Raw genomic sequence first — 130,507 nt, forward strand, 5'->3', positions numbered from 1 at the left:
CATGAGTAGCAGAGCATGATGGGAGGTACAAGGCTCTGGCCCAGTGGCAACGGATGGTCCCATCCGGGCTCTCCACCGAGTTCCAGTGCTCCAGCCCAGCAGCAGCCGCTGTCCCGGCCAGAGCATTCCCACACCACCACCAGGCCATGGGATAGCCAAACTGTGGCAATGCAGCTGCACCGGCCTCACTGCCAATGAGCAGCAACAACTCCTGGGCTCTTGCTATAGTTCTGGGACATCTTATCCACCAGCTCCCAAGACTGCGGCCGCACTGGTCAAGTCCAATATGCCACCCAAGAGTGACCCCGCCATCTTCCCCTGGTTAAGAGGGAGAACGCTGAATGACTGGTACAGGAGATGGCTGCCGCCGGAGTCATCAAGCCCTCAAACAGTCCTTGGGCAGTCCCTACTCTTCTGGTCTAGGCCACCTTGACCAGAAGGCCACCTTCAAGTGCCTGATGGAGAGGGTCCTGGTGGGTGTGCCCCGGACCACCTGTGTGGTCTACTTAGACGACCTCATGGTGCACGCTGCCACCTTCCAGCAAGCCCTGGGCAACCGGTGGACTTTCTTCTCTAGATTTCAAGGGGCCCAGCTCAAACTCCATCTGGGCAAGTGCCACCTACTGTGGCGGGAGACCACCTTCCTGGGGCACGTTGTTGGGGCTGACGGAATCGCCACAGACCCGGAGGTGAAGATGGTGCAGGAGTGGCCAGTACCCACCTCAGTGGCACAGGAGCACAGCTTTCTCAGTCTGGCATTATACTACCAACAGTGTGTGCAGAACTTTGCAGGCATGGCCAGACACCTCCACACTCAGGACCGGGGGTTCCAGGCAGGGGAGCTGGTATGGGTATACTGCCCACACCGGAAGAGAGGACTCAGCTTCTTGATTAAGCAGGTGCTGGCAATGCTATAAGATGCTACTTTTAAAAGCTTGCCCAGTCAGCATTCTTGACAGGTCATTATTAAAGATAGCCAAAGGTAACAACGTTATTTGGCTGATGGATCCTACTGTTTTGGTAAAATTTCATAGCAATTTTATCATACTTTCCCCATGCCTAAATCATGCATTTTCTACACTTAAAGGTAGACCACCCAGTAGTAAAGTAAATGACCTAGAAAAAAACTACACTGTAGGCTATAGAGAAAAAAAAGCTTATCACTGTGTATTTAAGAGGAACTCTTAAATACATTGTTCTAAAGCATAATGTATATAGATTCGTGTTTTGCTTTTAAAGCATAGCCTATGAATTTTAATAGGTTGATAAATAAAAACGTCCAAATTAATATAAACTCAGAAGAATCGGTTTAAGAGGAGGGTGCCGTTCCATTCCAAATGCTGACATCATCGTCAAACAGCTTCCAGACCAAACAGGCTGTGCGCGTCTGGTTTTCATTTAGTGTTCATGTCCTTCTTTTTCGTTCTTTTTACAAAAAAAAAAGTGGGAGGAGGATGTAGTGGGCGAGCCCCAGAGCTCGCAGAGTTGGTCCAGTCGCTACATCTTTATGCTGTCACAGCTCCTTGCAAGGTCTAGCAGGAAGGGTTATCAACCATATAGTCCCTTCTTCTTGCGCTTGTCTTCTCTTTCAACCACTCCCGTTAGGCTATCGGCTGTCACCAGGGGAGCTGCACCAAAGAAAAAAGGAAATCATTGGGAGAACAATGACCCAGAGACATTCATAAAATAAATTTAAAAATACAGTTACAATTTATTACTGGATTGCTCAGGGTAAGTGCATTTAGTTATTGAAATTGCATATGCAGAGGAGCAGTACATATTTTAGTTACCGGTATTTTGTTTAAATTTCAGAAGCATGCAACTTGAATGCATTGCACAGACAAAGGTATTTGTTTATCGAATACATGTAATTCTAGAATAATATTGTATTTGTTATTGGTTTTCTTTTGTTTGTTTTTGTTCAACGCACTTGTAGATGCTGCATGGATTAGTGACGCTAATAACTTTACAGCGTGTTGGTTGAGTTGCCTCTTGGAGGGCGCGCTCTTCTCCTGCCCAAACGCAGCCGCGAAAAAAGTGTGTGCAGAACATAGAGTTCCAACCTGGCTACAGTCATTTATTTTGACTCTAAAACCAATAGGCTGTGTGGGGTCTTCTGGGTGCAATTTCAAGCTGGAAGCACATCAGAGTGCTGCTTTGTACAGTACGGGGGATTCTGCAGAATACAGTGTCCAAATTGCCGCACAATACAGTGTCCAAATTGCTGCACAAAAGTGTAAGTAGTCTACCTTACCAAGTCTGTTGGGTCTAAATGATGGGGGACAGGTTTACCAAGTAATAAATAAATAAATACATAAATATTTGGGAATAAAACCTACATAAATAAACAAATAGGTACGTGGTGCATCGCAGTTTATTACTAATTTAAAAACAGGAAGCTTTGCGCTGGAGAAAAAAAAAAGAATTGAATCTGGCTCTTTTTCCATTGCTCCCACGTGTCTTTTGATCTGGCATAACCTGCAATGTGTTAAAATGGTATTTCTGGCTGCAATCAAGTATGTACAGACGGGATATGTTTTTGACGAGTATAAATTGCACAGCACTAGTATCATACATTTTGCCATTCTTTGGAATCCCCTGTGAATGAAATATAATTCTATAAAATATACTTAATCCTAAATTCAATATCTACTCTCCTGTAATGGAAATCAATCAATCAGTATATGTAACGTGCTTCCCAATATAGTACAGTGCATACACAGCTGGATATACCTTCTATGTGTTGTGTAGCACACCGTTTAGCAGACTCAGGCAAGGGTAACTGATGTAATACATACAAGCTGAAGCTCCCAGTCTGCTTCAGTCTCAGTGGGTAGGTGTTCAGTTGACAGGTGCTTCATGTATGTATCAGCAATTGCAGATGTCGACGCAGACCGTTCTATTGTGTTTATCCCTGTACACAGTATCTTGAGATACACACGGGCCATGACCATTCCACCTCTTTTAAAATCCCAATATAACCACTGGATAGATGTATATTTATTTATGTATTGCTGCTGAGAAAAATACACCAGACAGAACAAAGACTACCATGTGGGCTGAGGTGTGTTGAACATTAGTCTGGAACTGTCTGACGTTTTCAAATTGATCCCAGACATGGAAAACCTCCCTATGAGAGAAAGAGGCAAGGGCGGCCATATTGGGCAGGGCCACCTTCTTTGACTTTTGCTTACATTAAAGAATGTCTTTCCAGTTTCTGAGAAATGCTCTCCTGTTGCCTCTTATGACAGCAGTCTGATGTAAACCATACTGTTTGAAAAAAAATCTGACGGTGCCCGACAGATTACGCTACTTCCCTGAGCAAGGTGCATGCAATAAGATGGACCGTGCTTGCTCAGAATCAGTGTGTCTTGATTAAACCCAGAATGCACTTGGTTTGCTTGTGTATTTCCTTATTGAGCTTTTAAAAAATGTAGCTTGATAAAAGTAAAGCACTAGGTTATGAAAAAAATATATATATTTTCCACCAAGCAGAGTTTAGGAGAGCATGGTTTAAACTCAATGGCTGGTTTGTTTTGTTATTTTTCTTTTGTTATTTGCTTCATAGTTGTTTAGTTTGGTTCCTACTCTACAGCTTTTGCTTTTTCCTTATTATATGAACTTCTGCAGTCTATGTAATTAGGCTAACAGTACTAGTAAGACCTGGAAGAATGGCGCAAAGCTCCTCAAACTATAAGAATTAGTGCTTTACATTGACACCCTGCTGTCTTTCTAATTAAGTATGTGGTAGAACCTGGAGTGGCTTTAACAGCCATATAAAGTGCCTTTATAGTGCTTTGTGTTTGTCATTTCTTTTGACTGTTGCCTGTGGTTGTGGTAATAGGGAAAACAGGTGTTGGTAGCAACCATCAGAAGCCTGTGGTTTAAACATAAGCTGCTGTAATAGAAGAGACCTCAGCAATTAGAGGGCGTTGTGGCCTGCCAGCTGCCATTCTGAAATATCATGTTGATATGAGACATTATTGCTGATAGACTATCACAATACAATTCAGTGACAGCTGAATGCAATGCACTAGGATTACAAGAGCCCAGGGCACGTGCAGAATCAATGAGAAATGCAGTCGGTGTCAAGCTGAAGTTGGTGTCAAGCACTGTATTTAGGGATGTTTTTATCACAGTAGTACATGGTTATTTTTATTGACTGATACTTGCAGGCTTATTCCTATCTCCGGGACCATTCTGATGACATACTTTCACCAAGTGACCTATGGGATCTTTATTACCGTGTGAGCGGAGTCCAGAGGATTTTCTTCAGTTAGTTTATTAGGTTTTTTCCTGATATAGCGGCACATTCGTGTGTGTGTGTGTGTGTGTGTGTGTGTGTCTGCTATGGACAAGCATCATTTTTATATTAAAATTACATTTGTGTTAACGTTAAAAAGAGTTTGGGAAACTGCAACTTAAAATTTTAAAGACTCTGAATAGTCTGCCTTCATTTTACTGGTACTGTATTTTATTTTTTAACAGCAATGTGATTTCAATCTAGTTTGGAAAGCACCATTTGCTTGTGCCTGGGAAAGCAATTAAAATGATGGCATCTTTTCCAAATAACATTTTCATGAATCACTTGAGAGAAATCTCTGGTGTCTATCAACGTTTTTTGATTCAGCCATTGGTTACCTACTGTATGTATGGTAACTGCCCAGCTCAGCTTATTTTTTGCATACTGTTTCTGAATGTCAGTTTTTTTATTTACTGGAATCTTTCTTCTGCAGAGTGATTCCTCGGGACATGCCAGGGCTCAGAGCAGCATACTGTTGAAACTTAACAAAAAGGGATTACAGTTTAAGGCTGTGTAAATTATCCTTTTGACAGAACCTAGATCCGGGGCTGATCTAACAGCTGTCTAAGAGAAGCAATCAGGCAGCCTTGAATGTCACTAGCTCTGTTTAACATCCTCTAGCTCCTGGACTTACAAAGTTTCTACTTTTGTAGGTATAGTTTTTGCTTGTGGGCAACACAGATTCGTTTTGTGACATACTGTAACTTTCACACGCTCGTTAAAATAACATGAATGTGATATTTTCTTTTGAACAAACTACATTTTTCCTTTTTCCTGCATACATTGTAGTAGAGTCTAATCGTTCGAATTGTTATGAATTTCATAGAAAAATGAATTATGTCACTTTTATTATTTTGTGAATCAAACAACAGCGGCTTCGGAACCTCGCTTTAAAGTATTGTTGTTGTTGAAAATGCAAACTTCTAAAAGACCACTAGGTGGAGATAGATCTCATTAAAAAAATTGAAAAGACTGGGTAGGATTTAAAATGGATGATGCTCAAACAGCAGTTGCAGCACACAAGACATTACTGTATGTAGAAGACTTGGAAGTTTATTTAAACTTGCCATTTCAGACACTCTTATATGGCAGATCAGAGCAGGCTATTGTTGTTTTACATTCCAGCTATAATTCATATTGTTTTGTATTGCTGCAACACGGTACACTGCCTTGTGTTACAGTGCACAGAAGGCTAAACCGTGGAAGGATGCAGAAAACAGTGAAATTGTGTATAACGGAATGCAATTCTGAGACACCTCATTTAAGGCATTACTAACACCAGACAGCAAGACATTGATGGTGGGTAGCGGTATCCTAATCAGACCATTGGAAAGGACAGCACAGGCCATAGGTTGCAAACTTCCCACACAACCCACAAACTTCCAACTGCAGTGCTCCCTGTACATTTAATGATTTGATTATACACAAATTGACGAAGGTCATGTTGACTGTAAATGGTACAGCTCTTGTGCCATATACTACACTGTGGAAGGGCTGTTCACTAATTCACAGTCTATCTTATCTATCTATTTTTTTACATTTGCAGTGCAAGCACAAGGAGACGGCAGTGGGTTCTATACAGTTGATATTAACGGAAGTCCCAAATATTGCTACTGTTTATACAATCACAGTGGGGGGGGGGGGGCAGCACCAAAATTATGCACATTAGCAGGTGTGCAAGAGTCGAGAGTACTTAGTGGTTTTTAAGAGCTTTTATGAATTTGAGTACCTGCAGTAGCTGGGTCCATCGCTCTATAGAGCAATTGATTAATCACCAGGCTCTGAGATTACCTGTGCTGTGCCATTCCATTGAGTTCCCAGCAAAGCGTTTTTGCTGCAGGATGCCAGGATCCCCTTAGTCTTAGTCACCCCATCCAGTAATAAAGAACAGTGTGTTATGAGCAGTGAGACTTATTAAACAGATGTCTGTGCAGCAGATAAGGAACCCTTGAATCTGGAGTTAAAGTCGGCAGCTCAGCAGAGTCTGTGACTCATCTGTAGTAGCTAGGGGCAATTTCTTCTTTGACGGTTCATTATGTTGTTGTTTCATTGCAGTCTGTAATAAACAGGAAGTCCAGGTACTTCCGTGCCTGCCAGATGTCTGTAATCAATTTAATGGTGAGACAAGCCTAAGCTCAGTGGTTTCTTGACATACTCACTCTTTCAGGGTGGAAACATTTACTCTGCACATCACAAGTCCACTCCCAATTGGTCATTTTTATACAGAAATTCCACCTTGGTCAAAAAGAACAAAGTAATAGGTAAAGTATCAGTTGAAAAGAGCTAAATAATAGTTAGAGCATGCAAAGCAAAAACCCTTTAAGAGAAATATTTTCCTAAAGAGAAAATGGCTTTTAGTAATCAGCTTTGCTCTACTGAAGCAACCCCGTTTATGTTCCCACATCATCATTTTTGTATATAATATATCATGGAAATACTTGTTTTTAAGATTAACATCAGACAGACTTTTTAAAACACAACTCTTTACAAAATATTCACTGCAATTGACTGAGCAGAAATAAATAAGCAACAGCTTGTGATGTGCTTGCTCTTCCCAGTTTGAAGACTCCTATATTGAATCATTCATATTTATAGTGTCCATTTAAATATCTTTACTGATTGGATTCCAATTACTGTATTGGATTTTATTAGGCCAGTTTACAATATTTGGAGGTGCAGTGTACACGAACAGCTGGGTGTAGTGCAATAGGTGACTAATGCAGCACATGGAATGCAGAGAACGTTTTTGCCCCTTCAGTCTCTAAAGCTAACACAGGAAAACATGACTAACACTTAGCCACCCTGGTATAATCTAGGAATCAAGCAAATCTTTGTATCCAGACAACCCTTAGCAATAATAAAATAAGGAGAAAAAAGGGAAAGTGAGAGCGCTGCCAAATGTAAATAATTGCACATGTGAAGTGGTTGTTTTCCCAGGTGGGGTTGCCAGCATGGATGTTGCCAATCACAGGCAAATACTGTATACTAAATATATTTAATAAAAATAATCTGGCCCTGAACCACAATAAAAAGGGATTGAGATGCTGCCATGGAATGACTGTGGTCCATTATTCAAACCACTTAAATATATTTACAGGACAGCTCCCATGTCGAAGCTGCCATTGGTACGGATGTGGTACAGAGAATGTAGAAGCAATGGTATTAGAATGACATCCACTTTGACACTGCGTGCATGCTTGGATAGTACAGTGGTTATAGATCTGCTTAGGAACCATATACTGGGCTTATAAGGTATTTTTCTTATTTAATGACTTATGCATTGGGATATATCGCATTTAAATAGAATATAACCATTCATTATAAAGGCTTTTGTCACGCCCTTTCCTAATCTTGGGGTTTCAATTTCATCACCATGCAGCACTATAATGGACACCACTTGTAAACTTGTGGGAACTGGTTTAAAATAGTAGTAAAGTAGCTCTGGGGTGGTACCACGCTGGTCATTTTCACACAGTGTTTTCTGCACTTTCTGAATGCAGTATTTACTTTATGGTGGAAGTGAACGTACATTTAAATGAACCCTTTTTTCATTTCTTATTCGTAGGTCACTAATACCTGGTGATTTGATACAAAATGCGGAAGCATCGATACTTGCCATTGTGTGCCCTCCTGGGGCTAATACTCTCCGGCTTTCACTCTACCACCGAAGCTCAGACCGGTAAGAGCATTTCATTCTATTTTTGGAGGTTTTAATCATGGGATCCAGTTTTCTTGAATGTTTTTTTCCTCAGGCACCTTGCATTAACTTAAAATTTTTTATTTTTTGGACAGTGGCTATAATCTGTTGTTATTAGTTTATAAATGACATAAACATACCTTTATTCCCCAATTTCAAATATATACAGGATTTTCTATATATATAACATAAAAGCAAACATTCATGTAAACCTGCACGTCTTAATTTTTGCATCATTATAGCACATGCTGCCACAGGTTAAATCAATACATTAGTAGAGAACATTTAGAAAAGTTCAACAGGTTAACAAGAAATATAATAAACAAAGACTGTAAAGGATAACAAAAGCTTGGTTAAGCTAAGGTCTCAAATGTAATGAAGTAGCCTGGCTCTGATTCAACCTGAAGCAGAGATGTATAGAAACATTTGATCTGCTGGAAAATAGAACGGCTGAGGCTTACCTCTATTTACAGTATCCTTGGGATAAGTCTTTACTGTATTGTAGGTCTTTCATAGCTATTTGATAAATAAATAGAGCTGTTAGTAGGGGTGACGTAGTGTCAAAAGAACAATATTTTGTGTATCTGGATTGGAGGGGAGGAGGGCCAGAGATTCAGGGCAGCTTTTAAAGTGACCATTACAAAGGAAGTGGGCTCAGGCAGACAGGAAGTAAAGCCAGGTCAGCAATGGAGCCTGACACACAGCAGAGGTGGGAGGATCCCTTTTACTTTAAATAGCTTCTGATCTAAATAACGCCCCCAATCTGTTCCACGCCTGACCTGTTTTTATTGTATTTAGTGATGTTCTTAAGGGAGTGGCATTGAATGTAAAGTTAAAGAGTCTTTAGATCCAATCGACGCTCTTTAGATTATTAAAATAGACCCAAAGGTCTTTGGTGGAACCAAGGATGTCTTGGGAATCCAAGCCAGTAAAGTATCAGAGCTCAGGGTCTACAGTGGAACACAAGGTGTGAACTGGAGTAGATGACAAATGCAGATATCCCATTAGGAGAGGTACCGTATGTGCCAAATTTGGGGTCTACTTAGATCATAAAGGATAGGGAATCATCTAGAACATAGCCCGAAGGTGTAGTGTAACAGTCTGAACTGAGCTGGGAATCGCAGACAGTAAACCACTCTGTAATGATTCCTTTAAAATCCCAAACTGGATTTTTGAGCTCCCTCTAATTCTGAATATGGAATTGAGTTATTTTTTTTTCGGCTTCCTTTGGGGAAAGTCCTCAACTGGTTATCTCTCTTAAAGATGGCCGACAGTGCATTGCAGCAGATATAATCTTTCTAGTGGACTCGTCGCGGAGCATTGGAAAGGAAAATTTCCAATATTTGACGGAATTTCTGTACAATGTACAAAGACTTTAAACAAGGGGGACAATGAATTTAATTTCACCATCATCCAGTACAGTGGCTCGCCCAAAACAGAATTCCAATTAAACACATATGCCGATAAGCAGGACATACTTTTCCACATATGGAGTGTGTCATATCAGGGGGGCGGCACAAGAACAGGCCTTGGGCTGGAGTACCTGATTAAAGATCACCTGACTGAGGCGGCTGGCAGCCTGGCCAGCGGAGATGTCCCGCAGAACATTGTAGTTTTGACGGATGGTCGTTCCCAAGATGATGTTATACCACCATCGTCAGTCCTCAAAATGGCAGACGTTGACATGTTCACAGTGTGAGTGCAGCATGCCGTGGAATAGGAGCTGATGGAGATAGCCAGCAAGCCTCTAGAGACTCACATGTACAACGTAGACAATTTTACCGCCCTACACAGTATAGTAGGAGATATAGTCACCAACCTCCATGCACCGCAGCTTCCCCTGCACTGGCTGAAGCACAAGGAGTAATAAAATATGTTACAGGTAAAGGCTAGCTGTGCTGTGGTGTTACCATACTAATTCGTTTCAGTCAATTAACTCCAAAACACAATAACTGGAGCAATAATCATCCCTTTCCTTGTCACTTGTGCTATCATTAACCTCACTGTGTTTTTTCGTAATGTTTAAAAGCCATATTTATGCATGAGTTTAATTCAGGCTTTAATTTGTGTTGAATTGAAAGGCGATCCTGTGCTAGGTCTTCCCTTCACACCCCCATAGATTCAGTTGTATTACATTTGCTTTTTATTACAGACCCATTAGTGAGTGAGAATCGAGCCTTGAGGGTATAGTTTATTGATTAGAGAATGGTGCACTTACATTATGAAAACTCAAAAAGTCATTTTTAATATATCTGTTTTATTCATCTGGGTATTTCATCAACCCCTTTGTCTTTAAAGAAATTTAGAAAAACTGAACATCTACTCAACTAAGTTAAATCACACACAATTATGCAAAATAACAGCCCAAAATTGTATTGCTGCTGTAATTGGGAGATTATTTATTTTCAATTGCATACAGTTAATATTACAGTAAAATAGGCATGTCACTATATATAGTGTGTGCATATATATATATATATATATATATATATATATATATATATAGAGAGAGAGAGAGAGAGAGAGAGAGAGAGAGAGAGAGAGAGAGAGAGAGATTATGCCCACCTTCTTATTTACCTAGGCCGTCATTTGCCATCAAATACTCCTCTTTTTGCTAGCTCAGCAGTTGTCAGTTTTGCAACACTGATCACAAGCAGTTCTATCAGGTTTTTTAATATTCGGGGTGGAATTACATTTTTCATTTAAACTGCCCTCACATCACACTAGGTCCAGGGTAATATGGCAGTACTGAAAAAGTACAAGTCACATTCTTGGTCTACTTGGTATGAGTAATAACAAGGGAAAACAATCCCACCTAATAACCCTTTCATCTTCTCATAATATCAAAGCTATTAACAGTCTACTTTTAACCATGACTGCAGCTTTGTGTAAATGTTTTGCTTCTTGTGTTTGACCACCAGCTTACTTCATACTGTGTTTGTGTAAATACCTTGTGCATATTGAATATTGAATTTGATACAGTGATGAACAATTCAGTCCAACCTTGGTCTATATCAAGCCCAGAGTAGACTTTAAAATGCTCTATTTCTGAATTGTAACTGTGGAGGTTACCCCAAACCCCCCTGTCTTATTATTATTATATCCATTCTTGTTCTGGGTATGTCTTCCTTTGGAATCATAGCCAGCATCTTTCTTTAAATCTTACTTACAGTAGGTTATCACAGTGGCATTTTAGCTCTCAGTTTTAGCATACTAGCCCATATTCGTGTTTTCTTGCATTCACAAATACAAACAAAGCCATGAATCCTACAGTGAGCAGCACAGTTCTACATTTCTTTGGCTAACAAGGTTGGACAGTTGAGTCATGACTGGTAATTTGATCACAATCATTTTTTAACATGAGTCTACATTATGTTGAATTTCAGAGGTTGGAAAAAGTTAGTGATATTGGTCCTAACCATACCAACTCCTTAACCTTGGTCAAGTCCACACCTATTAGATACTGCTGTGTTTAGAAGCTGAGCTTGTCAAATCTACAGCACAACAGCAGGACATTGTATAAATGCGACTGCTGTGTTTGTTTGGAGCTGTGCGAGAGGCAAATAAAAAGGGAGTCAGTAACATTGAAGGCATGTTTATATATATATATATATATATATATATATATATATATATATATATATATATATATATATATATATAATGAAAATGTGCCGGATTTGTAAAGTGTCAGTTCTCTTTTTTTAAAATTATTACTGGCTTGATCAAAGAATAATGAAGTTGCTGTAATTTTCCATACCTGAAGTCAAACAAAATGCAGAACAAAGAGCTTCTTTTAAACATGTTTTATGATTCACTGATTACTTGGTTGCATGGGGTCCTTCATTTTTAACGCTTTCACATTTTGCATTTGTTTTTCTGTTTTTGTTTTTCCCCCTAAAGCACAAGAGTCGGCTGACCTTATATTCTTAATTGACGGATCAGATAACGTTGGAGCTGCCAACTTCCCAATCATCCGTGATTTTGTTCTGAATTTCATTGATAACCTCAGTGTGGGAGATGATGCAATGAGAGTTGCTGTTGTTCAGTATAGTGATGATCCCAACATTGAGTTCTATTTAAATAGCTACAGCACCAAAACTGAGGTTATGGATGCCGTGAAGGGACTTAGCTTCAAAGGCGGAGCGGAGGCTAATATGGGGGCTGCTCTGGAGGCAGTGGCTCAAAACCTCTTCACAGCAGGCACAGGCAGCAGAGCAGAGGATGGGGTGCCCCAAACTTTAGTGGTTATCAGCGCTGGGCAGTCCAGCGACGATATCAGAGAGGGTCAGTTTGCTCTAAGTCAAGCTAGCATTTATACTTTTGGCATTGGGGCTGGGATTGCAGACACCTCGGAGCTTGAGCAGATCGCCACGAACCCCAGCTTTGTGTTTGCATCTCCAAATTTCGATGACATTGATGACCTGCAAGATCAGGTACTGCCATTAATTAATGGGCTGGCCCAACGAACCACTGCCATTCAGCCCTCAACCGTATTCACAGAAGGTATGTAACTAACAGACTGCGGACTGGTATAAAGTCCCACCCATCCTGTTTGGAATCCTAGCAATCTTTCCAGACTGTTTATTTTTTTCCTCTTTTTCCACCTAATACTCCAGCTTTGGGGGGGGGAGTCTTAGTGCTTTAGTGTAAGTAGGGTTCGTTAAAGGTTCAGGAATGGTGCCCAGTACTTCTAAAGTCACTCTTTAGGACAGGTGTCATGTAACTGGTTATCTTCTAGCCAACAATAATCTTTCTGTCTTTATTGAGTCTTTATTGTTAGAAAAAAATGCTTTGTTTTGTGTTCCCTGTTTCCAATAATTAATAATTCTAATTTCCAAAGGCATCACAAAGCTTATTTGTGTTAATGTAGCTCAGGGTTGTAAATTCAGGTTCAGGATCCGTAGAGAAATAATAATCTGTGCCATTGGTATTCTTTTGAGAAACACAACGATGCTGATACAAATCACTTAAGGAGTGTTTCTGAAAAGCAATTTGTATTAGAATAGTTTATACAGTAAACATGACAAATAATGATCTCAGCTGAAGCAACGAGAATCACACAGCTATGGTAGGATGTTAAGCACAATAGAGAAGCTATAATGGCTGATTAAACAGAAAGGAATCTCAGTATTAGGAAAATGTATAGTGTCTAATATAAAGTGTTCTGTTGATGGATAGTAGTTGATATATGTTGCACAGTTCATTAATCAGATATATGCTTGGCTAGCCAATACAATACATGTAGTAAATTCTGAGTTCATTATCTTGGCTATTTAAATCAATATATGGGCCAGTAGATGTTTTCTAGATTAATTATTTGCCAAGAAGTTTAACATTGAGATCAGTTGTGATATCCATTTCAGCCCTTTTCAACTGAAAAAAACTACTGCAACACAATAACTAGGAGTATTTCCGACTACTTCTTTTAACACTTTGCTTAAAGCATTACACACCAGTAACTCCACGTCAGTTAAGATTTGTGTTTGATGTGCTAGATTGTCTTTGGTGCATAGTACTGACTGTGAGCTTTATCCCTGGCTTTATTTGCTGGAATGGGTACACTGTAAATCTCAATACAGGTAAGTGTTAAACTAAAACTGACCACAAAACGAACATGTTACAGCATCAGTCTGAAAAAAATAGTATGAAACCTACTGTTCAAAGACTAAAGTAATGTTTTAAAAATGTCTTTAGAAAGCCAAAACACTTTTCTTACTGTAATGGTTGAAAAAGAGCATATTTTGCAGCCCTTTCATGCAGTATTGAAGTGTTTTTACAGGAGCAAACTGCTGAAACGACTAGTCCTTAAACAGGCCTCAGCTAAGAAGAGCTCTTGCTGAAATGTTTTGATAATTGTGGTGCTTGGCCTTCTCTAGTAATAATCCCACAAAGTAATATGTTATTATATAGTAGTTAAAAATTCATTTTCACTAGAAAGTTTTGAATGTGAATGTGAATGTGAACAGGAAAGCAGTAATATACAACAGGGTGTTCCAGCATGGTCCAATATCGACAACCTGTGGGAATTGTTCCACACAAGGCAAAGTTAAGTGCCATTAAGTCGTGCAGATTTTGGACCATAACTAAAAACGCTGATGTCTGTTAGTGCCCTTTCTAAAATGGAACACCCTCTGTACCCCACCCCTACCAAAGTGAATCAGGTAGAGTGGTTCTAGAAGTTCCAGGCTGTTCTGGTATTTATAACCACTGAGAATGCTCCCTCTATTCTTGGTCATTTTACAATGGATATTATCATTGCTAATTACTCATTTTTACATCTTAATAGGTGGCACTGAGGCCATCAGAGATTATTAGATTATTAAGTCAATTATAACAAATTTGGCAGCTAAGGTATGGACATTTAAAAAGGCAACCAATTGTCAGTGCCTCCTTTAACTAAGAGGTTAGAAGTTATTTAAGTGCATCTTTACATTAGTGACCACATTTAAAACCTGATACCATAGCCGCTGTTTGTGCAGTATACTGCATGTATTCACATATGCATATTTATATTTTCCTTTTCAGTTTCGCAAGTCAGCAGGAGGGACATTGTCTTCCTTATAGATGGGTCCCAGGTTATGGGTAATACCCTTTTTTCTGCCATTCGTAACTTTATAGTGGATTTTGTCAACAAACTTCCAATTGGACCTGACCAGGTTCAAGTCGCTGTGGCCCAGTACACCAGTGACGTTAGAATTGAGTTAAATCTGAACAGCCATGCAACAAAAGAATTGGCAGCTGCTGCTGTAAAAAAGCTGAAAATAAAAGGAGGCTCACAAGTAGCAAATACAGGAGCTGCCCTGGACTTTGTCAGAACCAACATGTTCATCCCATCTAAAGGGAGCAGAATACAACAGAATGTGCCCCAACTTATGATCCTGTTCACTGCCAGAAAGTCCAGCGATTCTATCGTCCAGCCAGCTGAAGAGATGAAACGCAGTGGGATCTTAACTTTGGCTGCTGGGGCCAAGAACGCTGACATTAAAGAGCTTTCACAGATAGCGTTTGATGAGAAGTTGGCCTTCATGGTAAAGGATTTCCGTGGGCTGTTCAAGAATCCACAAACTATTATTGCCCCACTGACTACTCTGTCTGGAGTGATTATCATGGAGGAGCCAACAGAAGGTACAGTGTAGTTTTTATGCATATATTTTATGCCTTTGTTTAAGGTTAGAGATTATGGACTCAGTTCTATTCACTTTGTATAGTGAGGGGAATGTTTTAAGAATAGAACACAGCTTTTTTGAAAAACGCATCATTAGGTGTTTTGATTTAAGGGTAAAACACGATAATGCTAGATTTCTACGGCCAAAATGTATTTTCTTTTTCAACAAAAATATTTTTTGACATTTATTTAAATATACTGTACTGCATTTCCCAAAAATGAAAAGATCAATCTAATTGGGCTTTTTTATATTATATTTAGATATCAAATTCAAGTCGGACAATAAATGTTTACATGTATAACTACCTACAATTAATACTCCCCTACATATAAGTCAAATAAAAAAAAATACTTTGTGGGTATCTACCCTTAATACATACAAAATAATGAAATATCTATCCAACAGGTGGCAATATTATCAAAGGTCAAGCAAACAACCAATCAGTAAATTAAACAATGTTTGTATTTCTGTAAAAACTGTTGGATGTTTAAAGTTCTCGTTTAAATTTCTAACCTGCCTGAGACGATCCAAGCTTCTCTCACATCCAAACACTGTTACCTTTATGTATTGTTTTAAAGAATATTATAAGAGAGTACTATTTTATTTATTGAAAGCTTTTGCTCACCTATATACAATGTTTGAGATGCGCCGTCTCATTTGCAAGGGTGTCCTGAGGGACAGCAGCCACACACACAAGCTTTCATACTATACATGAAAAAAAACTGTTGCAATCACAATATAAAAGCAAACTGAAAATCAGCATTTACAAATGCATGTCATTTTTAAGAAGTATTAACAATACTATTTTTATTACAAAAAACCCCCACATATATTCATGATTTAAGTGCATGATACATATTTAAATGCTATATAGTACACAAACATTTAGTCCCCTTCAGATCTGTTTACTTTTGTAACCTTTAGCACTGAAAACATAAAAATAATAATAATATAATAATAATAATAATAATAATAATAATAATAATAATAGGGTATATAATTAATAATAATAATAATAATAATAATAATAATAATAATAATAATAATAATAATAATAATAATAATATAATAATAATAATAATAATAATAATAATAATAATAATAATAATAATAATAATAACATCTACAGTTGTTAATTGTGCTTAATGCTGCAGGATTCTTTGCAGGATCTATTGGCCATATTCCGCTGTTGTTTTTGTTGTTAACATGGCATCCAAGCAAAGAAGCGTTATGTGGAATTTCTTTACCAAAGCAGGATAAAACTGAATTGGCAAACTCTGCCAAGGAAATATTGTATTCAAATGAGGAAGCACTATTACACTTACTTAACGTGCTCCCACAAATGACCGTGCCAACCTCTATTAGTTAGTGACTGCCTTAGAGTAAGCGTCACAAATGTGTAATAGAAAACAATTACAAAAGCACAGATTGAGTAGAAAGTCTACTTTTCATTTATGTTTGAAGAGCTTTCCAGGTAACAGAGCATGGTTGTAATTCAGCTGCTATGATTATGGTTTTACTGATTCTTCCTGTGTAATTTCCCTTCACAGTTATAATAACAACAACGCAGACTATTCCAAGAGTCGTGAGGGACATTGTCTTCCTCGTTGATGGATCAAGCAATGTCGGAAACGCCAATTTCCCTTATGTGCGTGACTTCATCACAAATGTCGTGAATAACCTCAATGTTCAACCGGATAAAGTTAGAATTGGCCTGTTGCAGTACAGCGGTGATCAGCGCACCGAGTTTTATTTAAGGACCCACACCACAAAGGATCAAGTGTTAGCCAACATAGCTCAGCTCAGGCTTAAAGGTGGAGCGGCTTTAAACACTGGTGCTGCTCTGGAGTACGCCCTTGCCAACCACTTCACGAGAGAAGCGGGGTCCCGGAGTGCTGATGGTGTAGCACAAGCCTTAGTGCTTATAACAGCAGGCATGTCTCAGGATGAGGTCAGAAGAGTCGCTGATAAAGTAGCCAATGCAGGTGTTGTGACATTTGCTGTGGGAGTGGGCCGTGCAGACCAAGAGTTTCTGCAGCCAATTGCCTTTGCCCCTCCTCTTGCTTACTACACAAGAGATTTTACTGGTCTGACAGGCATTGTGGAAGAGCTGATGACTCCTTTGCAAACAGTGGTGGGTGAAGTTCAGACGACTGAAGTTGTAGACGAAGGTGAGGTTTTTATTTTTTGTTTGTTTCCCGTGTGAAAAGGAAAGTATTATTCATCATGTCAAATGCTGTGTGCTTGAGAGGGCACTTTTAAGTGGATTTACAGCATTTATTATTGTGAACCCTCTGAATCTTGCTAATGCCAATATGTAAAATGACTTCCAAAGCTTTCTATCTGACTGTATATCTGACTTGTGAACAATCTTTATTTGGTTGAAATGTACTAAATCCCAAATCTAACCCATTTAGTTTAATAAAGAAGAAAAGCACACAATGTCTTAACTGTCTTTTCTCTTTTGAAGGTGTCAAAAAAGATGTTGTATTCCTGATTGATGGCTCTGATGATGTAGGAGGGGATTTTTCCTATATCCGTGACTTCATTTCACAAGTAATCCAAGCTCTTAACGTTGGAATCGACAAGGTGCGCATTTCTGTGGTCCAGTACAGTGACAGTGCATCACCCAGTTTCTATCTGAACTCCTTCACAACCAAAGAAGAGATCCTAAATGCTGTCAGTGGCCTCTCACTTATAGGTGGAACATCCTTAAACACCGGTGCTGCACTTAGTTTCCTCAAAGACACTATCTTTACACCCACTTACGGAAGCAGAATTTCAGAAAACGTCCCACAGTTCCTCATTGCAGTGTCTGCAAGAAGGTCAGAAGACAGTATCCAAGAGCCAGTCAGAGCCCTAAAGACAGCTGGGGTTGTGCCTTTCACCATTGGAGTCAAGAATGCTGACATCAGAGAGATAAGAGAGATTGCATACACTCCTTCTTTCGCATTCGCCATCAGTGACTTCAGCCAGCTTACCTCAGTCCAGCAGCAACTTGAAAACTATGTGAGGATTCTGACTAAGACATCCATTGATACTCTAATCCCAACAGGTAAGCTTAATTTTATTTTACTGGTTGTACACACGTTTTCTTCTCTTCAGAAAATGGACGGCTGTTTCTTGTAAAACCATTCATCCAAAGGTAGTTGTAATCATCGAAATGATGATTGTTTTCAACAGTAGTAACAAATAGAAACTTAATAATGTAACTACCATGTATCTTTACATTTTTTATGTCGTAAATTATGTTATCCTGACCTGCTTTTATTTATTACACATCATAGTTGTTACAGAAGCCATCAAAAGGGATGTTGTGTTTCTGCTTGATGGTTCTGATGACACTAGAAATGGATTCACAGCAATCCGTGATTTTGTTCAAAGAGTAGTGGAGAACATGGATGTGGAGGAAAACAAAGATCGAGTTGCTGTGGTCCAGTACAGTAATGAGCCTACAGCTAATTTCTATCTAAATACATACTCAACCAAGGATGATGTCCTGAATACCATCAAAGGCCTGAGACATAAAGGTGGAAGACCCCTCAACACTGGAGCCGCTCTCCAGTTTGTTATGGCCAATGTCTTTACTGCGTCTTCTGGTAGCAGACGTCTTGAGGGTGTGCCCCAGGTTTTAATTCTGCTGACTGGTGGAAGGTCCAGAGATGATGTTGGGGCTTCAGCAACTGCCTTAAAAGGTCTTGGGGTTGTGCCGTTTGGTATCGGAACAAGAAATGCAGATACCAGGGAGTTGCAAACAATTTCTTTCGCCCCTGATTTTATTTACCCAATCCCTGGATTTAGTGACCTGCAAACTATCCAGCAACAGCTTTTGTCCTCAGTTAAAAGCATATCTAAAAGTGCAAGTATACAGCCTGAAACTCCAACACTTATAGGTAAGAAATCTAACATGACTTTTACAGAAGTGAAGTATGTGACACAACATACCAATTTTAAGTCTAGATTAATCTCATTGCATAGCTTGGTCTGCCGAGGCTTGATCTTGCAACTATTGTTGATTTGTGCAATCTTGCTTTTATGTAGAAATCATGCTGAAATGAACAAAACAGAAATGGATGTTCATTACACATGGTTTTAGTATTGCACTATTTTGGCTACACAGTTTGGCTTTTCCCTTGTACCTTCTGTACTCCAGTACTGAAACTATCCATGCAATGTGTTCCCATGAAATCTGGGTCAACATATGACTTCCAATCTCTTCTGCTGTTCCTTGAGTCAATGATGTGAAATCATTGTTTACTGATGTTGAATGCGACTCTGGAAATCATAACCTTACTGTCGGCTTTTACATTATGTTCTTTTATACACTGTTGCTTTTTTTATCTTCACTTAAAATTAAATGTCTGTGGTGTAGTAGAGTATATTAAGAGATACAATTATGGCTATTCTTCTTGACCCCTCTCTAATAGATACTAACCAGTAGAGAGACAGTCTCTGGATCCTCTCTAATAGAAGTTGTTTCTTAGGTGCGCTTTGGCAGTTTTCACTTGAGACGGTATACAAACCTGACGATTTGCTTTAAAACTTACATTAAATGCTTCATTTCTACAGAATGGTCTTACTTAGTTAACAGTAAAGCATCTGACTTAATTTATTATTCCCCATGAGATGAGATGTACAGTGATCCTGTTGCAGTTCTTTGGGAATAGGATCTGCTACGTTCTTTGTTGAAGCATATTATGTTTCTTATGAATTTGTATTGTTGAATTGTACTCAGTTGAACATATTTCATAAGTTGTAATATTATAATGCTGCTGCAGTAGATTAGATTTATATATATATATATATATATATATATATATATATATATATATATATATATATATATATAAACATGCCTTCAATGTTACTGACTCCCTTTTTATTTGACTCTCGCACAGCTCCAAACAAACACAGCAGTCACATTTACACAATGTCCTGCTGTTGTGCTGTAGATTTGACAAGCTCAGCTTCTAAACACAGCAGTATCTAATAGGTGTGGACTTGGTTGGTTCTTCCAGTTATGAAATCTTCTCCATCACTTGGTTCACAAGTCCTCAGGGGAATGCTTGTGACAACCAATCTCTGTTGTTGCTCTTTCTTGAGCCAATGATTTTACATCATTGTACTTCATGTTTTTTTCATCTCAACAACTTCTACACTTTTTTCGGCTTCATAGTTCTTGTCACCTCCTCTAACTGCTGGTTCTGTTGTTGAGATCTTGTGCTTCTTTCTGGAGCAGTAAGTATGACTTCCAAAATCTTTATCATTGCTTCTAAGCCTGTGATTTTAGGTGATTGTTCTTTACAGTCCTGTAATACGTCATACTTCTGTATTCTTTGCTGACCTTGTTTGGATGTTTTTATGGTGTTCGATATGATATTCATAGAACTATAGGTGAAGACCTATGTAACACCATGCTTGGCAACATGACAGTAGTAGATATAAATTATAGATGGTTTCATCACATATGACTTGAACAGGAAAAGGATAACCCACTGGGCCTTAATTAAGTTTATGTCGTCACAAAAACATTTCATCTTTTTTGTCTGATATTCAAATTGAAATGCTTTGCCTTCCTGCTTTTCTTTTCTAGAAAGCGAGAACACTTTCTTTCAGAAATACGCTATCCAGTTGCTAATTGATTGGGTGTTTCTGAAATAGGCATGACATATACAATATCGATTAACCAGATAAGAAATAGGTCCAGTACAATGCTTTGTTTCTGCTGCTATTTATAGTTGTGCTGATTCATTCTGCCAAGGTGAATTTCTGTTAAGTGGTTGGCAGTTAATTTACATTTGTCCTGACCTGACACACACTACTTTGGTGAATTACTATACTCACCGACAACATATCTTTGGCTAACAATCTATTATTGTTTGTGATAAAAAATCTGAGTTAAATGCACAAATACCTGGCTTTGGCTATTATTCAATGCATTATAGTGTAAGTGTACCTATGATCTTGTATTCTAAGTCTTTACATAGTCTAACATATAACTGATGTTGGGATTCTTACAGTTTGTACTTGTATTAATATATACTTGAAAACATATGATAAAGTAAAAAACGGGTACACAGTACATGTACAATAATGTGCACGACAACATGCAACTTATCGACACTTTCTGTAGTGGTAGTTCCTTGTCATACTATGTCCTGTATTGAAAGTGTATATTATTAGGGTGAACCATAGAGTACATTTTTTTAATGTATTATATAGCAAATGTTTCGTTGCTACTCAGCACAATTGCTAAATATGAAAACCCCATGAATGTTATTCAGTTGTATTAACCGGTTTATTTAATATCTATCCTAGTTGAAACTGATGCTGTGAGAAGGGATGTTGTGTTTCTGCTCGATGGTTCTGATGACACTAGAAATGGATTCCCAGCAATCCGATTATTTGTTCAAAGAGTAGTGGAGAACCTTGATGTGGAAGCAAACAAAGATCGAGTTGCTGTGGTCCAGTACAGTAATGATCCAGAAGCATATTTCTATCTAAATACATATTCAACCAAGGATGATGTCCTTAATACCGTCAAAGGAATGAGACATAAAGGTGGAAGACCCCTCAACACTGGAGCAGCTCTCCAGTTTGTTATGGACAATCTCTTTACTGCTTCCTCTGGTAGCAGACGTCTTGAGGGTGTGCCCCAGGTTTTAATTCTGCTGACTGCAGGACGTTCCAGAGATGATGTTGGGGCTTCAACAACTGCTCTAAAAGGGCTTGGGGTTGTGCCATTTGGTATTGGAGCAAGAAATGCAGATATTCTTGAGCTACAAACAATTTCATATAATCCTAGTTATGCTTTGTCTGTTCCTGACTTTGATGCTCTTGATACCATCCAACAGCAACTTGTGTCCTCTGTTGCAAGAGTTGCTCGACAGGGAAGGCCAGACTCCACAACAGTCATAGGTAAGGCCATTTGATAATATAGAGATTATTTCCAAACAGAGTCAACTGGTTATATTTACACTGTGAAATATGATATCCAAATATGTTATTATAAAGTGTATATATTAACTAAATCACTATTGGCACATTTATTTTTATTGTGTGCTACTCTTGTTTGATTTTTTTAAATCATGTAAACCTCCCTGAGTACATTAAACAGTAAACTGGACTGGTATTTACAACCTTTCTTCAGCTGTGGTAAAATGTGCATGAATGCATTAATATTCTGAGATTTATAGCTTTTTTTTAAGGTAGCAATGAATCATGAAGCTGTGGAAATGGCCATGTGCTTTATTGTATAATGGACATGTAATTTATTGTATATATTTAATAGATGTGTGATTTATTGTATATGTTTATTTTGTTTGCCTGCTGGATACATTTCCTAAATAGATCTGATTAACACGTGTTTAATGTGATTCATAGTTCAAACAGAAGCTGCCAAAAGGGATGTTGTGTTTCTGCTTGATGGTTCTGATGATACTAGGAATGGATTCCCAGCAATCCGTGATTTTGTTCAAAGAATAGTGGAGAATCTTGATGTGGAGGAAAACAAAGACCGAGTTGCTGTGGTCCAGTACAGTAACGAGCCTGCACCTAATTTCTATCTAAACACATACTCAACCAAGGAGGATGTCCTTAGTACAATCAGAGGCCTGAGACATAAAGGTGGAAGACCCCTCAACACTGGAGCAGCTCTCCAGTTTGTTACGGACAATGTCTTTACTGCTTCTTCTGGTAGCAGACGTCTTGAAGGTGTTCCACAGGTTTTAATTCACCTGACTGGTGGAAGATCCAGAGATGATGTAAGGGGTCCAGTAACTGCTGTAAAAGCGCTTGGGGTTGTTCCTTTTGGTATTGGAACAAGAAACGCAGATACTCTTGAATTACAAGCAATCTCTTACGACCCTAGTTACGCTTTGTCTGTCACCGATTTTGGTGACCTTTTAAACATCCAGCAGCAACTTTTATTATCTGTGAAAAGAATTACTCAACCAAGAGAACCACCAACAGTCTTAGGTAAGGATGTGTGATTTAATGAACCGGTAGATATTGAAGGTCTACAACTACTTCAAAGTTAAAAAGCAGAAGTAAAAATTCCGAACAGAATTGGATCCTTTCTTTTTAGTAGAAGTTGCATTGTTCTGTGATTCTGTACAGCTGTACCAGCATCAAGTTTCATTTCTAGGAAAATTATAGTTTAGTTTTTTAAAGCAAAATTCTACAGTTGGTTGGCACTATTATGTTTCATTGTAATATGCAAAAAACAGTAAATGATTGACTGCAATCTTTTACTACCACTTGAAATTTACTACTTTGTTTTGATAAAACATTGTATTTAATCATAGCTGTGAACTTTCTATAGACTTAAAATAATTAAAAGTAAGATTATTATTATTATTATTATTATTTATTATTATTATTATTAATAATAATAATAATAATAATAATAAAATAATAATAATAATAATAATAATAATAATAATAATAATAATAATAAAATAATTATACTAGTTATACTTATATATCTGTCTTCTGAAAAACACCTGTTTTAATATACTTAATAGTTGAATCGGGAGCTGCCCAAAGAGATGTTGTGTTTCTGCTTGATGGTTCTGATGACACTAGAAATGGATTCCCAGCAATCCGCGAGTTTGTTCAAAGAGTCGTGGAGAATATGGATGTGGAGGAAAATAAAGATCGAGTTGCTGTGGTGCAGTACAGTAATGATGCAGCTGCAGCTTTCTACCTGAATACACATTCAACCAAGGAAGATGTCCTTAATACCATCAGAGGCCTGACACATAAAGGTGGAAGACCCCTCAACACTGGAGCAGCTCTCCAGTTTGTTAAGGACAATGTCTTTACTGCTTCTTCTGGTAGCAGACGTCTTGAAGGTGTTCCACAGGTTTTAATTCTGCTTACTGGTGGAAGGTCCAGAGATGATATTAGAAGTCCAGCCAGTGCTCTGAAAGAGCTTGGAGTTGTGTCTTTTGTTGTTGGAATGAGGAATGCAGATACTCTTGAGTTGCAAACAATTTCATACAATCCTAGCTCTGCTTTGTCTGTCACTGATTTTGATCAACTTCCAAACATTCAGCAGCAGCTTTTATCATCTCTGACGAAAGTTACCCGACAGAGAATGCCAGAATCACCAACAGTCTTAGGTAAGGAAAAGTGTACTGCTACTGTATCTGCTAAAGTTTTGATTTTAGTTCTCTTGACTATTAAATACTGAACATGTAGTAAAGTAATATTCAATATGCTTAAGGTTCTTCAAGTATTATATGTCTTTTTTGCAATAGATGGTTGGAAAAATAGGTCATCTTCTGTTTCAATTTATTAAAAAAATGGAAATGTTCTTTTATGTTTTGCACTGCTTTGCTTAATGTAGAATTGCTTCATGCATATATACACACACACACACACACACACACACATATTGTAATTCAAGATCACCTTTGATACAAAGTCCTAGGTATGATTTCTTTTTTTTAACATGCATATTTAATATGTGCCCTAGTTGAAACTGACACAGTGAGAAGGGACGTTGTGTTTCTGCTTGATGGTTCTGATGATGCTAGAAATAGATTCCCAGCAATCCGTGAATTTGTTGAAAATGTAGTGGAGAACCTTGATGTGGATGAAAAGAAAGATCGAGTTGCTGTGGTCCAGTACAGTAATGATCCAGAAGCATATTTCTACCTTAATACGTACAAAACCAAGGAAAGTGTACTCGGTGCAATAAGAAGTCTAAAACATAAAGGTGGAAGGCCCTACTACACTGGTGCAGCACTCCAGTTCGTTAAGAACAATGTCTTTACTCCTTCTGCTGGTAGCAGACGTCTTGAGGGTGTGCCCCAGATTTTAATTCTACTAGCTGGAGGAAGGTCGAGAGATGCTGTTAGGGGTCCAGCATCGGCTCTAAAAAGAATTGGTGTTGTGACATTTTGCATTGGAACAAAGAATGCCAATATTCTTGAGCTACAAGATATTATACACAATCCTAGTTATGCTTTATCTGTCCCTGATTTTGGTGACCTTCCAAACATTCAGCAACAACTTGTGACAAGAATGTTTCAATACAGAAGATCAGAATCACCTACAGTTGTAGGTAAGGATTTAGATTGTAGGGTGAAAGTCTTCACATAGAAGAAGAAAAATAACCAGAGAAAAATATATGATGATATTTAAATTCCAGTATAATATTTTCCAGGTTTGGAAATTATAAAAACCTTGTAATGTATCATTGGTTTAAGTGTATTAAAATCTCTAGGAGTAGGATTTTTCTTGACTTACCTAATACTTCAACAGTATTTTCTATTAATTATTTAATTAATGAATTAATAATGCATTTATTTAAAGTGTTTTACCAGGATAAATCCTTTCATGTCCAAGTTTATCCTGGGTTTTCTTTAAGTTACTGTACTCTCATTGACATATTTTAATATACTTTATAGTTGAAACTGAAACCAGCAAAAGGGATGTGGTGTTTGTGGTCGATGGTTCTGATGACACTAGAAATGGATTCCCAGCAATCCGTAAATTTGTTGAAAGAATAGTGGAGAACCTTGATGTGAAGGAAAACAAAGATCGAGTTGCTGTGGTCCAGTTCAGTGACGATGCAGCAGCACATTTTTACCTGAACACATATTCAGTCAAGGATGATGTCCTGAATGCCATCAGTGGCCTGAGACATAAAGGTGGAAGACCCCTCAATACTGGAGCAGCTCTCCAGTTTGTTATGGACAGTGTCTTTACAGCTTCTTCTGGTAGCAGACGTCTTGAGGGTGTTCCACAGCTCTTAATTCTGCTGACTGGTGGAAGGTCCAGAGATGATTTTAGGGGCCCAGCAAGTGCCTTAAAACGACTTGGTGTTGTACTTTTTGGTGTTGGACTGAGGAATGCAGATAGTAATGAGCTGCAAACTGTTGCATACGAGCCAAGGTATGCTCTGTCAGTCCCTGACTTTGATGATCTAGATACCATTCAGCAACAGCTCTCTTCATCTGTGACAGAACTTGTCAGACTGAGAAAGCCAGAATCTCAAACAGTCGTAGGTAAGGAAACTTGTGGTTTTACAGGGATGGCAATTTTTTTTCTTTTTAAGATTGGTTATAATATTTTATATTTTACGCATACAGATTCTCGATATGTGCAGCACCTGTTTGTTCTTCAATGGCAGATTTTAAATCGGTTGCTTTCTACATAGTTTTCATGTGCTCATTCTGAATTTCATTAATCTTTTAGGAATATTTGTGATGGAAATGTCATAAAAACCTTCAGCTACTTGATAGACCAGCATTTCCAAGACACATACTGTAGGTGTTTGGCTTAGAAACCCATGTCATATAATTAGGACTGGTGTGTTTCATTTTGAGATACAGGAATGTATACATGTATATGACAAAATATCGCTATTGAATTCTTGCTATCTGAAGTATAACATACTGCTGATATTATATTTTCTGAGATAATATTCATAAAGCACTAGTAAATTTACTGACTCAGTTTTGTTCACTATAATCACTGACATCTGCTTCAATATATTTGGTAGCTGAAACTGAAGTTGCCCAAAGAGATGTTGTGTTTCTGTTTGATGGTTCTGATGACAATGAAGATGGATTCCCAGCAATCCGTGACTTTATTACACACATTGTGGAGAACCTTGATGTGGAGGACAACAAAGATCAAATTGCAGTGGTCCAGTACAGTAATGATCCTGCTGTTAACTTCTTCCTAAACACATATTCAACAAAAGAAAGCATATTAAGTGCCATAGCAGACCTGAGCCATGCTGGTGGGAGACCCCTCAACACTGGAGCAGCTCTCCAGTTCGTTAAGGACAATGTCTTTATTCCTTCTGGTAGCAGACGTCTTAAGGGTGTTCCCCAGGTTTTAATTCTGCTGACTGGTGGAAGGTCCATAGATGATGTTAGAGGTCCAGCAACTGCTCTAAAAGCACATGGTGTTGTGTCTTTTGTTATTGGAATGAGGAATGCAGATACCAATCAAATGCAAACTATTTCATACAAGCCGAGTTATGCTTTGTCTGTCCCTGATTTTGGTGATCTTCCAAAAATCCAACAGGGACTTTTAACATCTATCACAAGTGTTATTCGAGAGAGGCCAGAATTAACAACAGTAATAGGTAAGGAAAAGTATAGTGAAATGCTTACTTTATTGGAAAGTTAAGTTCTAACGGCTGGTTTCACAGGCAACCAAACCTTACATCTTTAGCTTTCTAACTTTGTATAACTTGTTTTCAGTTCAGGAATGATGGTTCTGTTCCTTCATGTATGATTTAATTTATTTCATAGTTGCCACTGACACAGCACGAAGAGATGTTGTGTTTCTGCTTGATGGTTCTGATGACACTAGAAATGGATTTCCATCAATCCGTGACTTTGTTCAAATAGTAGTGGAGAACATGGATGTAGAACAAAACAAAGATCGAGTTGCTGTGGTCCAATACAGTAATGATCCAGAAGCAAATTTCTACCTAAATACATATTCAACCAAGGAAGATGTCCTTAATACCATCAGAGGCCTGACACATAAAGGTGGAAGACCCCTCAACACTGGAGCAGCTCTCCAGTTTGTTAAGGACAATATCTTTACCGCTTCTTCTGGTAGCAGACGTCTTGAGGGTGTTCCCCAGGTTTTAATACTGCTGACTGGTGGAAGTTCAAGAGATGATGTTGTGGGCCCAGCAGCTACCCTGAAAGGGCTTGGAGTTGTGGTTTTTGATATTGGAACACAAAGCGTAGATGCGAGTGAGCTGCAAACAATTGCATCCATTCCTACTAATGCCTTGTCTGTCTCTGATTTTGATGACCTTCCAAACATCCTGCAGCTGCTTTTATCCTCACTAACTAGAATGGATGGAGAACAAAGGCAAGAATATCCAGCAGTCATAGGTATGCAAATATGTTCTCCACTTATTTATATATGGAGTAAAGGTGTTTTTATTTGATTTAGATTGAATTGTATTAATTTGAAGGAATTTGTTTATCGGACCTCAGTCATACAAATACCAGCAGTACGAGCACTCTAGTGGTAAACCCTGTTTAGAAAAGCATTACCACTCATACACTTGTATTTTTATAGTATGCAATTAGGCTTATAATACTTTTGACTGCTTAATATGTCTTCAGAATGACATGTTTTCTGTGAGAGAGGCATTAACATTTTTTTGATATGGTTTATAGTTGAAACAGAAGCTGTGGAAAGGGATGTTGTATTTTTGCTTGATGGTTCGGATGATACTAGGAATGGATTCCCAGCAATTCGTGATTTTGTTCAAAGAGTGGTGGAGAACATGGATGTGGAGGAAAAGAAGGATCAAGTTGCTGTGGTCCAATACAGTAATGACCCAGAAGCAAATTTCTATCTAAATACTTATTCAACCAAGGAAGATGTCCTTAATACCATTAGAGGCCTGACACATAAAGGTGGAAGACCCCTCAATACTGGATCAGCTCTCCAGTTTGTTATGGACAACGTCTTTACTGCTTCTTCTGGTAGCAGACGTCTTGAGGGTGTTCCACAGATCCTAATTCTGCTGACAGGTGGAAGGTCCTTCGATGATGTTGGGGCTTCAGCAACTGCTCTAAAAGGTCTTGGAGTAGTGCCTTTTGGTATCGGAACGAGAAATGCAGATACCAGTGAGATGCTAGCTATTTCATATGATCCTAGTTTTGCTCTCTCAGTGACTGACTTTGGTGAGCTTCCAACCATTCAGCAAGATGTTTTATCCACTTTAAGAAGAGTTGTTAGAGAGATGGGGCTTGAATCGCCAACAGTTATTGGTAAGAAACAGTTGTTTAAAATTATAAAAGGATTGTCAACATTCAGTTTTAAATTAGAAATGTCCTATTAGCAACATTGCAATTTCCCCATGTATAAGTGCAGACAATTAATCACTTGGTACTCCCAGGACATACAAGGATTTTTTTATCATTTGATATATTAAACACAACAAACTACGTTTTACTTGACGGTATGAGCTGACAATTCTGAAAAAATTGTGAAATTGTCAGGTAAGGCCGCCACTGTGCCCTTACAGGATCCATGTTCTGACAAGGCTTTCCAGCACACACTGCTTAACTGGTACAGTAGCTGGGTTCACTTTAGACAACATGTGTAGTCACCACTGGGCAGGTTAAGTCAGCTCTAAAACCAGAACAGCCATGGTTGTTTTCATGTTGTCATAGAATTATATGTGCTTTGGAAAAGCTCATTAGAATAATTGGAATATTACACTGGAATATTACACTGTCAATCATGGTACTGCACCCAGGGTTTAGCTACTGGAGTTAAGGTCAGAAGGATTTACATTTAAAAAAAAAAAAAAAAAAGTTGTAAAAAAAAAATATGGATAAAGTCAGGATCCACAAGAACCACAAGACATAAGTGACCTAAGGAATTCAAATTAAATTACCCACAGAGAATTATTAAACTGATTAATACCCACTAACTTACTCTTGGTGTTGGAGCTCGACTGCACATGCGTAACTTATGAGTAAGGCTACGATATTGGCACAGTAACTTTTAGTACATTTCTTGGGCGAGGTGTGGTAAAAAAAACAAGAATTCACAAAAAGTTCACCAAATATTATAGTTTTAGCAACATCAAAATACACAAGACCTTTTAAATAGTACATCAAAACCAATAATAAAAAGACTATTGCATTTAACTACTGACCCGTTTAAATGTTACAAAACATGTTCTAAAGAAAGCCTCTGTTTGTTGGTAAACTTCTGTTCTCCGATGCATTTGTTCTTCTGTCTTTACAGAAAACAGCTCTCACAATTTGTTTTGCAGATTAGCTGTCACCACTTTCCATGCATACTCTCTCAGCTGTCTTATTCGCTGACCTATAACTACATGTAAATGCTTTATATTTTCAGTGCATGATGCTGCATGTTTTAAAGGAAATAAAAATCAAAAGTGTTTTTACATCCATATCCAAGATTTCACTGCCTTCTTTTATAATTCACGATTTTCACAATTTCTGTAACCTCTGTGACAAAATCATAGCCTTACTTACCAGTTAGCAAAAATAAACCGTGCACGCGTGAAGAAAAATAAAAACAACTTGCTAAACACTTTATCCATTTTTTTGGTTCCAAAAAAAGGCACTCCTAGTCAATAAATACTTCCACCTGCCAGATATGGTGTTTGAACACGCATCTGTTTTTTAGTTATTGTAGCGAAAAAAAAAAAACTCTTCACTAATTTGTCAAAACTTATTTTTTCGTGATTCTGTAACTTAAAAACTACCACATGGATTTTCACGAAACTAAATGGATGGATAAACAAATGATCTATCACACGAACACGGAGCATATGAAATGCCATCCCGACCCGTTTTGAAACGTTTTCTGAGTAAACCCCTTAAAATTGAGTTTAAACAAGTCTCTGCCAGCTATCGCGCCGTTAAAATGTACATTTTTGAGTCTGGGTCTAATATGTACTTGACGTACTCTTGACAGCCTTATAGTGTAAGGGAAATACTGAATTGTACTTCTTGTTCACTCACTGACACTTCTTGGCTTTTGCAGTCTTTTATTTTGATGGTGCTTTTAGAAATTCATTTTTATCTACTGTATAAAAAAAAAATACACAAGTTGGTGGTTTGTTTTGAGACGATGCTGATACTGTTAAGACTTATAGGTTGTTTCTTAACATATATTTACTACTAAATATGGAAATGGTGATTACAAGGATGGATTTTTTTTCAGTATTGCATTCTATTTACATGGTAACGCAGAATATGATACTGTTTATCAGAGCTAAAAACATCACTTTTTTTAAAAAGCAAATTTTTTACTATATATTATTGGACCTCAGTTCTTCAACTGTATGATCCATTTCTCAATGTAAAATATTAGGATTTCCTAACACCTTTATTTAATATATTCCATAGTTGAACGTGAAACTGTTGAAAGGGATGTTGTCTTTCTGCTTGATGGTACTGATGACACGAGAAATGGATTCCTAGAAATTCGAGAATTTGTTGAAAAAGTAGTGGAGAAACTAGGTATGGAAGAAGACAAAGATCGAGTTGCTGTGGTGCAGTACAGTAATGATCCAGATGCAAATTTCTACTTAAATACATATTCGACAAAGGAAGATGTCCTTAATGCCATCAAAGGCCTCAGACATAAAGGTGGAAGACCTCTCAACACTGGAACAGCTCTTCAGTTTGTTAAGGACAATGTCTTTACTGCTTCTGCTGGTAGTAGAAGCATTGATGGCATACCCCAGATTTTAATATTGCTGATTGGTGGAAGATCCAGAGATGATGTTGGGGGCCCAGCAAATGCTTTAAAAGAAGATGGTATTGTGCCTTTTGTTGTTGGAACAAGGAGTACTGATACCAATGAGTTGCAAACAATTTCTTATGATCCTTTGTTTGCTTTTTCTGTCACTGAGTTTGGTGAGCTACCAACAGTCCAACAAGAACTTGTATCTTCCGTGAAAAGAGTTGTCAGAGTGAGAAGGCCTGAATCACCAACAGGTATAGGTAATTAGCAATTTATTAATTTTATGAGGACAACAAATGCACAATTCTAAAAGTAAGAAGTTCCTGGAGAAAATCACGGTTTTCAATGATTGACTTCTGTCTGAACACATTTTTTTTTTTTGGTAACAGTAGCTCAAATTGGAAACATGAATAATGTATATCTTACGCTCAAAAATAGTTGGAGGTTTGTGAGTTGGAACTTTGTTTAACAAAGTCACAAGGTCTTGAATCTAATTGCCACATTTCCTATGTTTCCTTTTAGTCTTGTTTTAAACAATCAGAATGGTATACACATTCCATAATATACCTGTACTACTGAACTCCCAACTGACTGTCAAGGTTGATGTCATTTGTTCTTGTCAGCTATTGGAGGCTGTATTAATGTTTATTTAATTGTAGTCTACCTTTTCTGTGACTTTGTCAATCACTGTTTCCTTTGCACTCATACAATGAATCAGAGTAGTATTCAGCAACAGCTTATTGTATCAGTGATCATCAAGAGTTGCATTTCATTTACAGCTATATGATCGCAGTTTTAAAAAGTATGTTAAACTACCTTCTAGGCAATAATTTTAGTCTTTTTCAAATTTAGTAAAGTTTTATTTTTAGGTTGGTATGTAATGCCTGTAGAGTAAGCATGATTCTGGGTTAAATGTGAATAGTACTTGGAATTCAGATTTACTGAAAACACTGACAAACACAATAACCTTGAACATGTGGTATGTTCACTGAATTCTACATTCTAAGTTTCAGTTACAATACTATTGTGGTCAGCACATTTATCATCAGCATAACACATAATATGAATGGCCCTGCCAAGAATAAATGTATTTGAGTACAGTAATGAAACCATGCAAGCTATACATTTGTTCAAGTTATCAGTGATTCATGGTATATACTGTATGCCATGGTAAATACTGTGTATGTATTTAATTTCTTGAAAATCACGAAAGCAAGGCTCAGGATATAAACTTGTTTCAAGTGCATGTCATGTTTTTTTTTTTTATTTTATTTCTATAACACCAGCATTTATAATTATTTATAGTTCAAAGAGAAGATTCTCAAAGGGATGTTGTGTTTCTACTTGATGGTTCTGATGACACTAGGAATGGATTCCCAGCAATCCGTGATTTTGTTCAAAGAGTAGTGGAGAATATGGATGTGGAGGAAAATAAAGATCGAGTTGCTGTGGTGCAGTACAGTAATGATGCAGCTTCAGCTTTCTACCTGAATACATATTCAACCAAGGAAGATGTCCTTAATACCATCAGAGGCCTGAGACATAAAGGTGGAAGACCCCTCAACACTGGAGCAGCTCTCCAGTTTGTTATGGACAATGTCTTTACTGCTTCCTCTGGTAGCAGGCGTCTTGAGGGTGTGCCCCAGGTTTTAATTCTGCTGACTGGTGGAAGGTCCAGAGATGATATTGGGGCTGCAGCAACTGCCCTAAAAGGTCTTGGGGTTGTGCCGTTTGGTATCGGAACAAGGAATGCAGATACCAGGGAGTTGCAAACAATTTCATACTACCCTGCTTTTGCTCTTTCGGTTTCTGACTTCTCTGACCTTCCAAACATCCAGCAGCAACTTCTATCCTCTGTGACAAAAATTTCCAGAGAGATAACAACAGAGACACCATCAATCATAGGTAAATAAAAGGCGATTAAAATTGAAAATAGGAATTTCAATACTTAGCTCCATTAGCATTTATGCAAGTACCTGTTTCATAAGGGTTCTAGAATCTGATGCATGTTTACACAAAAGTGAAAAGTGAGTGATGAATAATTCACATTGCAGTGCCATGACAAAGCATCGCCGAATATTTTTTCAACGTGAAAAAATTTCTGATCTCATTGTGACTTGATTATTTAGACCAGGCTTTTCTCCAGCACTTTGTTTCTTTCCATTGTCTTCCACTCAGGAAACAATGTGGAATTTTAGACCTTACAACCAACTATCATAACTGCACTCCCAGAGCCATCTTTTTGGATTGTTTTCTATGTTTCCTATTGTTTCAGTGAACAGACAAGAGCCACCTCATTTGATCTTGTCTTACTTTCCACACTATACTGAATCTGCCGTCTTGGCATCTTCTCTTTTTGTCAGTTTAAATAGGGCATCTTATTATCTGTATTTTATACATGGGCATAGACTAGTGATGTATTTCTTAAATACATGATTGTTGGCTTACAAATTAACCTTACCAATGCAGTTTTTTCTTCTTTTTTTGAGTATGATATATTCTGTGCCAGTGTGTATATAAGAAAGTTGTACTTTTAGTTATTAATAGAAACAGGTGGTAAAGAATTTGTGTAAGCTAAATTTAAGACAAGTGAATATTTTCCTTCATCCCTTTAATTACCAATCTGGTCTAGCACTGCCTCTCTTGTTTATGGATTGAAAGAACACATTTGTATTTTGATTTAAAAAAAAAAAAAAAAAAACCTATAAACAATATGTAGGTGCATTTCATTATTGTCAGGTTAAATGCACTGGTTAACTTCACGTATAGCATTTGTCCTAACTCCACGTGAACTTTTTTCTTCTTATGTTAACCCCTGTGTTTGTTATACTTCATAGTTGACAAAGAAGGTGCCAAAAGGGATGTTGTGTTTCTACTTGATGGTTCTGATGATACTAGGAATGGATTCCCAGCAATCCGTGATTTTGTTCGAAGAGTAGTGGAGAATATGGATGTGGAGGAAAATAAAGATCGAGTTGCTGTGGTGCAGTACAGTAATGATGCAGCTGCAGCTTTCTACCTGAATACATATTCATCCAAGGAAGATGTCCTTAATACCATCAGAGGCCTGAGACATAAAGGTGGAAGACCCCTCAACACTGGAGCAGCTCTCCAGTTTGTTAAGGACAATGTCTTTACTGCTTCTTCTGGTAGCAGACGTCTTGAGGGTGTGCCCCAGGTTTTAATTCTGCTGACTGGTGGAAGGTCCAGAGATGATGTTGGGGCTTCAGCAACTGCTCTAAAAGGTCTTGGGGTTTTGCCTTTTGGTATCGGAACAAGAAATGCAGATACCAGGGAGTTGCAAACAATTTCGTACTACCCTACTTTTGCTCTTTCGGTTTCTGACTTCTCTGACCTTCCAAACATCCAGCAGCAACTTCTGTCCTCTATGATAAAAATTGACAGAGGCCAAATAACAGAGAGACCAACAGTCGTAGGTAAGGAGCATTACCAAGCAATTTTAATACTGGTATTTATTTATTTTTCAACATCAACATAAGAGACTGTAACCAAGTGGTTTCTGATTGGGATTTTGGATTAGTTAGACAAAGCTTTTCTCCAGGGCTTTTTTTCTTTCCATTGTCTTCCACTCAGGAAACAATGACGAGAGTCACTTGATGATTATTCTCCATCTGAAGTATTTTTGAATTAACATATGTATTTAATGTTATTTATAGTTGAAAGAGATTCTGCCCAAAGAGATGTTGTGTTTCTGCTTGATGGTTCTGATGATACTAGGAATGGATTCCCAGCAATCCGCGAGTTTGTTCAAAGAGTAGTGGAGAACATGGATGTGGAGGAAAATAAAGATCGAGTTGCTGTGGTGCAGTACAGTAATGATGCAGCTGCAGCTTTCTACCTGAATACATATTCAACCAAGGAAGATGTCCTTAATACCATCAGAGGCCTGAGACATAAAGGTGGAAGACCCCTCAACACTGGAGCAGCTCTCCAGTTTGTTAAGGACAATGTCTTTACTGCTTCTTCTGGTAGCAGACGTCTTGAGGGTGTTCCACAGGTTTTAATTCTGCTGACTGGTGGAAGGTCCAGAGATGATATTGGGGCTTCAGCAACTGCTCTAAAAGGTCGTGGGGTTGTGCCGTTTGGTATTGGAACAAGAAATGCAGATACCAGGGAGTTGCAAACAATTTCATACTACCCTACTTTTGCTCTTTCTGTTTCTGACTTCTCTGACCTTCCAAACATCCAGCAGCAACTTCTGTCCTCTATGATAAAAATTGCCAGAGGCAGAATAACAGAGAGACCAACAGTCGTAGGTAAGGAGCATTACCAAGCAATTTCGAATACTGGTATCTATTTATTTTTCAACATTAACATAAGTGACTGTAACCAAGTGGGATCTGATTGGGATTTTGGATTAGTTAGACAAAGCTTTTCTCCAGGGCTTTGTTTCTTTCTATTGTCTTCCACTCAGGAAAGAATGATGAGTGTCACTTGATGATTATTTTCTATCTGAAGTATTTTTTAATTAACATATATATTTAATGTTATTTATAGTTGAAAGAGATTCTGCCCAAAGAGATGTTGTGTTTCTGCTTGATGGTTCTGATGACACTAGAAATGGATTCCCAGCAATCCGCGAGTTTGTTCGAAAAGTCGTGGAGAACTTGGATGTGGAGGAAAATAAAGATCGAGTTGCTGTGGTGCAGTACAGTAATGATGCAGCTGCAGCTTTCTACCTGAATACATATTCAACAAAGGAAGATGTCCTTAATACCATCAGAGGCCTGAGACATAAAGGTGGAAGACCCCTCAACACTGGAGCAGCTCTCCAGTTTGTTATGGACAATGTCTTTGCAGCTTCCTCTGGTAGCAGACGTCTTGAGGGTGTGCCCCAGGTTTTAATGCTGCTGACTGGTGGAAAGTCCAGAGATGATGTTGGGGCTTCAGCAACTGCCCTAAAAGGGCTTGGAGTAGTGCCTTTTGGTATCGGAACAAGAAATGCAGATACCAGGGAGTTGCAAACAATTTCATACGATCCTGCTTTTGCTCTTTCTGTTTCTGACTTCTCTGACCTTCCAAACATCCAGCAGCAACTTCTATCCTCTCTGACACGAATTGCCAGAGAGCGAACAACAGAGACACCAACAGTCTTAGGTAAGGACCAGGTTCTTTAAAGTGAAAACAGCGATTTGAACACAAAGTGCCATTATTTTTCTGCAAGTACCTGTTTGATTGGAGTTTTTGGTATCTGATGCATTCTTACTTTGCTTAAAAGTGAAGTGCTAATGACATATAATTAATAGCATCCTCCCAATTTTAAGCAATATTGAATGTATCAGTGTTGTTTTGTTTAAATGTTGTTGTTTTTTTTTCTACATAAACATTTCTGATTTAATTTGGTCTTGGTTCTTTAGACCAGGCTTTTCTTGAGCATCTTTCCATTGTCTTCCACTCAGGAAACAATGTGGAATTTTAGACCTTACAACCAACTATCATAACTGCACTCCCAGAGCCATCTTTTTGGATTGTTTTCTATGTTTCCTAAGTGACTAGTGTGGCATTTTATATTCAGTTTCTAAGTGAACAGACAAGAGCCACCTCATTTGATCTTGTCTTCTTTTCCAGACTGTACTGAATCTGCTGTCTTGGCATCTTCTCTTTTCGCAGTTTAAATAGCACTTATTATTATCTGTATTTTATACATGGACATGGCGTAGACTGGTGAAGTATCTTGAATACATGGCTGTTGGCTTAGAAATCAAAATGTGAAATGCAGTTTTTTAATTATTTATTATTTATTATTTTCTTCTTGGGAATGATATATGCTGTGCCCGTGTTTATATAAATAAATATTTACTTTTAGTTATTAATACATACGCGGTAAAGAATTTACGCATGAGTATAAGGCTGACCGATGGTTAAAGAAAGGTGCTTTTAACCAGGAGTGACCTTGAGGAAGTCACTTAACATCTTTATACTCCAACTTTTAGAGAAAAATTGGTATTTGGCTGTTCGCCTCAAAATTTCTTTGAGCTCAACTGGCAAATCACAAGAAAAAGCAGACTGGGACATGCCAGCAACAATTGCGAATGTTTAAAACATGCTTTCAAAAGTTTTTTTAACAAATTGATGCAATTATAAGTGCCACAATTGCCCACAGCTTTCATACTTCTCATTATAATATTTTTAAATCCTTATTTGCACTGTCTCCGCCCCCTTTTTGCAAATTTATGCAGGAATGCCCATAATTACATATTCATCTACAGTTGAACTGCAAACAAAAGCTGCTGCCACAAAGCATTCCCTAAAAAGTCTCAAATAACATTACGCTTGTTTAGTACATTTCACCCAAAACTTCTTCAGCTAAGACGACATAAGAAGATATTTGATGAAGATATCATGGAGCTTTACATTATGAAATGTACGACGTTGAAGACAATCTTGCATTACTTTTCTGAAGGGTGTTACTTGTGCTAAGATTTCCGTTAACACGTCTTCAAAAGTTCTCCAACTAAATTGTGTTTTTTAATTAACACGTTATTTAATGTTATTTATAGTTGAAAGGGATTTTGCCCAAAGGGATGTTGTGTTTCTATTTGTTGGTTCTGATGACACTGATGTATTGATGTACTACAGTACAGTAATGACCCAGAAGGAAATTTCTACCTGAATATTTATTCAACCAAGGATGACATCCTTAATACCATCAGAGGCCTGAGACATAAAGGTGGAAGACCCCTCAACACTGGAGCAGCTCTCCAGTTTGTTATGGACAATGTCTTTACTGCTTCTTCTGGTAGCAGACGTCTTGAGGGTGTGCCCCAGGTTTTAATTCTGCTGACTGGTGGAAGGTCCAGAGATGATGTTGGGGCTTCAGCAACTGCTCTAAAAGGGCTTGGGTTTGTGCCTTTTGGTATCGGAACAAGAAATGCAGACGTCATGGAAAAACAGTTGCATATGATCCTAGTTACGCTTTTTCTGCCTGTGACCTTCAAAGTATTGAGCAAGTATTTATGTCCTCTGTTACAGGAGTTTCATTGTAGAGAACAGCAGAACCCCTACAATCATAGATAAGGGAGAATGAATTAAAACTAGAACTGCTTAGAACCATATTGTGGGTCATTTTGACCCACACATTTTTAAACTGCTTAGATATGAAAATGAAAGACAAACGATCAGATGGAACTCAGAAGTTTTATTAATGAACATCATTTCAAACATTTGGACTGCAGAAACGCAGTATTTAATCACCCAGCTGCTTATCCCAGGATTCCACGTGGAGTGCAAAACAAGTCCAAATTTGTCACTCCCGAGAGAATAGCATGCAGTCGCTTATATGTGCATCTGCAAATTTTAACACATCTTTTTAAAGTGCTTCAGTTAATAAATAAGTTGACAATAGAGTAAAGTTGTCTGCAGTTTTGATTTTCACTGGCAGATGGCAACAGTCCCTAAGAAATGTACTTGACTGACCAGGTCATCTGTATACATACAGCTGAGAGTGACAAATGGATGCCTGTGTATGTACAGGTTTGGTACTGGTCAAAACGGCCTATTTATTTATTGTACCTACTGATAATAATTCATATAAGAGCGTGTGATGGGGAACTACCCCATCTATATGAATGTGTTTGGAACTGGCAGGGAGGGGGTTAAATTCCTCCCTGCCAGGAAAACATGTGAGAATGTGGCTGGAGCTCTAATTGAATAATTAGTAATTATTGATTAATTGGGCTCCAGCCACAGGGGATAAAAGCCAGGGGAGAGGCCCTGGCTGAGAGGGTGTTCTTTTGTTTGGGAGTTTGCTTTTGTGTTGGAGAGCTTTATGTTTAGAATAAAGGAGTGTCTTGTTTTAAAAGACCTGGAACCTGACCGTTTACTTTGTAAGTTCATTTTGGTTATTTCTGTTTGATCCTCTTTCTGTTGGCCCTTGTGCCTATTTATTTGATTATTTTTGTTTAATAAAGAACTTTATTTTTGCCTTTACTCTGTCTCTGAGCCTTAGCTCTCTGTCATCCTGTCACAGAGCGCTATACACCCATGCCGGAAACTGGGGAAGATACTGTACATGACGTGACTGAAAATGTGCAACTGAGGTTTTCTGATGTATATGTGTTAGATAAAGATGTGAGCATTGATGAGGGTTTGAAGTCTGCTTTGAAATTTATCACACAAAAAATAATTTCTAAAAAGTGATATGCCTGCACAAGTATTATTTATACTTATCTAATGCTGCCATTGGAAAAAATATATATGATGTGATCTATATTATAAACACATTGTTGTTATTTAAGTTCTATTGAAATAATGTATTTCCCGCTTTTCATAATAATAAAAAAGTGTGTATTTTCAAAAATATGGCAATGTACATACAAAACTGTAAAAGTAAAAAAAAAAAAACAGTAACATAAAAATGAATATACTGCTTCCGGGCATGTAACCCTATGCTGAATACGCCTCTGTACCGCAGCAGCTTTCAGCAGCATTTGTCTATTGCACTGGAGCCTGTACTCCACTGCGTTTCTTCTTCCTGTATTACTCTGTTTGTTTATTTGTTGTAATTATTTAAAAATTGTAGTTCTCATAAACTGGTACGTCACTTTGAATAAAAGTGTCAGCTAAATACAATAATAATAATAATAATAATAATAATAATAATAATGTGCATCTGGGGGCAAATGAGGCAGCTGTGGCTATTCAATCCTACTTGATCATTCAAAGACCAGTGTATGTAACGTGAATAACATCAAATAGCACCCAAAAAAGCACAATCCTCACAGATGTAAAGCAAAAAAGAAAATACAACTGAATTATTGTTCAAAGTTAGCGCATACAGCGATTACAAAAAAATGTGTAAACACTTTTGTGTATATAGATGTAAATGGGTAGGCCTATATACATACAAAACTATAAAACTGAAATATTTGTTTTTCTAAAAGTAATATATCTATATATATGTTTCATATTAGGTGCAGAAATTGTTATCCTACATTCCATTTCCCTTTGCTGCGTGTATTTATGGGCAGCTTGCAGGATTCAAATGGAAATGGCTACTTTCAAGATTAAATATTTCCTTCTGATATTTTTCTTGAACAAAATGAAGGGTTGATGTCTCCCAGATATATTGAGAAATGAAGCAACTAGGCTTTCACTGAGTTGGCAACTTGGTGCAATTGTACAAATCCATTATCAGCAAATCTCGGCCTCGTTGCTCTCTGATAGGAGTAGTCAGTTTACAAACAAAGAAAGACTCGAATTAAAAAAAAAAGTGTGCTAGAGGAGGAGGGGGCGTGTCTTGTTTGCTATATTTACAAAAAAAATAGAATATATTACGTTATATTAAAACGAAAACTAATCCAAAACTGGTCAAATTGACCCACGTAACAGTTCTAGTGTTAAAGGGATTCAGGCAGAAAGTAAAGTTCACAAATGTAGTTTATGTGGAAACTGTGTACTGTTGTTTATCTTTTATTGTGTTGTTAACTGTGCCAGGCTTCATAGTTATCCTTAGCTATCCTATATTTGCTTTCTGTGGACAATTTGATCACCAGTGCCTATAATGACATCACATTGAGCACCTCAAATAAGTGTAATCTCTTCATTAGAACCCCCTCCCCCCTGCCTTTTTAATGCAATGATTTTGTCTTGCGCAATGGTGAAATGCTTGTTTTAAAGTACTGTTGATTTAAATATGTGTTTTATGTTTTGCAGTTGAAATGGAAGGTGCAAAAAAGGATGTAATCTTCCTGATCGATGGGTCTGATGATGTTGGACGTGACTTCCCCACAATTCAAGAGTTTGTCCGAAGAGTTGTGGAAAATCTTAATGTTGCTGAGAATAAGATCCGTGTAGCTGTGGTCCAGTACAGTGACACTCCCAATGCTGATCTGTACCTGAATTCACATACAACCAAACAAGGGGTTCTTAATGCTGTCAAGGGACTGAGACACAAAGGTGGAAGGCCACTTAATACTGGTGCAGCGCTTACTTTTGTCAAGAATAATGTAATTTCCCCTTCATCTGGTAGCAGAATCCGTGAAGGTGTTCCCCAGTTTTTAATTGTTGTGACAGGAGGACCATCACGTGATGATGTACAAGGTCCAGCAACAACTCTTAAACAAGCTGGGGTTGTACCCTTTGGTATAGGAGCCAGAAATGCTGATTCCAATGAGCTGCAAATTATTTCCTATAATTCTCGGTTTGTTTATCCAGTTAATGAATTCCGTGACATCTACAGTGTCCAACAACAACTAATATCCTCCTTGACAGAATTGTCTAAAGAAGAAATTGATCGTGAAGGGCCGACTTATCCAGTTGTTACAGGTAAGAGAAAATCCTGCATAATAAATGTGAATGAAGCTCTGCATCACAGTCAGCTGTCATGATGGAACCCATAACAGTAGCAGCATGCCCTGGGTTCATTTAAATACAGGAATATAGTATACAATATTATGCAATGAGAATGATATGACTGACCAAGCAGAAGTAAATCTTCAGGACACTTTGAAGCATAATGGATAATGACATGGAAGTATTTTGTCTGAATAGATATAGAGATGAGGTTTAACAAAATTCAAATACTTTATACAGGTTGTTTTATCACTCTATGGTCAGTCGTTGTTTATTGATACTACAGAGTGCATAATTTTTCAATTGATTCCTCCAGCAGTTCTTTAGAAATTTATGGGGGTGACGGACGACTAATTCTCAGTCATTGTTTTTTTTTTTTTACTTATATATAGATATGTAGATAATAATTAGATGTCCTATTTACAACCTCACATAATGATTGTTATTGCATTGTATTACAGCTTTCCAAGACAGTGACAAGAGGGATGTTGTGTTTTTAGTTGATGGCACATCCGCAGTGAGAAATGATTTAGGTAGCATCGGCGACCTGATTACCAGAGTGGTAAATCAGTTGGATGTTGGTTTGAACAAAGTGAGAATCTCTGTGGTGCAATACAGTGATGATGCCAAGACGGAGTTCCTACTCAACGAACACTCCACCAAAGAAGAGGTTCTCAGTGCAGTCCAGAGAATCAGAAACAAAGGTGGGAACAAGTTGAACACCGGCAAAGCACTAGAGTTTGTTTCAAGAAACATCTTCCAGAGGCAGGCAGGTAGTAGGATAGAAGAAAACGTCCCTCAGTTCCTGATTCTCATCACTGGGGGAAGGTCTGCAGATGATGTTTTCGCTCCTGCTGAAAGGTTAAAGAAGAACAACGTGGCACCTTTTACCATTGGAGCGAAGAATGCTGATGAAGAGGAGTTAAAGCTGATATCTCTCTCTCCTGAATACTCTTACACTGTAAAAGAGTTCCGTGATCTGACTGACATTGATCAGCAGCTGCTGACACCTGTAAAGACGTTAAGTGCCACTGATATCAGACAGAAGATCCCTTCGGTTACAACTGAAGGTAAGTGAAATGAAGGTGTAAATATACTGTGTATTTTCATGGCGTCTCATCTGATCTAGAAGTAATTCACAAACCCTAAACATGCAGTTGTGGGTGGGTAAGCAGCATGTATCAATGAAAATGTGGAATTACTTCTTGAAAGGAAAATCTCCCTCTCTTTTCATTTGAACAGTGATTTCTAACCTTGGGAAAAAGGACATAATTTTCCTTATTGATGGTTCTGACAGTGTTGGCGGGGATGGCATAGCGCATATTCGAGACTTCATGATCCAGGTCCTCCAGCAGCTTGATATTGGTCCTAATCAGATACAAGTTGCTGTGGTGCAGTATAGCCGTACCCAGAAAACAGAATTCTCTCTGAACACCCACTCTAACAAGATAGCTGTGATAAATGCAGTGAGAAGACTTCGCCACATGGGTGGCTCCACTGTAAATCTGGCAGAGGCAATAGACTATGTTGTGAGAAAGGAACTGATGGCAGCAAACGGAGCCAGACTAGATGCCTCACAGCACTTAGTGGTACTCACTGGAGGGAGATCCCAAACTGACGTGAGCAAATATGGCAATCTGTTAAGAAGAACAAATGTCAACTGTATAGGAATTGGTGCCAAGAATGCAGATGGAAGACAACTGGCTGAAATTGCCACAACCAGTGAAGATGTTCTTCAAGTAAGCGACTTCGCCAACCTTCCTGGAATTCAGGACAAGTTCATTGCAAGACTGAGTGGAACAACGCTACCAACACCTACTGAGCCTACTGACTTTGAAAATGGATATGGTAAGAAGTTAAGAAGGAAATTAATTAAGACAATCTTGGTGCTTGATTGCCATGGCATATTTAATGCAACAAAAATATAGTATAAGGCATTATAATATATCAGAATATATGATAAACTGAAGGTGTATTGTTCCATTCAATTATACAGGTGTAGTAATTAACTTAAAAATTTGTATCCTGAAGTGAATCAGTGACCTTTTTTAAGACATGTTTATAAAAAGAAATAAAGAATTAGTCAGATATATATATATATATATATATATATATATATATAATATATATATATATATATATATATATACAGTACTGTGCAGAAGTTTTAGGCAGGTGTGAAAAAATGCTGTAAAGTAAGAATGCTTTCAAAAATAGACATGTTAATAGATTATATTTATCAATTAACTAAATGCAAAGTGAGTGAACAGAAGAAAAATCTACATCAAATCCATATTTGGTGTGACCACCCTTTGCCTTCAAAACAGCATCAATTCTTCTAGGTACACTTGCACAAAGTCAGGGATTTTGTAGGCATATAGTCAGGTGTATGATTAAACAATTATACCAAACAGGTGCTAATGATCATCAATTCAATATGTAGGTTGAAACACAATCATTAACTGAAACAGAAACAGCTGTGTAGGAGGAATAAAACTGGGTGAGGAACAGCCAAACTCAGCTAACAAGGTGAGGTTGCTGAAGACAGTTTACTGTCAAAAGTCATACACCATGGCAAGACTGAGCACAGCAACAAGACACAAGGTAGTTATACTGCATCAGCAAGGTCTCTCCCAGGCAGAAATTTCAAGGCAGACAGGGGTTTCCAGATGTGCTGTCCAAGCTCTTTTGAAGAAGCACAAAGAAACGGGCAACGTTGAGGACCGTAGACGCAGTGGTTGGCCAAGGAAACTTACTGCAGCAGATGAAAGACACATCATGCTTACTTCCCTTCGCAATCGGAAGATGTCCAGCAATGCCATCAGCTCAGAATTGGCAGAAAACAGTGGGACCCTGGCACACCCATCTACTGTCCGGAGAAGTCTGGTCAGAAGTCGCCTTCATGGAAGACTTGCGGCCAAAAAGCCATACCTCCGACGTGGAAACAAGGCCAAGCGACTCAACTATGCACGAAAACACAGGAACTGGGGTGCAGAAAAATGGCAGCAGGTGCTCTGGACTGATGAGTCAAAATGTGAAATATTTGGCTGTAGCAGAAGGCAGTTTGTTCGCCGAAGGGCTGGAGAGCGGTACACGAATGAGTGTCTGCAGGCAACAGTGAAGCATGGTGGAGGTTCCTTGCAAGTTTGGGGCTGCATTTCTGCAAATGGAGTTGGGGATTTGGTCAGAATTAATGGTCTCCTCAATGCTGAGAAGTACAGGCAGATACTTATCCATCATGCAATATCATCAGGGAGGCATCTGATTGACCCCAAATTTATTCTGCAGCATGACAACGACCCCAAACATACAGTGAAAGTCATTAAGAACTATCTTCAGCGTAAAGAAGAACAAGGAGTCCTGGAAGTGATGGTATGGCCCCCACAGAGCCCTGATCTCAACATCATCGAGTCTGTCTGGGATTACATGAAGAGAGAGAAGCAACTGAGGCTGCCTAAATCCACAGAAGAACGGTGGTTAGTTCTCCAAGATGTTTGGGCCAACCTACCTGCCGAGTTCCTTCAAAAACTGTGTGCAAGAGTACCTAGAAAAATTGATGCTGTTTTGAAGGCAAAGGGTGGTCACACCAAATATGGATTTGATGTAGATTTTTCTTCTGTTCACTCACTTTGCATTTTGTTAATTGATAAATATAAACTATTAACATGTCTATTTTTGAAAGCATTCTTACTTTACAGCATGTTCTCACACCTGCCTAAAACTTTTGCACAGTACTGTGTATATATATATATATATATATATATATATATATATATATATATATATATATATATATATTTGTCCAAATATATTTTCTTTTCTTTGAAACATCATTGAAAGTGCATAATGAACAGTCCTTTCCACCATGTTGGCATGGACATATTTCCCAATGCTTTCTAGGCAGTGTGTGTTAAATGGAGTCCAAACTGGAACGTGACTTTCCCTGTCCAGCAAAGAGAGTGTAACAGACCAACATGAGCGGGAGGGCTGCTTGCTTTTATAGCATTGTGCCTTCAGAGACGATAATGCAGTATTAATTGAAAGTTCAGCTGCACAGTAATAAGGTAGTGAGGGAAGAAAATGATGTTAAAACCTACATGGAAGGTCTTCCACCTTTGATGTGATGTTGAGAAGCAGCCAATGGTAGTTAGTGTTCATTATAGTGAATAGCAACAACCACCACCACCTGATGTGGGGCTGCTTGGTTTCTGTTGAATAAAGGTTTATGCTGAATACAATTTTCAGTATATATTTAATTCTTTCTTTCTTTCTTTCTTTCTTTCTTTCTTTCTTTCTTTCTTTCTTTCTTTCTAAATTCTCTGAAATGTCATACTAAGATGATTTTATTATTTTTTTCCACCCATGCAGATCAACCGAAGCCAAAAGTTGCAGATATTGTGTTTTTAGTGGACGGCTCCAATAATTTCAACAAGGCCGACTTTGATCATATAATGCAATTCATTGTTGGCTTGGTCGACATCTTTGACGTAAAGGACTCCATACAGGTTGCCTTGGCACAGTACACCAAGGACGTAACCGATGAGTTTTTCTTTAACACTTACACGTCCAAAGATGACATTGTAGCAGCAATAGAGAGAACGAACTACAGAGGGGGCGGGCGGGGGATCAACACAGGGGCTGCCATCAAGCACATTCAGGACAGGCATTTCGTGAAGGCTGCAGGGAGCAGGGCGCATGAGGGCATCCCGCAAATTGCTTTGATTGTGACAGGCGGGAAGTCCCAAGACGATGGGGGTGCGGCAGCACTGGCCCTTAGAGGAACTGGTGTGCGGATATACGCAGTGGGAGTCGGGGATACTCTCAGTGAAATCAACAAGCTGGCAAGTGAAAAAACAACCGTCTTTAGGGCCTCAACAGCCCAAGGGCTCTCAGAGCTGAGTGAACAGCTCCTGGTGATACTTTCTGATGAAATGAAGGGGATACAAATCTGCACTGGAGCTCCAGAGATTACAAAAGGTAAAATCAGGATATTTGTGATACACACATACAAAAACAAACTTAAATTGTGTTCTGTAGTGTGGCATTATTCCCCCTGTACATGGCATCACAAAAGAGATAATATAATCACCTCTTATGCCTCATTTCCACTGCCTTTTCCCAGGTATAGTTGAGCTGAATGATCTGACTGCATTCCAGTGTAATTTTGTCAGGTGTAGCGACCGAGGAAGTAGTAGTGTGACAGTAAAGGAACATAGTGCGGCATTAAAAGGTCACCATTATTTTCATTTTGACTCTGCATAAGCAACCGCTTTATAAGTTCCAGCTATCTTTAATGACTTTCTGTCCCTATTCACTTCCTGTTACAGGTATAACCCTAACACAAGAAATGAATGAGAATGATAAACAGCAAAACAATAAGAGACCATTGCCGTTCTGCCGTGGGATTTTTTGTTGGTTATTACCCCATTGATGTGGTTCTAGCTCATGAAATTCAATTCTGTAAAACTTACCGGTTCGCAATGTAGGACTCACATGCATAGTTTTGAAATAAGCACATATTGTAGCAAACATGTATTTAATTTTTTTTTTCAAAGTGCTTTCTGGTAATATAGTTAGGGTTAAATGAAGCTCTCAGTTTGAATTTCTTACTTCCATGTAGTATGTTACTGTTTATTTAATGTTCAAATATAAAATACTGATACTTGAGTTCTGACCACAGCGATTTGCTAAATAGTGTGTCACTGACTGTACAGCATGCCAGTCAGTAGAGGAAGCAGTTGGTTAGAGATATTATCTGATATTATCTCAACCCTTTCAACAAATTATTTCTTGTCATTTACCAACCAGATGCTTTCCTAATGTCTGACATGATTTGCTTCCAGTGATATGCTTTGACACTCTCACACTGTTTCTTTAATAGTCCTACATACAGTATATGATCTAAATAGCAAATGGGAGTGTATAAGAGGTAGCTATAAACCTATAAGGTTACTGCAGGTATTCCAGTAAATTGCCTGATTTTTGGTAATATTCAGCTTTTTACCATGTAGCGGAAGGGCAAGGGTTTCTGCCTTATGAACATTGACCGTAGGTATTGATTTTAGCAACCACAAATCCATCCCTCCATCTAAATATTCAAATGTTTTTGTTTTTAACAGATTGTAAACTTGAGGTCTTGGTGGGATTTGATGTCTCCAATGTGGGTGCCGGGCAGAACATTTTTGCAGTCCAGAGAGGACTTGAGTCCAAGATGGAGGCAATCTTCCAGAGGATTTCACAGATGAGGGTGACTAGCTGCTCTGGCTCCCAGGTCCCCTCTGTGAGGGTTGGTCTTCTGGCACTAACCTCAGCTGGGCAGCAGGTCGGTTTCGACTTCTCTGAGTACAAGCAAGAGCTGTATGAGCAGTTCAGAGCACTGCGCACTCGAGGACCGTACATTCTGTCTACAAAGACTGTGGATGCATACAGGGACAAATTTGTAGCCAGCAGTACACCGGGAGCTGTCAAGGTAAGCTATCCTTGCTTGAAAAACTTCATGTATAAAATGTGTTATCCTTTCCATATTAGATATTACTAACGTAGCATGTTTTTACACAATGAAATGTATAAGAAGCATTTTGAACATATAACACTCTAACTGTGGACTCAAAACTATTAACTTGTTGAGACAGAATTACCTGGATTGTTTAAGACCCAACTTAACAAAGTTCTGAGATCAATCACTTACTGTACTAGGAACAGGACAAGCTTATTAAATGGGCCTCATGAAGGGTTAATTATTTTCACCCTTTTTGTTAGGTGATAATCCACCTCACAGATGGTCTGGAGGATGGGTTTGCTGAAGTGAAAGCACGTGTGGAAGCGCTTCGTTCGGCAGGTGACTGGCCTTCTCATTTTGTTCTTTCTTTAGCCAAGTATGTAAACTGATAAGCAAGTAGTAAACATGAGTGTAAAGGATGCACGAAAAAAGGAAACAATGTTGATGTTTACTTGCCTGTTGCAGAGGTGCCAAAATGTGAAGTTAATTTAGCAGTTTTACATATTTAAAATCAGTTTATTGCTTGGGCCCATTCCTTGCAGATGCACAAAGGCCTTTTGTTTGGTTTCTTATGGCTTGTTTCCACCCACTACTGGGATTGATCCAAAGGTGGTTTGGAACCATTCCCATTCATTTCTATCTGCAGCAGAATAATATTGATATGGTTTGAACTGGATCTCTGAAAAACTTTTGAGGACTGAGAGAATTATATCTGGCCCAGTCGCTCTGATGGAGGAAGTATTATAGGAAAGTTCTATAGTCAAATGACTCCCAGTGACATATGACATTCTGAGTTGATATAAAGGAGAGCACTGCCATTTGAACATAAATGACTGGATGCTGATGAAAACGGTCTCAGCTAGAATACAGAGAAATCTAGTCAAGATTGAGTATATCCATGTGACAGATGGAAATGCAGATGAAATTATTTGTAAGAGACTAATAAAGAGACATGCCCTCATAAATAGCTGCATTGTGGGCCATTGCTCGTCAAATCACATGTTGTGTGTCTGTGCTTAATTTAAAAGATGTGAGTGCCTTCATCCTGGTCGGCCTGGAGCGGGTGTCTGATTTTGAAAACGCAGTACTGCTGGAGTTTGGTCGTGGATTCAGATACTCCAAACCTCTCCGGATAAACCTGCTGGATTTAGACTATGAACTGTCAGAGGAACTGGTGAGCTAACGCTGTCTGTTTCCAAAAAATAAAGTTTATAAACATGTTAGATTATTCTTAACCATTCTATATCCTTTTGTTATCAAGAGCATCTGTGGGAAAGTTATTTTCGTTGTTTGTTTTTACTTGAATTAAGGTCAGTTTGGTGGCTTCATAGCTTCATGGCTCTGAATTACTTCTGAAAGGAGCTCGCCTATTAGAGTAAGACTGCCATACTGCACACGATGTGATTGTATACAAAAAAGAGCAGCGTTGCATTAATGTAAAAAAAAAAAACATGCAAAGAATAAAAAAGATCATTGCTGGTAAGGTTGCTAGCGCTAACAGGTTATAACTCCTTTAGCCATATAGCTTGTATATTGTATTACAGTGTCCCTATTTAATTGAGGTTCCCATAGCTTTTTTTCTTGCTTTTATTTTCCTCATACCCAGAGATTTTAACCATGGCTTTAGGGTTCCTCTTTGAGATGTCATGTCAGGTCCAGACCTAAAGCTGCATACCTTGTTAAAAGCATAGCAGGCACACAATAAAGCACAGTTAATCTACATTGACTTTATTATTTATTTACTCCTGTTCCAAAAAGGACAACGTTGCTGAACGTGAATGCTGCGGAGTGCCATGTAAGTGCACCGGTCAAAGAGGGGACAGAGGCCCGCCAGGAATCCCTGGAATAAAGGTAGCAAAAAATATATAATGCTCACCATTTTTGATTTTTTTTTTTTTCTTTAAATGTCATGCCCATAATATTACACTACATATGCTCCGGTTGTTCAATGTCAATACACTGACCTTTAGCCCATATCCTTTTAAAAAAGTGTTTTATTGCTTTCATAGAAATTATTTTAATGAGCCTGGTAGTGTTGTAGTAATGCCTTTTACAGTAATTTGACTTGGTAGTTGTTTTTGTCATTAAACATGTTTTGTTTAGTTTTGCTTTAGCAATACATTTCTTTAACACATATGATGAAACCTAACTTCTTCCTCTGTTTTTGTTCTTGGATCACAGGGTTTGCCAGGAGGACTAGGATATGCAGGTCACCCAGGTGATGAAGGAGGACCAGTAAGTAGGACCAAGAAGCAATGCAACGATGGAACTTAAGTCAGCTTAAATAAGTAGAATTCCACATTCTTAAGATCCAATGAAGCTTATTTCCTGCAGAAAGTGGTATTGTAGCACTCTCGATGTGTTGTATCACTGCTTTATTTCATGCTAATGTAAGAGTTTTTTTTATTTTTTGTAGTACATGATATAAAACTTTTTGATAAAGAACAAAATCAATTAATTACATTTTTACGACTGTTGCTCATTACTGGTAATGTAAAATGAAAGGACCTGACACATGATCAGCAGATTGAGATATTTATTTCAATGTACTTCTTTCTTCTTGTGTGACAGGGCGAGAGGGGTCCTCCAGGTGTGAATGGAACCCAAGGCTTCCAAGGGTGCCCAGGGCAGAGAGGCATTAAGGTAAGATGAACATGACCTCATTTCTCTGTATAACCTTCACGTGCAATCATATAAATACACTAAACGTATTGAACAGTTACCCATAACAAAACGCTGCCGCCATTGATGGGCCTCATGTATGAGTCACGTTTGTGAGGTATTCTTTTTTGATCCAGTATATTCTGAATATCTACCAAACAGCATATAAACCAGCCTAGCAACTGCTTACTCCTGCTGAACTAAAAATTAGAGTTTGCAGTCTCTGATTCAATATCTAGGTTCAGCTGTAATAAATAAATAAATAAATAAATACTATATATAGTATTTATTTATTTATTTAGTTTTATTTTATTTATTTATATATATATATATATATATATATATATATATATATATATATATATATATATATATATAAAATATAGTTTATTGTTACACATTTAATGTAGTGTTTGTATAAATCTCTAAATTTGTCTTAATTGGTTGGTTGGTACTGTAGTTTTCGGATCAACCATGGAGATGAAAAAGAAAAGTTCTACAAAAGGGAAACTGTTTCCATGACAAAGGTGTATGGCATTGCAAACTTTCAAACCGAGAAAAACCCGGTTATTATAATATCTTATCTATCTATCTATCTATCTATATCTAATATGATATCTATATGATATATATTATATACTATATATATATATATAATATCTATAATATATATATCATATCTATATATATATATATATATATATATATATTTGTATTACATCAAGTAGACGATTCCATAAGCAGTCTTATGCCATTATACCAAGTGGAATAAATAAATGAAAAATAAGCCATCTGTTCTGAGCAGTCCAGTCCGGTTTTGTAACTGACTTTATTTGTATTAACAATTTATTTTTTATTTGCTTTGGATTGTAGGGTTCTCGAGGATATTCAGGAGAGAAGGTGAGTGCAAATTCCCATCATAATAATCAGTTTCAATAATATTGCTTTTTTCGTTTGAATAAGCATGTCTGTATATGTTTGTAATTGTTTTGTTTTATTTCAGGGTGAAATTGGAGAAATTGGTTTAGATGGAATATATGGAGAAGAGGTAATGTTTCACTCTGTTGTTATGATTCATCTACAATTTTGCATATCCACCTGATTACTATTTCATATCACTACCAATTAACCCCATCTTAACACGCACACATATATCTATTTATCTCTATCTCTCTCTCTCTCTCTCTCTCTCTCTCTCTCTCTCTCTCTCTCTCTCTCTCTCTCTCTCTCTCTCTATATATATATATATATATATATATATATATATATATATATATATATATATATATATATAGAGAGAGAGAGAGAGAGAGAGAGAAATTGTGACCCAAAAAGCGAATTTAAGCACAAATCGGTCAGAGAACAGAAACAACACGCAATGATATTGCAGTTAATCAGGACAGTGGCTGATTGTTTATTATCTCCCTGGTCCCAGGCAGATTGGTTGTTGGGTTTTCATACATACAGGGTCTTACAGCCAGCAGAGTAGTGTAAACATTCCAAGTCATACACAGGTTTCCTATAATTCTCAAGTTCAGTAATTCTCCTTCACTCCCCACACCAATCCAGCAAGCTGTCACACCTATAAACACACACACACACCTTAATGAAGTTTTAGCTGTCCCTTAAATACAGGTGGCTTGGGGTTTGATTGCCCTATCAACAACCCATTAACAACCCATTAGTACCCCATCACATTCCTCCCAAGGCTCATGTCTCTGTCGGCCATTTTGTAACTTTGTCAGCCATTTTGTGCAAGGACACAACCCCGACAAAATGTCAGCCAAATACCTCCCATTGATTATCCCCTAGGACACGGTGCCAATATACTAAATAATAATTATAAATATATATATATTCGATGATTTTATATATTAATTTTTATTTATTTTTGGGAAGCTATGATGGTTTCTTGTAATATAAAAAAATATTATAAAATGTGTCATTACTTCAGAACTCCACTAAGCACACTTAATCGACTCTGTGCACAGTTCAGCAGATATTAGAGGTTCTTTAAACCATTTTTTATCATGGCTTTCATTTTTCCAGAGGACTGGGTGCCTCTTAAAACAACAGTAAACCAAAATCAAATGGGCGCTTGTAGGCAGGAGAAAGATGCTGACGTTCAGTAATTCCAGGCAATATGTTTTCCTTAATGAAACTGATGGGTATTTGTTTACATGTGCCATTCATATTCCATTACTGTGCTCTGGAATGTGTCTACAGTCATTTTTCTCTGTACTTCTGTGCTGCTTCTGCCAACCTGTCACACTGGTATACAAGATGTTACAGCGGTACCCTAGAAAGCTGTTACATGTTATTATTTACACAGACATATCTAAGGCATAAGAAGGCTAGATAACCTGAAACACATCATTCAAAGGAGGCAAGCTCTGTACTGATTTTAAAATGAGAAAGCTGAATACAGTGTGACAGACTTCTTTATTCCAAAATACATCAGTATCACAGACATAAGCCCAGATAGTTCAACTGGGGCACAATTCTGCATGTTTGAGTGAAACTCATGGAAATCAGTTTTGTGACTAATTACAAACTCTTTCTGTGATAAGTAATTCTCTTTTGTTTCAGGGGACCCGAGGGGTGGCAGGTCCTCCAGGAGATAGAGGAAACCCGGGAAGACAGGTGAGCAATATACTTTGTTTTATTAGTCTCACTGCCTAACAACGCCTTTGTTGGCTGTAAATATTGGAAATGTGCACTTGGTAAATCCTTAATCTTTTTGGCATTTCTTTACAGACCAGCTTATCCTTAGTTCATGGACTTTAACAAACTTTTCTCTTATTCAATAAAGCGATACACCTTTAGTGGGACCACCAACCCCTGTGCATGATTTTACAGCCTGGTGTATTTTAAAAGGTGCAACAAAAGAGAACCAGGTGGCTTTGGCTCCAATAAAAGTTGTGCTGCATCATTTTGACCTTTCAAATAGGGACTTAAAAAGTGAAATGTATTTGTTGTTTTATAGGGTCCAAAGGGCATCAAGGGAGAAAGAGGAGACAGAGGGGACACAGGTCTGCGAGGTGACCCTGTAAGTGCATTCAGTACAAACTGTTAAAACCATTTTCCATCTTGTTAAAAACGTTTTCTAAAGGGGCTGTATACAGTGTGTGTGTGTGTGGAATGATCAAAAAGGCCTGAAACAGCATGTTCAAAGTACATACTTTTGCACTCACCCATACCGGAGCCAGACATTGAACTGCATGGGAAAAAAGTGTGCTCAGGCTTACAGGCATAATCATCTTTTGGCTTTGTTTTTTAGGGTAATTCTGGAATTGACAACACTCAGAGAGGACCAAGGGGAGAGAAAGGAGATATGGGACCAATGGTAATGTCTAACTATCTTGATGTCCTACTCATATACTTAAGCACCTTGTAATCACACATCCATAATTTAAAATGATAATAAAAGAATAAAATACTATGGCTTTAATGTTTTTTAGGGAGATCCTGGTGAGGATGGTGGCAAGGGAACACCTGGAGTAGCAGGAAAGAAGGTAAGTTTACCTGTTCACCTGTACGACACAGCTGTGTGCTTTTTGTATATTACCTTAAAAATTGTTTTATAGGTCGCACTGGCGTAAAAATCACTGGCCACTTTTTGAGACTTCAATTTCAGGATTTAAACACCTTTTTTGTGTTTAAAATACTTTTTTTAACATTTATTGTTTTCTATATGCTCAACACCAATAAATAAAGAAATATATGCAGGTTTAGTTTTGAAATAATCCTTGTTTGCAACATTTTATTCCATTAATCATTTTACAGTGTTGTTTTAGTTTTTAGTTAAACTGCTATAAATATTTTTTTTTGAAAATGTAACAAGTAATAACTAACAGAGCGTAAAATCAGGTTACATACATTGCACATCACATCTGTATTAAACTACCTGTATTTTATTTTAGCTTATCAAGTACCTAAACAGGTTCAAGAACATAGCATCTTTGCTTTACTGAACATTTCTTTCCAAAACCATGCTTAGACGATAGTTCCCACTGCATTGGCTTTTACAAATTTGTTGTATTAATTCAAATTTAAAAGAAAATTATTACAGTCCTGCTTCATCAATTAAAAAGCAAAAAAAAAACAATAAACTAAACAGTGCACCATTTAATAACCAGTAAACAAAACATTTTAGTGTCGCACCAGTGTATAAAACACTCAAAAATGCCTAGAAAATCAACTTAGTCAATGATTTCTACAGTATATTCTCAGTCTGACTATATATTAAACACCATTCAGCCAGCAGTTATATACATGTGGCTTCCAAGGATATTGGAAGCATGCTATTTCTGCTATTCGTTCCATTGTAGAGTATGATTTTTAGTGTGTTGGTGCCAGCATGCTGAAAGCTTCGGTAGATCGCAGCAGCTCTGTACTTTATCCTGAACCTGGACCCATTTCCACTGGCTGCAGGTCATAACGACCTACAATTATCAAGAGAATTAGGAAACAAAGATCTTCGCTAATCTCAAGCAGCTGTTTAGTTTCTTTTGTTTTCTATAGCACAGTAACACGGACAATGGGGGGGGGGGGGGGGGGGGGGGGGGGGGGGGGGGGGGGGGGAAAACTCCGGGAAGATTATCTAATACTATTAAACTTTGACGTAGTATCCAAATTATTGGAACCCTCATAGAACTTGGGAAAAAAAAAAAAGTTTACTATAGCAGTCTCATAAAAAATGTAATTAAAAAAAAAAAAAAAAAAAAAAAAAAAACTTTCAGAACAAACAGCACAAATTGACCTGAGCAGTGTAACCTGCTCGATGACTCTGAGGTGTTTAAAACCAGCTTAATATACTGGTACGTGAAATAGAGTTAAATACAAAGAAGAGATCCGAGTGCATTGCTAAATGATGTTGTTTTATGTTATGCAGGGATCCTTCGGAAGACGAGGACCACCTGGACCACAAGTAAGCACTGAAGTAGCAAGAGATACATTAGATGGGTTATAGAGGCATGTATGCGTATGTACTTGCAAGGTAAGAGATACATTAGATGGGTTATAGAGGCATGTATGCGTATGTACTTGCAAGGTAAGAGATACATTAGATGGGTTATAGAGGCATGTATGTGTATGTACTTGCAAGGTAAGAGATACATTAGATGGGTTGTAGTTATAGAATCCTACATTTGTATGTAACTTGCAAGGTGCCCAACACCTTTATGTTGAATTTGTGGAAAATAATAATATAGTTGCCCTGATCCTGAACTGGAGGAAACATACACTACACTATAAGGCAGCTAGAGTTCAGAGATGTCTGCCCAGTGCTATTCTTTCTGTTTATCTTTAAAGCCAGCAGTTTAAGAAATCCTTACTGTTGCTAAAATATTGACAAATGCCAAGGGAAACAACATTGCTTCCTCCTCTGTCCATTGCTTTTCAATGGACTCAAAAGCCAAACAAATGCACACACAGAACTGCACAAAGTCTCACTCGTCACTCATCTCTTGATTTTTAGGGAACCAAAGGTACCCCAGGACCCCAGGGTTCCGCAGGAGACCAAGGAACGAGAGGTTCACAGGTACGTCTGTCAAAACAATTCCGATTTCTCCCATGCTACTGGCGAGAAACCTTCTTGGACATGCAATGACCTTGAAGAAAGATGTTTTTAAGGATTAAATGTTGTCATTATCTTGGAACAGTTTCATATATCTAATTAAAAAACATGTAACCTCTCTTTCCTGTTGGAAATCCAAATTTCTAAATGTGCATTAGCTTCCATTGTTATTTAAAAAAAAAGAAATTTGCAAGGACCCCTGTTGAAAATGTTGGAGCCTCCATCAAGAAAGAATATACTATATAAACAAGGATTTAAAACACTATGGTATCTTAACGTGCCAAGTGAAATGCCTTGCACAGTCGAGAGTTTCAGAATACAGCAACAACACACCTATATAAACACTTTATATTTAAATAATTATTAATTCAGGCCATTGTGCAATTCATTTTTAGATGGTTCAGGATACATTAAGAACACGGTACATTAAATAATTGGACAAGTAAGGTATCACTTTTAAAACATGTCTTACCTTTGAACCAGGTCAGTCAATGTTAAGTTCAGAGTCCAACGTAACACATGCATATATATATATATCTATATATATATATATATATATATATATATATATATATATATATATATATATTTTTTTTTTCTATTTAGGGCCCAATAGGGCCTACTGGAGCCCCTGGAATCAGAGGAGAGAGTGGCAACCCAGGACCAAGGGTATGGAGTTACTATCCAGTGCATTTCTTATGTGCTGTGCATGTATCATAATCATATCAGATCATAAGAACATTTACGAATGAGGGGCGACCATGCGGTCCATCAGTTATTAGATAAGCCACTCTATTGGTTAGTGTTGTGTATTTTATCTTTTTGTACATATTATACAGGTATTCAGCGGGGTTCAGGCTTATTGTAGCAAACTGCTGCTGATGGCTTTATTGCTCTTCTAACTTGTTTTGTTTCTGTTTTGTTCATCAGGGACCAGGAGGACCTTTGGGGCCGTCTGGAGACCGTGGCAAGCCTGGCCCTGCTGGAAGAAAGGTAGGATACAGATTTCCCAAAAAACAGCAATAGTTTGGTGGCATTAACAGCATTCACACTGACTACCTGACCCAATTCAGGAAGACTTTACAAGCCATTGCCCACTTTTGTAAACATTGCAAGCTGCTTTTGGCAGAAAGCAACTAACACCCAATATGTTTCACACAGTGGCATATTCCACTGTCAGCACTGTAAATCTGCAGCTGTCTTTTTATGACTTCCAAGCAGTGTTTGTTTTACTGTCTATTATAGAACAACTAGATACAGTGAGAAGTTCTCAGTGGAGATGTTGGGATTGAGTTCATGGTTATGGAAATGCAATGAAATAGTTATGCAGTTCTCTGGAAAGACAGCGTCTCTGTGCTAACAGATATGTTTAATGCAATAAAGAGTCAGGAGAACATTCGTGTCAGTCCTAAATTCAGTTTCATCTTGAGCCACTCCCTCTTCGTTAAAATGAATACCATCTTTTACATGGAGTGATTCTAAGGTGGTTTGGTTGGATTCTAATCTTGTTATCTGCTGCAGGGAGAACTAGGTGATCCAGGGGACAAGGGAGTCAGCGGGCCTGTGGGTCCTCGTGGAGAATCAGTAAGTATCAGTTTCTGTACTCCAGTCTGGTGCAGCTCATAATCTCATTGTTTTTTTTTTGTTTTGTTTTTTTTCATTTGTTTTGCAGCACAGTCAAACTCAATTTGCAAAGAATGGGTATTTTCACATGCTGCTGATGCCCTTTACTGGAGTAGACGAATCTAAAGGAAGAACCTTCTTGTATGTTCATATAAATGAATAATTAATTTATATCTAACAGGGTGAAGATGGTCGAGATGGTTTTGGAACGTCTGGTCCCAAAGGAAGAAAAGTAAAAAGAAAAAAACATATTCATTAAATATTTTTTAATTGCCTGCTGTTTGCAAGAGCACTTTTTTATTCATCCATGTCACACACAGTACTAATATTGCCTTATTATTTCTCAAGTCATTATTACTGTGCAATAATAAACATGGCTAACAGTTTTATCTCGCAACCATTACTATATGACTTATACTAGGGGAGGAAGAACTTGTATATGTAGAACAAACTTCTCAGTTTTTAGGAACTACATTCTGAATAGCATTTAATTCATGTACAAAATATCCATATACAAACTCCACATATAAATAGTGTCATCTAGAAGCACAATAAAAGTTCCTCTTTATATAATTTGATGACTTTTTTTTATTGATTTCTTTCCAGGGTGACCCAGGATTCCCTGGATATCCAGGTCCAAAGGTAGAAATAACGCTTTTAATATGTTATATCCATTTGCTGTTCACACAATACGATATTGAATTACACATTACTTTGCATTTGCAGTGCAAAACGATAAGCTGCGAGTGTTTAACATGAAGCTGTCTTCAACAGGGAGAGGCTGGCGATTCTGGATCCACAGGGGGACCTGGTCCGAAAGGAAACCGGGGCCAAAGAGTGAGTGCTGTGTGTGATCGATGACCCTGCCATTGTCCCCAGGCGGCTGTCAGCTTGTATATTTGATACAGCAGTTTAAATAAACACTGATATTAATACAGGTAGGTGCCAGCTCTTACTTCACATGGTTCTGATAATAACCGGAAGCTGTGAGGCCCTCCGCAATGTATGGTTTGTAATACCAAACATAAACCTGTACTGCACTGCACATGCATAAACTTAACTCACAACCAGTTGTCTTGTTGCATTGCAGGGAAATGCAGGGAACCCTGGCGATCCTGGACAAAAAGGAGAGGGTGGATTCCCAGGACCATACGTAAGGATTTAGGTTACGCTGTTTAACTACCGGCTGTGTCATTTGCTGTTTCTAAAAAAAAAAAGTTTTGCTCAAGCAAGCAATTTTTCCAAGTGACGAAATGAGCACATTGGCTGTAAAAATGTAAAAAGCATGAACACAGGCAATGTTTTAGATTAAGGATGTGTTACAGATCATTCAAAATGCATCTATAAATGAGTTATAAAGCATAACATACTGAAAATAACAAGCAATAGCAATACAGTCATACAACATGCAATTAAGGCATTGTAATTAAAGTTATAATTACTTTTAAATGGCATGAATTGTTCCACTGTGATGTGTCTGAAAATCTCTATGGTTACAGGGCCAGAAAGGACCGAGAGGACCAGGTGTTGTGGTATGGAATTGATCTTTATTTTCTGTTACTATTCATCCCATCTTCTGTAGTATTTAAAAAAAAATGACTGAAAACTGCACAGAGATAGAATAAGTGTAGGTGTATGTTGATAAAACAAAAATAAAATATTAATAATAGAACATGTGATTTACATGTTTCTCTAGCATGTTACACACAAGTGTACAATGTGTCTTTAGTATACATACATTATAATACAATATGTTGTAAACACCATTGAAACTGAGTTATTCACTTCTGTACATTAACAATACGTCACCAGAAAGACTCACTAATAACGTATTTTATTTTTGGATACCTGTACACATTTAAAGGTTTATTTTGTAATTGTCATTCTGTTTCAGCAATGTGACCTTGTCAGGAACATTAAAGAAAATTGCCGTAAGTATATTTTAATTATAAACCCATTTCTAACCCATACTTGTAAATAACCACAAGACTACCATTGTCTTAAAGTTGCTTGATATATCATTCCAGTTGGGCACTAGTCATGCCCAGACTAACAAAAACTATGATTTCAGTTTCCAAGTTTATTGGCCAACTGCAATTCATGGCTCCCAGAGACTTACCAGATTTGTTTATTTTCTTTAATATCATTAGTGAGTATCAAATAAGTATTAAAACTCTTTGAGTTTCATGCTGGTTGATATCTCTTCAGTTTAGAAGTGGTCTTATCTTTAGTGATAATTATCTAATTTACTATGGATCCCGTACAACTGTATTGGTCTTTTAACGTTGCCTTTCAAATGACTAAAGCTGTTCTTTCCCCTTGTTTTCCTCTTCACAGCTTGCTGCTATGGTAAGTTGTTCCAAATTATGTTTGAACAGATATATTGTGCATTGAGCAGTAAACCCATATAAGCGTGCTACCCTTTTACTTTTCAACTGAGGAACTAGCTGAACAAGTCGAACTGTACTAAAACATTCAGTATTAGTGGTTTCTCCTATGAACCTTGCAACATTTTAGAAAAGGACTCACCATTGTAACAGGCACACTACAGTAAATGTCCTAACTGAATCACACCTGTAGCTGATTGCCTCCCAGCTAATTATACAGCATTCTGCAGAAAACTTGTTAGTGATAATGTTTTATATTATTTTCTTTAAAGTGTATATTGTGTTAAAAATGCGTGTGTATTTCCAGGTGTGCAGGAGTGCCCTTTGTACCCAACGGAGCTGGCATTCGCCATCGATAATTCCCAAGGTGTTACCAGGGAGGTGTTCAACCGTATGAAGCGTAGCATTCTGAACATCGTGCGCAACCTCACCATCGCCGAGAGCAACTGCCCACGGGGGGCGCGGGTCGCCGTGGTGACCTACAACAACGAGGTGATGACGGAGATTCGCTTCTCCGACAATCACAAGAAGAAGACCCTGATCCAGCAGATTGAGGGCCTGCAACACCTGCAGACCAGCAAGGAGCGCAGTCTGGAGAGCGCCATGAACTTTGTGGCCAGGAACACCTTTAAGCGGGTGCGCAGCGGCTTCCTCATGAGGAAAGTGGCCATCTTCTTCAGCAATGGGCCCACCAAGAGCTCGCCCACTCTCAACGCCGCAACCATGAAGCTCTACGAAGCAGGGATCTCTTCTGTCTTCCTCACCAGCCGGGATGATGGGGTGCTGAACCGAGCTGTGCAGGTGGGTGGGGCTCCCCATTCATTCCCCAAACAGCACTGTTCACTGAAACGTCATCAGCTATTAGATATTAAAGATGCAGTCAATACCAGATATTTCATTTAGGGGCTTATGAGGAGCCTTATTCTTTTTCATTTTAAAATGTGTGGGGTTTTTTTAAATTCCCTTTCAGACAAAAATAACGCTAATAAAGTAAGAAAAAAACTGCCTTGTGCTGTACATTTAAACCACATGTTTGCAAGGGGAATATATAACAACTTAAATCTTTAAACATTATTTAATTTTTTTTCCTTTGATGGCTAAATAATGTCAAATTCCTGCCAAAAGGATACAGAAGTTGCCAACGGCAAAAATATGAATATGTTTATTGGCTTGAATCACAATTTCTGATTGAATGTCATACTAAACTACTTTATTGGAAGTGCACCCAGGCTTTTTAAATGCTTTTAATTATGTTATTCATTTCTCTCACACAGATCAACGGCACAGGACTGGCACAAGTTCTTGTGCTTCCTTCTGGACCAGCACAATTCAACCAAACCATCAAAAAAGTTATTAACTGCCATGTCTGTTTAGGTAAGTCTTTTCTATTTATTTACACACCATCATCTGTTCCTGAAATACTGACAGTTATGTGATACTTAAATGGGGTTAGTGCCAAAAATTAATATACGTATTTTGGCAATGCTTTACGATTTAAAAACAAAATTCCCTTCCAGATTTCTGCAGCCCTGATTCCACCTGTGACTTCATACTCCCTCAAACCACAAGAGATAGGAGATCCCCCACAACGGACGTTGACATTGATATCGCCTTCCTTATGGACAGCTCCGAGAGCACCAGTCCAAGACAGTTTGTGGAGATGAAACGGTATGTCTCCCACATCGTAGACCAGCTGGAAATAGCATCGGACCCCAAAACATCTCAGCACCACGCCCGAGTATCTGTCATCCAGCACGCCCCATACGAACATAAACAGAACAGAATCCTGCCACCAGCCAAGGTGGACATCGGACTGACAGAATATGGATCAAAAGAGGACATCAGGAACTTCCTTCAGAACAAAATGCCCCAGCTGGAAGGGGTGCGGGCCATGGGCAGTGCCATAAAGTACACCATCGAGCATGTCTTCGAGGTGGTGCCGCATCCCCGCAACCTGAAGGTGATTGTGCTGATGGTAACGGGAGAAGTCAGGGAGGATGAGGCTGAGACACTGCAGAAGATCGTGGTCGATGCCAAGTGCAAAGGCTTCTTCATTGTGGTACTGGGCATCGGCAGCAAAGTGAGCATTCAGGACCTCTCAGTCCTGGCCAGCGAACCCACCGATGTCTTCTTTAAGAGAGTCGAGAGGTCATCTCACTTTTACGAAGAGCGTATGCAGCGATTTGGCCGTCTGCTCCCTAAACTTGTTAGTGGTAAGTATGACGGTCCATAGAGTGAGTCCACAGAGTCCTTTGATAATACACTTTAAATATATAGAGTCTTGGAATAGATTGTGGCCCCATCAAGTCTCCTAAAAAAGTATTTTATTGTTTGTACTCATTGTTTCTTTATACAGCTGAAAACGCATTCTACCTGCCTCCAGAGATTAGCAAGTACTGTGACTGGTTCCAGAGTGACCAGCCCTGGAAGGGACCTTTCAGACACTCACACAAGCATGCGTAAGTGTAACCATGCAACTCATTTACATACACTAAACAGGGGAAACTACCAGCACAGCATGTGCTCTGTGACAGCCTTCTACTATTCTGATGACAAAGAATAACCCAGGTAAATAAGTGATAATTGCAGCTTGCAGGATTCAAATCCAAATGGCTACTTTCGTGATGAAATATTTCCTTCTGATATTTTTCTTGAACAAAATGAAGGGTTGATGTCCCCCATTAACTTTTATTTAATGTCAAAGCATTTTTGATCTGACATAGGGAAAATGTTTTCATTTTAAGGAATTTCAAATATTTTTGGAGCTGCAAATTCATGTTTTATTTATCAATGTTGTGATCATTTAAAAAAAAAATTCTGATTTATGTTATGTTAACAGGTTAATTCATCAAAGTCAAAACATTTCAGATTTTTTTGTTGTTGTTTTATTTGTTTTGTCTTTTGTAGAAATGGCAAGGAGAACCAATCAGTTCCAGTGAATAAACACGAAGGTATGTCAGTAATCAAGATAAATTGGAATAACCTGCCACCAGCCATTACTTTAACGTGCAATATGTCAATAGTTGCATATTCATCGTAACATGTACTGCTTTTTGCTTCATCTAGAACTGGAGGCTGCCGAAATACAAGCTGTTAACATCAGTGCAACCAGCCTGGTCTTGCAGTGGGTCAACCCAGATAGTAATCAGGATTACCATTACGAAGTAATCATAAAGAAACTGGGCGACCACTCGCCCGTGCTGAGAAAGAATATGACGGGCAGCGAGCTGTTCATCGAAGGACTGGACAGCGCCCAGCGGTATCATGTAGTTATCACTGGATACCTCGGGACCCACGTCAGTGTCACATACAAGGGGATCATCACCACCAGTGAGTTACATTGCCTTGCTTTCTATCTGGAAATGCTGGGATGCCATCCCTTGAATTCCATGGGTATTTTTCATTTGGCTTAGGTCTCTCCTGTTTTACAGGCGGTTTGGCACTGGATAATTTCTGGATGGAATGGAATGTGATTTTGCATGTGGGGGCAGACGTTTGGTGCTCTAAAATGACTTTCATTCCAGAATTCATACAAGCCCTGAATTCATTTACATCTCTTTTGAAGTGTGAGGTTCTGCAGTAGCCCTGTTTTAATAATGGATCACTGATAATCAACCTGGTGTTAGGGCAAATTTTGAGCTGTCACTGGTGACCGGTTCAACCCTTACATGAAGGGGACAAATGAACGACACTTCAGGCTAGGAATCTTTCTCAAGTGAATTCTTCATCCAAAATGTTAGTACTTTAATCAGAAACATACTTGAGACATTGTGCGCAATGTGCAGCCAGGTCAGTGCGCATCATCAAAGGACCCCGACAGAGACTGTAAATAAAGAGGTCCTCAGAATAGAGCTGAGGGCTCCCACAACTGCCTGCACTAAATTGTTACCCAAAAACACTTCACATTCCCTTATAACAGAAATGAAATGACTGCAACATTAAATAATATTTTACATAAAGAAAATGAAAAGGGTTACACTTAACTCTACACTGGTTAGGAACACCCGTTTTTAAAACTGTGATAAAAAACATTGCAAAGTGTAGGAAAGCATAATAAAAGTACATTAATTAATGAAGTGATTTTGAATGTTGCATTAATCTTAATAAAAACGCCACCTTCCTTTTGAATGTTAAAAGCACATCAAGAGCACACAGGCAAGCATGGTCATTTGGAACTATGGTAATACATGTAAATATAAACTTGGTTAACGATAGAAAAAGAGCAGTATAGCATATCTAGGGGAAAAGCCTGGTAAACTGCACATATACCTACCATGGTAAATCTATATTAGGGAAACTATGGACGATGAGCTTTTGACCATGGATAAGGGCTTGGTGCAGCAAAAAAAAAAAAGTGTTATTTGGCATTAATTTGCATTTGTGAGACTGAATACATTGTGTATGATTAAACTCGACAAATGCCATTTCTGTAGCATTTAGAAAGCTTTTGCGCACTTTCACGTGAAGGGAAGGGCAGCTTGTGAAGTGAATACATTTTGACATTATTCATTGTATTTTGTATCTTTCAGAAAAAGCCGAGAAGAAAGTGGCTGAGGCCACTTTATTTGTGAACGACGACCCGCTGGAGAAGCCAGAAACAGGTCAGAGCCTACAATGAAGCTTATGAACCACGGGCTGAGGCACAGTTCAAGCTGCTTCTTTATTTACATGCATTATAACCAGAGAACATTACACTGACAGCCAAATACAGACTGATAGTGTTAAAGACGTGAAACTACTTCAAGATGTATCTGTGGGAATGTGCAGAAATATATATATATATATATATATATATATATATATATATATATATATATATATATATATATATATATGTGTGGCTAAATTCACCTTCCCATTTAAGGTTACTTGATTCTAATGAGATTGATGTTGAGCAAATATTTTAATTCTAAATATTTATCAGGAATGTATATGTTTCTCTGAAATGGAAACCATATTGGATATCCAATATATACTAAATACCTACACATAGGGAAAGAAAATGTATTTGTGAAGTAGTCCAAAAAGAAATCTTGACCATATTAAGGCTTATGTCCCCAATTTAAGAGTGAAATAGTTAAGATCCCCCTGAGTTATTTCTCTCAAAAAGAAATGCAGGACTGATTAAGCTGTTTTTATGCTATCCAGTTTTGTTTTTAATAATACCCCACTTTCTGGAAATTGGACTGTACAGTATACTGTGATTGCTTCAGCATGGACCTCGCAATTACTGCAGCTAAAAAAACACAACATTTTCACCCTTTCTCTTCTGTCCTCCCAGTGGGACCTGGCAGACTTAATAGTAATTGGTTGTTATAAACTGTATAGAGTAACATACTGAAGTGTAGCATACAGAAACAGTTATATGCAGGCTTCTTGTTTAGCACTTGCCATAAAAGGAGAGATAACTATGGTTTTAAAATCAATTCTACCTCTTAAAAGCACTGGCAGCAGTATCACCGCTCTCAAATTGGTTGCCTGTCTTTCAAAGCTAAATGTTGTAGGAATGCAGACTTATTTTATAATTAAATATCATTGGTGACACTTTACAGTAAGTGTGTCTAATTACTATTCATTTACATAATAGTTACTTTGTAAATACATGCGTACTCACACAGTTATTATGCATAGTTACAATGTACTTAATGGGTAAATCTTTTTGCACAATATAACCCTAGACCTAACCCTAACCCTTTTCTGATTCAATTGTGTACTTATTTATAGCATGCAAAAAGATTTACACATTAAGTACATTGTAAGTATGCATGATAACAATGTAATTATATGTAAGTACACATGTATTTACTATGTAAGTACTATGTAAATGAACAGTAATTAGAGACACTTCATGTAAAGTATTATCCTGTCATTGTCCAGAAAGTTCTCATCATATTTAGCTTCATTTGTTTCATAAGCACTCTCATGAGGTTTTAGGTAAAATATCAAATTTTCTATAAGCTATTATTCGATATGGTCACAATATGTTCAGATCATTTTAATTGCCAATTTGCAGCTCAGCCCAAGTGATACTGTCACTCCTTTAAAATATTGTATCTATCTGCAGTAAACTATGCAGAATACATTCAATCCTACTTCTAACAACCACCAGTACAGTCTGCAAGAGGCCTCTTTTATCAGCTCCATGTACGCATGTTCACGAGGGGGAGCAAATTCTGTCAGATGTACAGTAAAGGAATGGGCTATTGCATGAGATCAAATAAGAAACTAAAAAATACTAATATTTGGGCTCCATGGGTCTGATTTTCAGCACTTGAGTAAATGGTGTTATACAGAGTAATTTGGAATGTGAATTTTTTAACTCAACTATTTTCCTGTCTACGGGTACTACTTATAAGAAATATTGAAAGTATAAGAATTTACCAGTCTTTGAAACTTAGACCCCAGTGTATGAAAAAATGAAAAATTTACATACGGGTCATATTAATATTTATTACCGATATCAGTATATATAATTTCTATATATATATTATACCTGGTCATATATTGTACAATAACATATTGGGGGATATACTTATATACGGCCAAAATGTCATATGCATCACCCTATTGAATGAATTAATTTTGCTTCATAAAGTTGAATGAAACCTGTTGAGTAATGTTACATTAACATATTGAATTAAATACTACTTTATAGTTTTCCATATTATTATTTCAAAATAATTGTGTAGTTTCTTTGATTACATGATGTAAAATAAAAGATCTAAATGATGTTCATATAGATTCTTTTTATTATGTCTCAATCCTACAGTTATAAGTGATGCAAAACTTTTGGCCATAGCTGTACATATATTTAATTTCTGTTTTTGTTCTTGCATGTTTTAGCGAATGATCATACCGATCCATGTGCTTTTGATTTTGACTCCGGAACGCAGTGCAAAGAGTATCAGGCTAAATGGTTCTTTGACAACAAAAGCGGGATCTGTACCCAGTTCTGGTATGGTGGGTGCGGAGGGAATGCCAATAAATTTGAGTCTGAAACCCAGTGCATTAGCCAGTGCTTAAAACCATGTAAGTACTAAAAAGTGGCTGTACAACATCATTGCAACAATATTTTAATCAAATGTAGAAACATGCTGTAGTTTTTAAGTTTTACAGAATGATGTCTGCTTTAAAAAACAACAAATATTTTCTTCTACAGCCTCAGAGAGCAGAATGCAGCAGCCTCAGCTAGAAGATAAATCATTCCCAGGTAAACACACGCAGCTAGCTTTAGCAAGATAAAATAAAGGGAGGGGACATACCTTTCTTATTACTTTGGAAACATATCAAACTCTTACTTCCTTAATGCAACAGTTACCAACACAATGCTTCCACTGTAGTTCAAGTTGCTAGCCGATTGCATGTTTGTTGCATGGTGAAGTTAATTGGCATGACTTTTACAGTTTGTAGACGTTAATTGTTTTCAATGAAGGCTTTGGTGTCTCCTTTGAAAGTCTGGCTAAAGCCAAAACAAACCCAAGTAGGACAGAGGGACTGGAACCAGATCACTTTCCAGATACACAAACCGCAACTTTAAATTACATGGTTTTGCACATTCATCAATATAGTTACTCATCTCTAAAGGTTAGTGTCGCCAGACCAAAACCTAGCAATGCTACAACACTAGCTTTGAAGATGAGAAGCATCCCACTCTGAAAGCTGCTTCTAAAAGACCACCATATCTGGTACCAATCAAGAAAGAATTAAAACACACACACACACACACAATTTGTTCCAGTCTTCCATTCACACTTTAAACAGAACTGAGACGTATGAAACCCTATTCAGTCATTCATATTTTTAGAAGCAGTACATTGGGAAGCCAGTTTGAAGCCAGTTTTACAAATGAAAACAAAGTTGTTAAATCTTCCACTTGTCTTTTCCAAGTTATGATCATGCATGGCATAGTGCGCCATATATGAAACAGTTGTTTGGTCATTTTGTTTTGATTGGCAACAGGTTTAGTTAAACAGTTTAAAGTGGAAAATAAGTAATCTGGTGAGCATATTCTCAGTGTTTCCACATTTTAAAGGAATCAATGAGTTGCTATTTAAAATTGGATCTTATTCTGGAAGACAAGTCACTTTGTTGCACGTAAAACTTTCAGTTATGAAGTCATTCGTTCCAATCAGAACATGGAGCTTAGGAAGTCTGGCCTGCAGGTATGGTTTGAATGGTGTGTTTGAGCTATTTAAGCACATTTAAGGAAGTTTAACAAACCTAGAGAATAATGTTACTTTTATAATAAATAATGTAAAAATATAATGTGAGAAAGTGAGGCAATCCAATATCAATTATCTCTGTCTCTCCCTGTGAAAGAAATAATAAAATCAATGGTGCATTGAATGTACAGCGGATCGCGGGAGAATTCCAGCCATTTCCCAAAAGGTTTTCTTCAAATATGGTTGAAAATTCAGAGCACAGAGTAATGTGTTGCAGAGCAGGTCCGGTTCCCAGTCAAACCAAGAATGATACACTTCAAAGAAAAGTGGGCTTAATTTATATCCCTGCCAAAATAAACCAAGTCTGGCCAAGACAAAAAAAAGATGTGTTTTCTTTTTTTCTTTGTGCTTGGGATAAAACAGTACTTTGGACAATGCACAACATTTATCCAGTTTATGTAAATATTTCCCTGTAATAATATATGCACTTCACATACAGTCTTGCCTTATTTTTAGTTCTGAAGATATTGCAATACTAAATGTCATCTTTAGTAGACCACAATGTTCTCTTTATGAACTCGATCATTTCAAGTGTGCTAACGTATCTTATTCTACATATTTTTCCCCTTATTTCACAATTTGGCTCTGGCATCATTACATATCTGGAAAATATTGCAATAAAGCAAAGTGAAGCAGTATGAATTTATTACTGGCCCTTGAAAAGTGTACCGCAGAGATTAACAATCATGGAACATTTTACACACTGCTGATTCACTCTATTGAAAGGGCTCAAATAACATTCAGCTAAAAAATGGATAATTTATTTGAGTTTTAAAATGTAATTCTTTCTAATTCACCTTTTTACTTTGTGTAATTGTGGGCTTAAATGTATTGATATCCCCTTTGGTCACAACTTTTTAATTACATTTTATAGACATTCTAATACAGTTCTCTGTGGAGTTTTAGAAGTTTCCTTGATACAACATATATGTTACTCTAGAAGGCTTCTCTATGTGTATGGTAATATGTTTATACTGTGTTATTTTATAGTGGGGTATGTTTGCCAGCTGCAGAAGGAGGAAGGCTCATGTACAAAATTCGTCCTGAAGTGGTACTTTGATGCCCAGACATCGAGCTGCACGCGGTTCTGGTACGGAGGATGCGGAGGAAATGAAAACAGGTTCGAAACCCAGGCAGAGTGTGAGAAGGCCTGCGCTTCCGGTAAGACATAAAAGCTGCATGTGATGAGTCGCTGGTGCCTGAAGCTTAAGCAAACAAACACTCAAAAAACAGATCAAGAAACCGTATAGAATCCAGGCGATGGTCAGTAAGGTGTACAGTATGATACTGCAATACAACGTTCAGATCAATCTAAGTGGGCTATTATAAACTACAATGCAATACTATTCACATTTCTATAGCACCTTTCATCACAAGGATCCCAAAGCATGTCACACAAAAAAAATAAACATGTATATAAATAAACAATTAAACCATTAAATTAAAAACAGAAATTAGGAGAGACAAAAGATGTGGTTTTTATTAGAAAAACTAAGCTATTTTGTAAAAATGTATACAATACTGTGCCCAAACTTTAGAAATGTAGGGGTTTACTCACACAACTTTAGGAATGGTTTGTTAAAGGTTATTTTGATTAATTAAATTGGTTCATAAAACTCTTTTCAGCAGTTTTAGAGAGGTTTCAGTCTCATTTTAAAAAGCACCCAAGAGGTAATTAATAAACATTATTCTTCCTTTAAGTTTCGCAAAAGGAACCTACATAATAATTATACTTTCCTGAAGGTGACCCATAAAGCTATACAAGTACACAGCTCTACTTCTGCAAAGTTCATGATTTTAAAATGCCAGCCAGCTCGGAACTTTGAATACAGTCAGTGTCGTTTTATCAGGACGCCTCGGGAGAAGTAAAAAATCCTGAATAAGCAGCTGTCCCAATTAAACGAGAGCTACTGCTCTGTGCTATGTGAACCTGTCTTGCTCTGAGAAGCAATTTCAGTTCATCATTTGAAAATACTGTATCCCAATTAAACGAAGTCACGTCCCAATTAAACGACATAAAACCGTCTCCCAGAGTTGTATCCCATTTAAGCAGCAGTCCCGATTATCAGGATCCCAATTAGACGGCTCTGACTGTGTTGCCAAGCTGTCACAGCTAAGATGTCAGTACAGAGTTCCAGGGTGTCTGCAGCTGGTGGTTTTGTAAGGAGTGTGTGTGGAAGAGGGAAGTTCTTTTACAGGTTTTGATTGAGTGTGAACAAGGGGTGGCAGGGTTGGCCTTTGCTATAGTAACAGGCTCCTCTTTTTTTCAGTGACGGTTAATCCTGGAGTCATGGCAGCGATCGAAACCTAAGTGAAAAGTAATGAAAACCAACATTTACCTCTGAAGAGAACCCTGAGATAACCACGGCCAACTAGAAGCTAAGGGAATAGTGAACCTTGCACTGTATCTGCAGATGCTTTTGATACGAAGACAATCTTGAAGTAGTATTTTTATTTTTTTTTTAAGAAAAAAGTGCTGCATGATTTGGCGTACTGGTGCTAATGTGTTTGATGATCAGGTGCTGAATTTGTCTGGAATGTAATGAAAACATTATGGAACATTTACACTTCTCTTACGTCTTTTTAATTTCCATTCATGGATGACATTTTTATGCTTTAAAATCTGTTTTTATGAATATCTTGGTCAAATGGGAATCCAGAAAGTGTATTCAATAGGGCAAAGATTCTCTTTTTCATTGCACACATACACAGTACTTTTTAATGCATAGGATATATATGTTAGACACATTTTGGGTCAATACTGACCCAAAGACATCACAATTAAGATGTTCTTTCTAGCTTTTCATTATAGTGTACTGTGTTTGTGTTTACAATATTCTGTGTTAACTGAAAAGATGTGTATGATGACTATAATGACAATCACCCTCAGCTCAGTATTGACAAATAGAAAAACATGTATAGATAATGCACTTGCAGGACACACAACTTCAAACACAAAAGTTCCAGCAGTAAATATGGAATGTAATTGTCAACATTGTGTAAGGTTTTGATAATTATTGACAGAAAATAAAAAGTAGACTTTCTTATAAAATTCTGAGTGCTGATTTTTCTTTTTTAAATCTTACTGTACTTCTTACGTTTAATGAATGTAGTTTGGATTTAACTATTTGATAAGCTGCTGACAGAAGCTACTACTGTATATATTATTATTATTATTATTATTTATTTATTTATTTATTTATTTATTTTTTTTGCCAGTTAGTTTTTCAGATTTTCTTCACAATTTGAAATACCCAATTATTTTAATCTACCCCTGCGCTGACTTGGAGAGACGAAGACGGACACATGCGTCGTCCGAAACATTCGCCATCAGCCGTCCGCTTCTTTTCCCTCTGCAGGCCCGCCATGCAACCACCTCAGAGCTACAGCACTGGAGGATCACACAGCTCTGGGCAACTTGCTTGCAGGCCCGCAGGCACCCAGCCAGTCCACATGGGTCGCTGGTGCGTGGTCAGCCGAGGACAACCTGGATGACCTAATCCCTCCCCCACCCAGACAGCCAATTGTGCGCTGCCACCTGGGAACTCCCATCCACGATCGAATAGCCTAGACTCAAACTGGTGACCTCCAGGCTATAGGCACATCCTGCACTTCATGTGGAGTGCCTTTACCGGATGCACCACTCGGGAGCCCCCCCTACTACTGTATGTTGATCTCACAAACTTAAATACTCCGAATCTGCATTGTAATTGATATTATATATATATATATATATATATATATATATATATATATATATATATATATAATATATATTTTTTTTTTTTTTTTTTTTTTTTTTAAGTTATTTATTCCTAGCAAAATGATCAGAGCTATCACAGTACATTACACAGTATCTGTGAATCAAGTCCTTTGGTCTTTGACCACACTCATTCAGCTCAGAAACTTGTGTGATAGATTATTTATTATAGCTTAGATTAGAGGACACAACTACATTATTCATTTACACTGCATTCATTTGGCCTTTGACCTCAGTTTTCGAGGTACCACTGCCCATAAATTAGCTTGCAGGAAAGCTGACTCCCTCCCCCCACCTCCCCTGTTAGATGAAGCCAAAAAGCAAGTGGAGGCTGAGGAGGAAGAGGCAAACTGGTGCACGGAGAGGACGTAATGAATTGAGGCAAAATATAGATCCTTTCCTTGCTGATCATTGGACATATTGTTTGTCTTAGGATAATACTAGCTATTCGAGCAATGATTTAATCTATTTAATTGATCTTGATTATTGCATGCCAAATATCTGTGGTGACTGAATAAGAACAAGGATACAAAGAGAACTCAGTCACTGGACATCTGGGCTTGAAGTCAACTCCAACCACTAAAACGCAGGCTTCTGTGGAACAAATATAAAACAAAGGTTTTAAAACCCAATGGCATTCCTTTTTTAATTAGCAGTCACTATAGCTGTACCTTCTTTATAATGCACCAGTAAATCCCAGCAATAATGCGCTACTTAAGAAAAACAAAAGGAAAAAAAAAGTTCATTCTTGGGTGTGAACTGTGTTGAAGAAGAGATCAGTGTTTTTTTTTTTTTTTTTTTAGATGTATGATTCATCTAGTAGAAAAAGCTTCAAGTCCTTTTAAGGAAGTGCTATTCATATCCTGGTGTCAGCAAAGACTGTTCCAGGAGCAGGAACACATGGAACCATCTCAGTTCACCTGCGTGAAAGAGCTGTTGGAGCTGCAGGAGCAGGAAGAGGAAGCAAAAAGCTTTGCAGAAAAAGATAGTACAACTCTATGAGAAAACCCCCTTGAACAGACTCAGCTAGACTCATGGCAATGAGACCATAAGAAGAAATCACCATTCAGTGTGACCTCTTCCACATGTGTTTCACAAAAATGAATGAGACTTTTTAATTTATCATTGAACAACAGCAATCTGTTGAACAACAGCAAACAGATTAATAATTTAAAAATATTACATGCTGGTGTTCTCTAAAAGCAGAGGATTTGGGTAGAACATTATTAATTTGCTTTTCTCTATATGTCTTGTTGTTGCCTTTCAATTCGAAGACAACCACTTGGAGGCAGACCTGTCACCTATGAAAAGAAGTAGTGATGGGAGTGATACACAGCCTTCAAGTGGTGACAACAGACGCATCCAACTCGGGTTGGGATTCGGTCTGGGCAGGCAGAGGAATCTCCAGCTGCCCAGCATTTCAATCCTGTTCTCCAGAACAGGCATGTTCTTGTCCGCACAGACAACATATCAGTAGTGGAGTACGTGAACCGTCAGGGAAGGATTTGGTCCCCGGGGTTACACCGCATAATCTTTCGACTGTTGACTTACTATCCCTCCAGGCTGTTTATCTCCCGGGAGTGGTGAACTGGGCTGCGAACCACCTCTAGAGGGAGGGTCCTCATCCTCAGGTGGTACAGCGCATTTGAGAACGTTTCGGGGAAGCCCAAGTCGATCACTTTGCCTCGGGAGAGACAACCCATTGCCCCATGTGGTTCTCCCTCCGCCACTGTGGTGGTCCACGAGGCGTCGACGCCCTAGCCCACGAGTGGCCCAAAGCGCTCTTGTACACTTTCCTGCCGATACCGCTGCTCTCTGCCTTCCTTGAGAAGGTCAGGAGAGACAGGGCGACAGTTCTCCCGGTGGCCCCGAAAAATCTGGTTTTAGAATCTTTCTCAGCTGCTGCAAGGCCAGCCCTGGAAGATTCCGCTGCGCATGGATCTCCTCAGTCAGGCGAGAAGTATTATAATGCAACCAGAACCGGGCAGACTCCAACTCTGGGCCTGGCCCCTGAACAGGGCCGTTTGTCCGCCTTAGGGCTTTGAGAGTCAGTTGTCAGTACACTGCAGAATGCTAGGGCCTCCTTCAGAAGAGCACTGTATGCCTATAAATGGAGGTATTTTAAAAATTGTTGTATGATTAGAGGTCATGATCCCATTTATTGCCCTATAGCAACTATTTTAGTTTCTGCAAGATCTGTTGGAGGCAGGAAGGTCCCCCTCTACGCTGAAAGTGTACCTGGCAGCTATAGTTATATCATGTCTCTATTGATTCAGTTTCCCTGGGCATTCGACGGCTATGATCTCCTAGAAACGATGTCCTCCCAAGTGGTTGTGTGCGTGCGTGCGTGCGTGCGTGCGTGCGTGCGTGCGTGTGTGTGTGTGTGTAATATATATATATATATATATATATATATATATGTTGCTGTTTGTGTACTCGGGTAGTCACATCTTGTTGGCGATTTTAAAACACGCATCACTATAGTGGTTATTTTTGAGAAGCAAAAAAAAGCACATATTAAATTCGAAGGAATAGCAGTTAACAGCAGTTAATAACAGTATTTTAGTTGTCATGGTTATTTATCATGGTTAGCTTTGCAAGCTCTAAGTGAAACTAACACAGATTCGGAGTTGGAACAGGTCTAATCCTGCTAATAAAGATTTGATAGGCTTGTAGTCAGATTAGCTGTGTTTCATCCACAGGGTCGCACCTGGAGGGTACTGCTTTTTCAGCATGCTAACAACTACACCTTTAACTTTGATATCCTGTATTCACTTTCTTTTTAGGGGTCTGAAAATAAACAACAGCAGAAGAAAAATAATAATACAGGAACTACGTTCACTCAATCACAGGGTCCCTGAAATACATTATTTTGTAATCATTTGAACCTTGTGTGTGTAGCGTGCACGGGGGAAGGCAGCAGCAGGGCTGGTAGGTAATGTAATCACATACAAAGACATAAGCCCGATATACGCTCCTTGCAAAGGAGCCGGCTCTTTTGTACAGCGGTATCGGCGCTATGTTGGAGTGAGAGAGGTCCCGGGTTCACGGCTGCCCTCTGTCTGTATGTGAATTGCCTCGCCCTGTGTGATGCCCCTGCCTGCGGGAACAGAGAACGCTACATGTACATGCTGAAAAATTACCACTGGATATAATCCTAAACCACTGAGGATGAAACCAACCAGCCCCGATTCCTATAGAGACTGATTTCACAACAAGCTGGCTCATTCCGCAGCTGCAGCAGTCAGGTCCTGTGACTGTTTAAATCATACGTCAGCAGAACATACACAGCACATCAACGTGATCTATAGTGGCACTCACACCCAACAATGAAGAATGAGTGTTAGTCTGAAATGTGTTCTGTCTTGTAGATGCCAAGGTGTTTGAAACAAGCCTGTGATGGAATACGCTGCTCCATGTAATTAATTGTGTCCTACATGTGATTATGAGCTTATGTTACTGTTGGGAAGACATGTGTTTATCCAGGACTCTCCAGTAGCGGTTATTATTTAATGCACATGACAAAACACCATGGACAGGTCATGTATATAAAAATGTTACTGGGCTCCATTGCAGGACAGAATGTCTGTCTTTCTTTTTTTGGGCTCACTATTATCTTGGTGTGAGTTTCAGATACATGTTGACAGGAAGAATTTGACCCAGATTAATCAAATATATATTTCACACTGAGGTCCAGATTTATAAAAGAATTGCTCATGTCTTACAAGTGTAAAACGGGCACTGTTTCTTCTGAATTCTTGGATAGGATTTATAAAACACACACAATGGCATAAACACACAATTAATTAATGTGTGATTTGTGGGAGCAAGGTCTCTTTCTGAACCGCTAAAATTGGGAGGGGGTTTTGCAAATGAGGTCTATTAAATATTCTGTCTAATTTATTAAATCTGACGGTAATTTGCGGGCCTCATATTTGCATGATTATTTTAAGAACTTTGAAAAGCAGACATTAATTTGCCACGTTCAGACAGTAGACTATATAAAAGGCAAGGTGATGTGGGAGACTTGTCTGTCGCAAGAAGGAGACATCGTTTTTAAGGACAAAGAAACATTTAATAACATTTTGCAAAGAGCTCATTAACCCTTCTGATCAAGTCAGTTTGTAAATTATTGTTTATGATACCTGTACTGTATTGTTTTGCAAACTCCAATTTTTAATACATGTTTCATAGCTTACATGACAAAACAGAAAGTCTGCAAATAGAGAATATAGAATCCATGTAGAAAAAGGTTCTAGAAGCACCTAAAAAGGTCTCCCCACAGTGGCAAAGCAAGGTTCCAACGAGAGCCTTTACTTCTAGAGTGTAGGCATTATTAAAAGAACGGTGGAGCAAATTAAGAAAAGATGGAACGATATTCTGAGGACCACGAAAGAAAAAGTCTCATATACAATGAGGGCTCATCCTCCACCGTTATTTTAGTAATGCCTACAGAATTTATTTTTTGTAATATGGTATTATGGTGTTTAACAATATTGGTTCAGGCAACATGATTAAATTCGAGTAGGAAAGAAAACAGTTAAAAAAAAAAAAAAAAGGACAGAGGTACAGATGACGCAATTTGTAGCTAGAGCAAGCACAGTTTTTCGACCATATATACCATACAGGTATGCTTTAAAATCATACATAGAGTAAGAAATACAGACAAACATAAGAAAAAGGAGAGTTGTAACTGTATAATACTTGAAGACTGTTCCTATGCAGCTGATTTATTGCTGAACATATTGTTGTAAAATATCCACTTGTTTGACTGCAATGGATGTAAGTAAATAAAATGTATTGTTTCTGAATTATGAAAAGTCCATTCGCCTGGAATTATTCTATACGAAATGAGAAGTTGAACTACTATACGACGCACAGTACCTGGATGATGCGTCATAATGTATAAGCAACCTAGACTACAAACTCTGAAGTGGTGCATTTGTTTATTAAGAAGCCACCACACATTCCATATTTTATTCATTTATCCTCGTGATGTATTTCAAGCTTGTGACACATCTTCATGTGTTACAAGTACTGCTTGTACCAAAATCTCCAATTCCATATTGGTAAATTTCAGTTTTCACTTCCGAGCATCCTCATCACCATGGCTAGTACCAGGCTGAGGTCTTTGTGTGCCAGTCATGTTCTTTTGGAATGTGTAGCCTACACGCGCAGGGTTAACCCACACCCGCTATTTATCGTGAGAGGTGTGTAATTCTCCACCTGTAATTGCAGTCAGGGGTATTTAAATTGGGTGACTGAGGAATCGCCTACTTTACCTATTTTTTTTTTTTTTTTTTTTTTACTATATTTTGCTTTGCGGCTCAAACTGCAATTAATGTTACTTTTGACGTCGTGCAACATTTGTTTTAAGACTGTGAAAGTTATAGTGTATGAAGATTAATGAACAATGACAATGATAACAACCAAGATTTATGAACAGTATGGGGCCAAGTTTCAACAGGTGCTCACTCACACATTCCACTCTTTCCCACGGTACAGAAATCACTGTGACCGAATTACTAATGTACGTTTAGGGTTAAATCTTCTTACCTTTTTTTATTCTATAACCCTTAACTATAGTGAGGCACTGTGTTTCTGTATGATATATGACCATTCTCAGAACAGTTCATCAATACACCACAATCCTAAGAATATCGACTCTCCCTCCCATTTAGTCCTAGGCTCCCCTGAGCAGAAATCGAATTTACTGAATTAGTTAAAATCCCTCTAAACAGTATGCTGGATTTCAATTGTCTGTTCAGCATCTGTTCAGGTTAGCATGGCATCGAGGCAGAATGCAATGCTTCCAGAAAACTGTCACGGGTGGCAATCTACAACCAAACATATTAACTGTACTCGTCACCTCCTTAACTGAGTAAAAGAAAACAAGTTTCTTGTTGAAAATTCACAGAGCTGCGGTCTATGAGCATAGGGACTGAATCCCATCACTCTGCATTGCTTTTGAACTTCTAGCAGAATATTAAAATTAGTTTTAATCAGCTGTGATTGAATATAAATTAAGAAAGGTTAAGAAAAAATATATATTATTAGCAAAATAGCACAAAATGGAAGTAAAGCAAGAATAATTTTTGGACTGACAAATATTCACCAAACAGTGCATTCTTAAGATATCTTGCATTAGTCAACTCAGCATTGGCAATACTGAAAGAAATACCCCTGAATTACAGTAATATAATCAAACTTATAATAAAAGAATATATAAACTGAATGATACAGAATAATACAAAATACAGGAATTTAGCATCTTGGACAAAACAAAAATAATGAATTTCCTTTTCCTGTAAAATCCGATTAAATTGGATTCTGCACTCATTTTTTATTTTTTTGGCTTGTAGGAGAAGCATCCCTAAAGCAATGACAGATGTATCTGTTTTAAATTAAAAACACTCCATTAGTAAAACCAATAAGTCCCATTAAAGCAGATCAGTAAAAATGATCAGAGTAATTCATAACAGTGAAGTTGAATGTTCCTCATAACTGTTATGGAAAAAAACAACGCATGCATAACTTCCTAATTGAACGGCTGTTTTGGCTTTACAAGAGGTGGATCAGTTTAGACCCCAGGAGTAAGTTTGGTAATAGTTAAGCTGTAATGTGCTCTACAAATATCATTACTAGTTCAAACAAAGCATGACCTATATGAGATATGTATCAAATCGGATTTCTGAGCTGCATACATTATTAATACTGTACCCATCAGCACATGTGTTATCTGCAACAGGATGCTAAATGTCAGACAGGACATGGCCTCACCCTCCAGGTGAAACCCATTGGCACTGGGGCTACCTGCACCTGCCCAGCCAATTTGAGCTGATAGGGAGATGACAATGGCCTCACCCCCCAGGATTAAAACTGGACTTGTGCACTGGCACCTGAGCTACCTCCGACAAAAGGTTTTAGTTCAAAACAAAACACTAATGACAAAATTTGAATTTAAGGACAGAGGTTCAGTAGAGGTGACTTATTAGTCCAAAGTTGTGCTTATTCCAAAGAGAAAGAAAACAAAAGCACCTTAGCACATGGCTTCTCAGATTCTTCTGCCAATATATACATCTTATTTATTGTATCTAATTTGTCTCTGACTTTTAGTCACTCAAAGATGGAAAAGACAGCATGTAGGACTGTGATACAGAACAAAGACCTACTGTACTACACAACTATTTCCTAATAATTATATCACTTCTGTCTAAATAATGCATGCAGCTGTATGTAAATGATTCATCCAGCATATTTCCATTATGTTCCCACAGAAACCATGAAGTGCCTTCCTAATGGGGTTTACATTGAAGCAGCATGTTGTAAATAAGAGTTCATTTATTTAGTGACTGAGTTTAAATGGAAAATGTTTACAGATTTATATTTTTATGTTCTACAAATTCCCTGGAAGTGATCCAGTGGTGCAAACCCACTGCCAGATTGAAGAGGAGGAGAAGACTGTATCTTTGAATGTTCTGAGATTTTGAAGGGTAACTAGGAACGACACGTAACATAGTTAAACAGTGTCCCCTAGAGATTTACTAAGGGGAAATCCTCCTGTGATTATATATTTGATTAAAGCCTTTGACTTACAGCCACACACAACATAGACATAAAGATATTGATACAGTTTGTCTATGTACTGGTCACAGGTTATCAAATAAAAGGTGTTAACTGACAGCAGGTGACCCAGAAGATTAATTTAATGAGTGAGCCTGGGTTATGTCTTCCTGGATTTATAAAAATGAACTATTTCATTTTCCTTTTACCAAAATTGTACAAATGGTACTTTTGCATGTTTTGTTTCTTAATATCGATTACAGAATTCAGTAACATTTTTGTCATGATGAGGACTGTCTTAAAATGCAAAGTTAATGCCAAGGGGGGAACATGCAGTACAACTTGGCTGTAAGATATATTTGCACTCAACTATCTGTTGACATCTAGAAGCTTCTATGAGCTTCAAAAGGGAACAGAATGTCCATTCCAATTCAGAGCAGCCAATCAGGGTTTGATAGCATCGGCTAACCAGAGGATGAGGGCATGAGGTTCTAGAGGCATTAGAGGCTGCCTCAGAGAAGATACATTCTATGGCAAAGGAAATCTCATGTCAGATGAGGATGTGTTGGTTTCGCGAGATCCCTGCATCACTAGCTGAAAGCTGACCATGTTAATTGCAATCCCTAATTTTTCTTTCACCTACATCTCACCTACATCCAATGAGGTCCAGCTGATATACTGTTGCTGTGTTACACCATGTACTGTACAATATAACCAAACAGGGGATTCAAGTTAATAAACTGTGTTATGTAGAAAATACTGTATTATTTATTCTTTATGTATAGATTAACCCAATAAACCCACCATTTAAGCTCAACCTTTAGTGTATAAAAGTGATGACTTCCAGCTGGCAAAGAGAGACCTCTTTATAAATAGCATTTAAACTGGGCTTCCAGTTGTGTGGATTATCTAATGTCTAAATAACATCAGCCACTGTTGATTTTACTGGCTTTGTTTCAGGCCAACCACATTCTTTATGTATGTAGGTTTATGTATGTAGGTTAGTGATGACGTGGGGCTGCCCACCAGATGTACTCACCTCTTTTAAAATCCACTAGGGCACATTTATTAAGAGTTTGCATCACTTTTTCCCCCTTTCAAAAAGCTAGTAAGAAACCAACTGCAGGGGCTGAAAAGGGTTTTAAAACCCAGTTCCTTACCTTGTTTTAGCATCAACAGTATTGTCATTAACAGAACTGTAGGTAATATAAAATGAAATAGTTTTAACAGGTATCTAATCACGTCCTGTGCAGTATGCCACTAAGCCATATTGAAGCCAGAACAGTTATTAAAACTAGAAAGATTTCAACAACTTGATTCATACAAAAAGCCAAAAAAAAACTCAAGCGTATGAATCTGGCAAACAGTCACATTACTATATTCAAAAAGTAGACATGATACTTTGGGTGTTTAATTTCTTAGGTTAATGTTCTTTAATCACGTCTTTTCAGGAACTCTCCTAGCATGACCCCACCTTATTCAAGTCACTCTTTCCTCAGCTTAGCAGTGGTCACTAATAGGTGAAGCACTATTTTGGATGGATTTTGTGCTCATGGATTCCATTCCCTCTTAAGGTCTGCTTAGGATCAGAAGCACAGTGACACATGCAGTACACAGTGTCTCCACAGTTAAAAGCCTCACTAGATATTAAGGAGTTCATGTTGCATGCTGATTTGCATTGCTGGAACATGTTCTGAAGCTGGAACATTTGATTGAGAAAGTTGATTAAAACCAGGCCATACAAGCTTAAAGCTTTCAAATCGGCTGGGGTTCTGAGGCCAGCTTCAAGAGTATCGTTATGTCTACTGTATATGCTTCCTCCGTGTGGGTCTTCAGCATTCCGGGTGGAAATTATGGTATTACGGTTTTCATACTGTACATAAAATAGACCACAGCTCACAAGGGACCGATCTTAGACCACCAGGCTAATTTCAATTTAGATCTTTGAATGTAATGGAAATATGCTACAACTTTTTTTTTTAATGGGGTAATTTGAATAAAACACGGAGGGTGCATGGTAAATGCTACAGGACGCACAGGAAATCATGTGTATTTCTCAATACACTCTCCATTGTCATATGCCAGTCCTTTTGTTGGGTGAACAAGTGTCCAAGTGCCCCACTGTCAAATGATATTCAATGGCAATGCAGTGACAATAGTGTGAGCAATTGGTTGAACAACATCACAGTGGCAACATTTAATTTAATATTTTGAGATACCATATCAGTCAATACACACTGGTAATCCATTGCAGCATCACAGTACCATATTATCACCAGTGTGCTGTAGTGTCAGATATTGTGTTGCCTTTGCTGGTGATGATAAGGTCAGTGATTCTGCAGGGTTTTACTCTAGCACCAGTCCAAGAATAGTAATTCCTTTAAAAATCTAAATGAAAAACATCTTTTGGGGAAAGAACTGAGTAAACTGTCCTGCATCTCCTTAACCAACCTCAGCACTATTCCAAGTGAGTCTGCTGTATACTTTATCATCATAATTTACATGCGTTCCCCTGTCACATAAGGATCTATTTTAAATGTATCTGCTGTATATTTTACTGAAAACCAATAAAGTGCTCTTTAAACCCATGTCATGCTGCAAGAGGATCCCTCTGCCACTCTTTAAAGGACATGGAGGTTTCATTAAAACTACAGTATGTGCAGTGTGTGTGATCATAGGGTGGTGTTCTGCACCACTGGGCTACCTGCACCCGGAACAAAGCTAGCTTTCTATCCCATTGAAAGATCAGGGTTATACATTGTCATTTTTGCTGTGCAGATTTCAAATCACAAAGGTTATTAGTATTTTCCTAAGCATAAGCCTTCATACTCACTTATGTATCTTTTTCTTTTTGTTTGTTTGTTAGTGCCACCGTTAATTAATGAATTCTAGTCTACTCGTTCCGGTTGTTACCAACATATTTTTTCATTTATAAGCAAAGTGCCACATTTTGTTGTATTGTGGTTGATAACTGGATTATTACTACAGTATGTTGCACTTATCATTTCTTGTGTCTTCTTGAAAAATGCTTTAGCATTACAGTACTTCTTGCTGTTAAATAATTAAGTGTTTTGTTGATTCAGACATCTTTTCAGGTTTAGTTTTGCCCCCAGCTGTCAGCACGTCTTTCATTGCTTAATTCCAGAGCTCCACTAAATTCCAAGAACCTGTTACATTGTTCCCTGGGGTTTCAATGATGTTTTTTTATACCTGATAACAAAGTCTAGCATGCTGTTCAACTCTGTTGAAAGGCAAGGAAGTCTACACCCAGTAAACAAAAAACAAAGATAATTTGAGAAAAATGTTGTCATAATAACACTGGTCTAATAATGCATAACCGTTCCAAATTCCTTTGGGACCTGGATATGGATTTTCCTTGACTCTGTTTTACATTCCAATTGGATTAGGAGGAGTTGAAAAAAATGTTTGTCTACCTCCAGTTAAAAAAAATAAATAAAATAAAATAAAACATTTATCTGTGAAAAGATACACAACAATGTGTATTGCACTGCATAAATAACAACTGGTTGCACTCCCAAATAATAAACACAAATATCCGCCCCACAATAGTACTAACACGGTCACCAGTCCTGGGTGCGTGCAGTAGTGCTCGTGGTGGGTGATACAGTTTATTAGTGACAATAATGCAGTGCTGTTCCGGGTTAGTGCTGGCCCTTGGCGACAGCTCCGGAATCGTGTTTAGTCGTCTAGTAATATACAACACAAGACAATTACAGACAAACGAAACAAAACACTCACAAACGTTTTTATCTCTCACAGGGTCTCTCACAGTCCTTACAGTTCAAATGCTTAAAACCAAACAAAGGAACAGATTACGATTCTTCTTCCCCATTTATGCTGTCACACATGACCTCTTGGTAAACGAGTGCAACCGCCTCTCCAATCTGTGGCTGCCATATCATTTCCCTTCTGGGTCAAGGCGTTATTACAATGGAGTCTCGCCCCTTTCTGGGCTGGCTGACTTCCCTTGAACACTGGGAAAGAACTGTCAGACTAGCCCATCCACGGAACTCTGTTCTCGCTGCTTAGCACCCTCACAGGTCAGGAGGGAGAATCATTGTATTTCTATCACAGGCCATAAGGCCAACTCAGCTTTTAGATTCAGCGTCCATGGTTTAACAAGTAAAGATCTAAGCAAATGCAAATAGTCTAACCCTCAGCACCACCATACTTCTTATTCTTCTTTGTCAGATTTAAAGGTCTGCATCTTCAAAGCAATGAAGGATTCTTAAATTGTTTGTGACGAAGAAAAAAGGCCACTATAATTAAGACTCGATGTTCTTTTTCATTGACCACAAGGATGCCTAAATTCAAAATTTGGTTTTATTACTAACAGCTTGTGAGGCAAAACAGACTCAGTTGTTCTCATGTGAAACCATGTCATGTCTTGAAGGCTTTTCCTTCACATGGAGACAGACTTGCACAGCCCACAGGCTTCAAAAACCTTTGATGGTATAAACTGCCTGGCTCTTTTCAATTACATTTTCACCATTTTCACTATCATTGTACATGCTTAATGCATCGTGACATAATCATCAGGCACTTCCTGTCACAAGGATTTAATCAGCAAAGCGGAGGAAGAAGCTTTTACGACAGATGTTTGAAGTTTACAGCAGACAACACACTTTTGAAGACACCTGTTTGAAATTTCAGTCACCTCTCCTATACATTACAGTACCTGGCGGTCCTGAGGGACCAGAACATTTACTGACAACTCTGAAGATATGTCATGACTAGTTAATGGAAGTTTATCTGCTATTAATTCAGATACTTCAGCCATTCATCATTTTTTAACAGTTCAAAGTAGACAGGAAAATGTAAACCGTTTCATGTCTGCATTCCAGATCAGCACTGCTGGTTTTGATTTATTGAAATTAGAAACAGCTCTACATAAATATAAACTGCATCACCCTACTTCCAGTCGAGAGAACACAGTGTTGTTTAAGGGCACCTCAGTTCTAACCCCAAAGTGGGCCTAAAACATCACTGGAGGGGGCGACCGAAAGGTTGAGTATTAACCAGGCATTAATGATGTTATGTGGTAGGAAATAATACTACAGCAAATCACTTGAAAACATATGCTGACAATTCAGAATTAATAAGTTACTCCTTGGGCACTTGTAGATTTTCAACTGAAGTATTTTGTAGCATTACACCAAGATCTAAATTCAGTTAATTGACCACATGTGGAGATGGGACATGGATAATTTATGTAAGGGTCGTCTAAACTACAAGCTAACAAAATAATGACAGTAAGTCTTACCTCATGTGTATTACTAAGTATTTTGTTCTATTTAAAAAGACAAACACATTATGATTTATGATGGTATTTCTTTCTAACCTACTAATGAACTTAATTTAATGATCAATGTTTTTAATGGAGCATTAAACTTACAGAGGTCATATTAAGTAGCGCAGAGTAAGAAAACAAGTGAGTATTTCGAAAAACAGCCATTGCAACACACTTGAGGCTTCTGGGAATCCGAGTTCTTTAGAGAGTCCATGAGGCACTCATCTTTTTAATGTCTCTATGTACCTTCTATCATAAACAGCTTTAAAAAAATGACCATAGTGTGCATCTCTTGTAAACAGGAAGAATTTACTGGAACGATTCTGTTAGCTTGATGTATTTTTCTATATGGTATAAATGGACAGAACAAGATGTCCATGTAATTTTTCTTTATCATCTCTACTACTGTCATGTCACGAAGTTCCACATACTAACAATATTTGTCCAGGAAGCATGGGATGGTCTAAGTAAAAAACGGGATGTGTACGAACCCAAAGCCTGAATCCTGAATTTCTAAACCTTTTTCTGCTTGTTCTGGGTATAACTTAGCAATCCTAATATTATAAATGTCTTCAATGGATTAACACAGGAATACAGCCCTTTCCAGCATTGTGACCTAGAAGCTCTCGATTGTGTAGTCACACACAACATTTGAAAAATCATATCTTATATCAAAACTAAAAAATGTGAATATATATGGTGAACTTGCAAGGTAACACCATGGATACAAAATGATCTATTCTGGGATGCACCATTATTGCAGTAAACAAAGCATATATTGCAACTGTACTGCTTGTATGACCAAAGTGGATTTGATACAACTGCTGTAGGTCCTTCTTCCTGGCTCCAGCTGTAATGTTTTATTTGTCCAACAGGGAGTCTATAAAGAAGCATAAAAGAGCTTAACAGCAACTACAATTTTAATGTAGGTTCTAGCTAACTAAGTTTTGGTAATAATTTTGAAAAATCTCTTGAGTGTGTGTCTCTCAATAGGGACAAAAGAAAATTCTTAACTGCTTCTGCATATTCATCACAAGCACCTCTGGCAATTTGTAGATTAATGAGTAGCAAACTGCACCAAATGTTTATCTTGCTGATGTTAAGGCACGTTGGGGATTTCCTTTAACTGAAAAAAAACCTGAGTCCAGTCCAGGGTAATCAGCTGATGTGCTTTTTACATTCACCATAATTGGCGATTCCAATTTTTTTTTAAAAAAAAAAAAGCACTTTTCGATTTTGTTTTATTTGGTATTTCATTACTGGAAGAAGTAGAGTGTAGCAATTGTGCACATTATTTTCATATAAAATCGTATAACTGGCACAGAACACAGTAAATCCTTCAGTTTTAAAGAAAATGATGAAGCAGCATATCAGTCTTTTGTAGAATGTGTATTTATTTGAGATATTTAGATATTTCAATTGAAGTCAGATGTTCTCTTTTGCATAGCACATGTATTGACATTGATGAATACTTTTGGTATGTTTACACTGTATGGAAAAGAAAGATTTAAACTTAAACGGATGAAATTCAGGGAATTGCGTAGTTGTACATCAATGTATGTCAAGCTCTGTATCTGCTTAGCAATGCAGCCTAATTGGAAACACTGAGATTTAGACCAGTTGTTCATTCATTGGATTTCAATGAATAAGTTAGATTCCAAAAAAAAAAAAAATCAGTCTGTGGCATCAAGTACCTTTTCATGAAAGGTTTTTGAATGACCTTTAGCTGGAACTACAGTAAACAGGTTGTCGTTTTGGCAAATACAGTTAATTGTCCAGTAGAGAGTTTTCAATGATTTTGAAACTGGGCCATAAAAAATAAAGTAAAAAAAGATGATTGTGTTCACAGTACCAGGTGTGCTTAACATCAGATGATTTTGTCCCTTGGCTGGTGAGACATATTATTGTCACATTCTCCTCAAGTAGCTTTCCAATGGTATAATATGAGCCAGGTTTTAGAAAAAGGAGAAAAAGAAAAATGACAATCAAGGGTGACGAGCTTTCCAAAAAATATTTCTTAAAACATCCATAAAATCATCATGGAGATTTCTGAAAAGGAGAACTATTTCTTCCATTTGCCTTGGGATTCTTTATTACTTTGGCTCAGTGCAATAGGCAGTAAAAAAATAATGATTTCCCACCATTATATAATGGTTTTTAAAATACTCTTGAAACTGTGAGCTAACATGAAAGCATCATGTTTCTAAGCCTTTCATCTAATTTTATTTTAATAATGAGTCATGTGTTTTTGTTAATTAATTAATGTATTTACTTTAGTTTTTATGTTTTTATAACCACATTATGGCATGAGATAACAGATATTATATCATATGTTTAACAAGTTTAGTTAGAAGCATTGGGCTATATTTTCAAAGCGTTTTCTCCAGGCTTTAGTTAACTCCTATGTTTTAAAGGAGAACATTTTATATTCCACGATACAAAACAGAGATGCAAACAGCTGTAATGTGTAAGGCCATGAATAGTAGTGCTTAACTTCTTTGGTTCAGCAGTTTTTCATTTTTTCCTCCAAAAAATAGGAGTTAATTAAATGACTGGAGTAAACGCTCTGAAAATATAGCACTATGCCTTTTGTTATAAAATGTGATGGTGTAGTGGACTTTAGAAATTGCACAAATCAACCTGACATGGTTAAAACCATTTAAATCGGACAATGGTTTGGGGCTTATACACTACAACTGGGACAGCACTGGGACACAGGTCCATTTTAATGGTCCATGTGTGTTTAAGGTCCCATTAAAACATTTACTGTGTTTCCTGTATTAGTGGCATCATTCTGGGGAGCATCTGTTTTACCATGCTTTTCCCATGGTTATACTATGCATTTTTTTACCATGTTTTGCTGTGTTTATTGATATGCTTTACCATACCCTGCTATTCTTTGCAAAGTTTACCTATGCTTTAGCATGCTTGTAATGATCACTCTGCACAACTGAGAAGTAGTGCTTTACTATGCTTTATTACACTCTGCTATGCTTTCACTGTGGTAAACTTGTATAAGGGGAAACACAAGCAAAATTAGTAGAAATTTCAAGTATGTCTGGATTTAGATCTACTACAGAGCTCCCACAGTGTGGTGTGGTTTATTATCTTGATTTGTATGTATTCCCAACTTCCCCGGTCCCATATGAAAACTTCTGCAGTGTAACAGAGACAAAATAACCTGCAGAGAACAGAACAGATATCGTACTTACCTGTACTGTTTAATCTCTACCATTCTGGTGCATCTGCAATTTAACACCACTACATTATTTAATGTGTGCTTTGGTAAAAGCGTAGCAAAGTGTCATAAGACATGGTGAGGAGATAATGAAGAACCAAGAGGTATGTCAAGTTATGGTTGTGGTATATTGAAGCAAATATTCATATTAATGACATTAATATTAAGATACTAAGTCTAGAAATTCTTGTGTTGTGTAAAGAACTTTTTGGTTACAGTTCTGTCACTCATTTGTAATATGATTTATTCTGCCTATAATAACATCTGGTTATTCCCAAGTTCTTCAAGCCCAGACCTGTGCCATACTCACTTAGAGATGCGGTAGAGTGAGAACTACAGAGACTGCAATCGGAAGGAATAATTTCCTCTGTATAGTGACTACCAGACTACCAGTGTGAGATATAGTACAACCCTTCAACTAAGCATGGCAATGTGGATGCATTTTTAAGGCTGCCATTAGCAAATCCTGATTGTAGTACTGTGGAGACTTTGCATCTGATTTATTTTGGTAAAAAGCTGCCAGTCACTGCTAAGCGAATATCAGAAGCCACTAGAAAGCAATAATGTAACTGATGACTCAAACCCTACTTAAATAGGAGACTGGAGCTTTCTACTGAAAGTGGATGTGTTCTTTGGGGCATGAGGGTTATGATTCCAGATGCAATGCAGCCAAGGTTGTTACATGACTTGCACGATGAACACCAAGGGATGGTAAAAATTAAACTGTTAGCAGGCAGAGTGTAATACTTGTTGAACAGACTGTAACCTGATAACACACCTATTCATCCCTGGAAGTGGGCAGATAGACCATGGCAATGGCTACTCTTTGCAGAGAAAGAGAGAGAGATGTACCTAGTTGTAATTGATGCATACTCTAGGTGGCCTGAGGTTATACCTATGGGTTCTATCACTGCCACTAAGACAATTGAGGAGCTGCATACATTGGTTGCAGCATGTGTCCTTAGATCATTTCTGAAGAATTTGTCAATTTCTTAAAGCAGAATGGTGTGAGATATACAAAGTCAGCTTCCTATCATCCAGCCTCCAATGGGGCTGCTGAGCGTTTTGTGCAAACCTTCAAAAGAGGTTTTGAAAAAATAAAAAATGTAGTCATTGAAACACTGGTTAGCAAATGTTCTTTTCAAGTACAGAAACACACCTCATGTAACCACTCAGAAAACTCCTGCATAACCTTTCCTGAGACAGTAAGAATTCAGCTGTCCTTGTTGAAACCAAGCCTCCAAAGAGAGCTTGAGAACACACATGGTACAAAAGAAGCAGCATGATGTCAGATACAGGTCTCCATTAAGAGTTCTCCTGGTCAGAATTACAGAGGGAAGGAGGGTAGAGTGAAATGGTTAAAAGGTAACATTGTGAAGACACTGGGTCCTGTTACTTACCTTGTTGAAGTAGAGGGTAAAGTGACCAAAAGGCGTATTGATCATTTAATAGCTTCTGTTGTGATAGAAAAAATGAAACATGGCGTGCAAGAGAAATCACACTTGACTGGGATTGTTTTCAGGATGATTGAAGGGGTATCTTGCAATGATCAAAATACAGCAGTTGTTGATCATAATGTTGAAAACAGCCATCCAGAAAGAATGTTAAAACCCCCAAAATGGCTTAACTTGTTGTTTTTTAATTATATATATATATATATATATATATATATATATATATATTATATTATCTATATATATATATATATATTATATACAATATTAATTTAAATTTCAGAGGGAGGAAAGGGGTATATTGAAGAATAATAATTTTTGGTTACCCCAGTTTTGCTATGACAATGGTAAAAAACTAAACAGGAACATAGTAAAAAAAAATCTACTGTGCAATACATGCGCCAGTCACTTCATATAACTTGGTAAAAATTTAATATGAACTAGTGCTAATATGGCCACCTTCCTGCACATCTAATATGCCATATTGCTAATATTAGCCATAACTTGCACAGCAGTCAGGTAACCTTTGTTTGATCATGATGGTGGGTTCAGGGATGTAAGTCGTTTTGCGTGCTAATGATAGTTTGTAAAACCATAAGATGCATCTCTTTAATAATGCTGACAATGGTGTCAATAATATCTAAGAGTTTTCATACAACAATGACAAACAAAAAAATGAAAGAACTGCAGCAGGATAAAAACAGGATAAAAACAACTAGAAGACAAACAAGGTTACATTCTTCCCTTTCGTCCCCGCGCTGGGGGAATCCAGCTGTGTGACTGTGTGTGGGTTTGCATGTCTCCTGGGCGTCTATTTATTTATAATACTGAACATCTGCATGTGAGCTGAACAAGTTGTTGACTGTTAGACACATTTTGGCAACGTGCAGGAAATAACCTGAACTGTAAACAAAGAGTACCTTTTCAAGATGCTTGGAATTATTGTTTGTGCGTCTAATTGTAATTACTCATACACTGTATTTTCTATTATTATTTAAGTCTGTGATTAGGGTTCTTTCTTTGGACCAGGTTCAGAAGTTGCCAGCAAAAGCCATAAATCACACAGCCTTTATGTTAGTAAGTTGCAGTGTGAATACAATATTTGAGTCATTGCAATAAAAATGTGAACTCATTAGAGCCCAATACCATAGTAGGGTTAAGACCATAAGGTTATGGGAGGCATTATTCATTTCCTAAGGCAATTTATTTTCTTTTAATTTTTTCCCCTTATAATTGCCCGACGAAGTAAGTTTTAAATTTCCGGTAAAGGTGAGGCTTGTGTATGCAGTATACATGGACCTCTTTTTTTATTATTCACTGAAAGAGAGCCACAGTGTTCTTGGCACCGGGTGCACCGTGACACATTGCAACAACAGTGTGTCCGTGTGCTCACAGTTTCCACTGTATACGTTCCAAAGAGGCCATTACAACAGCTGTCACACTTCAAATATTTTCATATAAATTAATAAAACTAAAGTAAAAGGATCATTTCTCCAGAATTAATTAAATGCAGAAAACCGAACACTGACCTAAGCATGGGGACCACATTGACCTTTATATCGCCTTTCCACTGTACAACTCTTGTCAAAATTTGTGTGTCACCTAGAATTTTAGGACTGATACATAATTTAGATATTTTATTTAACATCAAGTAATCAAAGAAACTGCAAAATGATATTGCAAAAGTCTACTGGAAGCCAAAATAATAGTAAAGTATGTCATGTTAGATTTCAAAATGCAAAATTTTTGTAGGTTTTTCATTAAGTGTATAGAAACTACGAAGCAGTATAATTCAATATGGTAACGTAACATTATTTTGCAGTTTTCAATCAACTTTATTAGGCATTTCCTTTCACCCACACCACCCCTTTGAGTGTCTTTTGACCAGTCAGTGTTTTAGATTGCTTTCTTTTCAGAAGTTCCACATAAACAAATCTGAAATTAGGTTTCCCATGTAACTATTAAATCTCATGGTCACTTCACTGGTATTTTCGATGATCTACTCAGTTTTTAAAATGGTGGTCCCTGGAGTTGATAGCTAGAGTCAGCCAGCACAGCTGCTCTCAGGGCTGGCCTTGCACACTCTAGTCGAGAGCGGAATGCCTTTCCCAGCCCAGGCATTCCTTAAACTGGTCTCTGGACTAGGGGATTCAGAGAAGATACGTAATGGATCAAAGTGGATGGAAATAACTTTAACCTAGCATCAGTCATCAGCTAAAAAGGCACACTTTCAATTTTTCCATCTCGAAAATCACTACCTGTACTTTCAAAGCCAAAGATTTCTGCTTTAAAGGCAACCGGATTGGATTTATCTTATCTGGTTAACTATTCACATATCTTCTACTATGGAGTTATGAAATTATATGTATTATAACATGCTTGTAACAATAAGAATATTATACAAATTATTTAAAATGAGTCTTGCCATAAAGTGTTATATTATTTTTAATAATAACATGTAACTGTTAATAGCATAATTAACAACATGTTTATAGATTGTATATAGCAGATCCATATGTTGGCCAATGTCCAATAGAAAAGCACTTGCTCCCCACATAGTTGCAGAAAAACATTAAAAAAATAAAAATAAAAACACTTCATTCAATTTATCCATTGACAAAAGAGAAACTCTGGCTGAGCTGAAATATTTTCTTCCCCCACACACACACACTATGGTAAGAAAACTAGCATGGCTCTATTTAAATGAACAGTTTTTTTTCTCTTATACAAATGCATATTGGTATTATTTAAAAAAAAAAACATGACAATATATACACATGTTCACCATATATATATATATATATATATATGTGTGTGTGTGTGTGTATATATATATATATATATATATATATATATATATATATATATATATATATATATATATATACGTACTGCTGTGCAAAAGTCTTAGACTCGTTGGATTTTTCTACTCTGATGCATTATGAGCATCAACAATTTACTCAAAGCCTCCACTAGTGTTTTCTACTATTATAACAACCTTGCCTTACATAAATATGGAAAAACATTTTCAAGGTGTGGTATCCGAAGCACAAACAAATACGGAGAAACATCATCTCTAATTGACAAATACTGGACTGGAAGACCCAAAAAGCTGCCTAACAAGGACGAGCAATACTTGAAGACTATCCTTAAGGAACAGAAAGAAGACCCACGTTGAATTGACAACAGAACTGGCAGAAGACTCTGCTGTTGTTGTCCACCTTGGAAATTGAGTGATGCAAGTTATTTCACTCAATGTTTTCAAGTCAAGGTTGTTATAACAGTAGAAAACACTACTGGATGCTTTGAGTAAATGTTTGATGTTCATAATGCATCAGCGTAGAAAAATGCAACATGTCTACTTTGTCTTTGTGTGTGCGTGCATGTGTGCGTGTGTTTAAGCTGGCTCATTTCCTTTAACCAGAAGTCCTCTAAGACCATTACATTTTACCATCTCAAAGAAAAATTAAATAAAACTGGTCTTTCCATCACCCTTCTTCAGCTCCACTGTATTTACAGCTGTGGGAGGAAATCTTGCCAACCAAGACCTTTTCCAAACAGATGAGCTCATACAGGACCTCCACACTGGAATCTCAGGGGCTCAGACAATGTGGTGAGGACAGGAATATACTAGAACAGGCATGATGTACTTTGAATAATCTTTGCAGCTGGAATCCTCTTATCAAGGGCTTTCCTGTGGGGTAGTGTATATTCCATTTTTTAATAGTGTTTGGAGATTGTTGAGCACTTTCAGGTTAACCAGTCTTTTTTAAAGGCTTTACATAGGATCTGTGCTCTAATTATCTATTACTGTGTTGTTCTTAAAATCAATTCTACCTTCATCGACTGCGTACGCTAGGAATGTCGAACAGGTCACAGTATCGCCACCCTAGAACCGTACTTCAATATCGACTGCCATCAACATTTACTCTCCATGACCAGCACTGTTTCAGTACAACATACAGCTATGTGAAGGTATTCCGCATTGAAGTGGCATTGTGATGGTGGTCCACTATGAAAGGCGCTATATAAAATAAAGATTGATTGATTGATTGATTGATTGGATGTGTGCTGCTAACTTTCAAAGTTAATATGAAAATGTAATTATTGAATCTTTATCTGCAGAACTTCAAAAGTAAACTGTTAAAATTATATTATCAGAGAGGACTATTACATTGTACTGTAATAATGTATTAATAATGTTTTGACATCTTTGTCTCAAAAGATACTGTCAACACACTCAACAAAACAAATCTAGACAATATGATTCTAGAACATTCTACGCTGTCCATCAGGGCAGAGGTTCTCAAGAGATTTCTGTGGCTGTTTTGATAAGAACACATCAGATTTGTAACAAACACAGAAAACTATCACTGAACATGGAATCCATATGGGTAACTTCCACAGGCTCCTACAAACAATGGATTATCGAATTTAAAACATAATAACAAGCAGCAGCTACAACGGGGACACTGTGGTTTTCCGTTACAAACAAATGAAATAATAAAACTCCAATGGGCACAGTTCTCTGTTAGAATAAACATGAAAATACCGGTCTGACCAGATACCAGCACAATGCTTTGTATTTTTTTTAACTAAATACAGTACTGTCAAAAACAACAATACATTTCTTTTCTGACCATTTGGCAACTTTGTTAAAACATATGGTAGCCAAAAGGACATTTTAGGCCTCCATGTCAGCAGATGAATTAAAACAAATGTTTAGAAATACGACAGTATAGTTAAATTTAATAGGAACACATTAAATCAGCTGTTTAGTCCCAATGTGTTAAATGTGTCAGTAATCACTCCAACAAACAGATTGCTACAGTACAGGTTTGTTTTAGCTGCCACTTCGACCCCACTTTCACTAAGGTTTGGAGTCTACTACAGGGTAGTTTGCAATGCTTTGTTAATTTAACCAGGGAAATCGGATTTTGGCCAAGTGAAAGCCTTCTCCATACACCGAAGAGTAGAATCACAGTCTGAGCCACCCTTAGGCAAGGCCTCAGGAAAGGCAGGTTTTTTAAAAAACAACAAAAATAATGTTATTCATTAATAATTCAAACATAAAAATACATGAGTATATAGATGTTTTTTTGTTCTATATTGTTGTGCCAGCTGGGACCGAACAGTAAGCCATTTCAAATACTGTTAATCGTTATTGCCCTCTAGTGTTGGATAAAGGACTTTGATCAGTGAAACATGAAATGGGAGACTGGAGCATTCTACAAGTTGCCTTTTTATCTGGGAAAAATCCCCTTTAAACAATCACAGCAAGTAAAGATTCCGGTCATTTTCACAGGAATTCCCAGTAAATCTGTCCTTTTGGAGAGGTAACGTGGTGGAAAAAGATAAAACGTAAATAAAAAAAAAGTGTTAGCAACAGTGTTATTAATAGAGAGTAAAGAGTTACAAATCATACTGTCTGGACTGAGAAAAGAGTAACTCCACTGTTATGCCATTGCCAAGCGCCGCACTCTGGGCTGGACTACACGGTACTGCTAGCTCATAGTGATGTCTTTTCCAGTGCAAGGGAGGTGGTCACCACGCCAAGAAGGATCAATAGCCAAGGCCATCAGGAATGTACAGACACAAGAGCGCTAATGGAAGTGGTTTGGTCTAGTGGTTCAGGAAAGAAGCTCAAGGGGTTTCGGGTTTAATTCCCAGTTTAGCCAATGACTCACTTGGTGACTTTTGGAAATTCTTCCCAACTGTCAAACTGGTCAAAAAGAGATACTGGCATTGGTTCTCTTGTGGTTTAAAATGTATGTATATAAACTTGTATGTATATATACTTTATACATACTTAAAATGTATGTATATAGACCTTCCTTTCTCAGGCTTTTCCAAATAAAAAAAGTAGAAAACAGTTTTACAGACATTGTAGAAACTTAGATATCGTTCTAACCTCTGCAATATACCCCAGACCCAATGTTGCCCTTATAAAAGATTATCACAGTAAAAGCACAGTAAATGTAATAAAACACAGTAAACACATGACAAAGCATGGTAAATGCATGTAGTCTATCATCTGTATTAAAAGAGAGCTTTAGATTTTGAAAAGCTCAACCTCGGGTAAAGATAATTATGACAGTGTTTTTGGATCAGACTATGTCCTAAAATCCTTCTAGGATGGTTATGTCATTGGCGATGTGTTACAATAAATCAATACATAGGCCACTGTTCAAGTTACTTACCTGAAATTATTATTTTAAAAGGTTACGGGAGGTGGTAAGACAAATGACAGTAACTGGAGCTGTACACATTGGATTAACATAAAAGTGATATCAGTGCATTAAACATGATCTGTTTTTATTTAATATCTCACAGTATGGCAATGTTACATGGAAAACGGCCTATATTTTTAGTTCTGTTTTTACCACATTGCCAATGTACCCGCCATAGAAGGATGTACTCTATTAGGATCTAGTCTATCCCAAAAGCACTGTGACAATGATCTCTATGAGGGTTGAGGATCATCACTAGATTTAGTGCTCTGAGAATAGTTGCACTGAAGAAAAAAAAAAAAGGCAGCTTATTAAACCTGTTGCGTGATTGTGCCAGTAGGTCATCTGCGATAATGCAGGCATGGCATCGTCTGCTTTTCACTGTGCTGCAAAACTTTCTGGGGGAGAAAGTTACTGTGCTTTTCCAAAACTGCAGCTACTGAGAACGTGGCAGAGAAATGAAAGCTTCCCAGCCTTTGGCAAGAAATAGAACCTAATAAAACAAACAATAGCAGGCATCTGCAACGAGTAAGGCCTTAAGCATATATACGGCTGTAATCAAAAGTTTGCATACCCCAATGGAAATGTATAATTTCTAGAAATTTCTCAAAATCAAAGAATTTTAGGAAAAATCTTTTGTACAAAAGTTTTGCTTTTATGGATTAGGAAAAAAAAATACAAGAAATAGATGCCTACAGTTATTTATTTTAGCAATTTTTTTGCAAAACTCCAAAAAGTTTTCATACCTTTTGATGCTATGATAGTATTGCCTACAAGGTGCTAGAAATTTCAATATGATAATGCAGAACCTACTTCTATAAAAGTCTAGAAAATGCTGGATTGTAGGTGAACATTCTTAGAGAGTATAAAAGGATTAGGCATAGGATGATTGCTGTCATTACCAATAAGTCAATATGGGAAAAAGTAAAGAGCTATCTGAAGACCTTAGGCAGAAAAATATTTATTGTCAAAACTGGAGAAGGATACAAGAAGATTTCTGAGCATTTGAGTATCCCAATTTCAACTATTGTTTCTATTATCAAGAAGTACAGGAGTCATGGTGCTGTCACAACATTCCTTCAGTCTGGAAGATAGAAGGTTCTTTCACCAAGAACAAGCAGAAGAATTGTCAGAAAAGTTAATAACAAACTGAGACGAAATGCCCAAAATATTCAAAGTGAATTGGCTGCAAATGGAGCTGGTGTATCCATTTCAACCATAGATCCAGTAGTGCATGGTGAAGGTCTCAATGGTCACAGGCCAAGGAAAAAGCCACTCTTAGGAAAACGTCACAAAGACAATCGCTTCAAGTTTGCAAAATGGCATTTGAATGATGGATGAGAGTTCTGTTCAAAGGTTTTGTGGAGTGATGAAACAAAACTTGAGCTATTTGATCACGCTGATAGTTGTTATGATTGGAAAAAGTCTGGTCAGATGTACAAAACAAGAACACCATACCTACTGTCAAGCATGGAGGTGGTAATGTCCTTCTATGGGTCTGTTTTTCCTCTAATGGCACAGTAAGTTTAATTTCAATACATGGTAAAATGGATTGAAAGAATCATGTTAAAAGCTCATTGACAAATATCCTAATCATTTAAAAGAGGTTATCATAGCTAAATGCGCCTCAGCTAGCTATTAATTTCATTTTCACTGTCAGGGTGTGACTACTTTTGAATTAGCATTTTTGGAGTTTTGCAAACAAACTGCTGAAATAAATAATTGTAGACATCTATTTCTTGTAATTTTTTTTCCTCATCCACAAAAGCAAAATGTTGTTACAAAAGATTTTTCTAAAATGATTTTTTTCAAGAAATTTCTAGAAATGATCCATTTTAACTGTATATTTAAAAGCCACCGGACTACAGTAAAAGAAGAAGAGAGCTTCATCCTGCACCGCTGTTTCTTTTTTTTTTTTTTTACATTTACTGGAAACTATTCTGAATCTCAGTTTTATGAGGCGATGCTCCCTGGCTCTGAGAATATGAAAACAAAGGCATAATTAAAACAGCAATTGTGAACAGCAGTGGATCAGACCCATTCTGCAGATATGCATTATGCTGTGAAAGAATATGATATTTAACTGGTATTGCCACAGTGAGCCATTAAAAGCCATGTAGTGTAACAATGGCATTATTATACAGTACAAGCTATACAATAACCCAGCTGGGAACGAGTTGTACCCTTAGCAAGACAAAGCCAGCTTTTCCCAGTGACATGGTACCACACTGGCAGCAGAATGAAAGAAGTGTAAAAGAAAGTTATAATTTTCCTCACATGTTCAGCAAATCATCCTTCAGTTCCTGCAGATTGGGGGTATGAGGCTGTGATGGGATGAAAATCCCTTACATGTAAATAGGGTTTATTTGTGTAAACACATGTAAACATGTGTTGCAATATACACATGCTTAGGAAGGAGCAGCGAACAGTTAGAACTTAGTATTTGTAAAAAAAAAAAAAAAAAAAAAAATTGTTTTGCTTTATTATTGTTAAATAAAAGTATTCAACAGCATTACTATTTCAACAGCTGCTTTATTTCCTGCCTTTTTGCGGATTGCTTTCGCTAGCCCTTACAGTCATCTCTTGCATAGTTGCCAGTAAAATCAATCCCATCTATGGGGTTTAGGCTTTTTATAAGTGCACTCACTGTTAGCCGATGTTGCTTATGTTGTGTTAATAGTAAATAAAATGTGATCTCATCAGCTACACATTATTACAGTAACATTTGAAAAGTGTTTTTAAACAAATGTTTAACCCTCTTTGAAGGATACTGATTTGGAGTTGATAATACTGAAGTAGGGATCTGATGTTTTAGCTTTTTTTTGTTTTGTTTATAAATAGGTTTGTATATACTACATACCAGTTGAATAAACAGCAAAGACTCATAACCCATGCTATGCAGCAATGAGATCAAGGGTTCCACTTCAACACAGAACTTAAATCAGACAGAGACAGCCACAACAAGAAGCATATTCTCTAGTCCCTGAGTAACCTAAATGAAGAGGCAGTGTGACTCATAACACACATGGAAATGTTTTACACATCACATGGCTCTAGCAAAAGCGAAATAACAAGTGAAACCCCACCCAACCCAAAGAAAATCATTTATAGTACATTTCATTAGACCTCCAGTCTAGTAAAACCAGTGGACCATGGGTGTTTGGTGGCCCCTGGATAATGTTAACTATCAACTTTATTTCTACAGGAGCAGCTAGACCATTTACATATGTATCTTATTATTCCCAGTGATGTCCTGTACAGAGTGGAATTAAGTAGAGTTCATCCATAACCTTCAAGAAACATCACCACAATTTCACCTGAAGAAGAGACCTTTGAGGTCTTGAAAACTTGTGACTAATTATTGTCTAGATGGTCTAATAAAAGGGATCACATATCCTTCTCTTTGTCATAGGCCACCAACTCCAGTCCTTCAGCCTCTTATCTGGGTTTTCTTGAGGGTTTTCCTTTCAAGTGCTGACCAGGTCCTACTGTAAATATTTATTTTTCTTATCTGCCTCCTAAACGATAACATTGCTTCACACCTGTAAAATCTGTTTCTTAACTGTTTAAACTTGGTCCATGGCACAACACCTGTCATTTGACAATGATGATATCAAATGGAAATGGCACGTAATTCACAGTAAGTCCTCTTCCTAAGTGTTTAGGTTTTTTGGAAATAATTGTAAAAGACTATAAAACACTGACACACAACACCCATTGCGTGTTTCAGACATTGAGATCCAGTTGTTAAGGCTTGTTACTATCAGTTTGTAACATCCATCATGAGGAATAGGGGTGGCTGGAACACAGGAATGTTATCTAATCAAGAAGCACTGTTATGCCTCATGGGAATTCAAACACATATAAACAGACAGAGGAAGTAACTTCCTACAGCCATAGACCACTGATGCACTCAATCACTGAACTTGTGCTAGATGTTACTGTTCAGCAAAAAAACAATGGGGTTAGGAAAGTATTTTGTTTGTTTGTTTCAATTAAAAAAAAAAAAAAACACTGGATACAGAAAGTTGATCAACAAACTCAGGTCATACTGTATAATCATTCAGTAATCTAAATTAGTAAAACAAACGTAACAGTCTAATATAAGTCATATATACAAACAAACTAAGTCTAACACAAAAGATGTGTCAAACAAAAGGGGCAATGGTGGCTCCAATAAGAAAATAAACATACATAGATAACTCATTCTGCAGCCATTGACAGAAAGCAGGGCAACCAGGAAGCTGGTGTTGAAACAAGGCTTTTAAGTTTTTCATAGCCAACGCTACACAAAGCCAATTAGACTTTAATAATAAATAAATAAATAAATAAATAATCTTTTATTAAACAGTAAGTAGCGGGGTTCTGAAAAATAGTGTTACACGTCCCCACGTGTTGCTAGAACTGTTTAAATAACGTGCCTGTAACTTACATTGTTAACATCCTGACAACTTTTTACACATAACTTTAAAGTCTGTTTCAAAGCTCTTTTCAAAATGGCCACTCTAGTGGACTGGGGCTTGAGATATGTCCACTAAATCACTGCAGCAATTAACAAAAAATTATAATAACATAACAAGTGCTCTGGTCCTGTTTGACAATGTGGGCAATAATCCTTACAGCTCAAAGAGCCCAACATTTCGATATATTGTACATATCTTTCTTACAGATGTGTTTATTATATATATTATATATATATCTATATATATATCTATATAGGGTTAGGAATTGACATCGACTACGATTAGAAAACCGGTATCGTCTTAACTTGTCCCAATTCCTTCCACTGTATACTTAAGCTTTCCTCATAATTGACAATGGAACTGGCCTCAACTTGACTGCAGTTTTGTATAGTTCTACCCATGATACCAGGGTCTGGCATAGTGGATCACCTCAACTGGCACTGGAGCTGTGGAGAATGAGCATTCCAGAAGGGTTCTAAAATTAGCCATCTGAGACCAGCAAGCTGGCAGTCTGTCCAAGGGAAAGGCTAACTCTATTTGATTAAACAAGAGGTTCCTGTAGGAACCAATTAGTCATTCAGTCCCATGACTCTTTCTTAAATAGATTGGCACTGCCAACAGAATGCAGTAACCCTCAAGAAATCCAGCAAGCAACGCCCCAGAGCCTTATGACACTGACCATAAATGGCAAAGTTCATCATTTAGAAAGAAATTTGGAAAAGAAAATCTGTTTCTTAACACAGCAGGAAGAGCCATTGCACTTGCACACACAAAAATGAAATCAAGCATTTGAATTGAACTCTGAACAGCTTATTCATTCTCAATCTGAATGCACTATTCTTTGTTTCCCGATATAATTACTTATTACATAAAATAGAAAAGGAACCAGGTTTACTGCACCCATGACAATTTTGCTGCATAATCCAAAACAAAAAAAAGGCAGTGTCATAAAGCTGCACAATATTTAAGGCAGCAGATGCTTTCTGAAAACTAGATTCTCCCCACCCCCAGATGCTATAAAAGTACAATGCAATGCCTTCACAGAAAGCTACAGAATAAATCAATCCTTCCGAATGAGTCAGATACTCCACCAGAAAAAAACACAACTCTCCACAGAGTGCTGTCATAACAGTGCTCCCACCTACAGTGATTAGGCCTTAATGGAAGTCTTCACTCAATTGCACAACCCCAAGCTACGTACCAATTACATCTGAAGCTGTTTTCCATTGTAGTTTAATTGTAACTGTTATATTTAATATAGACACCTGTACTAGCTTTCAACTAGCTGTCCAGTGTCAACACTGTGTACATTCTAACCAAATATGGGACTGTACTAATAGGTTGTTTCACATGTTTCACTTCAATACAGGCAGACTTGTCAATGACAACAATAATTCTAGCCCTGTTTACTTGGCATAGGTTGCTTAGACATATGATCCTTGTTACCTCGTAATAGATAGTGTAAATATAATTGATTGACACTAGCAAGTTGAGCTGTGGTGACACAGCATGCAAGTGCATGTACCCGATAGCTAACCTTTATTAAAGCTATAGTTAAAAAAAATGTAAATACTGGTCAAGAATATCATTTTATTTTTAATAACACACCATTATTAGCACATCTTAATATATCTATATTTTATTAAATACAAAATAAACAAAATGGAGAAAAGCTGCCGATTCCACCCCAGTACTTCAGGAAACAGCTGTCACCCCAAGTGCAGCAAGACCATTGCTTTAAACTGGCTGCCCTTGAAACAAGCTGACCCAGCGTACTGACTCAATCCAATTCTGAAATTTCTTACTCTTTCCTTTGGAACACATGTACCATATCCACACAGAACAACATAAACAATGTTATCCTATTACCTTGCATCCCAGTCCCCACAGCCTTCACCCAGTTTTTGAATTTTGATTTGTTACTCTTCATAGTCACACTGCAATCCTACCCTACACAAACAACCAGGCTCTGCGGGCACATGCTTCTTCCAAGAAGTGATCGTGTAGATGATGCTGAATCATGTGGTAGTTTTGTGATAAGGTACTACGGTCGGTCTAGCACTTCTAAAGGTTCTAACATTTGCTGTGGTGCTAATTATTAATGTTAGAAACTGCACAAGCACATTTTGTAAGGGGGAAAAAAAATGCTGAGATTATTAAATCAAAGTACATTTTACGAACGCACTGCCACGAGCCCTATCTATTGCCCATCAGCAGTATGTCATTATGATACCTGACCCGTTTTTTAATAAAAAACGAACTGCTTTCTCCTCTTCAACCTATGTGTAAATCAAAGCAGAAATACAGTAATTGAGTTGACAGCACTGTCAAGTGATGTTGACGAGAGAACATTGCATACACACACACACACTAATAATAATAAAGTAACACAATGTATAAATAATTTGAATCCAGAAGAGAATTGTATTTGCTTTTGATTTTACTTTCTGCAGTGCATTTTCTCTACTCACAAATAAACAAACAATAAATGTACAACATTGATTAATACAGATAAAACACGGTATCTCCAGTAATAATGTTATTACTTAAGGAGTCAGTTGCAGGGAAATTCTGAACCCAAAAGGTGTGAACCTGCTACAGTTAAACCACAAGATTACAAAAAGTGTACTGTGTACGTAAAGCAAGTGCTTTGGGAAGCCATACTGAAAACACACATTTGACTTTTCAAACTGTTTAAACTTATTTGCACTGCAAATTAGCCTTTATTGGCTTCACTTGTTTAAATGTGACTTGAAAAAAATCGCATGAGATGACTGAAACAAGGAAACCTGTGAATTCCTGGATTCTTTTTTTTTTTTTTTGGTGGTTAACTGAAATACTTCTGCTCAGCTGTTCTACCATATAACATGTTTTCTAAGTACAGGGGCGGAAAAGTTCTGTTGTAAGCATCAGGCAACTGGAAGCCAATTAGAAAGAAGCTCTTTACTGTAAGTGCTGCATTATTCTGTTGCAGTAAAGCTTAGATTGCCAGTTTTACTAACGAACGATATGGCATACTAAATAAGGTGAAAAACAACCCGTCAGGCAAGCGGCAGACATACAGCAATCAAAAGCATTTCAGCAAAAAATGGGTTCATACTGTGAATGGACAAATAACGTATACTGAAAACTGCATCACTGGCATGTCTCACATTCCCAGTTTATTTGTTTTTGTCTTGCAATCCATCCCATAGACAATCCTGCTAAGAGAACCTGGATGAACAATACATGGTATAAAAACCTATAAACACTATTCAAGCTGATTTGCTGTCAAAGATACTGGAGCACAACCAATCTGACATGGGGTTTGAGGTCCGGAAGTCTAAACGGGAAGTCTCCAGGCTGGGATTTTATCAGTTCTCAAGGAAAGCCACGTAGTCAGTGAGTCTGGCCAACTGCTGCTCGTTAGGAACCATGGAAACAGGGGGAGGATCTGTGGAGCAAAAGAACAAAACCTTCATTATATAAATATAACTGATTTACTAATTGTCATCTCTTTGTTCATAAAACAGTAAAATCAAATCTTGAATGAAGATGTGTTTAACAATATATATTCAATTCAACCTCCATTCTTATACTAAAGTCACATTGAGAGATGCAAGACAGAGGTACGAGTGTGTGTGTGCATGAAAGATGTATATACATCTTGAGATTTAAACAAGATTTAATTGACCCAATGTGGTCCAATGCTAAAAATACAATAACAGTGAATATAAAGATATCTAGACCAAACAGAACAAAAGCAAACCCCTGTCCAAACCTAATGAACTAAAACAGGCATCAACACCACAAAAATAAGTCACTAATGTCAACTTTAAAACAGCTAGCCGTAACACTAAACATCTGTTTAGTTGTTATCTGCCAAACAGAGGCTGTGTACCCAAGTGCAACAGTGCCACCTACCTGGCTTTCTGGGCATTACCATCCTTGTGTTTGGATCTGCCTGCCAGCCTTGACTTACAACCCCTGGGAAAACAAAAGGTAAGACAGAAGAATTGGAAAAAAGTCACTTAATTTTCAAGTCAACTACTTTTCCAAAGCTGCTCAAAATTGTGGCTTCTCCCAAGACACCTCTCACCATATACATTCAAGTTAAGAGAAAGAAAGTGACCCTTCCATACAACTACTAACTTCAGCAGGCTGTCACGATGGATATGCTGTATAAAATTACAGATATCTTAATACATTGTCACACACTGTAATGTCTTTTTTATTCAGTGTTACCTTTCACAGCCTCCTCTACCGAATATCCAACAAAAGCAGCAAAATCATCAGCAGTGATCGAGGTGTATGCCTGAGCTACGAGTCCGAAGGCTCTCCTCCGTGTCGCTTCTGCACAGACAGAAGAAAATAAATGCAACTGAGTCCCCCCTTCCCCAACGCACTGGAGCTGAAACAGTCAAGTTAGGGTGGGAGTAATAGCAAAAACTAAAATAATAACGTTGATAGCTTAAAATGGCCATAACGTAATGGTTTATTTTTTTCAGTTTAATGAATGAAACATGTGTTTGCAATTAAGCCCCTGTCTGCAACTGTTATTAGTGATTCTAATAAAGTAGTATAATGATGCCAGACAGAGCTGGAAACATAAGCCTTTAAAATGACTGCTTATTGAATCTTGATGCTGCTTGGTGTGGTTTGTATTTGAACAGGTTACATCCATTTCATTCCTATCGCAGGGTCCTGTCACCCTCATGTGGTACATAAGGACACAGAAGGACCTTTTTATTTTAAGTGTCGTCTCGTGCACACTAGACTACTAACTGAAAAAAAAAAGACAAATAATTGCACTTACTACATATTGTGTTATTTTCTATAAAATTAAAACAGGATTAATAAGTTAATATATACAGTTCACCCTGCCTCCTCTGATGCAAGACTGTCTTCTCATTTTGCACTTTGGGTAACTTTTAAAATTAAATTTTAAAGCCTTGGCTACTGTTCTTTTAAGTGCTGAGCAGATGTGTGAGCAAGCATATCACTAACTGCACCACTGCATGCACAGCAGTCACTTTGACATAGGTTCCATTGCAAGATGATAGTGTCAACCTCTGTTTTATTTTTGTATTTGAAAATGTTCCAAACATTTATATTGTGATCAAAGGAAACAGATGAGCAACGGTAGTCTCATTTCAATCCTTGAATTTACGACAGGAGCAATTTAATTAAATATATTTCTGTAATGCAAGTCTCTACTTTGCACATTAAAAGGAGATTCCCCCCCCCCCCCCACCATTTCTGATGCATGTATCTCTGTGAAGCAAAACAAATCACTGAATTAATTTTTAAAGACATTTTATTTCATAGTACATGTTAAAATTCAACAACCAAAATTATTCAAGTATTTCAAGTGTAATTTCAAATAATTTCAACTAACTGAAGAGCTAACAAACATTCTATTATTGAAACTCTAATTTAAACTATCCCGATACAATGAAAAAAAAAAAAAAAACTTTAAATATGTAAACTAATACAAGTGTACCGTGTTAGAATACAAACTGACAGTATGACAAAACAACGTTTAGATTTAAAAAAAAAAAAAAAAAAAAGTCCCATTGAATCAAATACAAAAATATATAAAAATAAGATAAAAAATTGTTCATTTTGTAGCAGAACAAAAAAGTTTTACATCCTTCAGAGTGAGCAAATCGTGAATTTACCTTGATTTTCACAGCAGCAACCTCAGGTTTCAGCAACCTCACTCCATTTCAGTTTAAATGTTTACATTATTCTTTGCACAGTAAAATCCTGAGTTGTTTATTGACCTCAACACCTTTTCCTTCTCGCTGTGTTTTGGTCATCCCCAGTCATGCCAGGCTTCTTAAGCGCACTGTAGACATTCCCGTACTGCTAACTGTCCATGCATTATTATTCTTCCTCCTCCTCCTCCTCCTCCTTCTCTACCACCTCCTCTTCTGCCTCTTCAAACTCCTCAGCATCCTCTGTTCCAAAATCTATATTAGTGAGAATGGCCTCAACATGCTTTGTGATGAGGGTGAAGTGATCCATATTCTCAAAACCCGGCTCGGTCTTCTGAACCACGGACAGTTTTGCTGCATCTCTTGTCTTTGCAATGAGATCTTTGCTGTTCATCAAGAATTCGGCCACACCAGGCTGGTCCATGGTTTGGATAGCTGTCTCCACCAGCTGGGAGCTGCCCTGCAGCTGGTCCTTGCACTGCTGGACCAGGGTGCGCACATAGCTCATTTTCTCCTCCTGCTCTTGGCTGATCTTGCTCAGCAGCTCCGCTTTTTTCTCTTCTAGGATGGCATAGAGCATGTCAAATTTCTCCCCCAGGGACTGCTTCTGCGACTGGCTGTTCTCTGCGATGATCTTGCATACATCTTCAAGCTGATTCATAACAGCCTGGACATAGCTGTTTCCAGTGACCAGCACGTCAATGCAATTGCTGAGCTCTGTCTTCTTAGTCTGGTAGATGTTCTGCAGAGGGGACACCTCGCAGTCCTTGTGTACCCCAAACACTTTGCACATGGAACAAGTGGGGACCTGACAGGTAATGCAGTAGATGTTGATCTTCTCATCCTCATGCTCTTCGCACGTGGGCTCATCACTCTCCTTGCTCTTCAGGAGGGGGCTGGTGTTGCCCACCAGCTGTTGCTTGTAGATGTCAATGATGTTCTCCACCAGCAGGTTCCTCTGCAGCCCGTGAACCCCATGGCGGTCCAGGACCACCTCAAATCGGCAGGTGGGGCAGCGGAATATCCCACCGGAGTAGTGATAAGGGTTGTGAGCTTCATAGAGGTCATTGGCACAGCTCCTGCACAAATTGTGCTGGCAAGGTAAGATAACCACCGGCTTGCTGAACATTTCCAAGCAAATGGGGCAGCTCAGCTGCTTCTCTAAGTTCTCCATAGGACTTGAAGGTCTGACGATATTACTGGTTTTGAAATCCATCTTAAGGCTTGTTGGCCAAGATTTGCTGCTCACCTAAATACTAAAATGCTGTGCCCAACTCCTTTTTTTTCTCTTTTCAACAGCGATTTGTTTTCTCCTTCTCAAACAGCTTCAAAATCTGCTTCGATAGCTGTGAGTTAGCTTGTGTCTCTGTCGAGGGTTATTTTGATCTGTCTGACACTTGGCTGTAGGCCTCTATTTATATCGGTACTGCTGCTCACTGTCATACGATCCTCTGCCATTCCTCTCGGCCTGTTTGTGAGCCTGGATTCTGAGGAATCATGTCCTGGCTGTCACATGCAAGTATGAGCAACACCCACACACCCCCATCCCCACAACAGCAGGGCTATTGAGTAAGGGCTTGCTCTTTTTAATTCAAATATACACTGCCCTGTGACAGGGACAGTCTGTTCAACTTGCTGGTTTCATCATAACATGTGAGACAGCCACACCAACAAGATATAGAATCAGCTGCTTTGTAAACATCATTCTGGGATCAATGCTTTGAGGTATTTATTTTCAGTACTTCATGGTGGAAGGCTGAAATCATTTCCTACTACTGATGAATGGCACTTGTTTTTTACTTTCAATATAATGTTTTATTGCTATCATTTTATAAATGTTCTCAGCATAGTACAAAGTCCCATGTGAATACCCCCCCCCCCCCCCCCAACCCCACAACACACACACACACACACACAATCCCAAAGATCTTGTTGCAAACAGTGCTTGTGCAATACGATTATGCAGTTACAGTTGTATATTTGTTGTTATGCAAGACTGTTCAAAATAACTTCTGGTACACAGACAGGACTATCAACAAGCTACCGGGTATTTTATTTCTTATCCTTTCTAAACAACCATGAATGAGGTTAGGGCTGGAGATAGAGCCATCAGTGCTCTGTGGTTCTGAATAAGTAAAAGCAGAACTGAATGCTTTCTCAGTCCAGAAGTAAGTCAACCTAAAGACACATTTTTACCCCGTCTGAAGTGCATTTGTAAGTATAAATCTGTACATGTATATAGAAGGAATTAAAGGACATACATATATACGATTTATGTGACCTTGTTACTGTTACTACTAGAAATTAGTATTACATTGCAACTTTTTGTACGCATTCTTGCAGGACTAAGACCAACCTTGAAACTAACAGGTTTTCGACTAGTGTTGAAAGTGAGGGGAAAAAAAAGAAAGTTATATCATCTATTTAAAAATAATCAAGAAATATTGCCTTATAATGCATGCAAGGACATTAAAAGTGCAATATTTCACAGCAAGCAATTGTGTATACAAGATGGAATCACGAAGCATGACACCCAAGAGTTACTGTCAATATTATCTACTGAAAAATTGGTTATTTCTGCTTAAATTATTAAAAAGTTATTTCCAACAGAAATCATGCATATGAGCATTACTTGTGGAGGAATATGCATGTTTGCACGTGGAAATGAAAGAAGAACTTACTTAACCTGTAACATTCTCACTGAAAACTCCACTATCGGTAATCAGTCGCTGAGGAAGGTTTGATAAGTGATGTTGGGCTTCTCTCACTGATTTCCAGCATCAGTATATTAGTACTTATTTCCAAACTAAAAAATACAAGAACCAGACTGACAGGGTTGTTCTAGTATACGACTATGCCATCAAATGAGAATCCCTCCAATTGCACAGACGCTTTTAGCCAATATTACATGTACATTTATTAACCTTGATAACAAACATACAAGCAATGTTAAATAGTGACTAAAAAAGTGAAAATGTACAGGTATACATCTTGGAGAGAAGCATTTGAAGGGCTTTCATAGATGATATCCTGTGATAAACTGCGGACATGATCACGCCTGCTAAATAAACAAATAATAATGACGGCTGACAGTGAACTGAACTGTTCGTACCTTGGAGAGCCTCCATGACGGGCTGAATGCACTCAGACCACTGGTGAGCTGCAATAGCTGTGTATATTCCCGGGAAGTCTCGCTGCCAGATCCGCTGCCCTACTGCCCAGATTGCTGCCAGCTCCATGTTCGACTACGGAGAAAGAAAATAACTTTTACTTTAAACAATCACTGCACTTATAAGTAGGATTTCTGTTTTAGAAAATATCTATCGGTGTATGGCACACTCAACAATAGTGGCTGCTCAGGGGTCTTAAGAGCCACTGATTTTTACTTGATTAGTTTTATTATTCTTTTTTTCTTTGGTTTTTAAATGGTAAAACACAAAGGGCACTACAAATATGATCAGTGTTTAACAGCCAGCAAATACTTACACTTTTAATAGCTTGGGGAATTCTCTTCCAAAGGTACCGACCATTATTCCTTGAAAAAAAATAGAAAAATAACAACAATTATAATTTAAATAACTGAACGAACAGAAGAATGGCTGGTTATTAGAATGACAACCTTTAGCTGATTCATGAATCTAATTACTGAATCTATGCTGTTGGCAGGCCTTAACCTTTTTTTTGTCCGTCACTGGATTTCAGTTTTAAATAAAATAATAATTTTATAATCCCTCTTTCAGTGTGGGCTGTTGAAAAATAAACTTATTTTACAGTACTGTCGCCAAACTTTAAATCAATTCAAGACCCACCTGTTCTCTCTTGCCTTCCATGCTCCTTAAGCCTGATATCTGCTATTAGCTGCTGTGTTGCTGCTACTATTTCACGTATTATGTTACTGTCATGTATTATGCACTTTACACTGTATTAAATGCACTATTTCATGTATTATGCACTTTCCACTGTATTAAATGTATTATACTTTTTTTCTCTGTATTTAAAGTATTATGGATTTTCTTCTTGTTACTGCATCTTGTAACATGCTTTGTAATAGTGGTCCACTATGAAAGGCGCTATATAAAATAAAGATTGATTGATTGATTGATTGATTGATTTCTTATTAATATATTTTTTAATTGCAGAACAGTAGAAATTTTATGGTACATATTTAAAAGAAACTATTTTGACTTAATGTTATGGTGTGTGATGGGGTGACGGTCCGAGTTAATTATTCAATAACCAGTTACACCTGGAATCATTTTATACAAAAATAAACTTATTTAACATTCATTCCATTTACAATAAACATTAATAAACATTAATTATGTTTCTTCTCATTTATATGTATTTGTTTACAAACACTACCGTTAAACTAGTCTATTGCTTACTCATTATCATTACTACTCTCTAGTCCTCAACCATTACCAGTAAAAACTGATCATCAGCATTACCCCTCCTCTTGGAAGATTACCCAACATATGGCTATAAAAAACCCTGCTGGCACTGCACACAGAAAAGAATCCCAAATTTGCAGTTGTTTATGTTTCCTTTCATTCAATTTATGTTTAGCGCTTCCCATGTGTTCTATAATGGCCTGCCTACCAGTGTAATCTACAGCCTTATTGCATGAAGTACAAAACAGCACATTACCATCAATGTGAAATTCGTCCTTGCCAAACTTGTTGATCCAATCTTTAGGGGTGATTGTTACTGTTTTCTGCATCTTTGAACAGCTCTGGATACTGACTGAAGTAAACTGAAGCCTCATTCAACACTGAACTTGAATATCGGAATCAGTTTTATTAGACAGGTTGGTTTACGTAAATTTAAAGTAAAGTTGCCTGTGTTAATGTTTGTATATGGTACGTGCACTGATTTGGGTATTATCAAACAAACAAAAAAGCCTTGTTTGTTTTTTGCCCCTCCCCAAATGTAAAACAAAAAAATCTGCAGATCCCTGCTACTGAGCTACATAATCAAATTGGTCATGTGATAGTAAAAGGCAGCCCTCAGTCTGCTTTGCGTTAATATATATGTAAAGGCAGGCCCTGGTCCTAGATTGCAGGCCTTAGGCTACATTGAAATGGTGGCCTAAATCTAGGCCGGCCCTGGGCTGCCTTTTTTTGGAGTGTTCACACAGAGAAAAGGCAGCCCTCAGCCGGTCTTAAACTGCAAGTGTGAATAGGGTCTTAGTCATAGGAAAACGCAACAACCTTTATGTATCTTTATGTATACAGGTCAAATAAATACAACTCCACTTAAAGACTTTACAGCTAGACTGGTCTGGCAGTGGAAAAAAAAGACACATTTCACTCAGAACAGCAGCTGAACATATGCACGCCTCTGTATTTGTCAGTATAAGGCACTGACACTAATCCCGTGGTTATCAAGGGTAGAGTATCTGTTCTCAACCTGAGTAGAATGCACTTGTTAAAACTTACATGTCATTGTGCAGGAGATACAAAGCGAGCAGCTGGCCATACACCTGAGGGGTTGCTATTCCACCAGGAGCCTAAAGAAAATAAACACATGTTGTATTTATTACACAAGACCATTTTATCTAAAGCTAAGCACTTGTTTTGTGTTAATTTCTTTAGGTGACTAGAGCCTTATCAGTACAAATTCTATTGCCAGTATGAAATAAAAAAGGTTGCTGCCAGTAGTTTAACACGTTTTAGAGAAAAATAATGGATTATATTAAGAAGTTACAGACACTGGCAGTGGGAAATGTGTTAGTAAAAATTTTCCTGGTAGTAACCTCAGCTTCTTTTGTACCCTCACTAGTAACAAACCCTTTGACTCGTGCAAAAGTATGTTTACACTTTTCAGCAATTGTTTTTCGAGTGCTTACCAGCAGTGTGCGTTGTAGCAATCATTGCAAACCTCTTTTGCATAAGTAAAGTGTTTTGGGGACAAAAGATCTAAATAAAAGGGGCGTCTACGCTATCTTCTTTAATTATGCAGTGACTACATGAAAATGAAACAGGATTGCATTACTGCCAATGGGGGATAGGGATTGTCCAGTGCGATTACACATAACCAAAACGAAGTTAATGTGTAATAAACGACAGGGGGGGAAAAGCGTTAATAAACAGTCACACATACAATAATAGTATTACTAATACACATACTCGGCCAGGAAATTACAGAGATTTAGTAATGCTGCTAGAATAAAAGCTTAGCTGTTTCAGTTTCAATCTGGTCTAGTAAATTAAATCACTTTAATAATACCGCACTGCACACATCTAATCTAAGTGACTTTACGTTAAACTTCACAATCATGGATAATAATAATAATAATAATAATAATAATAATAATAATAATAATTAGATGTCATGATTACAACATTAATGTTACTGTTGTTATTATCACAATTCCCACTGGTTAAAATGGTCACGCATTACTTACTACTCGTCCTAAATAGAACTTTTTTCTTCTTTTTTAATGGCTGTAAAACTCTGACTTGTTATGTGTATAATTACCTCCAATTCCTGTGCCTCGCATTGCTCCAGGAGTTTGTTGTAATTCTCGTCCATTAAGACTGCCTCTGGCATGGCGGTCTGCAGAATGAAAACAGCAGCTGACTGAGTCTCTTCCTCTTCCGTGGAAACCGGGGTCACGCAGCTCCGACCGTTTGTTTTAGCTCTACGTTTTATGCTTCCCTCTGCTGGCGTGGAGGCTTATTATTATATTCAATTACTGAACAAGCACAAGCAATACATATTCTTCTAGGTATATAAAAGGGAATATTTATAAAATTACACGAAAAATAATAAAGTATTGCTAGAATACCATGCTGGAACATTCTGGGCTATTAGCAACGGGTTTGTATTTATTTATTTGTATGTATATATATTGCATTAGCATTTTGTATATCTAAATTGAATTTCAATACGTTTGCTTGATCATACACACTGTTTGGTTTAATAAGTACTCAGTGTATGCCTTCACAAACCCATAATACTGTAATGTCATTGTGTATTGTGTACTGCATTGTAATTCAGTTGTATTGTGTTCAATTCCCCCTCTGTATTCCCAGCCGTTGTTGGTCAACTGGATCTCTGCGGAAATGTAATCTGCCCGTGTTGTGCTTTCTGCGTTCCCCTGTTATTGGCTGTTGTTTGTCTAAGCCTATTGGTCGTGGTGTGTGGCTGAGGACCAATCGGTACCTGACTACAAAGGGACGGAGCGAAGTCACAAGAGGGCGCTGCGCGACCAATTGTGTGTGTGTTCTCAACGCTGGACGGTTCAATGTTTCAGGATTGCAGAGAAGCAGACAGAGCAGTGGTCTCTGAGGAATTAAAGCAATTGAACTTGAATCAAGCGTGTTGTCTCCTTCCTTTCTACTGCCTGCGAAACGCTACAATACACACTAGGCATGTAAAGTAGACTAGTATGTTTAAGTGTTCACAGTATCCCCATACTCAGTAATATGCAGAATTATAGGCTGGGTTACCATAACTATAACCATTGACTGTTTGATCCATAATAAGCCTGAATTTAAGGGTTGGTCGATCTTTCTCAATTGTAGTCTCCAGCGATGTCTATATATCACCAATGACTTATTTAATGTATCCAGAAAATAAAATGCAGCAAATTAACACTAGATGTGGCTATAAGTAAAATTGTCTGGTGGAGGTCAATTTGACAGGCTCAACAGATGCTTTATTGGCATGACAAGAGCGCTCAGGTATTGCCAGAGCTTTTTTTTTTTAATACAAAACAGAAATAATAATACAGATAAAATTACAGAATATAACAAACACAAAAACCATTGTCTTTCTCTCCATGTTTAACAAAACTATTATTATGGCCTAGCTATGTATTATTAGTTTGCTTTTGCAAGTTTAGGTAAACAATTGTATTACATTTAAAATGCCTCTCTTTAAAACAGTAGCTATTTTGCTTAATTATCAAAAGAATAACAGCAATACGTGAGTAATTTATATGGGCTCATGATGAAAACTAAGAAAGATCAGCCATCTGTGAGCTACCCTCTTATACGATGGCCATGGTTTAGATGGCATCACAATTAACCTGCCCTCGATCCCCAGGAGCTCTGTACAGCAAAGCTTGTTTACTGTTTCCTTTCTCAGAACAGACAGGATGGGCCGGCTCCTGCCCCACTAAACATCATCAGTGTGTGATCCTGAAGGAAACGTGGGACAGCCTATCCCCAGACATAGGGCATCGCAGGGTCCAGGATCCACGCAGGCTGCAGGAAAGCACTTCTCTGAGACATCCGTGGCAGAATCATGCTCTTGATGGACACAGAAGCTGCTGCAGCACTTGAATGACATTTGCAGTGGATTACAGAAGAGGTTATCTGGGAGGCTATGTTGTTGTTAGCACACCAGTTTTATGTGTTATGGGAACCACCCTGATAAACGTCAGTCTTCTTCATTTCCTGTAGACTGTTCCTGTTTAGAACTGTGCTTTAATAACACAGGAAATGGAAAGTGAGTGTCTGTGATGTCATGTATTTTATTACGATTTCTTCTCATGGGCTGCAGTGTTTGTGAGTTTATTTCCCAAAGGTTTTCTGCATTCTGCCTGCCTGGCACCCTTTGAAAAACAAAAACTAAACCCCGGCATGGTGCACAGGGTGAGTCATACAGCACAGGTTCACATCCTGGCTGTGCTAGTCTTTGCTAGGGACTCCGAATTGCTCTACAGCAAACCCTGCTGGCCAGGTGCCCAGTGAGCTCAGAGTAGACACGTGCAGGGCTGGCTTTTGTCCTCCAGAGGCCAGTAGCTCGCTGACTTGTGCTCTCGAGTTCCTGGGTGAAAAAGGAAGCTGGCTTGGTCGTGGGATCGGAGGACGCCCACTGAATCTTCGGGTCTTCTGACCCATGTGGGAAATTGCTGCAGTGAGGAGAAAAGCGATTGAGCATTCCAAATTGGGAGAAAATTATAATTGAACACACAAAATAAAAAGTAAAAAGATAACCAAACTGTACCAGCCGCACAGTGATTTTTTCAGAAAGCCTGGATGTTTTAGAAGGAAGATCTGTGCATCAGGTGATTGTACTTCAAACGTAACTCCGCAGGTTGCCATATCCTTTTTTACTTTAATTCAAAACGAGTGGCTGGGAGTCCATTCTAGCGTTCTGTTATTTGATGGAGCTCATTATTTTTAAGTAAATGGAGTGTTCAGAACAGGTCTGGAAAAAAAGGAGCTGGAATCTTACTACACATCTGGACACTAAACTAATACACTGATCTGTATGAAACAGATTTTCAATGTGCTCAATAGCCATTCAACAGGAACCCTCCCAAGAAAATTGTGAGCTGTGTGAAAAAATACTTGCTGACTCTGTACAGGACCTGCCTCCTTCCCTTGTTCCCTTTAGATCCATCTTAGTAATGACTTTTGCCTGTACTTTATCTATCAATTAGGTACAGTTGTGACCGACTAACACGAACTAAAACAGCCTGCACGCTGGCTTGGTCTGGGAGGGCTTCCCGTTTTGATTCCCCAGGGGAGTGTCCTGTTGATCTTGCCATTTCCAGGGTCGAAGGGGTTAATCCTTATCTAACTGGACTCAGAGACTCGGAGACTCTGACCACAGGTCATGTGATTGGTCAGTTTGAAATTCCCTTTCCCTCTTCAAATTGCTCATTTGGTTAATGCAATCAATTTCTATCTGCTATTTTGTGTTATTTATTTACTTATTTTAATATATTGTTTACCCAGGGCAGCCTGGCTGAGATGCCACATCTTGTTTTTCAGAGGGGTTCCGTGTATAGACCTTTTCCATAGATGTGTGGGACCAGGGCAGATGGATGAGAAAGGTGATGTAAAGCATTGCATGCTACCTGATCTCTTAAAATGGAGTAAAATAAGGTAACTTTTAATTCCTGTTGAAAGTTTACAAAGATTTTCCTTCATTTGAAATGTGTTGTAAGACCAACAAGGCAAATCTCTAAGGCTTTGTATAAAATGCAATAACCATCTGTGTTTGTAGGAGCAAGGCATACGCCACAGAGGAAATCTAATTTGCCAAAATATCTTGTCAAAGAAACGTTGTTTCTGACTAGCATCAGCAATGGGACTGGACACAAGAATGTTTTAAATAAACTTTTAAAACTTTCAAATCTGCCCCCAGTTGTTGACTCTGCAGAGTGTTTTCACCAGCTCTGTGAGTCAGTAAATCTAGTGTTTTTTCTTACAGAGATCGGAACATGGTGCCTCTGCCTGCTGCACATTAATGTATTCAGACCTGCTTATTAGCTTCATTTTTTTACACCCATGTGGTAACTGTAGCATGGCTTTCTAAATTATATATATATATATAATTTATTTTATTTTATTTTTTTAATTTTATTTTTTTAAGATAGCACCTTTCATAGTGAACCACCATTACAAAGTGCTTTACAGAGGTAGGTTGTGAACTGTGCATTATATGCAGAGTCACTTACAATAGGACATTGATTTAATATCTCATCCAGAGGATGGAGCACAAGGAGGTTAAGTGACTTGCTCAGGGTCACACAGTGAATCAGTCAGTAGCAGGGGTGGGATTTGAACCGGTGACCTTCTGGTTACACGCCCTGGACTTTAACGACTGTCAATATTTTCACCCCAAGCAAATATTTTAAAGTGATAAGTGATGGTTCTGTTTTTAACTCTAGTGTTTGTTTTGTTTGAGTGTATATAAAGTCACCAAGAATGCCATTGCTATGAATTGGACACTGTGTTAGGTTATGTGTGTGTATACGAATTACAAAAAAGGAGATTTACAGAACTGCTTTCATATATGATTTCCTTGTTGGCAACTGTTTTTACTTTTTTTTTTAAAGGGAAGCTGAAACCTGTTTGCCTGATGTTTCACTAAGGAAACTGAACACTTCTCTTTAGAGTGAATTAAAAAATAGTTCAAGCACTTTCTCTAGGATTTGAAAACTACAGTATGAAACTAATTTAGTGTAAATCAAAGATGAAGTCAAGTTGAAATGATTTAAACAGCATCATTCAAATATCATGCACTTGTCTGGACAATATTTGAAAGTAGTTCAAAAGTGATTGTGGTTTAGCACATTTGCTATGAGGGCTGAAGACACATTACTGCCCTGCTCTTGTGTCTGAGCTGAATCCAGTATTTCAGGTTGATGTTGTGAGTTTTCCCAGTGTGAGGTCAAACCTGGCTACCTGGCTACAAAAGGAAGCTATTCAGGCTTGACCAATAGCTGAAATAGCTTTTTTTTCTAGTTTATGACATTGCTGAATTAATGAAAACACTGTCCTCCTGGGAACCATTATATCAGACATTTCAGAGCACACAGTGACTGTGCTTCAGCCCAGCCTGTAACTATATCTGACCACAAAATAAAACAACCAACATTTCATAGCGTACAAAGACAAATAATAAATGCTTGCTACAGAGTCTGATCTCTAATAACTAATGCAAGTATGGAGAGTTTTATGAAGATCTGTCTTTATGTACTATATGTTTCTTTTTTTGATCAAGAACAACAAAGAGCTTTGTAAAAACAGGCATATTAGTTATCAGCTACACAAATTAGACACCATCGCTCACAAGTCTTCAGCACAGTTTGTAAAGAATGAAAGGGCACGTAAGCAGAACAAAAAAATCCAGTTAGTTACACTGGTGAATTGGAGATGTGGTTGAGGACTCAATCTCACCTCCAATGGATTTCGGAGACCGAACATTGGGCACGTATTCCATTGACTAAATAATCCCTTTCTCACAGCTATCAAAGAAATGAAATGGATTTTCATTTTACAGGCTAAATAATAACATATGAGCCATTCTAGATCGGTCCCTTACCCCTCTCACTACAGGCAGAACCGGTGTCGGGCTAAGAATGTAGCAGCAGCGGCAACACATGCGGTACAATTGTTATATGCGGATACACACCACTGCCAGTATATGCTACAGTTCATAAACTTCACACACAAAGTAGCAGTTTCTCAATAAAAACCCTACCGCCGCTCCCACTTTCCAGCCTGGCATCAATGCTCACACAAACTGCTCATTATCCTGAACGTCCTACCAGCTCTGTCCTCGTTCTTCTTAATGAAGCTTTATAAAGTATTCAGCTCAATATAAACTAATCAAAGTGCAATAGAAACATGACACATCTTAATTTATAAATACAAAATAAAGTGCAAGGAAAGCTTAACCCTGTTACAATAGATATGGCTATTCTGTAGTTTTCCCAATTGGTTCCTGTTTAACCCTATGTAGACAGTCAGGGCAGAACCAAGTCATTATTCGACCATGACTTGACTGTCTATGCTAGAGGACCTTGATTTGAAACCAATGTCAGACATATCACAAAGGTCTCTTTCTTTCATTTAAGAAATATTTCTTGTCTAAGACCTTATTTATCTTAGTCTAATACAGAGAAGTTAGTCCATGCTTTTATTTTGTCAGTAATTGATTACTGTGACGCCCTGCTTGCTGGTGGTTCTGCCAAGGTTCTTCACAGGTTACAGTGTGTTCAAAATGCAGCTGCCAGGATTATAATTACAATTCCATTACATGATCTCATAACTCCCATTCTGTCATCACTGCACTGTTTACCTCCAGGACCTCCTTCACTCCTATACTCCTGCTCGCACTGTACGCTCTACTGAGGTTGTTCTGCTAATAATCCCAGAAACAAGACTGTGCCCAATGGGTGACCATGCATTCAGTTGTGTGGCACCACGACTGTGGAATTCTCTGCCTAAGACTATGAGGACCTCTCAATATGTCAATGTTTTTAAATCACATTTGAAAACTTTTATACTTTGGCTTTTTGTAATATATATATATATATATATATATATATATATATATATATATATATATATATATATATATATATATATATATATTTTTTTTTTTTTTTTTTTGATGTATGTAATCAACAGTACTACAGGCACTATAAATATAATCTATTATTATTACTGATTTGCATTGTCAGTTTTACTATGAAATTTCACGTGAAGCATCCCAACACGTTTGACTGTTGAAAAAATGAATGAAAAACTATAAAAGTCTGCCAATCCCACAGATTAAAATGCCAGATTGACATTTGGGTGGCAGCAGCATGCATGAGAATATGAAGAGTGGAGGCTATTGTTCCCTCCCATGGTCCTGGATTTGCACCAGTACCCTAAAACTGAAGGCCTTTGCCCACGCTATGGGACCACAGAGGCATTACCATTGTTTGTGAATCTAAAAGCAGAGGGTCTCAGAGACGCTGTCAATTCAATGCCACATCGATTGAGTTTGATAACAGCCTGGCACCTTGCCCTGCCTTCAGGCTTTCTGTCTTCCTTCTACTCCCAGACACAGTTCATAATTTAGTCTAAACAAAATCCTGAAGAAAAAATACAGTTCCAGTTCAATAATAGGTTGAGTTATGGAAAAACAGGTAATTAACAATGCTGTGTAATTTGTCATGGGCGAACACCTGGGAAATGTCATGGTGTTTTTTAAGGTGATATGGGATGATATTTCTAACTCCAGTGGACACAGTGTTTGTTTTGTTTGAGTGTATATAAAGTTACCTGCAGTGCAATCGCAATCCTGCTTGTTTCAGTCTCATAACATTTTCATTCATACAATCCCCAAGATACATGAGCAATATATTTTCTGTTGCCCTGCTTATGGTTCTATTTTCCAGATTTTCCAGATTTTACAGTTTAAAATAAAAATCCATGTTTTCTTTCTCAGTTGCTTTCCATTGCAATCGTGGTATTTTCAAGGAAGTAGTGACCTGGACCTGTTACAGTGGATATTATTGTTCACTTAATGAATTGTGTGATTGTTTTCTTCCATGGTTTATTCTTAGACCAACATTTAATTCATTACAGTTCCTGAAATTATAGGTATGTTCAAAAGAGTGTCAGAACTGATTGTGATGTTTTGCTAAGGAATCGCAATAATTGTCATGAAAATAATTCATGTTCAGTTTAAACACAGGCCAGACATGCTGTATAATATAGCCTTGTTGTATAATACCATAAGTGATGCACTATAATTCAATGTGACATTGGCAAAGAGTGTCGTGATAGCCCCAGACCGTGACGCTGCCTTCGGAATCCTAGCAATGCAATTGTAATTTCACTCATTGTTGTACAACAGTGAGACTTAACCAGGTGAAACAAAACATATCTGCAGTTGTCTTTTCATGTTCCGTTCACAACCTGGTGCAGCTGCTGATTGATCCTTGTTGAATATCCTTTAATCTGAGCAAATTAGGTTTGACATGACAAATCCTTCCTGCCTAAACAACTAATCCAGTTGTGGGGATCTAGAATGCAGTGTGCTGTTTCATTCAGCTCTGAGGGTGCTTGTTATGCACCATACTTATCTGACTGGCAATAAACCCTCAGGACAAAACAGGAAGAGAGTACCGGATTTAGTTAGGATAAATACAGACAGGCCACTACTTGCTGCCACCTAGCTAAGCCACACAGTGGTAAACAGGAGACTGGGGCTGGATGTGGTATCCAGGTGGAATATTATTAGACTGAAACCCATTAATTATGTGGTAATGATAGCTTTTAATATAAGCATGGGGAATATGTAAGCAATTTTTTTAAGGAAACTATCTGTAATACAACAGCATTCGTTATTTAAATAAAAACATGAGTGCATGATAATTTTATTTCAGTAATACAGATTTTAAATGTTTATTTTGGCAAATACATTAAATTAACCTCACTATCAAAATATCTTATCATTTCCATATGGTCATGAACCAGCTCTGAGAAGAAGCCCACAGTCCAGCAAACCTACACATTGAAAATCATTGCTATCAGTGCCATCAACTTCCAACACAACTCATAGCATTAATGTACACATGGGGAGAGTGTATAAGCACATTAGGAACAGTTATTCTCTGTCAGTATTTTGACATTTGAGCTAAAGTATTACTTAAGCTTCCACATGGGAAAGCATACTGTCAGCAGAATAACATTCCCTATGAAGAATAATGTACATATGGAATGACGCTGTGCAGCAAATCCTGTAGCAACATACTGTCAACACTAAAAGTCCTTTATTGGTACTTGACTGGGCTTGACAGTGGGGATTTTACCATGCGTACACATTGGGGAGTGAACTCTGTTAATGCATTTACCATAGCAAGAACAGCTGCACTTACTGTACATATCGTTCACTTGGGGGAATTGACCTGTTATACTTAGATATACTGTATATGTGGCATGTGTACTAACATATTACAAATCATGAACATACGGTGTTACATACATCATCAGTGGACACGAGAAAAAAGAATTCTATTGGGTTTGTTAACATGTGGAATATCTAATATGTTTCATCCTTTTTAATAATCTTCACAACCAAGTTATTTATTTATGTTTTTTTTTTTTTTTAAATCAAGAGTAATAGTTGATAACCTTTATTATTAGGGAGAAATTCACACCTGGAAAATTGTTTTTTTTGTTTTTTTTCGAAAGCCAGTGCCCCCGACACACACATTTCCTCTCACTCATTTACTGCAAGGCTGATCATTGAAATGAAAACCATGATTAAGAACTGAAAGTAGAGAAATCCCACAAGATGAGAATGGTCACTTCCAGGAAATCAAGTGAACAAAAGCATGGTGGCGAGCTCTTCACAGCTTAATCACAAGCGACGGGTTTGCTCGGAGATTGGGAACAGGGCATGGGAATTTATAAAGGTTTTTTTGTTTTTTTGTGAGGCATAGGAATGAGAGAGATGCTTACAGGATAACGAGGCAAATCTAAGTAATGGACACCATTTGAAATGATTAATTCAGATATAAATCTGAAGAATCTATAGAGTACTGCAGTACATGATGGACAGGACCTGCCACGGACTCTACAACATGGATTCTGAGCCCATCAGATCTCACCATCTAATGAGAGTCTGGGCTGGATTTGAGACCATCAAAGAATGACAAGTGTTAGCGAGTCAGTAGAGTCAGAGCTCCACCGTCACCTCAGGGCAGTGTTTGGATTGCTATGCTCTTGGCTGCTGTTTATTTCAATGTCAATCTCTCAAAGGTCCCCATAGCCAAACTCTAATTTCCCTAACCCTACACAAATAAGACTCCTGGAGGATCCCTGTATAGATGTTTTTGTCTACATGAACAGATAACGTTGAATCATCATTTCTAGGAAATGCAATTTGTATTATTGTAACAATTTGCACTTTGGACTAATTTACAATGTGCCAGCTTGAATATAGTTTGAAACAGTGTTAAGATTCACACCTCATTGATAGTACATTGGGGATTTGTTTTTAAATGGCATGTGGTTCAAATATGCTCTTGGGAAATGTTCTGCATTATACACAGGGGTTTTTAACGTACTGTACATTACAGTGAAAGTCTCCAGGCTTGCTTCATTTCTGTCTAGCCCAGGCATTAACTATAATTAAAACGCTGTCAGAAAGCTTTCACATTGAGTCTTGTTGTGTACATGACAGACTGTCAGACAAGGTTCCCTAAGGAAAAATACTGCCGACTGCAACAGATGTTTCTGTAACAAGGCAAAGGTGCACACAAGCTCCTTAACCACTGTACAAGAGAGCCAGGCTCCTCTTCACAATCACTTTTGATGCCTTTAGTCTAGTTTCATCAGCAGAGATATGTTACACCTAGAGATCTTTAGAATTCCAATTATCAAGGTCTGTCAAATTTGTCTTGAGGATCTGAATGCTTAATGGTTGAATGCATCTAAACTATTGATTCATCCCTTAATGATTACTGTACTTTTAAGAAGTACTGCTAGCTCTTTACCCCAACCTACTGTCTGGTACTCTTTGCTCTCATTTATAGAGACAAGAGAAGAGGGGAGCATAGGTTGAAGGGCTGTGCAGACACACCTTTGGGAAAATGTGAGTAATATATATGATTTGTTATGATTCATACAAAATAAGCACAAAAGAATATATTGTACTGACCATAACCTATCCTGTAGCTCTGTAAGCAACAGTCCACCCTTTTTTCCAGATTGTAGTCTTTGTTACTGAGCCAATAGCATGTGGTGAGGAAACTGCTGGCTGCACTATTAGCTTTTTGAAAATGATGCAGCACAATCCAGGAAACATCTACCAGCACCCACAGACTCAACCACAAGAGTAAACCAGCTATTACACCAGCCTTTAGAAAATCTAAATGAGGCACCCCAGATACATCTACAGCATGGAGAACTTGGAAATAAAAACTCATCAGCAATACTGCTGTGCATAGACTAGTATGGTTTCCCTGTCATCATTTATTGGCATACGGAGCACGATTGTGGTCCTGAAAATAAACACACACTTGTAGGTTTTGACCTAGTGTCAGAGGAAAAAACACATGGTATCCAAGCCTTGTGTAAAGGTACAGTCAAACAAAGCCCAGAACAGCATTGCAAAGGAAAGGAAACAGTTGGATCCATGCTTAAGCACCAGCAGTGTGAACAAATTATATAAAGAATACATAGGAGGGTCTGACTATCTACTAGTTTCGATATAGTAAATATGGAGGCGTGTGGTCTGGAGGTTGAAGGAAAGGGCTTGTAACCAGGAGGTCCCCAGTTTAAATCCCAGCTCAGCCATTGACTCACTGTGTGACCTTAACAAGTCTCTTAACCTACTTGTGCTCCGTCTCTGGGGTGAGATGTTGTTGTAAGTAACTCTGCAGCTGATGCACAGTTCACACATATTAGTCTCTGTAAGTCACCTTGGATAAAGGCATCTACTAAATAAACAAATAATAATAATAATAATCATACATGTGCCCCATTACTCTAGTCCAGCACAGAACACGCAATGATTACAGTCACCAGCAGTAAAACACCTTTAGACAATATTAAACAAAGAGAAAATCAGGTTGACTAAGGAAGTTGATTCTGATAAACAAGCAATGCACCAAAAACCACGACTGAACAAAATCTATTACCCTAAAAACTGTTTAGTATACCTTTCACTTTCTAGAGGTGAGAACTTGAAGGTATCTGGCTAGTGTTATATGAATTTTAATGAAAACAGCGTTTACAAGTCTGCAGTGGATTGCTGTCAATATAAATTAGGATTGCACCCCAGTATTTTTCTGCTATGATGGGGTTATTGGTGAATGTAATGCTATTTAGAAGTCAGAAAGAATATATTTATATTTTTCAAATTAGGAACCTGTGCACTTCCCTGTTCAATGTCTAAAATTTCTGGCTTTCTGTTTCTCTGTAATGGAAAGCAGAATGGAAAAACCTTTGTGGACTGTGGTTCATGTTTACTTACTAGTAGACCGATGTCAAATTCATGGAATTGATTTATCATATCCATGGTGGGGATCTGCTCCATCACTGAGTGCTCTCTTTGTCTCCTCAACATTTTCCATATTCTGCCAGAAACTTTAGACTCTCTGGTTATTGCTCAGCAACAAGTCGGTATTTAATGTAGATCCATTCTAAATAGTTTGTTATCCCTTCCCCACAACATAGAAGACTTGAGACGTCACATGGAGTGACCCAAAGCTTGTGATTTTCAGTTCTCTTCCAGTTGTATGGAAGCAAAATTCTTGCCCTGTTAATCCCATTTGTTCTCCAATCTAACCAATAGCTGTGTGAATGGAACGGACGGGATAATGCATTTGTCAGAAAGCACTATCCTCAGGGAGAGATGCTCCCTGCCCTTGATATTCTCGAAGGGCTGGGTTTATTGCACTCCCTTCAATCTTTCATTTGGCTTTTCTTTCAGGTTCACCAGTACTGTACTTAAAGGAGCCTGGCATTCCTTGAGGGGACTGGGAGTATTGAATAACTGTTTGAACAAGGCTCATAAATCATGGCAGAACAATTACAGCCCTATACTAGAGTGTGAGCGTCACTGAGATGCACATTAAACCAGCGCACACTCAAACAGAGGGTTCTCATAATTGCACAGTACATGAAATATATTTGCATTGAAATTGAGAGTTGATGCGATTAATGCCAAATGCAATCTGTAATGTCTAGAAGAAGCAAGGCAGTCATGGTGTTCACTATGTAGAGTTTGCCAGACAGATGGACAGGCAGACACGATCAATGCATAGTGGTCCTTAAAAAAGTCACTTGCCTTCAGCCCTGAGGCGTTTAGCATGCAATCTGTGGTTACAATGGAAGGAATCTAGAGTGAATTCACTTTCAGATGGGACCAATGTGTGTGAAGTATGTTCCTGTTCAGGTTCCAAAACAATTAGAACACTACTTTGCATGAGCTTGAGACAGGGTTGTACTGACAGACTGGAGACTTGCAAAAGTAATACCGATCCACAAAAATTAGACAAAACCGAACCAGGTAAATACAGACCAATAAGCCTGACTTCTATTATATGGAAACTTATGGAAACTATAAGATCCAAAATTTAAAATTACTTATATGGCAACAGTATCCTAGGAGACAGTCAGCATGTTTTTAGGAAACGGTGAGCATGTCTAACTAACCTACTTGATTTTTTTGAGGATGCAACATTGACAATTGATGATTGCAAAGCATATGACATGGTTTATTTAGATTTCCAGAAAGCTTTTGACAAAGTCTTGCATAAAAGATTAATTCCACCGTGTAACAATTTTTTTTTTTTTGTATTTACAGTATAATCGTAAATCTCGAAAAACTACTCACTTCTAAATCTTTTGTAGTCATTTTTTGTATTACTTTAGTATAAATACATGTTAATTTGGATTCATATTTTGTTTTTTTCTGACTTTGTGAACAAAAAGACACACATTTGCCCGTTTTCCCATTGGAAATAGTGGTATTTTGAAATATCACTGTCCTGGTCACAAAAGCAAAGTTTGTGGGGAATAATAGCCATTTTCTATACTTTTGAGGCATAAGCAATTAGGAAATAACACTTACTACCCAGGAACAAAAATTGTGTTACATAGTGTTCTCAAACTGAATGCAGTAGGGATTCAAGGAAATGCATGCACATGGATTAGGGAGTGGTTAATATGTAGAAAACAGAAAGTATTGATTAGAGGAGAAACATCAAAATGGAGCAAGCTAATCAGTGGAGTGACACAGATATCAGTATTTGGTCCTCTACTATTCCTAATCTACATTAATGACTTAGATTCTGGTATGGTAAACAAGCTTGTTAAATTTGCAGATGACACAAAAATAGGAGGAGTGGCAGTGTTTTGGGTTTTTTTTTCTGTCAGCTAAAAGATATTTAAATAGTAAAAGTACTTTTGTGAGCTCCTTGATCTTTACCTTATATTTCTCACGATGGATGCTACCAAAATCATACACGCATGTTTCAGAATTACCACCCCTTGTCTGAATAAGAATTAAGAAAAATATTTAAAAAAAAAAACAGACATCAGAGTCATGGCTCTCATGGTGGGTCAGAGATCAAGGATAACACCTGACTCCTATCACAGCGAACATTAAATGTTATTGCTCTTTCCAAACACAGCCTCCCATTGCCAAGTTAAATTAACTTGATATTTCTGAAATGAATACCCTGGACCTTCACTCTGATCCTCAGTTTTAATGAACTCCCCTCTCCTCTCCTGAATTAAATAAATGGAAATGACTTGTGTGGAATCCTACTCCCCTTCCTCAGCTAATGGAATCATTATTAATTGTAACTGGGGTGGGATTGCTTGAACATGAAGGTGATTGCGATTGTCTATTATTTATACAGAGTAGTCATGAATTGTATGGTACATATATATATATGACCTGTACATACAACACAACTGAATATCCATCAGGAGAAGCCCTGTGGCTATCTGATTATTCTACTGCTATTATGTTATTTTATTGTATGCTGTTATATTTGTACAAAGGCACAAACTACTGCTTCAAAACTTGTTTATTGCAGCTTTCATACTAACAATTCAGAACATGGTGTCTACCACAAAACTCTCAAACAACCAGACTTGCTGCAAATTATATCCTAGCAATGGTAAACAAAAGAAACACTCCTCATTGTCTGATATCTCATAACGTAGCAATCATAGGAATATTCATTGCTACTAAAGATAAACAATTTGTAGAGCTAAATGCACAATGACTATGCATGCAACATAACATATGCACACTTATGCGATAGACATATATCCATCAAATAAGACATGTTAATGAATAATTGATTCCAGGAAAGTTCATGACTTAGTTCATGGTTTAGAACACATCCAGACTTTATACATAAGAAACGAACTGAAATGCAGACACATCATACATTTGTAAATTAGTACCATACTTGTACACCACCCACTTATTAAAAACTGTCTCAGTTTATTTCCGGTGTTTCATTGCTATATGTAGCTCATTGTTTGGTGGTTTTGCTTAGTGCAGGCAGATATGGGGGGTGGTGAGGTGGTTTCAGGGGGTTACAGCACATACAGGAATATTGTGTCCTAGATGACCCAGACACGTGACAAAGCAATATTCACCATGCTGGAAGCTCAATTCATTTACATGAACGCTGCTGTAATTTGAAATTAAACCATTATTATCTTGACGTCATCTCTATTATCAGTAATTAATAATCTTCATTTCCAAAGGATTTCTGCATTTCTAAAAGCATGAACCATTATACAACATTCCTTGAGAGGGGGCCAGGATGCCTTATATGAAGGAGGGACATACAGTATGTCCAAACACTACAGCACAGTTTCAAATGTACTCTAGTTGAGGGTGGAGATCCTTTGTTGACATGATACAGTGGATCTTTGGCCCTAGGGACTTTTGAACTCTTGTATGTCTTGAGTTTCTTTGGGTAGAATTGTGGGATATGGGGGACTGATGGCAATCAATGGCAGTTAGTGATTGATAGGGAACTGGATAGAGAAAGGAGTTAGGTTTGGATGCTTTACTGGTTTTTGGTATTGCTGACCTCTGACACTAAGATTATTTTATAATCTTTATTAATGCATATACTGCACAATAAAGGGTTTATATAAAACCCAGAAGAGTGTGGGATTTTTGTATCAATTTCTGTCCTTTCTTATTCTTGTGTGTCAGTTTTGATTCTGTGTTTACTGTCAAGGGCATGAGATAAGCAGAGAGCATTCCACTAACACCGGCAAAAACTTATCATGCAGGACGAAAACAACAGGAGCCATGCCGCCCTGTTTTCCTTTCTCACTGTATATTATCTGCTTTTATCTGCATATTGTCTGCTTCATAATAATGTAACGTTTCACAGGAGGCAGAAAACAGAGATGCTTGTTTCTTGTTCCAAATCCTTTATTTAAGATATTGTTACATGAACATCCTTCTGAGAGACATGTAAGTATCAACTACTCACTGATAACCAGAGGGAAGCCTCAGGTGATGCACATGCTCATTTGTCGCACCAGCTGTAATTTGGTTTTAATCTTTTTTTTTTTTCTTTCTTTTTGGGTCCGAGGATAAATGCTGTTACGTTAAATTAGTAAAGCAATATACTGTAACTCTCTTTGGAAGTATATTGATGGATAATCAGATATTTTTATGTTTGTGGAAGAGAAATCCAGTATGGAGAGAATGTTGTTGGCCTTAGAAGGGCTCCTGGATTAGTCAGAGACTAGAATATAGAGGTCTGGTAAAGAGAGGTATGTTAAAGATGGTGAAGCATGGTTAAAAGAAAAAAGAAAACTCTGTAAAGTACAAGAATGGTAACAGTGAAAGTACCATGGAAAACTAGCAGATAGGTTAAGCATGATTAGCATATTTCTAGAGTTAGTGATGACGAAGTGCAACAAGAAGACTTTCTGTATGGTACAGCACAACACATTTGCCTCTCTCCTGCAGCTGTGTGACATGCAGAACCCCTCAGTAACATTTCCCAGAAATGAGTTGCACTTCAGTACGAATTCTGGCTGAAGATCCTAAAAAATAATTTCTTCAATTGAATGAGATACATCACTGCAATCCTCTCAAATTACATAAAGTGGAATGTGCTGCAGAGCACACACCATGCCTTGTGCAAATTCCAATGAGCAAATAAACCATTATGAGTAAGGTGGGTGGAAAGTCATGAAAACAAACACACATCTTGAAGACTTTTTTGCAGCCCAACCTTAAACTATAGTGTGTTTTTCTCATCAGTTTGTATTAGTCTTATTCATATTATTAAATAAAGGTAAAAAAAAAACAAAAAAAAAGGATGTGTTGTTATCAGATTGTCAGTTGTGCATATATTGTGTACGCCATTACCCTGCAATATGGTTAAGCTAGCTACCATGATGAACTGTGTGTTTTTATTGGCAGTGGAGAAAGTTAAAAACCAGCAGACAGTCGTGTGTCAATTCAGAAAGCTTCCATCCCACTGTGTGCCTGCCACAGATCACTGTTTCCCCTGGTCTTTTCTCTCTTCCACGTGGAAAGGTAAACATCACATCAGCTTTACTGCCTTCCTTTACTTCCTTTTAGAATTCCAGAGTGATTATTTCAAGCCTTAGTTTGTCCTTCCACAAGTGGCTAAAATCACATTCACAATTGAAAGGAATTTTTTTTTAAAAAGATTTACACCAGTAGCTATTTTTAGAATTTAACTGCTCTTAACGGTGGGGTTCCTAATTACTGCCACTGTTTGAAATATTAAGTACAGAAGGTTCAGTCAGGAAACTCAGGCAATATATTATTTATTAAAACTTAAGACTAGACTATAACACTAGTACGTTATACATATTTTCACAATACATTCTTTGGCCTCACCTGTTGAGGTACCCCAGGATAGCTGCCCTCCCCCATGAGACGAAGCCAAAAAGCAGGTGGAGGCTGGTGAGGAGGAGGCGAACTCTGATGCACAGCGGAGACGTAATGGACTGAGGTAAGACATACATTCTTTCCTTGACGATCATTAAGGAATTTTGTCGAAGGACAAATAAGATGCTAGCTATTCGATTAACAATGTGATCTGGTATTGGAATCATCTAAAATCTACTTGATGTTTACAAGATTTGACCTAAGGTTAAAGTGAGTTCCCTGCCTGAACCACCAACTTGCTTCATTCCTGAAAAGCAAACACCAGCAGGGATACTTCTGTCTGTAAAACAATATATAAAAAAAAACCTCAGGAGGTTCATATTTTAATGATTTAAATGATAGCAGCATTTAGATCTGCCAATGTGTAGATCCTGATTACAGGGAAATTCCAGGAATCCCTTCTCATTTCTTTACTGCAGTTTAGTTTACT

The 130,507-nt window shown here is 37.8% G+C and overlaps 3 protein-coding genes across 9 annotated transcripts; 1 reads left to right on the forward strand and 2 right to left on the reverse strand.

The window, feature by feature from the left end:
* Nucleotides 1–1,513: 1,513 nt before the first annotated feature.
* On the forward strand, nucleotides 1,514–71,581 carry LOC121322434 (collagen alpha-3(VI) chain-like). Of its 6 annotated transcripts, XM_041262393.1 has the most exons (52): nucleotides 1,515–1,731; nucleotides 7,869–7,982; nucleotides 11,904–12,506; nucleotides 14,529–15,128; nucleotides 16,720–17,340; nucleotides 17,640–18,224; nucleotides 18,457–19,062; nucleotides 21,488–22,087; nucleotides 22,553–23,146; nucleotides 23,695–24,294; nucleotides 34,237–34,836; nucleotides 35,077–35,676; nucleotides 35,918–36,517; nucleotides 41,075–41,686; nucleotides 42,175–42,783; nucleotides 42,956–43,561; nucleotides 46,082–46,690; nucleotides 47,833–48,182; nucleotides 48,473–48,551; nucleotides 49,241–49,386; nucleotides 49,971–50,063; nucleotides 50,394–50,447; nucleotides 50,784–50,855; nucleotides 51,747–51,773; nucleotides 51,877–51,921; nucleotides 53,463–53,516; nucleotides 53,860–53,922; nucleotides 54,154–54,219; nucleotides 54,335–54,388; nucleotides 55,768–55,803; nucleotides 56,353–56,415; nucleotides 57,058–57,120; nucleotides 57,382–57,444; nucleotides 57,973–58,035; nucleotides 58,256–58,306; nucleotides 58,681–58,716; nucleotides 58,849–58,911; nucleotides 59,165–59,227; nucleotides 59,574–59,606; nucleotides 59,969–60,005; nucleotides 60,412–60,423; nucleotides 60,769–61,262; nucleotides 61,736–61,835; nucleotides 61,979–62,674; nucleotides 62,818–62,920; nucleotides 63,369–63,412; nucleotides 63,528–63,791; nucleotides 64,991–65,062; nucleotides 67,305–67,490; nucleotides 67,621–67,671; nucleotides 69,674–69,844; nucleotides 70,954–71,581. In XM_041262393.1, exons 2-52 carry the CDS (start codon nucleotides 7,898–7,900, stop codon nucleotides 70,992–70,994), a joined length of 13,038 nt encoding a protein of 4,345 aa, XP_041118327.1. In that variant the 5' UTR covers nucleotides 1,515–1,731; nucleotides 7,869–7,897; the 3' UTR covers nucleotides 70,995–71,581. The 6 variants fall into 6 exon arrangements, with proteins under 6 accessions (XP_041118328.1, XP_041118327.1, XP_041118331.1 ...); XM_041262394.1 differs by lacking the exon at nucleotides 67,305–67,490 and having other exon boundaries at nucleotides 1,514–1,731; XM_041262397.1 differs by lacking the exon at nucleotides 11,904–12,506.
* A 31,543-nt stretch (nucleotides 71,582–103,124) lies between these two features.
* LOC121322438 (COP9 signalosome complex subunit 8-like) lies at nucleotides 103,125–113,162 on the reverse strand. Of its 2 annotated transcripts, XM_041262405.1 has the most exons (7): nucleotides 112,882–112,997; nucleotides 111,840–111,910; nucleotides 109,888–109,936; nucleotides 109,514–109,646; nucleotides 104,927–105,034; nucleotides 104,606–104,668; nucleotides 103,125–104,135 (listed from the first exon to the last, which is right to left on the reverse strand). In XM_041262405.1, exons 1-7 carry the CDS (start codon nucleotides 112,951–112,953, stop codon nucleotides 104,056–104,058), a joined length of 576 nt encoding a protein of 191 aa, XP_041118339.1. In that variant the 5' UTR covers nucleotides 112,954–112,997; the 3' UTR covers nucleotides 103,125–104,055. The 2 variants fall into 2 exon arrangements, with proteins under 2 accessions (XP_041118339.1, XP_041118340.1); XM_041262406.1 differs by lacking the exon at nucleotides 104,927–105,034 and having other exon boundaries at nucleotides 112,882–113,162.
* Nucleotides 105,981–107,849, reverse strand: LOC121322437 (E3 ubiquitin-protein ligase TRIM63-like). The gene has a single exon (XM_041262404.1). The coding sequence runs from the start codon at nucleotides 107,615–107,617 to the stop codon at nucleotides 106,571–106,573; it is 1,047 nt and encodes a 348-aa protein (XP_041118338.1). The 5' UTR covers nucleotides 107,618–107,849; the 3' UTR covers nucleotides 105,981–106,570.
* Nucleotides 113,163–130,507: the final 17,345 nt, after the last annotated feature.

Source organism: Polyodon spathula, chromosome 10 (genome assembly GCF_017654505.1).
Source record: "Polyodon spathula isolate WHYD16114869_AA chromosome 10, ASM1765450v1, whole genome shotgun sequence".
NCBI lineage: Eukaryota > Metazoa > Chordata > Actinopteri > Acipenseriformes > Polyodontidae > Polyodon > Polyodon spathula.

Coding starts and splice junctions, on each gene's coding strand:
- LOC121322437 (XM_041262404.1), bottom strand. CDS start 107,617: ATGGATTTCAAAACCAGTAATATCGTCAGACCTTCAAGTCCTATGGAG.
- LOC121322438 (XM_041262405.1), bottom strand. CDS start 112,953: ATGCCAGAGGCAGTCTTAATGGACGAGAATTACAACAAACTCCTGGAG. Junction 109,647..109,887: donor TTCCCCAAGCTATTAAAAGT/GTAAGTATTTGC, acceptor CTTTCTCCGTAG/TCGAACATGGAGCTGGCAGC. Junction 104,136..104,605: donor GGTAATGCCCAGAAAGCCAG/GTAGGTGGCACT, acceptor TTTGCTCCACAG/ATCCTCCCCCTGTTTCCATG.
- LOC121322434 (XM_041262393.1), top strand. CDS start 7,898: ATGCGGAAGCATCGATACTTGCCATTGTGTGCCCTCCTGGGGCTAATA. Junction 58,036..58,255: donor TGGGTCCTCGTGGAGAATCA/GTAAGTATCAGT, acceptor TATATCTAACAG/GGTGAAGATGGTCGAGATGG. Junction 67,491..67,620: donor TAGCCAGTGCTTAAAACCAT/GTAAGTACTAAA, acceptor TTTCTTCTACAG/CCTCAGAGAGCAGAATGCAG.